At 43.3% G+C, this 128,175-nt stretch overlaps 1 protein-coding gene across 1 annotated transcript; it reads right to left on the bottom strand.

Moving 5' to 3' along the window:
• Positions 1-19,038: 19,038 nt before the first annotated feature.
• On the bottom strand, positions 19,039-91,438 carry ARHGEF4 (Rho guanine nucleotide exchange factor 4). Its single transcript, XM_088458204.1, has 11 exons — positions 91,377-91,438; positions 75,817-75,947; positions 50,227-50,406; positions 46,800-46,991; positions 46,281-46,460; positions 44,552-44,784; positions 39,757-39,886; positions 28,701-28,832; positions 27,791-28,034; positions 27,232-27,309; positions 19,039-19,291 (listed from the first exon to the last, which is right to left on the bottom strand). The coding sequence occupies exons 2-11, from the start codon at positions 75,901-75,903 to the stop codon at positions 19,134-19,136; spliced, it is 1,614 nt and encodes a 537-aa protein (XP_088314330.1). The 5' UTR covers positions 75,904-75,947; positions 91,377-91,438; the 3' UTR covers positions 19,039-19,133.
• Positions 91,439-128,175: the final 36,737 nt, after the last annotated feature.

Raw genomic sequence — 128,175 nt, 5'->3', positions numbered from 1 at the left:
AGAATTTTCATATTTTGGCCTCTATTCACCACCACAATGGCTTTGAAATGAAACAAACAAGATGTGCTTTAAATGCAGACTTTCAGAATTAATTTGAGGGTAATTACATCCAAATCAGGTGAACGGTGTAGGAATTACAACGGTTTCTATATGTGCCTCCCACTTTTTAAGGGGCCAAAAGTAATGGGACAAACTAAACAATCCTAAATCTAACTTTCACTTTTTAATACTTTGTTGCAAATCCTTTGCAGGCAATTACAGCCTGAAGTCTGGAACGCATAGACATCACCAGACGCTGGGTTTCATCCCTGGTGATGCTCTGCCAGGCCTCTACTGCAAATGTCTTCAGTTCCTGCTTGTTCTTGGAGCATTTTCCCTTCAGTTTTGTCTTCATCAAGTGAAATGCATGCTCAGTTGGATTCAGGTCAGGGCATTGACTTGGCCATTGCATAACATTCCACTTTTTAGCCTTAAAAAAACTCTTTGGTTGCTTTTGCAGTATGCTTCGGGTCATTGTCCATCTGCACTGTGAAGCGCCGTCCAATGAGTTCTGAAGCATTTGACTGAATATGAGCATATAATATTGCCCAAAACACTTCAGAATTCATTCTGCTGCTTTTGTCAGCAGTCACATCATCAATAAATACAAGAGAACCAGTTCCATGGGCAGCCATGCATGCCCACGCCATGACACTACCATCACCATGCTTCACTGATGAGGTGGTATGTTTTGGATCATGAGCAGTTCCTTTCCTCCTCCATACTCTTCTCTTCCCATCACTGTGGTACAAGTTGATCTTTGTCTCATCTGTCAATAGGATGTTCTAAATTGTAATGGCTTTTTTAGACGTTGTTTGGCAAACTCTAATCTAGTCTTTCTGTTTTTGTGGCTCACCAATGGTTTACATCTTGTGGTGAACCCTCTATATTCACTCTTGTGAAGTCTTCTCTTGATTGTTGGCTTTGACACATATACACCTACCTCCCTGGAGAGTGTTCTTGATTTGGCCAACTGTTGTGAAGGGGTTTTTCTTCACCAGGGAAATAATTCTTCTGTCAACCACAACAGTTGTTTTCCGTGGTCTTCCGGGTCTTTTGGTGTTGCTGAGCTCTCCAGTGCGTTCAATATTTTTAAGAATGTTCCAAACAGTTGATTTGGCCACACCTAATGTTTTTGCAATCTCTCCAATGGGTTTGTTTTGATTTTTCAGCCTAATGATGGCTTGCTTCACTGATAGTGACAGCTCTTTGGATCTCATATTGAGAGTCGACAGCAACTGATTCCAAATGCAAATGTCACACCTAGACTCAAGTCCAGACCTTTTACCTGCTTGATTGATAATGAAATAATGAGGGAATAGCCCACACCTGTCCATGAAATAGCTTTTGAGTTGATAGTCCCATTACTTTTGGCTCTTTAAAAAGTGGGAGGCACATATAGAATCCGTTGTAATTCCTACGCTGTTCACCTGATTTGGATGTAATTACCCTCAAATTAAATCTGAAAGTCTGCAGTTAAAGCACATCTTGTTTGTTTAATTTCAAAGCCATTGTGGTGGTGAATAGAGGCCAAAATATGAAAATTCTGTCAATGTCCCAATATTTATGGACCTGACTGTATATGCCCCTTACAGCCTCATTTATCAACGAGTTTATAACTCAAAACTAGTGATAAATATCACTTTGGCTGAGCACCATTTATCCTAAAATCAGCTCCCAACTGTCAACTGTTAGAACAATGACAGTTGGGAGCTGATTGGCTGGAGCACCATTTATCATACACAGTGACATTTATCACTAGTTTTGAGTGATAAACTCGTTGATAAATGAGGCCCTCGGTGCTTTATCTGGGGGGGTACAAAAAGCATAATGGTTTGTGGAAGTCTAGCTATTTACTATACATAGACAATTTGGAAACTTCAGTGTTAAAGAATAATTACTCCCATGTGCCTATTTAAAGCTGATGTGTAATAAGTTGTATCATCTCTGTGACACACGCAGAGGTGGCTTAGGTAAAACTCCTAAATACACATAATCCCTGGTTTGTGATCTATGAATGTTTCTGCTATGCATTTCCTGGAGTGAATAACCATTTATGTTAGTAATTTACATGGCATAGTGGATTTGTTCTTATTGATTTGTAACATAAACATGATTACAATCTTGTTAGGTTACTGACTTCTTATATATATTTTCTAACTAGTTAATACTGAACTTGAATAAAAGGAAATAAATTGGATGAATAAGACAAGCTGTTGGGAGCCCAAAACACACATTACAAATTAAGGCCTGTATTCAAGTTGGGGCGAAAAGTTTCACCTATGAATAGCAGGTGGAAAAAGGTGCAGAATTGGGGTTTTTAGGTGCAACGTTGCAGAACCCCCGTGCAGCCTTGAGACAGTCCCCCAAAGGTAAACTGCGTAAAAAAAAAATTTTTTAAAGTCTTAAGAATACCCTCCAAAAAAAATCTTTTTTTTTGGTGGGGGGGTTTTAAAATAAAAGTTGGGGAACAAAGTTAAAAACTAGCGAACTAGACTCCAGGGGGTCCCCAAGTGTGCCACAGGGTTTTTTTTTCATTTCAGGTGCTTGCGGCAGGTGAATTTTTCACGATTTTTTTAAACTTTAGCAACTTTTAAATATGCTGGCCCCCATTTTCAAGTACCCCAAATTTGCTGGGATAAGTTATTTTCTGCAAATAAAACTCCTGAATACTATTCTTCAGCACCTATGCAAAAACGCTATTTAGCAGCTATTGAGCCTGTTTAAAAACACCAAATACCTTCAGCAAGCCAAATCGGGGGGTACCATAGGGAACCCTCATGTCAGAGCTTCTTTTGCGGGGTGTCAGGCTGATTTTCCCAAATCTGACATGACTTTCCGCTTGTTTCGCCGGGTCCCGCTTTTGTGTACTTTCAAATTGAATACGGAGATACGCAGGGACGTGCGCGATACTTTTCCGCCTCCAAAACAGGCGAAGTAGGTGGAAAGTCCGGGAGGTGAAAAAGTATCGCGGGTGCAAAACAAATTGAAAACGGGCCATAATAAAATAAGGAAAGGGATTGTTCTCGTCTTAGAGCCGAAATGGTTTCAAGTCGTGGAGAAAATACCTGGAACTCGCTCACTGGAGAGCAGCATCTATTACACTTTTGTAGTAGGGGTCGTCATGTTTTATCGCCATTCACAATGTTGACAATTATTAGACCCCATAATGTTGACAACCTGTGTTAAGTCTAAACATAACATTTCTGTTGTAGACATTGTGACTGTATCGACGTGTTGTGTGTCTACAGTTAAACCATTTTGACATGGCGTTGACCTTTTTTCTGTGATTGTCTAAACATGACTACATAGTACATACTGTGGCCCTGATTCAGAGCCGCTCACTCTGAATCAGGGCCCACCTCCATAAATATGGAGCGTCGTCCTGGACGCTCGTATAGCTGTGGGCCCCAAGGCCCGGAGTGATTTTGGCTCTACCAGAGCCAAAATCACTCCCACTGACATCACTAGTGATGTCAGTGGGGCCGGCTTCTGACGGTAGGCGTTCCCTTGGGAACGCCTCCGTCTGGGAGGCATGCCCCCGGCACGCCCACCAAAGGGGGGCGTGCTGTCAATCAACATCGACAGCACGCCCCCTTTGATCAGACACTACGAGCGAAGGAAAGTCCTTCGCTCGTCGCGTCTCGCGCATGCGCACGACGGAGCTCCCTCCGTCATGCGCAGTGCAGACCATCGACCCACTTGCGAGAGGACAGCCGCTCGCGAGTGGGTCTGAATCAGGCCCTGTGTTGAATCATGTTATGGAAGCAGTCTGTGGATGTTTTTATGACCAAGACTATGGGGTATACTTACTAAAGGTTGATTTTAACAGTGTTAAAATATATGAAAAACTATCAACATTGATGTGTTGCTGGGGCTAAATCACACATTTACTAATAGACAATTTTTTTATTTTTTTTAAAGTATTTCTAAATGCGTGATCTAGCCCCAGAAACACATCATTGATGTTAGTAAATTTACCTCAAGGTTTAAAATTGATCAAGAATTGGGTTTGCCATATAATGCAACTAAAAATCCACTATGTACTAACCATCCGATTTCAGTGTCAAAAGCAGTCTGACGGCGATGGCCGTAGTATATTTTCAGCGTATAACCCTTGCCCTTTCAATGCATTATCTTGCCCTGGACCACTGTCCCTAGGCTGGTATTGGGGGGGAAAAAAAAAGGCACCAGGCTGAACCAAGCGGGGAATAATGCTATAGCAGGGAGACGCATAGCATGGATTTCCCATGTCATGCCATTAACCAGTCCCAAAGTGGTCAGCTCAGGGCTGGAACCCTTCAGAAAGTTGTGCCGTCTCCTCCCCCACAAAAAAAAAAAAAAATCTGGTCAACCCTCCTGAAGGACTACTGCACCCATGATGGAGGTGGTGGCGAGGTTAATGGTAATTATAATTATATTGCAAAATAGTAAGGTGACAAAATATCCCTTTAGGGTCATGATGGAATTGATAGGGTCACTGTCCATTGAAATCAATTGGGATGTGCTGTTTGGCTGAGTGCGCCATTAGCGGTCACCTTCCCCGGGACGCTTAACTTGTCTATTTTAAAATGTTATTTGGTCCATTGGACTAAAGTCTGTTTTGTTTCTATGAATTACAATCTGATTGGCCTCTAGTAAATTTCTGATGTGTAATTCTGAAAGAGAAAACCAAATTGATTTTGCTATTGGTCCTGCAGACAAATAGACTAACCTTTAGTATAATGTTATATCTTCATTTGTTTTGTAGTTTCAACCCTAAAACTCCATGTGTATTGGAGGCGTAGTGTTTGCTTTTTCAAGCCTGGAAGTAGTTGTCCTATATCGCAGCATTTGGTGATGAAAATAGGTCTTCATATATGTGGAACTTACATACTGAAGTCCTACTATATCTGCGGAAGTTCACATTACTTGTGTAACTGTCCACTGGCTCTGGATCAGTTCACAGAGCAAATGGTTAAAAAGATCGCTTGCAAATTGTTCTGGGCATAAAACCTCTCCTGTTCTCAAATCAGACATAATTGAATGTTCCTGGTCCTTCAATTTAGCTTCCAGGCAACTGAGCTGAGCTTTTTGTATTTGTTTTAGTCAGTAAACCACTCCCCTGGTGTTGCTAATGTTTTTGCAGAGTATACTTGGAAGATTGCTGATTACTCGTACATGGATATAAGCTGCCCCAAAGTTGCAGAGCTCCCATTAAGTACATCTGCCCTAAGTTGCATTGTGCACAATCCCCTTTTGAAAAACAAATTCAGGGATTTTTTTTTTTTATTTCTCATGTGCACTTTTTATGAGATTCTACAGGAAAGGGATTAAGGACTTCAGAGATTCAGACTGGTCCATTGCAAAACTGTGCCCTTCCTTTTCTGAAGCAATTTCTTGGTTGGCTTGAGTATATGCTAGCAGGTTTCATTCAAAAATATCTCTTTACAGCTATACATTATGTCCTCTATACTGAGTAGAACCCCGGTTGGTGCTAAAGAGAAGCAGTTCCAAGGCTTAATGCTGCCGCCGCCATGTTTGGTGTTCTTTGGATGAAGAGCTGTTTTTTGTCTACGTCAGCCATATCTGGAAAATTAAGGCTAACAATTTACATTTTCATTCAACGGTAGCAACAATTTGATTTGCAATATTTAGATTTGGCTTTGATGATCTTTTTTTCTGAGAAATGACTTCCATGTTGCTAGCCTAACCCCTAGGCTAGATGTGCAGAACATGAGAGATTGTGGTCACATGCAGGGAGTAACCAGTAGCTGACAGAAATTCCTATAGCTATATAATGTTCCATTAGGCCTTTCTTTGAAGCCTCCCTTCTACATTTTATCTCTGCATTGCCATCATAATCATCAGTTTATTTATAAGGCGCTACAAGTTCTGCAGTGCCTGGCAGGAGGTTAACATTTAAAAATAATAAATCAAATAAAAGAAACCTGAATGTACAAGTCATGTGAGAACAGGACATATGATAATTCTCAGAGCAGAATTAATCATAAAATTCAGTGGATGTGCAAATCATACAAAATGATCATACAGTTTGATGTACCACAAAGGATTTACATTGTCCATATGGATAGGCCCAGGAGACATAGGGTTCAGAGGGTCCTGCTCATGAGAACTTAGTCTAGAACAGATGTTCCCAAACGCTGTCCTCAAGGCTCCCCAACAGTTCAGGTTTTTGAGTTCATGGTTGAGCACAGGTGGTTAAATCAAATTGACCGAGGTGCTATTTAATAACTGTTGGGAGCCTTGAGGACTGTGTTTGGGAACCCCTGGTCTAGAGGGAGAAGGCAAATAAAGACAGCAGAAGTCAGTGGGACAATGAAAGATGGAACGAGTGGTAGGAGATGTATCAAATGAAAGGGAAGATGGGCACTGATGAGGATTATGTTGGACCATTTGAAGGTTGTGAGAGATTCTGATCAAATGATGTAGGGAGTTCAATAAGTGGAGAGCAGTGCAGGAGACGCCTTGAATGTGAGAGTGTTACCAGGGGAGTGAGTGGCATAAGTCATAGAAGATCAGAGTGGACTAGAGAGGATGTAACTATGGGGGAGGAGGTGGTAAGTGCTTGGAAGGCGAGCTGGAACTGAATCCTAGCAGAGATAGGGAGTCAGTGGAGGAATTTACAGAGTAGTGTAGCAGACATCGAGAAGTGAGGGAGAAAGAACACTCTTGCCTCAGTATTTAGGATGAATTGTAGGGGGGATGGCCAGTAGTAGAAAAAGCAAAATGGCATAAGGCTGCAGTAATTGAAATGGGAGATGACTATGGAGTGGATCAGGGTTTCAGCAACATCCTGAAGCTTATTTTCTTGCGGAGGAGATGGCGGGGTGGGAGGAAATAATGAGCTTCATTTTGTCTGTTACGTTTGAGGTAGCGCTGGGACACCCAGGTGGAGAGGCAGCTGGAAATACGCTATAGAAAAGCTGGAGAGAGTTCAGATTTGTGTGTCATCAGCATAGAGATGGTTTCTAAGGTCAAACTTCAAAGAGAAGCAGTGGACCCAGGACAGAGCCTTGTGGAACTCCAAGAGAAATAGGCAGTAGCGCGGGGAGGACGTAGTAAAACTTTGAGACATTGAAGGACTGTTCAGAAAGGTAGAGGAACCAGGACAGTACAGGCCTAAAGAGTGAAGGGTTTCTAGATGAAGAGGGTGGTTAACTGTTTTGAAAGCAGCAGAAAGATGATGAAAACGTAGAAGAGTCCCTTAGATTTAGGACAGACATTGATTTGACAATGTCACTGTTTTGTCGCACTTTATCTATTGATAGGTATTCAGCGTCCTATGGTACATGTAACATCTTTGAAATCTTTTTTATACACAATTGGTGTGTGTATGTGTATATATATATATATATATATATATATATATATATATATATACAAAATCCGGAACTCATGAGGTCAATGCATAATACAGTCCGGGTGCCATCCACAGTATGTATATACATACAAACCGATAATATCACCCATCTGGTGGCACTCCGTAGTACAGAAAAAATCACATCAGCCGTGCTTCATAGATCATAAGCAACGTTTCAGCGTTTCAGAAATACCACACAATGGATATTTGAAGATTGCAGTCAGCTGAATCCTTGATGCGTTTCTCCCCCTTGCCAGGGTTTTTTTCAAAAGGCAGAGAAGATAAAATCCCTCCCAAGCTGAGGGCCTTTTTAAAGGGAATCCAATTAATCAATTAGTGATAATTCAGTCCATCAGTGTGACTAGTATTCTCAAGCTAAATACCATAGGTATACAGCAGAAAACCCTTAATTAAAAGTTGTATACAGACACAAAAAGAGATGAATCTATAAAACACAAATAACTGGCTCTAAAAAATATATATTAAATTCTCAGTTCAAAATGTACTGTGATAAGTATGAAGCACACATTGTACATATACAAAACACATAAGCCTGCACAAAAAAGAAAATATATAAAAAAAACACATCGGCTGCACTACAATTTCGGGAACCCTCACAGGGTAAGAATTGGGGAGCTCTTTCCAGCCTACACACCAGTGGGATTAAGGATACAATTTGAGGTTGTTAGGAACATCTCTGGCTCCAGAGTCTGCAACCTTATTAATTTGAAAACCTTAGAGGATTTAATTATCCGTTTAAGACATCCCTTTAATGTGCTAGCAGGTTCTGCTTTTGGACACGTTTTTCATCTATCATCAGAATCACTCATTATGCCTTACAGGTGTTAACGGATACCGAGAATATATATAATTGCCAAATTTCCAGCTACATTTAATCAGATGTCCTATATACTGGTACAGTGCCTTATTGGTATGTCGATTTGGCTCTATATTGCACATTGACAGTAATCCGATACAATTTTTGTTTTTTGTCCTTTTTATATGTGTTTTTATATGTGTGTATATCTAATTGTAATATTGAACTGCAGTTCATTTATATATTCCTAATATATGTACAATAAATTTTTATGATATATTTATCTATGCATGTGTTTTATGTATTGACATCAGTGCAGACACCTACCGTGTTGTTTATTTAATTTTTGTGTGAGGTCATTCTGCAGGAATTCCTCTGGTGTCAGCTGCAGGTGTTTATACTAGATAGTATCTGAACAAAAAGCAGGCCATATTTTCTTTTATATATTTTATAGAGCTGAGCCTAAGTGTCTTTTATTTTCCGAAGTCGTACCGAGTGCCACCTGCAAGTTATGTATTATTTCCCCCCTATCTTTGGGAGGTAATAGGAAAGCATCGGATGCGGGTGTATGTGTGTAACAGCAGTGGAGTGCTGGCTCACCAGAACTTGTGCTTTTTTCAGTCTGGCAGCCGCAGCAGTTCTGTCAAGCAAGGCACCCAGCTATTTTTCATTAATCATCGGACAAACCAGGAGTGTTTCCTCAGTGTTCCCTGTTGTACTAACATGGTCATTTGGATAAATGTTTTTCCTATTTATTTGTATTATTATGGAACCTAGAGATCCATTAGTGATTAACATTAACCATTGCAACTATGGAGGAATTAGAAGATCCTTTTTGCTGTGTGAAATTACAACAAGGAGAAATGTTCAGTTTCACAGAACAAGAAGCTTCGAATATTTTATACACACAAGCTCTTATGGATAATGAAGAAATCAAAAATTGAGACATTCAAGGAATGGATTAAACTTTTAAAAAAAAAAGAGAAACAGACTACCTATATCGTGGAATTACTCTATTAGACTATTATAAAAGTAAAATGATTCCAACAATAGGCCGGCATGACATTTCCGTCTACAAAAAATAGGTGGCTATACTAAATAAGTGTAGTCTTGACCTTATATTACTTGTAATTGAAGAAGCCACAAAGGAATTAAAAACAACAGGAGAATCCTTGAAGAGTTTTGAAATTGCCAACAAACAGATGTTGGAGAAAGATCAAACCACAAACTGGTTAGAAAAACAATAGCCAAATGGACCAATATACCAAGGAATTAATTAAGTATAAAAAGAATAAGGTAGCCAGAGTGCAAGACGATTAAGACTAACAACATGTCTATAGCTGGCTAACGTGCACCCAATGGAGGGACCGCAGATGGACTAAACCAAGAAGATTCCAGTGATTTATGTCTCAAACCGATTCTTTGGCAGATTCCAATTTTTCAGCAAGTAATCAAGAAGCATCTGGTTCTAGGATGACACCTCACAACTACCCTTTAGGGTTAGCAACAAGAGACAACATACGCGTAGAGCGAGGCAGAACCAGAGGCAGAGGAAACAGCAGAAGACCTCTGATGAATTAAAGTTATTGAATTGTGGCCTTTCATACCTACCAACAGTGCACTTTGACCCGTTTCCGTGGCAAATTGAAACCTATAAACTAAATAGGACCTTACGTTTAAAAGAACATTTTCAGAAATCTCCAACTAATAAATTAGAACAAGAAAGGATTCCTGAGAAATTAAAGGCGATACAACCTGCCTCCAGATTTGATCCGACATCAACGAATCATTCTATTAAAGTGTTCTCAAGACTATTGAAAACACAGTACAAACAACCATGACACAGCCAGGGCTGCCAAGAGAAATCTTGGGCCCCAGTACAGCAACTTCCCGAGGCCCCCTCTGGAGGAGGTGTGGCCACAGCAGGTTGGGGGCGTAGCTGCGCTGTGGCATAATATGAGCTGTAGGTACTGTGTAGCACAATATATTGGAGCACATGTGTAGAATAAATATGAAATCAATAGATATAAATCACTGAGCAATACTACACTAACCTGCACTGTGCAATACTACAGTACATATCACACAGAACTGTGCATTACACTATAAAAATACATAGCACTGTGCAATATACAATATACAGAGTTTGCATATACACATCTCCGGCCACTTGCAAAGCTGTAGACCACCCACAGCTTGTGCAAGCGGCCCTGAGACCATTGCGAAAATTGCGACCATCGGCCTTGCGACGAGATTCTGTGGTAGGGTCTAGGCTGCTGCAAGGCCGAGTGGACTTCCTGCTCTAATAGAGCAGGAAGTCCACTACTGACATCACTAGTGATGTCATTAAAGCCTCTCTACAAACGGCAGGCGTTCCTAAGGGTACGCCTGCGTTTGTCCAGCCATCTCCCCTACCCGCCCACAAAACGGGGCGAGCTGTCACTCACCATCGACAGCCACCCCATCTTGTTGCGAGCCCCGTAGTGACTGAAGTCGCTCGGTGGGGCTCATGCACACGCACGCCAGACACTGCATTGTGCGCAGTGCACAACCATCGAGCCGCTTGCGAGTGCACATTGTTTGCGAGCGGCTCTGAATCAGCCCCTATATACACTAAACAAATACACAACACTGAGCAATACTACACTACACACATCAGAAACAACGCTGAGCAATACTACACTACACACATCAGACACAACACTGAGAAATATACACTACACATCACACCGCACTGTGCATTACACTATACACATACACAGCACTGTGCGCAATCACCATAGAAAATAACATACTATTAACATTATTATACAACAATCTGAATACAGGTTGAGTCTCCCATATCCAAATATTCCGAAATACGGACTATTCCGAAATACGGAATAATTTTAGCATGACTGAGAAAGTGAAACCTTTACTTTCTGATGGTTCAATGTACACAAACTTTGTTTAAAGCACAAATTATTTATAATTTTGTATAAAATAACCATCAGGCTGTGTGTATAAGGTGTATATGAAACATAAATGAATTTCATGTACACAAACTTTTTTTGATACACATAATTATTGAAAATATATTATAAAATGACCTTCGGGCTGTGTGTATTAGGTGTATATAACACACAAATGCATTCTGTGTTTAGATTTGGGTCCCATTCCCAAGATATTTCATAATTTTATGTAAATATTCCAAAATACAGAATATTCCGATATCCAAAATACCCCTGGTCCCAAGCATTATGGATATGGGAGACTCAACCTGTATTTCATTTACCAAAATCAGAATTACAAACCACTTTGACAATATATCTGCTTTTAGACAAAACCCTTATCAGCTGTATTATTGTGTCTATTCTTTGTGTTCTATTACATGGCACTTATCCATTAACAGACATAGAAATGACAGCACGATTACGTCATTGTAATCATGCTGTCGTTTCTATGTCTGTGATGTTCCTACACTGAACGTTCAGTCGTTCAGTGTAGGCACACCCATCATCCCCGTACATGCTGAACCTAACGTGATCGTCAGGTTGACTAGCATGTACGGGCGATGATAGATGTTGGAACGACCAGCAGGCGCACGCATCGCTGGCCGTTTCCGACAAATGTGCACGATTTGCACGCGATTGAACGTCGTTATCGTTCAATTGCCTGCAAATCTCGCTTAGTAGATACGCACCCTTACTGTACTAATATGCTCTTATACTTTGGGGGTGTTTTAATATACAGTATTGTGCATAAACATTTGAGTACTCTGGTGTGTACAGGTATCCTATAACACTTAAAAATGGGCAATTGCACAGTATGTGCTGCTAGCCATTACCACTGCATAAAGTAGCCTATAGCAGACCTACAAAAAAAGTGGGATCATTTATATTTACTCTAACTTTTTGATACATTCCCTTCCCACTGTCATATATTATTCTCCAGACTCCAGGCTGTAGTTCTTCCAAAGAACTGACCATGTGCCCATATCTAGGAATAAATGTTACTGCTTTAAAGGTGGATTGAAGTTGTAACCCTACTGTCATCTTTTAGAAAGGCGTCAAACGTCCCCACTCACTTCTCATGGATCAGCAAGTGGTATTTGAGTTGAAGGAGTCTCACTTCCTGTAAGCGCATTGACAGCAGCTTGTTGGGCTAGGGAAGCTAGCGAGTACCCCCACCTCCTGTTGGCTGCATAGAATACTATACCCATTACCTAACCCTACACAGGGCTGGCTCCCTGCTCCAGGTGTCCAGTCCCGGAGCCTGGAGAAGAGACTCGCGAGATGATGATATCATCATCTTGCGAGACCCGTAGCTCCGCAGCGGCCAGGCGGCTGTGTGGTGCGCAGTGCGCACAAGCAAGGAAAGAATACTGTATACACTATGGTGAAAGTCCAGTCATCAGCCTATGGACCACATAACCTCCCCTCCTCTCCGTCAACACACCATCCTCTACACACATGGCGGTATTCTGAATGATATTTAATAAAATTTTAAAAGAAAAAAAAAAATCTTTAGATGGGTGCCGGTGTGCTCCGGGCCCCCTCGCATGCCCGGGCCCGGGTAAATGGTACCTGCTCCAACCCCCCTCTCGGCGTCCCTGGACACAGCAACCAAAAAGTCACTCAAATGTAATCAGAGGTGAAAAACAAGCTTTAAAATATCTTAGCCAATATGATGATATCGTCATTCGTACATCTGACAAGGGGGGGATCAATCGCAATACAAAATTACAAGTGATTATAAGCAAGAAATCCACAATCAACTATCAGATACCAATACATATGTAAAACATATATAATATACAAAAAGGAGCTGGATTCATTGTTGACTCAGGCGGGTGATGATGGTTTGAGATTTCGACAGAGATCAAATCAGCTTTGCTCACAGAACATCCCATAACACCCTTACTTTATACAGTGCCGAAGGTGCATAAATCGCTGTATAAGCCTCCGGGCAGACCCATTATCTCTGCCCGGGGGTCTTTATTTCAACCCATAGCTATCTATTTGGATAGTTTCCTTCAGCAGTGTGTACAAAAAGAAAAATTACATACTGTACATCTTGGACTCCTCTTTACCAGCATTACCAAAAGACTTACATCTCTGTACAATAGATGTTAAAAATGTATATACATGCATTCCGCATGAAGCTGGACTTTTGGCGGTTTGTTTATTGATAACTAACAATCAAGCATACAAAGGAGCTGACATCAATTTGTCCATTTCTCTTTTTAACTAGGAACTATTTTTACTTTAATGGGGATTTCTATTTGCAGCTCACAGGGTGTGCAATGGACTCAGCAGTAGCCCCCTCATTGGCAAATAGTTTCATGTTCATGATTGAAAAGGATATTTTCTTTTTGAATTCAAACATTACCCGTAATCTTTGTCTATTTCTTAGATATATCGACAATCTCTTTATTTTGTGGTCAGGCCCAACAAAACCACTGATAGATCTGTTGGAAACTCACAATAAGACAAAACATCCAGTTAAATTCACGTTTGAGATTAGGAAGGATACCATACACTATTTAGATGTATCTATTTCCTATATTAATTCAAAGCTAGTAACGATGGTTTATTCCAAACCAACATCGGAATAACATTTTGCACAAAAATAGCTTCCATCCTCCTAATTTAGTGCATAGTTTACCATATTCGCAATTCTTGCGTTGCTGCAGAATTAACAGTGACCCAGCACAAGCTGGAATACAAATTGGTCAAATGATAAATAAGTTTGAAAAAAAGAGGATATGTTACTATTCTACTACACAAGCAAGCAGAAAAAGTCCTCAAACAATCTAGAGAAACCCTTTTGACAGTTAAAGAAAAAAACAAAAATGTGGCCCGTAATACCATGGGTCACTACTTCCAACACAGGTAGCTCATTGATAAAACAGCAAGTCCACCAACACTGGCCGATAATAGCCACAGATGCCGAATTACAGTCCCTTAAACAACAGTCTTTGATGTATTGCCATATCAGAGGAAAAAACCTGAAAGATCTGCTAGTGAAATTTGACATTACCCTCTTTATGTCAAGATGCTCCAAAATCTAGTTTAAGTCCTAAAAAATTAGGATGCTTTAAATGCATCAATTGCATGACCTGTAGATACCTCGTTACGGGAGATAGTTTCCATTATCCACAAACAGGTAAAAAAAAATCCTGATCAGACATCATGTGACTTGCACCACGAAATTCGTGGTCTGTATGATCATTTGCCCTTGTAGCAAATGCTACATAGGGAGAAATGATAGAATGTTCAAAGAACGCATGGTCCTTCATAGGAGTTCCATTAGATCAGCTTTGAACAAAGGGCGTGCGGAACAACCAGTAGCAAAACATTTCTTGGAGGCACGTCACAGTCTGGCATCATTACGTTACAAAATTATTGATCATGTGCCACCTTTGATTCGTGGAGGAGACCGATCAGGTCGCCTCTTACAACTCGAATCTAGGTGGATATTAAATTAGATACGCTTGCTCCAAAAGGACTTAACGAACAACTTGGGCTACAAAGCTTTCTATAACATAAAACTTTTTATAACATAAAGCATTGTCTTTTTATATTAACAAGTAATGTTTTTTACAATAATACTTCTATAATAATAAGTATTATTTGGTTTACACCTTCTTGTAGTATCCATAGAACTATATAGCCCATTTTGGTATGATATGTTTATTAAAGTTAATATTTTTATATTTTGTGAGTACTGGTAACGAGTACAGTATCACAGTTTGTTTGCATACTGTTGATTAAATATTCTTGTAAGAAACAGGTTAACTGATTCTCTCCATTTACATATACTCAATAAGACTAATATAGTATATATGAATGTTCCTTTTGAAATAGTATATTGTTCTCTTCAATGTTACTGCTCTTACAGTTAAGATATGTAAGGTTTGGAGTGAGTAATGTTGTATTTCAGGGGGATCGCGCAATGAATGTTCCTTTTGAAACAGTCATTGGATCTGAGAGGTCTCACAGTTAGATGTGTGGTCCTCTACACTGATATTGATTCTATTGTTGCACTTGTTAGAAATTGTTATGAGGTAACCTTTTAGGGATCATGCTTCAGACTTATTATCTTCATTATGCTTACTGTGTTGATAGGAAATATCTAGAGTTAGTAGTTGTGGATATTGGAGGAACAGCGTTACAACCAGTATTTGGCCCACGCAATTGTTATATTACATGTAACAGAACTGACAAGAGAAGCTTTTATTGTTCTCTTAATTGTTACTGCTCTTATAGTTTAGATATGTAAGGCTTGGAGCGAGTAATGTTGTATTTCAGGGGGATCGCGCAATAACCAGCATTTTCACAGCGCGCCCATCACATGGTATGAAGAGGTCTTCTACATTGATTATCCTTGTAAACTATTTCTATTATATTAACATGTTTTGGCTATGATGGAATACTCGTTACATTGTATTTAACATATTGTCATATTGTAACTCTTTTGTATCATATAGGTATCTGTATTTGTAGTTTTTGGTGTTGGGTTGTCACTGTAATCATTGACGTCATAGGACGCACGTGTGAGGCGGGATCCTGGCGTCTGTTTCCAAGGTGATTGGATGTATATAGGTAAGCTCATTTTGTCTAATATTTGTATCCTGAAGAAAATGCAGTTTGCATTGAAACATCGATAATAACACAGCAGAACCTAAGTGTCTTTATTTTCCTAAGTCATACCGAGTGCCGCCTGCAAGTTATGTATTCTTTTCCCCCTATCTTTGGTAGTGTAACAGCAGTGGAGTGCCGGCTCATCAGAACTTAGATAGATATCTATCTCAATTAGGAACAGATGAACAGCGCTGACCACAGTGAGCATATAACCAATATTTAATCACATAAAATATGATATAAAATGACAGCATAAAATAAAACTCTAAAAATAAACACACTGTGATTACACAGCTGATGTAAACTCTAAACAGCACCAGTGATAATGGTTAAAAAACCATAAGATATCCAATGAGACTATTCCTAGAGGTACATATATCGATCTGTGTGTGCCTAATCAGGCAAACATGGTAAGTCAGCTGATGAAAAAATAACCAGGTTGGATCGATAACTGGTATTCCCACACAAAAAAACAGACCATATGATGTCAAAGAATGCAGGCTATTTTTGTCTATATCCAGCTAAATAGCATCATTGGTGACAACAGCCAAACTCCAGGATGAATATCTTTTATAAAGTATTCTCTGGCTCATTAGCCTTCCACGTGTTAGTATTACTGAGTCTCTGGCCGTGCACGGCTCTTACAGCTGAAATGTTAATGCGAGTACTCACGTGGCACACCGTTGTGTGACAATGGGAATATGGACAACCAGTAGTGTCTCCGGATTACTCAGGGCACTCTCCACGCTGCCTCCGTCTCAATGCCCCCCTGGGCAGGATGCCGTGTACTCGGTCTCACTTCACACCGGCCGGGTGTGTGACGCTGTAACCCCACATGGAGCTGGCAACAATCGGCTGATGTCCGGTGCGTGACTAGTCACGTGACTACGTGTCACTCGGACAGGGGAATCCCAAGTTCCGGTGATCAAGCCGACAGAGAGGGAGGGTGCGGGCAGATCTTCCTTCCAATACGTCACTGGTGCTAGTGTAGAAGGGGTGTATCTTGGCGCATTTCTCAGCCGTATCTAGCAGGCTGTTACTTGGTTATATGCTCACTGTGGTCAGCGCTGTTCATCTGTTCCTCATTGCTATTGTGTTTCTTTGTGAGGTCTCACCCTTCACATTCTGACCAGCAGCAGACCAGGGAGCTTTGTATATTAATTTCTTAACAAATGAGGATCATTAGTCACACTAGCGCTTAATATCCATCTTTTCCCTCTTTAGATATCTATCTATCTGTCTAATGATTTTTTCAAGACTATAGCTATCCCAAACCGGTTAATTGTGCATGCTAATTACCTTGATTGTAAACGTGATTTGTTAATTCTGAACACAGCCCCATTATAAAAGGTTGTGCACACCTATCACACCAGATTATTGTAGGGTTTTTATTTTCAATTATTTTTCCTAAAGAAATTTCACCTGAATTTTGTTGGTTTCAAGGCCACATTGAAAGTGGATAAATCTCCAACATGATTTCTCTTTACATCACCTTCTATATATTATGTTATATGCTTATCATCATCATCCTCATAGTGTCTCATTGCCCCATTCCATCAGCATCTGCAGGATATGTCTTCTGGTAGATGTATGTGTGTCTGCGTCCAGGCTACTTCAGACACAATTATGTGAGCTGTACTTGGCCTATGACTGCTGCCCGATTCCTTCCCTATTCCAGCTCTCCAAGCATATGGAGTATATGTGCATTTTTGGTATGCATGTGCAGTGCGGAACCAAGAGACAGACATGCGTCCAACTCTACACGAGTTTGGTCCTTACCCAGCTCAGCCAAAGTGAGAGACATGCCATGCAACTAGTCATTAATATTAGTGCCTACCTATATGATACCTAGTACAACACAGAAGCAGTTTCCGATCCTGCAAATGAATGAACTTGTTTAGCCACAAGCAAGATAACGTGATTTCAGCACAGTAGATATTCGTACAATGAGAAAAGCAGAACAGCATTTTTGTTGTTCATGGCTTTAAAGCGTTGTACTATGTAAGGCAATTTTATTTCATATCCGTATAGAACAAACGTACAGTTTCAAAAGCAGACGTGGGATTAATAACACACAAGGCGTAATTACAGAAAGGGTTAAAAGTACATCAAATGTTATTTCTCATAAATAAAGTATATGTTAAGGAGAACAAAAAAAAGGCAAAAAAGTTTAAAAACAGAAAATAATGTAAGGGGAATATTAACACCTTTACTGCGTGGACAAGTGCATTCCAAAGTGAGCACGGCATGTCGCTTGAGCTGCAGTTTTAATTTAGGCACAGTGTTATCCTTACTTGTGTATGTAATCACAACAGTTTTGGGAACAGTAGATGTGTACACTGTTAATTGGCACCACTTGACCATGTTATAGCTCTTGTAATATGTACAAAAGCAAAGGATTCCTCATGCTACAAATGGTGTGGTAGTACCTTTAACTGCTTAATGTAAACAATTTATGGATCAATATAATTTCTGCAAAAACATATCATTTCCAGAGAGCAATAAGTATGGCAGCTATCTAATATCTAGATAGAAGTACAAAAGACACTTTGGATATCAGTGAGAAAATCTCAATCCACAATTTGCAGGTTGTAAGGGCCTGGGTTGTTGGTTAGGAGATAATGGCATACATAGAACTAGTGCAGGGTATTTTAGCTATTCTTTAACTCGTCCATTGAAAACCATATCGGCATTTGTGGCTATGCTTAAAAGTGTTGTAGGCAAAGACAATCTGCTCACTTTCAACATAGAATCGCAGGATTTCTAGGCCTGACATATATATATATATATATATATATATATATCTCTTAAGGTGAAAACAGTGCTGTGTAGAACAGAACTGTGTATGTATATATATATATATATATATATATATATATTAGTTCTGTTCTACACAGCACTGTTTTCACCTTAATTAAGGGCATTAATATCTTGTTACCACTTAGTTTTGAGTATTGAATGTATAGTTTCAATGAGAGTTCATAAAATATTCATCTGGTAAACATTGCCAAAACAAAAATACAGTACATTACGGAGCAAAAAAAATAATAAAATCCAGAGTAAAACTACAACACTTCCCGGATGGGTCACTTCACCTGGGCAGAGGCAGCAACAACAAACATGTAAAATATGTCCAATTCTTTCTAAAAAATAAATATAGAATAATGTACCAGCCAGCGCCATTCCCTATAAAAGGGAAACGTAGGAGTCCCAGGCACAGGCACTTTGTCAACTGTTGGTAAAGTGCTTTCTTTGTACAGGATGCAAGAGCAGAACACAAAGTGGTCCTTTATTTTCGGAAAGGAGTAAGCCTGCTGATGTTCTGCCAGAAATTGGAGGGTTTGCGCTTGGGCTCAGCAAGCATGAATACTTGTTGCTGCGGGAGGTTGGCAGGCAATGTGGGATGCTTCTGCCTCATCCAGAAATCATAGTATGTCCTGTTAACGGCTGGAAGATAAAAATAAAGCAGGTTGATATCAGAATTATCTCCCTAGTTGTCTTTTGTAAGAATGACATTCTCAACAGACAAAAAAAAAAAATCCTTATTGCATATTCATTGGGTCTTCCATCGTGAGGACATCTATTGTGTAGAGAGGCTGGAGAATGTCTCAGCTGAGGCAGAGTAAGACAGTAAGGGGTATATTTACTAAGTGTGGGCTTTAGAAGTGGCGTTGTTGCCCATAGCAACCAATCAGATTTTAGCTATTATCTTCTAGAAGGTGCTAGATAAATGATAAGTAGAATCTGATTTGTTGTTATGGGCAGCAGCTCCACTTCTAAAAACCCGAACTTTAGTAAATATACCCCTAAGAGTGTCTGTTTACTTAAAGGACGATGCATCCTAAAATATGGGCTACAATCAGAATGTCGACAGGGTCCTATTTAAAAAAATAGGAGATATGGTAAGAACTTACCTTTGTTATCTCTATTTCTACGAAGTCCATAGGGTTCCACAGGATACCTTGGGGTATAGGTGATGACGTCAGGCATCGGGCACCATAGAGTTAAGTTTCAGCCTCCCAGGATGCACTAGGGTCCCCCTCCTATACCCCGCCCCCGAGCCAAGGCATCTCAGTTACGTACCAAGCCATAGGCCGGAGGAGAAGGAAGAGAGAGAAAAAAGATCTGGACACACACAAGAATCACATTCTCACCAGAGGGAGACGGAAAAACCGGTGACCGGAGTAAAGCCCATCTGCAGCACAAGTGTGACAGGGCGGGGGTCCTGTGGAACCCTATGGACTTCGTAGAAATAGGAGATATGGTAAGAACTTACCTTTGTTATTTCTATTTTCTACATCAGGCTCCATAGGGTATCCACAGGATACCTTGGGGATGTCCCAAAGCAGTATCCTTTAAGGGTGGGGATGCTCCTGTGCTGAAAGGAGAATCCGCCACCCGATGGAAGCATCCTGAGAGGCAAAGGTGTCAAACGCGTAATACCTCACAAAGGTATGGACCGAGGACCATGTGGCAGCCTTGCAGATCTGGACTGCAGAGGCACCACGTCGAGCAGCCCACGAAGGACCCACAGACCTAGTGGAATGAGCCCTCACAGAGGAAGGAACCGGAAGGCCTTCATGAAGATAAGCTTCTGAAATGGCCATACGAATCCAGCCTGCCAAAGTCTGCTTTGAAGCAGGCCAACCCTTTTTACGGAAGCCATAGAGGACAAACAAGGCGTCCGACTTCCTAAACGAAGAAGTGCAGTCAACATAAATCCTTAAGGCCCGCACAACATCCAAAGTGGCCTCACCCACTGAAAGATCGGGTGAGTTAAAAGCCGGCACAACGATTTCCTCGTTGATGTGAAAACTGGAAACAACTTTAGGAAGGAAACCAGGACGAGTGCGCAGCACCGCCCTGTTCCTATGAATAATCAGAAAAGTGGGTCTACAGGAGAGAGCCCCTAAGTCAGAAACACGTCTGGACGATGCAATGGCCAGAAGGAAAATAGTTTTAGCTGTCATCCATTTGAGGTCCACTGAGCCCAGTGGTTCAAACGGTGGTCCCTGGAGAGCCCTCAGGACCACAGCTAAATCCCAAGGCGCCAACGGTGGAACAAAAGGTGTCTGAATTCTGAGAACACCTTGCATAAAAGTGCGCACATCAGGGATTGCAGCAATCCTACGATGGAACCAGACGGACAGGGCAGACACCTGCACCTTCAGAGACGCAAGGCGAAGCCCATGGTCCAGTCACGCCTGTAGGAAAGCTAATACTCTAGACAGACGGAACTCCCGAGGAGCATAACCTCTCGGCCGACACCACTGGAAGAACGTATGCCACACACGATGGTATATCCTTGCAGAGGATGGTTTCCGAGCCCTTAGCATTGTTTGCACTACAGAGCTGGAAAATCCCTTGGACCTTAACATGGCCACACCGTCAAAGACAGCCGAGTCAGGTCCGGGTGAAGACAAGGACCCTGTGACAGGAGGTCCGGACGTAACGGCAACCGCAGAGGAATGTCCACGGACAGTCCCTGGAGGTCTGAGGACCAGTGCCTCCGGGGGCCACGCTGGAGCTATCAACAGGAGCGTCCCTCCTTCCTGTTTCAATTTCCGGATTACCCGTGGAAAAAGGGAAAACGGAGGAAACAGATAAGCAAACCGGAACGTCCACCGGACGGACAGAGCATTCACCAGAGACGCCTTTTCGTCTCTTGTGCGAGCCCGTACACCGGCAACTTGTTGTTGTGCCGTGATACCATGAGGTCAATCTCTGGAAGACCACACCTGTCCACCAGAAGTTGAAAGATGTCCTGGTTCAGAGACCATTCCCCCGGATGAACGTCCTGGTGACTGAGAAAGTCCGCCTCCCAGTTTAGGACTCCCGGGATGAAGACTGCTGATATGGCCGGGAGATTGCGCTCCGCCCAAACCAGGATTCGGGACACCTTTACGAGAGCTGCCCGACTTCAGGTTCCTCCTTGCCGATTTATGTAGTGGTAGCGTTGTCCGACTGAACCTGCACTGGGTGACCTTGGAGAACCCGATGTGCCTGCTGGAGAGCATTGAATACAGTGCGGAGCTCCAAGATGTTTATTGGAAGCTCTGTTTCCGCCCGAGTCCACCTGCCCTGGAACAAGTGTGGACCCGTGACTGCTCCCCAGCCTCGCAGACTGGCGTCCGTTGTCAACAGGACCCAATTCGCCACCCAGAACGGACGACCCCTGTTGAGATGGGACGTCTGTAACCACCAGGCTAGGGACAGGCGAACCTCCGGAGTGAGCACCATCGTCTGGGATTTTAGACTCTGAGGCAGTCCATTCCATTTGGAAAGGATCAATTGCTGCAGAGGTCTGGAGTGAAACTGGGCATATTCCACCATGTCGAATACTGACACCATGGAGACCAGTAACCTCATCGCCGAGTGCAGAGACACACGGCGATTCTGCAGACGACTGCGCACCCTCAACTGCAAGGCAGAGATCTTTTCCCCCGTCACAAAGATCCTTCCGGAGTCCAATAAGGCTGCGAGGTGCAGAATCCTCTGAGACGGGATCAGGGTGGACTTCTGCCAGTTTATCAACCAGCCGTGCCGTTGCAGTACCGCAATGGTCAGGTCCAAGTGGCGTAGAAGGAGCTCTGGAGATCCTGCCACCAACAGAAGGTCGTCCAAGTACGGTAACATTCGGACACCCTGCAGGGAAGCCGCCATGACCGCCATCACCTTGGTGAATACACGTGGTGCTGTCGCCAGCCCAAAAGGTAATGCCCAGAACTGAAAGTGGTCATTGCGGATTGCAAACCTGAGGAACTGTTGATGGCGTAAAAGAATAGGGACATGCAGGTAAGCGTCCTGTATGTCCCAACGACACCATGTAATCCCCAGGTTCCAGCGCCAGAATGATGGACCGTAGGGTCTCCATCCGAAACCTCGGCACCCTCAAAGACTTGTTGAGTGCTTTGAGGTTGAGGATCGGACGATACGACCCATTGGGTTTCTGCACCAAAAACAGATTGGAATAGAAACCCTGGCCCCTCTGGGAGAATGGCACTATAACTCCAGCCTGGAGCATAGTGTGCAAAACCTTCCGCAGTTCCACGGCTTTGTTCCGGTCTGATGGAAGACCCGTGGTGAAGAATCGAGACAGGGGCCTGTGCCGAAAGGAGAGGGCGTACCCGTGAGAAACCACCTCGAGAACCCAAGTGTCTGTCGTGGTAACAGACCAACACTGGGCGAACTGCAGCAGGCGGCCTCCCACTTTGGGATCCCCCAATGGGAGGCCTAGACCGTCAGGCCGCAGGCTTGTCATCGGGCTTAGGGGCCGGACGTCTGCTACTCCAGGCCTGTTTCCGGGGCTTGGACGATTTTTTGGGGCCAACCTGTCTGGGAAAAGACAGCGTCTTAGGCCTACCCTGGGCCCTGTAAGGCCGAAAGGACGATGTACCTGAACCGGAAGGAACCGCAGCAGACGGAAGACATGCCGATTTGGCTGCCACCAGCGTGGCTACGATTTTGTCCAGATCCGGACCAAAGAGGACTTCTCCATTGAAAGGCAAAGCTTCCAAGCCCTTCTTGGAATCAGCGTCCGCCTTCGAAGATTGCAACCATAAGGTGCGACGAGCAGCGACAGCCGCCGAAGAAATCCGAGACGCCAGGGTACTGATATCCAAGGCCGCCTCATTGATATAAGTGGCCGAGTCCCGGAGATTGCCTATCAACTCGGTCTGTTCAGCCGAACAGTCTGAATCGAAAGACGCCTCCAAATTATCAGCCCAGCGCTCCATAGCTCTGGCTACCCAACAAATGGCCATGGCCGGCCTAGCTGCCCCCCCCCCCCACCCCCCGCAAGGGAATAAACGGACTTTAGGCAAATCTCTACCTTACGGTCCGTAGCATCCTTCAAGGAAGACATGGAGGGCATGGGCAATGTGGCACTGTGGACTAGGCGTGTCACATGGGAACCCACCTGTGGAGGGGATTCCCACTTAGAAAAATAATTATCCGCAAACGGATAAGCCACCACCAAGCCCATCTGAGGCTGATACTGTTTGCCCGGATGTTTCCACGCCTCTTCTAAATGGTCCACTAACTGACCCAAAAGAGGAAACACTGTGGCGTCACCAATATCCTTAAAAAAGGCATTTTTAGATTTTGACACCGGAGGATTTTCATCCTCAATCACTAAAGCTGTGCGGACTGCCCGAATAAGTCCAGGAATATAAACCTTGGACCTAGCGTCCGACTCTTTAGTACGGAGAGGTTCCTGGTCCAAAAGATCCAGAATCTCCCCATCATCAGATGTCACGTCGTCATCCTCATAAGGAGCGGACAGAGACGCCACCGACCGCTTATGCGGCCTCAACACAGACTCCCCTTGTAACACGTCCGACAAGTGCTGTACAGAACTTGTCAGAGAATTAACCTACGCAGGCTCCTGAGAGACTTGGGGAGGGGAAATAGGGAGACTGTGGGGTACCATCAATTGTCTCGGGAAACCCTGCATGGGCACGACACCACCCACTGCTGGGACAAACCCATCTGTGAGAATGCAGGCTGCGGAGCTATCTGGCCCACGAGGGTTGTAAGCGCTTTGGCGAAACAAGCCCAGGGCGGCTCCTGTACCGGGGCCGTGACAGTAATTGGCCGCGCCAATAAATAACACTGCCCCTCCGCGCTACCTTCCCCCTCCACTATAGGGACCTTGCACGTAGTACACAAAAGCTGGAGAGGAAAGTCACTCTCAGACATGATGGTAAGTATGTGACCCCTCTCACTGATACTCGTAGTATAGTGTGAGACCACCCTGCAATCACCGCACTGCAAGGGCTTTAGCAGAAAAAGATCAGGGACAGTGAAAAGGCTGACAGTAGAAAATGAAAGTACAGGCAGCAGCGCTAGCAGAAGTCACATACAATGCAAAGAAAATCAATTCCTGCACTAACAGCGCTGATAATCAACTACACAGACATAGAGCCTGGTAGGACACAGCGCTGCATACACAGACCTGAACCAAACGGAGGAGAGGTATGCCGGGGGACCCAAACCGCGATGCCACCGCTTCCAAGCTTCCAGCAGCGTTCACCATGCGTCTTGTAAAGATGGCCACCGAGGAGCCTAGAGGAGGCCGGCCTGGGGGAGGAGCGCTGCCACAGGGCCAGTCAGCACAGTGCAGAGAGGGCTGTGTGCAGCGGGGGAGGCGCCGGCTGTGTACCGGGAAGGCACGCTCCCCTGGCATGCAATTAACCCCTGGGACGCTGCAGCGCTACCGCTCAGCTGCGGTCCGCTGTCCCAGGGGGGTAGTGGAAGCGCAGGTTAGGTACCTGGCTCCACGCTGCAGCCAGTCCCCAGGGAGCCCCCCTGCCTGGGGACTCTGGACCATGTTTCAGCAGGGTCCCACCGCGGGACCCCACTGCTTACCTGCTGTCCCCTTGGATCCGGCCATGGTCCCAAACATCTGGGGTCACCGCTAGCTGTGACCCCAGATGCTTACCAGCATCCCCGGATCGGTACCGGCATTCTGGTACCGGCGGGGGTGTAGGGAAGACAGCATGGACGTCAGCACTGACTGTCCATGCTGTACTTCCAGATGTGCAGCCACATTGAAGAAACTTCAGGGGCTATTTTTAGCCCCCTCTAACAGGTGCATCCGACTCCGGCCGGGCACCAAACGAAACTGAGATGCCTTGGCTTGGGGGAGGGGTATAGGAGGGGGACCCTAGTGCATCCTGGGAGGCTGAAACTTAACTCTATGGTGCCCAATGCCTGACGTCATCACCTATACCCCAAGGTATCCTGTGGATACCCTATGGACCCTGTTGTAGAAAAAGTGCTTATTTAATCATCAAGGAAGTACAGTTCCAATATATTTGTGTGTGTCACCAAAGCCTTGACAGGCAGTGGCATTGCACTATTAAACCCCCATCCAGAAAGAAGACACCATTCCTTCTGATAAAACCGGGGTGTATTGCGCCTGGAGAAACGTGTCACGCCTTTGGTGACACACACCAATATATTGGTACTGTACTTAGTGATTGAATCTACACTTTTTTTTTTAAATAGTACCCTACCTGCAATTACAGGTACCATCACAATCCAGCTGAGGTGCTGGCTGTCTGTGGCAAAGCAGATCACCTAAGTCCGCATCTAATAGGTATCCAGGAACACACAGCAGGGAACATTGGTGCGGCTGCATCGACTGCCTGTTCACCGCAGTTAGCCCGGCGAAGGTTATCTGGTTACCCTATAGTGATCCAGGGGAACCATACTTGCAGCAATCCAGTAAGTACCCACTAAAAGGCTTATACTGCACCTGACCCCCCTGGAATATTTGGGGAGATACAAGGTGGAACAGCTTATATAGCAGCATCATAGCTTGGATTAATAAACAGATATAAATTATTCTTATTCTGCAGCTAGACAATTAGCCCATAATTATAGAAAGGCTTTCAGGATATAGGGTCCATTATATTACCTGCAATAAGCCTTTTACGGAAGTGACCTTTATTTTTATTTGGGCAATTATCATATTGTGGAAAATTATTTATTTCCTTGAAGGGGTGTAAAGGCCTCGGATTATAATTTGGAAATGTACTTATTATAAATCTTTGATGAGAGGAATTTTTATACAGTCTTATTCTATTATTGCTGTGTGAATACTGTTGAATGTTATTTGCTATTAAACCAACTTAATAATATTTTATGTTATTTAATACCTCTGAGTAACTTACTATTCATACTGGTGCTCCACTCCTTGTTTTTCTATTTGTTATAACTAGGTAGCAGAACCTACTGTGGGAGTGGCCGTGTAGAATAGCATTGATGTAATTGGTTGGTGAAGCACATCATATTTTCTATGTATGTAAAAGTGTGACGAGATCATCAGAATTTAAGAGATTTAAAAAAATAAGTTGAGGTCATGGATTTACCTATTTTCCTATCCCCATCAGAGTTTCTGTTCGCAATACCAGTGTTCCTAGTTATTGAGGAGCTCTCTGGGCATGCACGGGTCACTGTGGAGCTGTGTCTTTTCTCCATGTCGCACCGCTAAGGAAGAGGACCGCGAAGAGGAGCATTTCAGGCTATCAGGTACAAGCTAAGTTGGAGGCTCTACTTAGTCTAGAACTGGCCCTGAGTTCACTGCTTACATGTGCCCACTGACCGTATCCTACAAAGCTACGGAACCAGAAAATCTGCAAAATGACTGATGTAAAGTTATATAGGCTGTAATGACCAGCAAAATCATTTATAGAGCGAGTGTGTGTGTGTGTGTGTGTGTGTGTGTGTGTGTGTGTGTGTGTGTGTGTGTGTGTGGTTATGGGTGAAGCCTATTAAGGTACAATAAAATACACAGCAATGCTATACTGTTGGTGTCTCCTCAGCAGGACACACTGGGTTGGGGGAAAGCAATAGTACATAGCATCTGTTATGACACTCACCTTTTGGTTTTACCATGGAACGTGGCTTGTTGGCATTAATCATCGCCTGCTTCCTCTGTGTTTCACTAATGCTAAATCCTAAAATGATAGATACAGTAAGTGTTACCTTTGATAATATTATGCACCAATTTGCCATTAAGAGATTCATGAATAAAACATAAATGCTCAAAATAGGAATACAAGAAATTATTTAGTGAATTTAACCTATAACATAAATCATCCAACAAGCACAGGCTCCGGCAGACCAGATCAAATAACGCAGCAGAAATGTCCAATCTCTGTGCAGCAACTGCCTAGGTCAGTGTTGGCTAACCTTGACACTCCAGCTGTTATGGAACTACATAACCCAGCATGCACTGCTACAGTTTTGCTATTAGGGCATGCTAAAACTGTGGCAGGGCATGCTGGGATATATAGTTCCACAACAGCTGGAGTGTCAAGGTTAGCCAACACTGGCCTAGGTGCCTCCACGGGGTTTAATCTGGCAGTGGGTAACATGAAAGTCTCCATTGGAAATGGTACATATAGTCTGTGTGGCTGAGCACAGTGTTACATTTACCTGTTTGCTCATCCTGAAGAACTTGTTTCCTTTCTTCCTCGAATGCCTGTAACCAGCGCTGCTTCTGCTCCGGTTTTTTGGCAAGGAATAGGTGAAACTCATCAGAGTCTTTGCTCTGCAGCTTGAACGCATTCTTTATAGTAACGTTAAAGTCTTTGTCTTTCCCGTCCTCTACATTAATGACTTCCATTTCATCCATGTTGATCTTGCCTTTGTAATATAATATGTCACGTCGCAGGATATCCTAAGAGTTTCAGAACAAGAGATAAACAGTGTCTCTAATATGCATTACTGGATTCACCATTCTTATATTATGGTCTACAGATGGGTCCACATACATCTAGCCTCCTGGCGTGTCAAACAGCCCTTCTAGTCGCGCCATGCCGTAGCGTTGAGCGTCTTTTCATGCGTCTTCTTACCTTCAAATGCGTCTCATTCGCACAACGATGCACAAACAGCTTCTGCTGATTAAAATGATATGCAGCATGCCTATGTTCTGTGAGTGAGTGTGGGTGTATCTGCATGCTGAACACTACGTTACAGTGTTACAGCCGCTGACACTGTAACGTAGCATTTCGCATGCAGATACACCCACATTTGCTCAGAGAACATAGGCATGCTACATATCATTTTACTCAGCAGAAGCTGCTTGTGATATCTATTTGCATTGCTGTGCGAATAAGACACATTTGAAGGTAAAAAGACGCACGAAAATACGATTGGCGCTACCGAATCACACTGAGCTCCCACATTATGTGTGGTGTGACTTGTAGCGCACGGAGGATAGATGTCTGTGGGCACATCTGTATCTGCCTGTAGGTAGTTCATCTCTTACTAACACTTAATTCAATATATACAACGTTAACACTATGCGCTCAGATAAATGTATAAATATCGTTAGAAAAAATACCTTTTTACAATATACAATTTGGTGATCAAAGAGAAAAAATATCCGTTGTTGCCCCTTTGATTGAAGCTGTGAGAACTTGGTTAATTCACCAGAATGGATGAGTTCTGAGCTTCTCGTGAGTATATCTTCCCCCTGGTAATAAAAATACGGGAGATAAGATTAACAGAACATAAGAGGTTTTGCAACTGTGACACTTCTCCCTTGCGTATTACATCTGAGAGGGAAGTATCAGTGTGTATCTCCAGTAACCCTGGCTTTACAGATGTACAATGCAACTGACCACATTTATTATTTTCTGTAACTGTTTGCTGTAACCGAATGCTCCTGTCATCTGTGGAGTGTGACAGGAGGATTTGAAGTAGGCAATACCCAGGGATGCCCTTCCATTAGGACCCTGTATCAGGTTTCCATAGACCTCCACCTTTTAACAACTACAGGCCCTTATTGAAGGGACATCTGGTAATTCTCCTATCTATTACCATAAGTGTACCCTTTTTATGTGCTGTATATCAGTTTTTAAAACTATGCACCTTTTTTTATGTATGGAATGAATAACTAGTGTGTTACATATTACACCATGTTTTCTGCACCATATTTTGTTCGCATAACATGAAGTTACGTCTACTTTGAGAAACAACATCTGGCACACAAGACTGTGCACGGATTTCAGGAAAGTATATTGATACCTTATACTATTATATGACACTAGCACATTCTGATTATCACCATGTGTTTTATTGTGACTTAGAGGTTGTTTTTAGGGTGTAACCTATAGATCTTTGGTATGACATTCATCAAGTTTTCTTCGGAACTTCATTGAGAAACTATACGCCACCCTGAGATGGCGTACAGCCCCCGATACATCTGCACAGGCTGCTGTTTACACGGCAGCCTGTGCAGATTCACATGCCAGTCTAGCCACTGCAGCCAGCAGAGGCAGAGCTGTAACTAGACTTTTCGGTACCCTGTGCCAGAGAGAGCATTGCCCCTCCCCCTGACTCTTCCCCCACCATTTTTTAAATAGGGACATAAGATAGTGCAGCTGAAAAAGGTCCATGGCCTCATGGGGAAGGGCCAGGGAAGAGATAGGGGAAGCCAGGAGATGCTGGGGATAAAAGAAGAGGAAGCTACAAGTGAGAATGATAAATAAACATGAAAATTGCCAGGCCCAAACAGCACCCCCTGCTCTGAGGTGCTCTGTGCCATGGCACTGGTCGCACTGCCCTAGTTACGGCCCTGAGCAGAGGGATCTATTAATATCCCTCTGCTGGCTGCAGAGGGATCTTACACTCATGGACCAGACACCAGAGGAGGAGGGGGGGAGGGGTCGTTGGGAGGGGGCCGGATCGGACAGCAGGGTGGGGTGGGGTGAAAGACAGTGGGGAATAGAGAGGGGGGCAGGCGCACTGAGGAAGTCCTTATGGATACCCCACCACTAGGCGGAAAAGTATCACTTTTCTGAAAAGCTGACTCTGCACAAAGAGCAGCTTTTCTGCCAGTGATACTTTTGTTAGTGAGGCATGTTGAATGCCTCCAAAAGATTTTTTAAATTCTCAGCGAGTTTAAAACATAATTATCACTAGTGATTATTAGGACATGATGAATAGGCCCCCAAGACACATTTTCTGCAAAAAAAAAAGGACGCCTGTCGCTAGTAGAGTCTCACAAGACCTAGAGGGGCTATTTGGCTCCATGCAGTGAGTAAGGACACATCTGTATAATCAGGGACATCACTGATATGGATAAGTGAATAAGGCGACTATACCCCATGTGCAAATAGTAAACGACTTGACGTCAGACGGATATGAGAAGGCAGCAGTATATGTCCCTATGCTCGGGTAAGCTTTGTTTAGTACCATATTGTCTGTTTGTGTTGGCTGGTTACTAACTGCTGAATCCAGAGACCATGAACACTGAAGCATCCAGGCATGGGAGATGAGTGGTGACAGATGTTAAAGTCTATCACTCACATAACTCCTGTCCCTATATATTTTTAACAAGTTTATTTTTATATTTTACAGAAGTAAAATAATACAACTATACATGCATACTGTCCCTATATATTTACATTTTCCTGACCACTGGAGTTTTCTCAATTCAATATCATCTTCAGGAAACACCAGAGATGGCCAAGAATATGGAGGAAAGTGGGAATAAATGAGAAAGTAACTTTGCAATGCCGGTTGAACTGGGAAATCAGGTGTATGCATAATTGGCTTAGCCAGATGCAAAGATGTGAGGAAAGTGACCCTTCATTAATAACATCCAAACAATCTGGCTGTAATAATAGAAAAAACCATGACATATAAATGACACAGTGACCAAAGTTCTAGCTGGTCTGTAGTAACCTATAATTACATAACTGAGAATGTATACAGAGGAAGAGGCAGAAACACTCATTGTTGGGGCACGTTTATATAGAATAGTTATAAAGTTAAAAAAAATAACATTTTATTAAAATAAGTTACAGACAAACGTACAATAGAGACGTGCGGTTCGGTTTTGCTGATGAACGAACGCCCTGGACTGTTAGGTTCTGAGTTGAAAAGAGCACTGACTAGGGTCTACTTGCCACGTTCGGAACTCGGATTTAAAAACTGGATCTCGCATTTTGGATTGCATATAAGTCCCTCCCCGGTGATTTCAGGTGCCGTAAGGTGGTCACAATTTACTGGAAATTACTTATATTGATGTTAATAATACTACAGGAACAAAAACAGGTCCTAGTTACATGATTTTAGCTCTCTTTATAAATGTTTAAAGAAATCCAAAACCGGACCGAAATACTTGAGAGTGGTTTCGCCAAAACACAACGATGATTTAAAACTAAACCCAAAACACGGGGGTCTGCGAACATCTCTGGGTACAATAATTTGTAATTATACCATAAAAAATATACAAATTTATTCCTAGTTGAACTGAGATCATAAATTGCAGACTATAGGGAATGAAAAAATGGCAATATATGTTTGTGATTCAAATACAAGTAAATTACACAGTGTACATATAAACTAGAATCACAATGAAATATATAAACACCGGCTGTACACACGTAGTAAGATAATGAGCAAAATTTACTAAGCGTTGGGTTCTAAACCCCGGCGGTTTAGTGGCGGTTTCTAAATGACACCAAAACCACTGAGTAGTAATTTTAGGGAATGTAGTCAGCAAGCTGACGGTCTAAATAACGACTGCCGGCTTCCCGACTCTCTTATCCCGGCATGGTACTAATGACAGGTGTCGAAAACTCGACGCCTGTCATTATTCATACGCCGGAAGACCATCGCTTGGCATACCGAACAAAGGTAAGCCGTGCGCCGGGTGCGGACAGCTGCAGGGAGACTTAGGGTCAGGCACCTCCCCCGGGAGGGTTAAGTTTAGGCTAGGGGAAGGGAGGGTTAGGGTTAGCCACCCCCCAGGGGGAGGTTAGGGTCAGGCTAGGGGAAGGGAGGTTTAGGGTTAGGCACCCCCCCGGGGGGAGGTTAGGGTTAAGCACTTCCCTCCTGGGAGACTTAGGTTTAGGCTGTGGGGAAGGGGGGTTAGGTTTATGCACTTAGGGGGGGTTTAGGGTTAGGCACTTGGGGGGGAGGTTAGGTTTAGGCACCCCTAAGTGAGGGTTAGGGTTAGGGGGTAGAATTAGGTTAGCGATACTTAACTTTTGACGATCAGATTTTCACCCTTGCCGGGCTGCCGCTGTCGGGATTTGCGGCCAGTGGTAATACCTACTACACCCTAATTTTAGCCCTAGCCCTGTTCTATTCTATGCTAAAATGTGTTTTGACGGCAGTTTTGTCCTTAGTAAAACTACGGGTAGCAAAACCGCCGCCAAACCACCGGGGTTTAGAACCCGCCGCTTAGTAAATTTAGCCCAATATCTCATATGTTGTGTGTTAGAAGCATACTCAATAGTAGGTACTATCAAACAAATTCAGATAAAGCTTAAAAGCATCTATCTTAAAATGCTGTTCCCCCTCAGTTCTAATGTTATAGTATAAAGCAGAACAAATGTCACAATGTATTCATTTATCGGCATGTATCAACATTTGTAAATAAACAAATTACTCAAGTACCCCAAAAATATTTTTAAACAAGAACGGTGCATCCCCATTTCATGTATGTACAATACCAATCTGTCAGCATGCAACAACTATCACGTGGGTACCAGTAGCAGGTCTTGGGGATATGTTACAGCAATAAATAATACATATGTAACACTTTATGAACCTGTCAGAAAATCACAGTTACAATAGGGAGCTGCCTGAATACTTAAAATATCACTTATGTGCCAAAAGCAGGTTTTGATAATAGGATACAGTAGCATGCAAGAAACTACTTTGTAACAAGAACGAGTCTTGGTAGTAGTGTAATTTCAGTGCCCCGATAGATATGTTCTCCACTAATGATATCAATGAATGACATCAGTACTGTAATCTTGATAAAAGTTTGAAATTAAACCAAAACATTGGAACTAAAGGAACTGCTCTTCAACATAATTGATGTCATTAAGGGCCTGATTCAGCTGCGTACGCAATAGCGATTACGTACGCAGATCGAGTGATTGTTTGCCATTGCGCATATGTACATGCCACACTGTGCGTGCACAGCAACCGCATTGCTATTACAGACGCACAAAGGAATCCATCGCAAAGGGAGTGACAGGCAGTCAGTGTTTGGGGGAGTGGTCAGAAAAACGCAGGTCTGTCTGTCCATTTGAATACTGTTGCATGGGCGTGCATAAATTAGCCACTGCGATTGCTAATGCTGCTTGAGTACTCAATGCGTGCGACAAGGCTTGCAGTTTCTGCGGCTGATCAGACCTGTTGTAAATGCTGCGTGGTGGGCCGATGTGCATTTATGGTACCGATGTTTACGCAGAAGTGCGAGGTTGGACAGATGCGAGAAAGCAGCAGTGGGCGTCTTTTTATATGGAGGTTCCTGCTCTCTTTACCACTCAGGCTGGACTATCAGTTTACCGACTTGGGTGAATTGTACTTGATTGATATGTGACTTGTCAAGTTTTTACTCTGTACGTGTTTTTAATCCCTACATCTGATATTAAGTTGTGATATACTACCCTATGAGTTTTTTCTGGTTTGTTTTGGCGCTGGGCTCTATTCCAGAGTTGGAGGTCTTTATAAAGTAAAGAACTTACCAGTGCATTTGTCATATTGTGACAAAGGCACTGGTAAGGTCATACACGGGAGATATATTTGTCCCAGGTTATGTATTGAAAACCCAAGAAAATGTCTGTGATTGCAAAACAGACTGGGCAGTGTTTGTCATGTGATATACGTAATAAATATTGCATTTTATTGAAGCCTCCTGTTTACTAACAGACAGCAAACCCCATTCCATATCGTATGATTATTTCTTGATATACAGAGCCTCCCGCAGTAATTCTTTTTATACTTGAATTTTTCTATAGAGACTGTGGTATCTAGGGTTTAAACTAAACCCATAGTTCTTGTAGCAGGCATTGTTTTATTAATTAAAGTGCAATTACGTGCCAGGTTTTTCTCAGTATCATCACTGCTGAGTGTGACATTCTAACAGGTCAACATTTCATTAATGTCTACATGATTAATGTTGCCACGGTCAACTTCAACATTATGACCAAGTTGACATGATGAATGTTGACATCATACAACACATTAACATCAGAATACATAAGTACATGTAGTATATACATTTACATAGATACATAAATACAGTGTAAAGTTAGCATAATTATGTAAAGAAGACAAATGGGTCCTGCTCATACAAGCTTACAATCTATATGATCACTATAAAAACTAGAGCTTTTAAAAACCTCAGCACAAAATCCACATTGCTCCTGTCCTGTACATCTGTATGCTCCCACATGGTATCTGACATCCAGGCAGCTGGCAGTCATCCGACAAGGTGACTGCATAAGGAAATTCAGAGGCAATAAAGGTCACATCTATATAAAGATATCTCGGACCTATAAGTAAGAAGGTGGTTTATTGAAGGATATGCAGGAGGAATCTACATCAAAGAAACCTATGAGGAGCTCGTTTATCTGCCATTTAGTAAGAGCATTACCAACAGGGTGCGTTTCCTTGGGCAACCATCTTTCCTAATCTCTGCGCTGGTGATAGCACATATTTCTGCCTTACCTCTCACAGATACCCCTCCTCAGTATTTTGATATACTACACCATTATATTATTTTCTTTTTTTCGAGTGATAATTACTAAGAAAGAGGAAGGCACCATCTTTCATCATCACTTGTAACGCTAAGGGGTGCATTTACTAAAGTGAGAGTTTTTAGAAGTGGAGATGTTGTCCATAGCAACCAATCAGATTCTACTGAACATTTAACTAGTACCTTCTAGAAGATAATAGCTAGAATCTGATTGGTTGCTATGGGCAACATCTCTTCTCCTAAAAACTCTCACTTTAGTAAATATACTCCCTAAGAGTCAAATATTTAACTACTGTATTTTACCCTCCAGCCCCAGCAAGGACAGAACTGCACTGTGACATATCCATTCACATACCTGGAGAGAGACAGACAGATACATTGGGCATATTTATCAATTATTGGGTTTTAAAACCAATGATTGTAATTTCTTATCGCAGCTATTTGGGGCAATAAGAAATTATACACTGCAAGAATGTATAAAAATACAACCCACAGGGACTCTGAAAGTGGCCCGTCCCTGTGATATGTTTGGAGTGATGTGACCACATCAGCGGTCTCTTCGCTCATCTATTGGGAGTACTGCGCATGCGTGGCTTACTGACAATTACGGGGGATGTATAGGGTAAGTAAATTATAATCTAGATGCAATAGAGGAGGGGGGCCCAGAATGGTATCTTGTCTGGCGACCCATGGGGTCTAAATCTGGTTAGGGTTGGGCTACTGGAGAGAAATTTAGGCACTAGGGGGAGGGTTAGGCTTGTTCCCAGGCTGGAGATGCGGATCACCGATTGTCCAATGCCAGGCATGCCCCAGAGGGCCCACTGGCCTACTGTATGATATCTAATGGTTGATTCAGCCCTGGAGCTAAGAGCCAACTTCACAACCTGGAGCTGGAAGGGAAATGAAAAACAAATGGGTGCGGGAGCTTAATTTCTGCCGCTGATCCGCTTTCTGCCAGCTTCAAGTTTTGAAATTAACCATAAAAGTAGACAAATTTTTCTATCCAATTATCATTGATTAGGAAGTTCCATAAAATCAACTACATTTACTTTAAATAAACACTAAACCTAAAAAAAAAAATCAAAGAATGTATGCATAGCCCGTTGGAAGAGATCTCCAAGGCTGGCACTGGGTTTATGCAGTGGCATAAAGCTGGAAAACTTGGATCACCACTAACAACACCATGTAGGATATATTGAGAAAACCTGACACCCCCAGTTTTATACAAATATTTGCAAGTGCCGCTTCCTGTTTTGCAAACAGATATTGGTCGCCAATAAGGCAATCTCTGGACCACATTGCACAGTTGAACCCAATCCGTACATGAGACCTGTCAAGCAAAATAATACACCAACCAATTTTATAGTAAAAAACAAACAAAACATTTTATTGTCAATTCTCTGAGTTCAGGAACCCTAAGGCCGGCTTCTGTATTAGGAGAGTGGATGAAGCTAGGGGTCTTGATGAAACTCCTCCTCATGCAGTTTGGTAAAATGAATGTGGAGTAGGCTGGAAAGCCACGTTGTGGCCTGGGGTAACTGAGACAATGGCTCAGTCTCTGGAACGGAGTCTCTAATTCAAGTAGAATTGGTAGATGTAGCAGACAGCACAGGCTGGATCGGACCAGTGAGTGCAGAAGACACCAGAGCCACAGGATGCGTGTAGAAGAGTCTTAGCAAGTACAGTATGCTGCTGAGACTTGTAAATAGGATCTTGTGTATAGCCAGAGATAGATGATGGGATCTGACTGAGTGTTGAAAGAGTTAGCAGGATATAGCGTACCATATGGCATTGGTGATAGACTCTTGCTGGGAGCAGTACTGGAGCTGATGTTTGAGCTTATTATTTTTGAGAGCACAGTCTGGAGTTGATGGGGAAGCTGGCTGTGTCATGTGCTGCCTGCAGCTGATGGTGGAGCACAGCATGGAGCTGATGGTGGAGCTTGTTGTGTATAAGTACTATTCTAGGCTGTTTTTATATCCTCCTGTCCACCCTCAGCCATGAGATCAGCAAAGACCTGGTTAAAATACAGGTGGTCAGTATGGATGAGGAGCATCTTTGAGCTCATGAACTCAATAATAGACAGGCAACGGCTCCAAAAGGCTTCTATTGAGCTTTCAACTAGGAACGGCTTCATCGGATAGGAGGTCATACTACCGACGTATGTGTAGGATATGTACAGACATGTTGACAGAAATGCCAGTGGTTCTTGCTTCGTGTTCAGCTCTGATGGAATGACCTCTCGGCAGAGCATTTAGAGGAATACAACGTTGGCCGGGTTGATGAAGCCTTCTTTCTACCAGTATTCAGTGAGAGACATATCTATACTTGTCATCCGTAAAATAATATCTGTAGGTGACAGATTGTTGAACTGGTTACACCTTCGACAGATGAACTCGGCAAAACAGCTCAGGAGCTTGCTGGTGGATGCCTGCATCATTGTGCATTTTGGACTCCAGCACACTTGCTCGTCTTCAGCTGACTCAAAGACATTAGGCACAGGCTTCTTAGCAAGAGTGTTGCGTGAGACCTGTGTGAAGGTTGTTAAATCAACACAGGATATAGAATCCTTCATGCTCTCTCTGATGAGGTGGGTAACTTTGGTTTCACTGTTTTTACCTTGTCTCCTCTTAGCCATAAATCGCCTAAAGCACCAGATGAGCGAATGTCTTTCAACGGATCTTCCTGATGTTCCTGACTCGCTCTTCTCGACAGCAGATGAATGTTCCTCATGCTGACCTACCTTGCACGGGAGTGGGAAGCAATTCCACATTCCTATTCAAGATCTTATTCTTTATCCATGGTACCTGCAAGCAGAAATGTCTGCAGGAATCAAATACAGATTTGGGCTGTGATCTGTGGTGGCTCTGACTGCAGCAGACAATCAGATAGGCACAATCAGTTTCCAGCACTATGTAAAAGAAGCTGCCCGTTTGTAGACTAGGCAGCAACTGAGTCCAGGAGGTTGTTGTCAGAGGTGCTCTGCTTACAATGGGCATTGTGACAAGGAATGATGATTGTGATGTGTTATTTATGCTAATGAGCTACTGATAACTTCTAGGCAATTTCAAAAAAGTCATGTCTTGTGTGAGTACACTGAAAGTCCTGGTCAGGCAGCAGGAGAAAACTATAGTTAATCAATCTAGCACTGATTATCTATGTCCAGTGTGTAAATATTAAGTGTAAAATCATTATCTGAATACCTAAGTCTGTGGCACCCAGATAGCAAAAAACATGAAATAGGTAATTTCTATAATGAATTTCAAAAACTAACTTATTATCTCTGAGGTCCTGTTTGAGAATTTTATTTAATCCTAATAAACTGAAACCCTTTTTAATAAACCAGTATTAAACCAAGGACCAAGAAGGGGAAATTAATTTACATTTCACTGACATATAGAAAATCTATTTCGACAGAGATTTATCCTGACTGTTTTCTGTGTCTGATTTAGCTTATACACCTGGAGCCTTTACCCAAGATACAAGCCAAAGGTGAAGGTACGTACAGGGCCGTTTCTAGGGGCGGGCGACCCATGATATCGCACCCATGAGCCCAGCACTCCTTCAGTAGCTGGGCTGCCTCCAGCCCTCTCAGTGCACTGAATGGATGGGCCCGCACCGCCGCAGCGGTGGGGGTGCCCAACCTCCTGATCACTGGCGAGACACTTCAGCCCGTGGGTGGAACAGCGGGGGGCAGTACCCGAAAAAACAGGATTGCCCGGCTGAAAATTGGGATGTTGGAAGGGATGCGCCCTCTAAGTGGTGGCTCCCCTGTTCGACCGCACTGGTCTTATATGCCTCGAGCCGGCCCTGGGTAGATAGCATGCACAGTGTAGTGAGTGAGATGCACATATGGTGTTTGTGTACAGTAATGTGGACACTCACAGAACCTGAAAGCAGTGGCGGGCTGGGCCGGGGGGGCATCTGCCCCTTGGGCCAGTACATAGATGCTGTCTGCAGGCCGCAGGCATGCTGTACTTGCACAGACACTGCAGCCAGGAGACATGTATAGAATACTCCCGGCCGCAAGTTCTATAATTACGCATGGTACACCCTGGCTGCGACCATGCTAATTTATTATGTAACACAAGGACGCGGGACACGGGCAGACTGTGTCACTGTGACACAGCTGCAGCAAGTCTGTAATGGGCGACCCCGGCCCCTTGCTTTTAAGGAGCAACATGACGTCATGAAGTCACGTCGCAGGCGCAAATAGGGCTGTGGATGGACGACACGGTGAATGGAGGGGAGAGTGGGAGCCTCAGCTGCAGCCCTCGTTTGAGGCATGATCGGCAGGCATATTCCTGCTGCGGGGTGAGACGGCAGTACCGCCCGTGACACTGAGGTGGACACCGTCAGAGAGAGAGAGCGGTGCAGCCAGGTCGGCCAGACGATTACTGATTACTAGACGCTCCATTCTGGTTACCCAGGCAACTTTGCCAGCACAGCTGTGCTATTTACTCCTTTTGATGACGTCACGTCACAAGCAACGCTCGCTCCTGCGGTGTGAGACAGAGAATCGTCAGGCCTCTTCCGGGATTATATCCCCTTATATAAGGTATGCATTTTCACTATTTGCACTTTGTTCACCCTGACAAAAAGGCCTACGGGGCCTTGAAACGTTGGTAATAAAAACCCGTTATTCATCTATATGAAGTCCGTGTGAGTGCCGCCTGTGAGTGCCGCCTGGTCCGCGATTATGAACATCTGCTCGTTTTATATATTCCCAATATATATATATGGAGAGAGAGCAAATGGAAGGATATAGAAAGTAAAGGAAATAAAGCCTACATTTAGAAAGTGGCAATTTTTGAGAATATCATGGTGTTGTCTAGAATATCATCACTATAATAAATCCCCCTATGAGTGTATAGGTATGAATACTCCCTACCTCCCAGTCTTCTATGGAGCTCTGCCACTGGGCTATTTTGTCAATGTTTTCCAGTCTTCTCTTCCGTTCATTAATCAGTTTGGCCACATTTTTCATTGCATTCAATGCTGCTTCAACATCAGCAAAATCCCTGCACAGAGAAGATCATGAATAAAAGAAGACTTATTCTTAAATGAACAGGATAACACTCATTGTTTACAGGTTTGTATTAACTGTTAAAAAAAAATAAGAAACACTCTGCAGGCACTTAGTGGTGACCAATATAGTAAAAATATGGAGCTTATTTCTATAGTATAAAATGCATTTGTGCATGTAAGTTTGCCTATTCTCAGCCATGGACATAACAAACACTGAAACAGTGGAGAGAAGTAGCAGGTAAGTGGGCAGCAAGGTATTTTCTGTGAAGTGGCAACACCTGCTGCTGCACCTACAGTTTCCCCCCCCGGCAGATAAAAATATGCTTACAGTCTATGTGCTATTCGGGGTGCATGTTTGTAAGTATTAATGTCAGGCTTAGGCAATAGGGCTCCATGCAACATAAAAAAATTCAGGTTCCTCAGCTGACCAACTGATGATCCAACGTTGATGTTTGGGAATGAGGTGACAGGTAGGCGCGATTAGTGTTTGTAGACCGCATATGGCAGGGGATAATTGTCCATTACCACAGCCCGAAACTGGGGAACTAATGATGCAGCTATATGAATCTATTAGTATCTGAAGAATCGGTATGATATACCGGTTGGTATCCCAACACCAGCATCCCGGTAGCAGTGGAAATCCTGATCGTCCTCAGGAAAGTATTAGGTAACCTAATTCTACCCCCTAACCCTCCCTTAGGGGTGCCTAACCCTAATCCCCCCTCTAAGTGCCTAAACCTAACCCCCCCTTCCCGGCTGCCTAAACCTAAGTCCTCCGAGGGGGTGCCTAACCCTAACCTCCCCCCGGGGGTGCCTGACCCTAACCCCCCCTTCCCCTAGCCTAACCCTAACCTCCAGGGGGGGGCCTAACCACAAGTCACAAGTTCAGAACATTTATATATAATTTTACTAACATAGTTCATGTTATCCCAGTTCTTCTCTTTCTGTGTGTTAGGTGAAAATGTTTTTTTTATCATTGTACTGTCTCCCCTTACTCATTATCTCTCGCACTGATTATTGCAATAGTCTCCTTACTGGTCTTCCTCAAAACAGACTCTCACCATTTTGAATGCAACTGCAAGGCTTATCCTCCCTGCTAAACATTCATCATCTGCTACTCCGTTCTGTAAGTCCCTTCATTGGTTACCTGTATTCTACCGAATTCAATATAAAATACTTTTATTTACATATAAGGCTATTAAAAAAAACTACACCAACATACATCTCTTCAATTATTTCAAAATATCTCCCAAACCGACCTCTCTGCTCTGCACAAGATCTATGTCTCTCATCCTCATGTATCATCTGCAATCATTCATGGTTACAGGACTTTTTTCAGGCTGCACCCACTCTGTGGAATGCTTTCCCACACACACAATAAGACTTTCCTCTAGTCTCCAAACCTTCATGCGTTCCCTGAAAACTCACCTCTACAGACAAGCTTATCAGATTCCAGAACCACCCAGATAACCTCCACAAGCTTTCCTATCTAATTACATCTCCTCTATACAGACCACACATAACTTTACATATTTTCTTTCTTCACTTTCACATCCTGCTGACCCTAGGCTAACATTCCTGTGTGACTGAATCATACAGCCCACCAAGAACCTCTGTAACCTGTCTGGACCAATATGCAATATGTAGCACCTATCCTTATGTATCAATGCCCAGTGGCATCACAAGGGGGGTGCGGGTTCGCACCAGGGTGTCACCCGCTGAGGGGTTACACCAAGGTGCAGGCTCCCCCTCAGTGACAGGAGCTGGGTGCTGCACTGTAGCATTAAGTGCAGCACTCGGCTCCTGTCACAGTGAGAGAGCTGGCACTGCCGCCCGCACCTCCGGCAGCCCTCACCACACCATTGATAATCATGAGCCGGGGTTCGGGCCGCGAGGCCACGCCCCTTCCCCGAGGACATGGCCCTTTTTCACCCGCCGCATAACTTTCCTCCCCCCACCGGGTGTCACCACAGGGAAGGACGCCACTGTCAATGCCTATGTCCTTATAGAATGTAAGCTTGTGAGCAGGGCCCTCTTACCTCTATGTGTTATTACCCAGTTTTGTTCTATTGCTAATTATTCCCAATTGTAAAATGCAACGGAATATGCTGGCGCTATATATAAGTAACTGATGATAATAATACTGCGGTATAATGGTCTCCACTTCAACTGTTCATTTTCTCCTCTCTTTAATTTCCCACTGCATGCTGCACTACTGTGGGTGGCTTGTCCTGCCCACTGTAACCAAGGTAGTGCGCCCAAGATGGCTGCCTCACCTGGTACTTTCAATGGCAGGAAAGGCAACCTATTGAAGTGTTGATGCAGGGGGTATCCTTTTAGCTCTCTAATCTTATCCTTGCACGTCTTACCTCCATGTATTATTTGTTTGCACATTGTAACCAATGTAGTGTGCCCAGCATGGGTACCTCGCCTGGTACTCTGTGTAGAATGAAGAATGCATGGGTCTGATGATATTGCAAGGATTTCATCTAGTATTTTGATCTCACCCATTTTGGGCCATCGGTTCCAGACAATGCCTATTCTACCCTGTGTGATCCAATATAGTGTTCCTCTAATGGCTGCCTCAGCAGGATCCTTGTGGGTAGGATAGATAATAATGCAACTGATGACCCAAAATGGCTGCCACACCTCTGTATTATCCCCATGGTCTATTCTGCTTTTCATGCAAATTCAAACCTTCTTAGTATCTTCATAGATTCTGTACATTTCTGTATGTTTTTTCTACTGTTTTGAAAGTAAACCATCATGTCCTTACTACCTGCTAAGTGCATTGTTTCCTATTGGAGAAAGAACGCTATATAAATAAAATTATTAGTATTATAATAAAATAATTCATATACACCATCATAGTTTCCAAAATGCTAATACAGTTTTAATTGATACTTTAGTCTTAAACAACTAGGTAATTTCTCAGCGTTCTGCATGGTGGGGAGGGTTCAATCCTTCAGGGGCCCACTGCTGAGTCTCCAGTAGAGTAAAGGTAAATTGCAGTAAGTGTGATTTGTCTCTTATCCCAAGCATTGAAGATAAGAGACCCATAGCGAGAATTATGGCTAGTTCTCTGGTCAGAGCGAGCATGCTATTGCCTACATGGGAAATGGATATTCAGTTAATTAAGACAATACGGAATTTAGGGCCTGATTCAGCACGGAATGCAAGATTGCACACGCACGTAACCGGCCATTGCGAAATTATGCAAATGAATGCGATCACAGCACTATACCAAGACGCCCACCACTGTATAAAGCCGCCCACTTCCCATTGCTTACATCCGCAATACCTTTGCAAGTCTGTGAAAACATCGGTAACATCGGACCCATTTGTACAGTTGCGGTTGAGCTGACCTCACTCACAAAATACTAAACTTCCTGTTGGTATCTAGAGCTCAGGCTGCGTATGCCATCACAGGGGCTTAATTATGCACGTCCCTGTAACGGTGTTCAAATGCACAGGCACGCCTGAGTTTCTCTGACCACCCCCCAATCACCACCCACAAACAGTACTGCCTGTCAATCACACTGTTATGGCTCTGCGTAGCCACTGCGATTGCAGTCCTGATTGCAGCAGAGCGTTCGCGCATGCGCATTGCGTCTCTCATGCATGCGCAGTGCGTAACAATCGCCCAACTGTGTACGCAATCGCATCTGCGATCCTTGCTGAATCAGGCCCCTAACCTGAAGCTTTTACAGTTTATTTTGACATCTAATTTATTTACGTGTAAAATTTCTGAATAATGTATGGCCTCCCTTTTACAGATATACATAATAGGGCCAAGTACGGGTTATCCTAAAGTGTATATATCTTTGTTTAGGTACACAGACCTCACGCCTCCATCAATTAGACAACTAGATTACACTTTAAAGTATCCACTCTCTCCCTGAACTGACTGGCATTCCTTTACTGTACTTAATAAGCTATGTAGCAGTGCTGTGTACAGTGACAATAAAAGGCAGCTCTCAGTGATCATGTATGGGCGCACAATGGGCCTGATTCACTACCGATCGCAACTGCGATTACGCACGCAATCAGGCAATTGTTGCTTTCTGCGCATGCGTCGCAGTGCGCGAACTAGCTATTGCAATCAGTGAGTACGCAGACCCATCGCAGAGTGATTGACAGGAAGTGCCGTTTGTGGGTGGTGACGGGGGTTGGCCGGGGAAATGCAGGCGTGCCGTTGCAGGGGCGTGGATATATTCCACTGCGATGCCATACGCAGTCTGAGGTCTCATAGGGTGCGTTGTTGTTAGCAATTTCTGAGTAAGGTCAGGGCTTGTGCAAGTGTGCGTGAGGCGATTGTATCGATGGTTTTGCTAAACATTGTTATGCTGCAATGGATAAGCATTTAATAGCAGTTGAACTACGTGCGTAATCGCTATTGCATACGCAGTTGCGTACGGTAGTGAATCAGCCCCAATATTATTACCAAGCAGTAGCAATTATTTCGCTTTTACTTATTTCTGGCTTTCACAATTTTCTAGATAACATATTTCCAGATAAGAGCTTACTGTACGTGTCTGCATATATCTCTGAAACACACACAATGACCTCAACGTCAAAAAGAAAGCAACTATAAGCAAATTCTTTTCCATAACTGGTACAGCCCCTTTATGTGCACATTTTCTGCCCTTTGATCATACCTGTGCTGGGGATTGGTGTATTTCAAAAGCTCAGCTAGTTGTAGAGGATATTTGCAGATTTTCTGTACCGGAGTCAGTAGGAAACCATCCAGAGAGATGTCTATCATCTTCTGTACCAGGCGGCAGGTCTCAAAGAAGTAGCCATACTTTTTCACCTTGCAGAGTTTGGAAAGCTCCATGCAGGCGCTCGGGTGGTTGTTGCAGTACTCTGAGTAGATCTGGAAGTCTTTTTGCTAATGAAGAAGAAAGAAAATAGGGTAATGAGTCAAACACAAAAAAGAAGAAATAGTAACTAATTATACTTTGTATATGTGCCAGTCCTCAGCCATTATTTACAATGTGCTGAGGTTATAAGGGAATGACGGAAATACTATTTATTAAATATAATCGGGTACTTTTATGAAAACTGGTGCAGAAAATAAAGGTGTTCTTTGCCCATAGTAATCAGTGTTGTATCTGCATGGAGTTTGTATGTTTTCCCCAAATCCATGTGAGTTTCCTGCAGGTACACCAGATTCCTCCTATGGCCCTATGTGTGCCTGAAATATGGGAATCACAGTGTGGGGGAGATTCAGTTAGGTTCAATGCCAACATAAGTCGTACTTAAGGTTGCCCTTAAATTGCGTATTTTAATAGGCACCTCTATGGGGCTGCAACATTAAAAACACAATTTAGGGGAGAATTCAGGGTAAAATCACTGCGATTTAGGATGACTTTGCCAACGTACCAACTCCGTTTTAATGGCACATCGTCGAAATCTCCCGAAATTCAATCCTAATTGAGCTGACCCCTATATGCTCCACTGGGAAAGGGACTAAAAGCAACCAATAAAACTGTCATGTTTCTAATGTTGGTTCTAACAGGGCCGTAACTAGGGTAGTGTGACCAGTGCCATGTCACAGGGCACCGCAGGGCAAGGGGTGCTGTTTGGGCCTGTCAATTTTCCTGTTTATTAGCATTCTCACTTGTAGCTTCCTCTTCTTTTATCCCCAGCATCTCCTGGCCTCCCCTATCTCTTCCCTGGCCCTTCCCCATGAGGCCATGGCCCTTTTTCAGGTGCTCTTATGTCAAGCTAAAATCTGATTGGTTATCTCATTTTCCCTCTGTAACAGATCACATACAGGTCTATATTTAATTTGACAGTTTCATGCAAATTTTCCAATAGCACAATTCAAGTGAACCTGTGCAAACTAGAAATGTGCGAGTCCGGTACTCCGAGAACCGAGAACAACTGAATTTAGGGGTTCCAAGTCGAACCGAGTCTGAGTTCGGAATCACTTTGGGGTACAGAGTCCCGGTCCGGATCTTCCTGCGGTTCGGAACTCAAAATGACGGCATTTTAGCTGTTTTTTTTATTTTTCATTTAAAAAAAAAATACAGATTCAAAACTACAACACCAAAATAAATCTGGATCCGTACCAAAAACACGGTAATCAGCGCACATATCTAGTGTAAACCTTCAAACATTTAACTTTACTAGTGTAAGAGAGACAAACACTGCGTTTTATGTGATGGAGAACATTGTGATGGATTTTACTTGTAGTGGTGCATTGAATTTTAATAAAGCTGCAATACAACAAAGACTTACATATAGTAATATTACTTATATGCAAATATCACCTTCAGTGTGTGTGGTGGTCTGAGATGAGACATACACCATATTGGAAGCTGAGAGAATTGGTGAAGGATAAAAGCTAATAATGTTCCCATTTCACTGTGTAGAACTCACATATTGCAGAAAGCAGGAGCCGATCTCACTCAGGTGCGGAGCATCTTTGTTGATTCTCTTTTCGAGGGTTTTCAAGAATTTCTTCTGAAATTTGTAGATGTCCTCAATGTTGCCAAATATCGTCCACAGCTGGTCCTCGGTGAACATGTCTGCTCGCTTACGGCACTGCTTGATGTAACCCTTTGTATAAGACCAGCCAATAAAAAAATAAGACAAATGAAAACAAATCTTTCATGAACAGTATATAACACTTGCTTGTCCTCCAACACCTGCCATCTGCAAATGTAGACACAGAACAGTCAACCAACTGGAGATGGCAAGAGCTGTAGGACAGGTAAGTACCGTACACACTGCACATGGACAACACATTGTCTGAAACATTATTACCAGTTACAAATAATTCTCAAAATCCATTTTGTTTTACTTTGTCAGTTTGTCCAGCAGTAATAGAAGATATTAATATATAATTGGATATGTTTGCCATTGGTTCTTCCTGAGGAAAAAAACAGCGGTATTTACCTCACATATATCCTTCAAATGCTTGATGTAATCCTTTTCTGTGTTCAAGATCTCATTTATCACGTTGGTCCTCATTTGGTCCTTGTTGGTTTGACCAAAGCCGTGGCACCTAAACACATTCCGGGCATCCCGATCTTTGTCTCCAGGTCTACAGGTGTAGTCTTCTATTGGTTCATCCTGGTTCACGCGAAGCTGTAGCAATACAAGAGATTGGTAGTACAGTATTGTCCTTTAAACTGCAGGGCAGAAAGTAATTCGCTATACATTCCAGCTTTTCAGTTCTATATTACTAATAATTACAGTTACACCAAACCATTATTATTAGTACTCAGCCTTTACAATAGTATTTATTGACTATGAAAGTATGCAACATATAAAGTCAGTGACATTATGGTCACTAGATGGCGCTTTACACCAGTGTTTGTTCTGTTGCTTACACCATAGACATGCGTGTCTGCAGACCGGTAATACACACTGGCTCCTATCTGGCTGTTTAAACAAAACTACAAATACACCACAGAAAAATGCTTCAAATGAAAATAACCCATGGCTAATACTAATGGTGACCTTAGCCACATTCCAGAGATTATGGATAACATATGTTCATAAGCCTAAAGGAGCATATATAAAATTCTTGCTTGAATACAGATATGGCATTCACACATTCCAATTTTCCAGACTATTTCTTCATTCCCATTGGTGTTGAAGTTACTAAAACTCCTTTCTAAGACAGAATTTAAACAGAGCAAACTGTACAACTAAAGAATCTCAGAGCCAATCATTTATTATCTGTAAACATGCCAATGCTACCCTTAACAGATTTAGGGCCCTTTATCAAAGTGCGGACCTAACTTTAATATTCTTCACTTAATGTCTGGTCAACTGCACACAGAAATGATTCCACTGTGTTTGGATGGGGAAACACTTCAAGTGTGGACTAGTCAAAGATGATGTAGTAAATTGAGCAATTCAGCCAGTTTATCATTTGGATAGCTAATTATAAGGTGCCTACTCTGCACCACGACTGTTCAATCTCTTAGATAACAGGTTCTCAAACTCAGTCCTCAGGACCCCAAACAGGTCTTGTTTTCCAGGTCTCCTCACAGAATTGAAAGTGAAATAATTAGCTCCACCTGTGGATCTTTTAAAATGTGTCAGTGAGTAATGACTACACCTGTGCACCTGCTGGGTGACCTAGAAAACATGCACTGTGTGGGGTCCTGAGGACCGAATTTGAGAACCACTGTCTTAGATTAATTAAGCACCTACAGTCCTTCATCAAGTGGCTCCTCTTTCTTCTCAACAGCGGCCACAATCTCAGCCAAAGCACACTAACCAAACAGGCTGCCTTCAAAAACTCAATGTAACAACACTGGCAAAAGTCTTGTTCCTCAAATATACTGTTTTCCAACGAAATGCAAAGAACACTGCCACACAAATATATTCCAAAATGTCATCTCCACTCGGCTTCTAACCCCAAGAGCTTGCATCCTACCCCAAGGGCAATAAGATATAATATGATAAGCAAACGTGGATATGTATGTATATGTAATGCTTCTCACTCTCCACTGATATCATCCTTATTCATCAGGCGTTATTCCACCAATTCCATAAGAAAGGAAGTAATAAAATGAATAAAGTGTACAGCGAGCTTATTGATGTAAGTAACTCTCTCTGTATAGACTTATATAACTCAAGACATCTTATTCACAATTGAAGGCATATCCCTATTGTTGTACACTTTAATTTTTTACTTCCTAGGTGATTATATTTCTATAATTTATATATTCACCGCTACACCCATCTATTTTTTTTTTATAATGTATATATATATCTTTTTGGGCAGACTAGCTATTTATATCTTGAGTCTGGATACCCTTATTTTTAAAATATTTACAATAAGGGTTATATTCTATGATATACAATCATCTTTACTTTACCATTTATCTATTTATCTCTGGAACTTTGATTCCAGATTAATGAGTGCCCCATGCAAGGAATTTCTATTATTTGGACTCTTTTGCCAAATGTTTTTTCTTTAACAATATGGATGGACCTCCAAGCTTTTAGTAAGGCCTGCCTACACTCGCCTCACAAGATTCCTTTTCCCACACAACCCTTTCCCACATAACCTTGTGGGCACTCTTCAGTCATAATGCTGCATTTCTTATAGTCGCACTCTGCAATCCAGTCTGACTGAGAGTCCCACATTCCATTTCTTGCGTCTTTCAGATTGTTTAAATGTTTTTTGTACCGTCTCACGCTACAATATCCTGGGAAATATTGTATATGTAAAATATTCTGTAATGTAATATTTGTTATACATGTATAAACTTCATACAGTATGCGCTTCCATTATCAACTACAGTGTACCGCATGGCTCAATCCTAGACCCCTTGCTCTAATTTGCATATATTTATCTTCCCTTGGAAATCTAGTAGGTACCATTAGATTTCACAATCACATGACACCCAAATCCCTCTCAGGATCTCTCACCAAGGGGGATATTTACTAAAGTGAGTTTTTAGAAGTGGAGATGTTGCCCATAGCAACCAATCAGATTCTTGCTATTATCTTCTAGAAGGTGCTAGTTAAATGTTAAGTAGAATCTGATTGGTTGCTATGGGCAACATCTCCACTTCTAAACACTATCAATTTAATAAATGTGTTTACCAGCATTACTAAATGCCTTTCCTTTGTTTCTGTATCCAAGATGTTTCCAAATCCCTTTACGTCTAAGAAACATTTCCAGCATACACAGGTTTCTCACACAGGACACAATAACTGCAATCCATGCACTCATTATATCCACATTGACTATTATAAATTCCTTCCTACTGGTCTTTCCATGAATAGACTTTCACCCCTACAATCTAATATGAATGCAGTGACTAAAGTTCTTCTACTGCGACTCTGTCCTGCCAACACCTACACTGGTTGCCTGTATTTACGGAATATAAATACTTTTACTATCATATAAGGAAGGCCAGTACAAAAAACGCACCTATGTACATGTCTTTCATTGTCTCGAAAATATATGCCAACTCCACTCCCATCACCCTACCCAAATTCTGTGCTTCTTACCAACCCAGTTATCAGCTCCCATTTAAAAGCTTATCAAACTCCCACACCCTCTTCCATCTGTTATTCTACCCAGGTACCAGCCATCTGCACAGTTCACTCCAAGCTTACATTTCTTCTTCTATAAGCTACTGCCTCCCAACCACCATCACTGTGTGACTGGATCATGTGTCTGGACCTTAATGCAGTATGTGGCATTTATACCAACTTCTATTTCCTATAGATTGTAAGCTTGTGGGCAAGGTCCTCTTACCGCTTTGTCTTGTTCTGCTACTGTGTTTGTTAGTACTGCAGACTATACAGGCGCTGTGTAAATGTAAAAAAATTAAAGAGATTTAATACTCACTCGTACAAAGCTTGCAGGGAACCACCCCTCATTGTCTAGGATCCTCCCCCACCACCACTCCTTATTGGTGGCATCCATTACTTCAATAACACTCCCGGCCTTGAAGCCCAGTTCCTGGTCATCCATAGTGACATGGTCCCATAGAGCTTCTGCATACACCACACTTCCATCACTTATCAGCTGTGGAGAAACACAAAGGATTTCACTGACTGTGTCTATTGATCCAAAGTAACAGACAACAAGTATTACATACAGTATATCGATGCTTTAAGGATATTTTTGTAACTGTTTCTCTATATTATTATTATCATTTATTTATATGGCGCCACAAGTGTTCCGCAGCGCCTTACATAATACATAATCAAATAAGTAACCATTGACTTACAATACAATACAATACAGGACATGGATAAACATTGCTATATTAGCGATCTTTACGCCCGCATAAGCAGCCAAGTGTTAGTTGCCCTAGTGGTGAGTAAGAGATAAATTAAATTATAAATTAAATTACATCTATATGTTTACTAACTTAAAATGGATGTATGTTGTGATCTATTGCATAGTTGGCAGCATTTTTAAATAGTTAAAAAGGGCCCTTGAGAAAATGTGTCAGAGAATGTTGTGTGTACAGCACCTGCACCCCATCGTGATACATTTACTGACCTTGCAATTGTTTCAAACTGTCATTCAAATAGAGTTTTGTGCTGGAACTGTCTATTTCGAAGAGGTGCAAGTTCAAGCATTTTGTTTCGACACTCCTCAGAATGCCATTCACTGTACCATTCACAGTATGCCATTCACCGTGCCATTCACAGTATGCCATTCACCGTGCCATTCACAGTATGCCATTCACTGTGCCATTCACATTGTTATTCGCTGTACCATTCACAGTATGCTATTCACTGTGCCATTCACAGTATGCTATTCACTGTGCCATTCACAGTATGCCATTCACATTATGTTATTCACTGTACCATTCACAGTATGCCATTCACTGTGCCATTCACAGTATGCTATTCACTGTGCCATTCACAGTATGCTATTCACTGCGCCATTCACATATTTTCCGGATGCACTGTATGTCACACATGGTGCCTTATGGCAAACAGAGCAATAAACCTCTCTGATGCACAACATCATCATCAGGGTCAGATGAAGATTTGTGTGGGCCCCAGAGATAGCATAAATATATTTAATTGAGAAATACTTAAGTTATACAGTATATAAAAGCACAGTAAGATGTAATGGTCAGCTGGGCAGTAAGGAGCAGTACTACTACAGGAGCAGATGGTACAGCTGCACGGTGACCTGCTCTTCATCTCCTTCTTGAGCCAATTGCTCTGGAACCCTTCAAACTGTATCTAACTCCACTGTATCTAAACTCCACTCCTTAAAAACATGAACCAAAATGGAGCAACTGGTCTTGAATCATTCTGGAACCAGATTTATTCTGGTGTTTTCATGACTTAACCCATGTTTTCTAGTGGTGTAACTAGAAACTTGTGGACCCCACAGAGTCCTAAAGTTTTAGGATCACACCCTTACTTTCCGATTCACCCACCCTTATCAGTTCCGGGGAAAAGAAGCCTTCTGAGCAAAATTTTATTTTGGAGCCCTAGGGGTATATTTACTAAGAATCGCGTTGGTCCGAGATGCCATTCACGGGTTTCTTTGGCCATTTTTTAAAATACGGAGATTTACTAAAGGCAAACACGGGTGTAAAATCATGATTCTCTCTGTAAAACACGTGTGAAAACACAAATAGAAATTTCACTATCAGCCAAACTCGCAAGTACTTTCCATAGACAGGAATACAACACGGGCATTTACCAAGAATCGTCATTGCAAACACGGGTGTAAATTAAGCACATTCGGTCCAAAATAGAAGTTAATGCGACAAAAGGGGGGTGGGTATACGTGCGTTCCTAAAAAGGGGAGAGAATGTGGTCGTAGGTGTAGGATGTGTAATGGAAGGGTCTGTGGGTGGGGGGGGTAAGGGGGAAGTATGGAGAGGATGTGGTGTTGTGTAGGTGGGTGGATAGAATGAAAACTGACAATAGATATTGGATCCAAACCTATTTATTGGGTAGACACAATGCTCCCTAGGTGGTTCCGTATGCTGACATCCAGTGAATGGTATTTATAGTCTCGGTACGCCCCATGGTTGGGGGGGTGGGTAGACCCTTTTAGGGGGCTCCTTTGGCATGCGGTCCTCACTCCTGCACGTCCCCCTGCTGGACCTTTGGTCGACAGACTTATGGCAACCGGGGTATGGTGTAGGCTGTGAACCAGGGTGTCTACGAGGACTCCTTGATAAAGGCACAAAAGCCGAAACGCGTTGGAGACTCTATCACAGTTGCACCAGTACTCCCACCAGCTGCACTGCTACACTTGTCCCTCCCCAGGACACGATGCCGTTCCCATGGGAGCGTGGGATCACCTGAAGCACGCGGACCTCCGCATCACCCCACCACCATCCAGTGGCTGTAACCATTTACCCTCGTGGCCGCCCGTCCACCTGATTACCCTGCGGGACCGCGGAGGCCAGGAACATCACCAAGCTTGGCATCAGGACATTTACAACTGCTACCTACTGTGGACCCCTCCCCACCTACCGGTAGATAAGTCCACCATTAACCAGAGCGGGACGCCACCATCTCAATAGACACCCTGGTTCACAGCCTACACCATACCCCGGTTGCCATAAGTCTGTCGACCAAAGGTCCAGCAGGGGCAAGTGCAGGAGTGAGGACCGCACGCCAAAGGAGCCCCCTAAAAGGGTCTACCCACCCCCCAACCGTGGGCCGTACCGAGACTATTAATACCATTCACTGGATATCAGCATACGGAACCACCTAGGGAGCATTGTGTCTACCCAATAAATAGGTTTGGATCCAATATCTATTGTCAGTTTTCATTCTATCCACCCACCTACGCAACACCACATCTTCTCCATACTTTCCCCTTAACAGACCCCTCCATCACACATCCTACACCTACGACCACATTCTCTCCCCTTTTTAGGAGCACACGTATACCCACCCCCCTTTTGTCATATTTACTTAGCAAGAAGTGGTACTCTTGCATACGTTGCAGCACCTACCCGACCCCCCTTTTTTTCCCCAGCATATAGGTCCTACTTCATCACCACTATTGGAAGAGCGGCCCACCTCTTTCCAGCTTACAAAATAGAAGTTAAAACTAGACGCCCTCCTGAGAACATATGCAGATTAGTGTGATCCATGCATGATTCTGACTGTAGTAAAGGAAATACATGTTTAATATTTTAAAACAAAAAGGTGTGGGGTCCCCCCTCCCAAGCATAACCAGCACCAGGCTTTTTAAACCGGTCCCAGTGCAGGAGATACGAGGAAAAACAGCGTGGGGGTCCCCCGTATTTAAATGAACCAGCACTAGGCTCCTGAGCCGGTCGTGGTTGAGGAAATACGGGGAAAATTATGTGTAGGGTTTCCCTGTATTTCCATCAACCAGCACTGGGTTCTAACTAACGGGTGTAATGCCACAGCTAGGGCACATGCTTCATCCGGTCACCTGGCCAAAGGGAGGTGGGGACCCCAGGCCAGGGCTGAAGCCCGGGGCTATCCCCTGCATTCCTGGCTGGTGGAATTGGTATTTATCAGTGTAAAGAACAGATTTAAAGTAATATTGTCTTTTACAGATGGACTACAAGTCCCAGCAAGCCTCCTCTGAATGCCGGTACTTGTGGAACGACAAGTACGAGCATGCGGGACATTAAGGGCCCAGAGGTGCCTCTAGTCCTCCTGTAAAATAATTATTAAATAAAGCCATGACACACACATATTATACATGCACTCACTCATTCACTCACTCACACTACATATCTTGTCCCTTGTGCCGGTCTTTCCCCTTGTCCAGTAGAATTCCTTATCATGGCTACACAATAAAAAACATACACACCCACCACTTGGTTCAGGTCCTCCTCGGTCCATGTAGGCATCCAGGGTTTTGATAAAAAAAAATCTAAATCGTGGAGCGTTGGAAGACACAGCCACCACTGGTCCCACCACGCCCAGGAAATAAGGCCAATATGCCCCCATTTCCTGGGTCGCTGACCATCATCGCCCCTTCCCCGCACCCAAACGGGCACTGGGGGTACTTCAAGCGATCTTGGAGACACTGACATATTTTATGTTTTTTACTTTTTAATTTTGTGAAGTAACTTAGTATCTTTCATCTACTGTACTTTCTATTAGCCCCAGGACAAAGACAAAAGACAAAATATTGTGGTTCAGATCATTTCACTACTATTATGAATAGATAATAGTACATTTTAGTAACAGTGGTGTCCCAACTGAGGGGCTGCATTTGGAGAAAGGGGCAAGAGGATGTGGTTATCCAAGGGTGGACAGCCCAAAATAAGCAATGCCTATTTTATATAGAATTAGAATGAAGACAAATATATATTATTTAAAAGTTGCAAAAAGCCCTTAAATTAAATAAATGATGAAGGTCTAGCTTTTAAGCAGATACACAGTAAAACTTTAAAAAATAGCCTGCAGCCTTTCTTGCCATATACATAAAATGGTTTAGAGTTGATCTTCTGCTAGATCCTCTTTTAACAGAGCTGGGTTAGTCCACAGTGCACCAGAATCTGAATTCAGGGCCTGATTCAGCACCGGAAGCAATGCAGAGATTTATGCAGATCAAGCGATTATTTGCCACTGCGCATGAGTGTAATTCGCAATGCGCACGCATCACAATTGCTTTGCGATCACATACGCACAGAAGATCCATTCACAAAGCGAGTGTCATGCGGTCAACGTTTGGTGGAAGTAACGGGGGGGGGTGGTTAGGTAAATGCAGGCATGTCTTACAGTGTGAATGCCGTTTCATGGGCGTGCATAAATGAGCCATTGAGAGCACATTTGCAGCATGAGAGCTCTCTGCGTGCAAGGAGAGCTGCAGTGTTTGCGGCTGGGCAGACTTGCCTTAAACGCTGCGTGACCGGCTGATGTGCGGCGATGGTACCGATGTTTATGCAGGAGTGCGACACTGGACGGATATGAGAAGGCAGCAGTGGGCGTCTTTATGCCGGCGGTGCTTTGGCAGGCATTAGCATATTTTCACAGCTGCGTTCTGTGCAAAATTGCAGCTGTGATCGCTGTCCTCTGCTGCATCAGACCCTCACTGCAAGCACCAGTTCATTTCTTTCTTATATCCTCCTAACTAGGGGCCTGATTCAGACCCGGTCGCAAGTGCTGTGCGCTCGCAACCGGGTCGATGGTAGGCCAGCCGGCTCCGTCATGCGCATTTGCGAGACCCGGATAGCGACGGGCACTCCGTCGCTCCGGGTCTCGTACCAGAGGGGGCGTGCTGTCGATGTTGAGTGACAGCACGCCCCCTTTGGTGGGCGGGCCGGGGGCGTGGCTGCCCATGGGAACGCCTACCGTCTGGGGCCGGCCCCACTGACATCACAAGAGATGTCAGTGGGAGAGCTTTCGGCCGAAATCTCTCTGGGGCTTGCGGCAACGAGACCCTACCACAAGGGTTTCGTCGCAAGCCCGATGGTCACGATGGTCTTGACCATCGCGACCATCATCATGGCCACTCGCTATAGCTGTGGGTGGTCACCCACAGCTATGCGAGCGGCCAGGAGGCCGTTCTGTAAAAAAAAAATGCTGGGCCCTGATTTAGAGCGAGCGCTCTGTCAGAGCGTCCGGCTCTGAATCGGGCCCTAGAGCTGCTCGAACTGCCTGCATACGAGGGGGGGGCAAATACGAACAGTGGCAGATTATCAAGGGGTGTGTTTGGCTAACGTGTTTTCTATGATTCCACTGTAAAAAAAATATTTTCAATCTGGCAAGTTTGTATGTGCACCACCACTCCCAGCAGAAATATAGATGCATATAAAACAAGTCAGAGAGAATGTTCAAAAGTGACACTATTAACATAAAACAGATATACAGTAGTAAAATAATTAAGAAAACTGCACATTGCCAACCTGTACTGGGCCAGGGTATATGTTGTGTTTCAGCAAATCCAGACCTTTGTGAAGACATCTTTACACATTTAGGAGACAATGCAATTATGCACCTTACAACCACCAAGATTGCAGATTTTTACTCACTACCCACAGAGGTGCACAGTAAGTGTTGGGCTACTGTAATTCTGAGTGATGTGCACTGCATACACATTGTGACTGCACATCGCTTGGAATTGAATTGTCCCCTTACAGATTGTACTGTCACAAATCATAGTCCCCACATTTGAATTTACTTTGAAAGAACACTTCGCAGCTGGACAGATGCATGAAAAAATGTGTGATAAGTCATGGTCAACACTGGGCCATAATTTAACCACAATTAAAATGACTAAGAGGGGTATTCAATATGAAACGTTAACTTCACTGTCGAAGTTAACATTTCATATTGGAGTTTTTACCTGCGTTAAAGTATCGGGCGCGCTCCCGCTTATCCCTGTATTCAATAAAAAATTAACGAAAACGGGAAACTCCGAAGTTGGATTTGCGTAAAGTTACGAATTTTTTCCTTTAAAAAATTGTAAGACCCCCTAAAGTTGTAAAAACATGGGGGAACACTATGGGTACCCCCGTTTTAGCCTTGGGGATTTAAATAGCCGCAGCAGGTGTTTTTTTCCCGACATTGAAGAAGTGATGCAGAAGAGCACTTAGGTTATTTTTTTCGTTATTTAAGTGGTCCCATCAAATTTGGGGTACATGAAAATGGGTACTAGCATATTTTTAAGTCCCTAAAGTAAATTTTAAAAAATTCTGCATTTGTGCACCTGCCGCTATAAATCTATTCTTCAAAATACCTGCCGCATACTTGCAGAATAGCCCTGAACCTATTTCCCTATTGTTATACAATTTTTTCCCAATTTTTTATTTTTTTTTTCACCCCAATTTTTAAATTAATTTTTTGGGGTGTCCCTATTTTTTTTTAAACTTTTTTTGACACAGTTCTTTTTTAAATGTCATTCCCAGGGGTGCAGGCTATTTTTTTTAAGCCTGCACCCCTAAACCCCAATTCTGCACTTTTTTTCGACACCTATTCAATGGTGAAAAGTTATCCCCGTTTTTTATCAAAGACTTTTCAAAACTGCGATAAGTCTTTGAAATTGAATACGGTGTAAAAGTAAAACATGCAATAATGACGTCATACCTCCGATATTAACGCAAAAACAATGTTTTCGCTCCCATATTGAATACCCCTGTTACTATCATAGTTACCACATTTAGGTTAAGTGGGATACCGTCTTGATGTACCCTGGAGAACTACAAGTCCCATTATGTCATGATTATCAAATTTGATAGTAGTTCACTTTTTTTGCATTTTAAATACTCTTTTTCCATAAATATATACTTCTAGAGCAGGAGTTACCAACCACGATCCTCAAGGCACACCAACAGTTCAGGTTTTAAGGATAGCCATACTTGAGCACAAGTGTCTTAATTACTACTGCAGTTATTTTGATTTGACCATCTGTGTTCAAGCATGGATATCACTAAAACCAGGACTGTTAGTGTGCCTTGAGGACCGAGGTTGGGAAACACTGTTCTAGAGCGTAGAGAATAAAAATATACGGTGAAAATGGCATGTAAGATGCAGAACAAATGGAATTGTATTGTTCACAGTTCCTCCACATAAATCTACACTGACAGCTACAATTAGCAGTTATTATTCTGCTATTTATTATTATTTATTTTTATGGCGCCACAAGGGTTCAGCAGCACCTTACAAATGAGCAAAACGAGAAAACCGTGATTTATAGTACAAAACAATACACTGACAAGGAAATGGTTTATAAATGGGATTGTGGTCACAAACCCGAGAATGCCGGCCAGGGATTATTGAAAGGCGTTGAAATACCGACGCCCATCATAATCCAGACGCCGGAATCTAGAACGACGCGGGACCGAACGAGGTAAGTACGGTCCGCACATCCTCATAGCCGCGGGGTGGAGGGTTAGGTTTAGGGCACCCTGGAGGATTTAGGGTTAGGCACCCCCCCAGGAGGGTTAGGCTAGGGTAAGGTTAGGGTCACGCACCCCCCCCTCCCGGGAGGGTTAGGGTGCGGGGAGGGTTAGGTTTAGGCACCCCAGGTGGGCGGTTAAGGTTAGGCAATAAGGGGGGAGGTTAGGGGGGGAAAGGGGAGAGGTAGGTAGTTTACTCATCTCTGCCGACGACAGGATTTCAACCACAAGGCTCTTGTCCGGCGGTCATTCATACCGATCCCTTTATACACAATGCTGCATCACCAATCATAATACTCAAATAAGGAGCAGGGCAGCAGCAACCAAGGGGTGGGTGGTGTTGAGTATATGATAATATAAGTAAGGGAAGTTGAAACATATGAGGGGAGAGGACCCTGCTCGTGAGAGCTTACATTATAAAGGGGAGGGGCAGACAGGCGGTAGGCAGTGAGAAAGGAGCATGGAGCAGTGGGTTAGGATAAATTTGATGAAGTGGGTCTTTAGACCCTGTTTGAAGTTTTGTAGATAGGTGAAGTATCTGATAGGGAGAGAATTCCAGAGGTAGTGAGCAACAATCTTGGAGGAAGTAATCAGTTGGCAGGAGAGAGACGGGGTGCATTTGTGGAGCGAAGTGGGCGGACGGCAGTGTGAAGGGAGATAAGGTCAGAGATGTAAATGGGAGAGGTTTTGGGGTAAAGGTTTTGTAAGTGAGTGTGAGAAGGGGAAGGGGAGCCAGTGTAGGGCTTGTAGGAGTGGGGAGGCAGATGTAGTACATTTGGAGAAGAAGATGAACTGGGCAGCAGCATTGAGGACAGATTGGAGTGGAGAGAGGTGGGAGTCAGGGAGGTCAGATTAGAGGACGTTACAGTAGTCCAATCTGGAGATGACCAATGAATGGATGAGCGTCTTAGTTGCCTCCAGGGTAAGAAACGGTCTGATTCTAGAAAGATGGAAATGGCAGGACTGCAAAAGGCACTGAATGTGTGGTTTGAAGGAGAGGGAGGAGTCAAGGATAAGTCCAAGACAGCGCAATTGGGGGCTAGAGGAAATGGTTGTGCTCTCAATAGATAATGAGGTTATGCTGGAGGTTGGGAAGATGATCAGCTCAATCTTAGACATGTTAAGTTTAAGAACGCACTGGGACAGCCAGGAAAACATAGCAGAGAGACAGTTGGAGATGTGAGGAGAGTGGGGGAGGAGAGGTAGATCTGAGTCTCATCGATATAGAAATGAGATTGGAGGAAGTATATAAGGAGAATAGGAGAGGCTCCAGAACAGAACCTCGAGGGACACCTACCGTTAGTGGAAGTAGTAGTCATGAGAGGTTAATGGAGAAAGAGCGGTCAGAGAGCAAAGAGGACAACTAGGAAAGGGTAGTATAATGCAGGCCAAGGGAGTAAAGTATTTGCAGGAGAAGAAGGTGGTCCACAGTGTGAAAAGCAGCAGAGAGATCAAGAAGAATGAGCAGAGAGTAGTGGCCCTTGGATTTGGTAGCAAGGAGGTCATTGCTGACTTTTGTGAGGGCAGTTTCAGTGGAGTGGAGAGGACGGAAGTCAGACTAAAATTGGTCAAGAAGGGAGTGGGAGGAAAGAAAGGCAGTTGTAGACAATACACTCAAGGAGTTTTAAGACCAAAGGGAGGAGAGAGACAGGGCGGTAGTTGGAGCGAGTGTTAGGATCAAGGGTGGGTTTTTTAAGAATGGGGGAGACAAAGGCATGCTTGAATGCAGACTGGACAGGGCCTGATGTGAGGGAGAGATTCAAGAGATGGGATTAGGCAACAAGAGAGAGTTAGTGGAGGAGGTGGAAGGAAATAGGGTCAAGAGGGGAGGTGAAGGGGGGGGGACGGATGAGGGCCATTACCTCATCTACAGATACAAGAGAGAAACATGTCAGAGATGGTAAGATAGATAGGGAGGGATAGTCTGGGAAAGGAGGGGGTGGAGTGCTGAGGGTCTGGTGGTACGAGATGTCCTGACATATGGAGTAAATTTTAGATGTGAAGTGGGTGGCAAAGTCAAGGGCAGAGGGTGAGGAGGTTGGGTCAGAGGAGGGAGTTGAAAGTGGAAAAGAGACAACAGGGGTTTGAGGACTAGGAGAAAATACAACGGTTTAGAGAGGGAGAGGGAGGTATTGTAGATTCAGAGCATAAATTTGAAATGGAGGAAGTCTGCATAGGAGCGCCATTTCCTGCACTGTCACTCGGCAGTTCGTGAGCACTTTTGCAGGTATCTGGTGCATTCGAAGTGTATATAGAGTGATATTTAATGTATTAAGTGTTCCCCCGAACACTTAGATTGTAAGCTTGTTGGGCAGGACCATTGTTATCTTCCATTTTATTGTATTCTTTTTTATTATTTATTAATCATCAAAACTCCACCTTCTGTTAGCTCTCCTCATTCCACCCGTACACCACCTCTAGCCGCACAAAAATACTAGAATGCCTTTATTATTGGTGGCTGATGAAGGTGCTGCCTTATAACAGTCACATGCACTTTCCCCACCATCAGCTTCAATTAACATAGCATTATCTTATGTATTAAGGGGCTGATGTAGTACGCCCGTTAGTGTAGTGTATCTTCTGTGATTTCACACATGTGGCTATGCAAAGCTGTACACAATTTGGACGCACCAACCTTTATGACTGACGGGGTGGAACTAGTAAAGGGTGGTAAGAGGCATTCTAACCTAGGCAAAGATCAGAGAGGGAGGGTTTTCTGATCTGCAAGTTAGGAGGCGTATCTTTTGCACCTGTTATAGGGAGAGGTATATCAAACCTCGGAGATAGATAAAGTGGAGAGAGATAAAGTACCATTTTACAAGCTATTTTTGAAAGATGACAATTTGGGAGCTGATTGATTGGTACTTTATCTCTCTGCACTATATGTCTCTCCAAGATCTGATAAATCCCGGCTGATGGAGGTGACTTGTCTGTAAATAGTGGCATTTGCTGCCTATGTAAAATAGAGATGAGCGGCTCGGTTTTGGCTCAGATCTTCCCACCAAGTTCAGATCTCAGAATGAGGCAGAACATCATCTTTCACAGACATCTGTGCCGACATGTCCGAGAAAGATGATGTCTTGCCTCATTCTGAGATCTGAACTTGGCGGGAAGAACCGAGCCAAAGCGAGCGCCTCATCTCTAATATAAAGGCGAATGCAACTCATAAGTATCTTTTGTGCAGAAGTAAACACTTTTTTTGCAAGAATATGTCTTATGAGTCATTCATTTCCATTTTTCTTCCAACTCTGCATCAGCCCCCAACTGTTCTCCACTGGTTTTAGATTGTAAGCTCATTTGGTTAGGGCCATCTTTAGCTTGTTTCATGTTTTTATGTCATTGTATATAACTTACTAATTACGATCTGGGGCACCGAGAGAGGTTGGCGTGATTACCCAGGCTCAGGTCACTGTAGGGGCCCAGGATTGCAGGGAGGCATAGCCACACAAATGCTATGCTGTGGCCAAGTCCCCATTATGCTGTGGCTATGCGTCCCAGAGGGCAACATATACAGTTAAGACGTCTAAAATCACTTTTCCACCAAAATCCCGGGTCCAGCCCGAAACACTGAACATGGGTTTCAAGCCGTGTCACAGTGGCTTGAACACTGTTTACACCGCAGGTTGGACCCAGAATATTGCACGGGGCTTACCTTTGCCGGCGCTTGGAGATTAAATAATCTCCAAGCACCAGGAAATGCGGCTCTCCCTAGGCTGTAAACGGGACCCGGGTCTGTCTTACCTGCGTAAAACCCTGCTCGAGACCCGGGAAGAAATGCCGGGTCAGTCGAGCCAGGATATTTTCCTAGGAGCCTTTTCCACTGAGCCGCGACCCTGGTTGACACGGCAATAACCCAGGTTTCTACGGCGATGGAAAAGGGGTATAAGCGACAAGGGGATGTACTGTAGTCACGCTCCTTCATGTGGCTACTCCCCCAGCATTCAGGCACCCCAGGAGTCTCAGCATTCCTGATTATGATCCCCTCAATGTTCAGTCCTGTGTAATATCTTGGGCTTTATTTATTAAAGAGAATAATAGTAATAAAACAGGGAATTACCAGGAAAAAACATTTTTAAAAAATCCTCTGAATCCTGGGAAAATTAGGGCATCAACTCTGATCTGTTTCGGAATTAGACTTAATTAGGCCTCATCACAACAGACGTTTGATCTGAATGGTTGCTAGTGCATTTAATAGCATGTTAGAGATCGCTGTAGGCTTCCCCATTTCCCCATGTGTTTACATGTGGTAAGTGCAAAGAATAGTACAATTAGCGTCTTAAAATGCGCATCTAAAATGCATGTAAAACGCCAGTAGTTATGAGCCCTCATACTGGGACAAAGTATAGGAAAAAAAATGATCTAAAAATCTTTTTTTTTTCAAAATATTCCGACGTGAAAACTGTGGCATTTTGATGCATAAAAAAACAAAAAATACATAAATTATTTGTGTCTAGAAAAGAGATTTATTTTTTGAAAGTGCATACTGAGATTGTAGCCATTTATTTTAGGAAACACAGATAAAGGATGAAAAGCAACACAAAACACACAGTTTGGCGCCAGAAAACAAAAGTATTAGGTACTAGGCAAAACATTTGGCTTCCACATTGTCTACATATTTGTAACACATCAGAAAATAATATTAAGTTATAGTGCTCACTGGGGACTCCGTGTGATACACACAGCCCCAATTTCGAAGGCAATTTTGGCATTAAAATGATGCTAGAAGAAACATTTTTTTTTTATAGTGGATACAGAATATGAGAGGAAAATTTGTATGTATGAAACAAGACTTCATTTCTGTTTACCTGCAGGGGGTAGAGCGAGGGGAGTAATACTGACGTTTCCAAAACCAAATTGCAAAAAAAAAAAATGGGAGCCAAGCATCCTTATATGTGATAAAATGCCTCCTCTAGCATCAATCTAAGAACAAATCTACTGGTATGTGCCTTGCCACAAAGAGCAACCAAATGCTTGGTTTGTTTCCTCTGAGACCCGGATCATCACTGCTATGTAACAAACACTGCAAACATATTTTATTCAGTAACAGAAAAAGCGGACATAAGGCTTTTTGGCTGTAATCCAATGCTGGATTTCTTGTATTCACACGATATTCTCCTGACTGAATTTTTCTCATTCCGTGTGTGTGTGTATGTGTGTGTGTATGTGTATAGTATGTGTGTGTGTGAGTGTGTGTATGTGTATAGTATGTGTGTGTGTGTGGGTATGTGTGTGTGTATGTGTATAGTATATGTGTGTGTGTGTGTGTGTGTGTAAATATGGATGTGTGTGTATGTGTATAGTATGTGTGTGTGTGAGTGTGTGTATGTGTATAGTATGTGTGTGTGTGTGTGTGGGTATGTGTGTGTGTATAGTATGTGTGTGTGTGTGTGTGTGTGTGTGTGTGTGTGTGTGTGTGTGTGTGTGTGTGTGTGTGTGTGTGTGTAAATATGGATGTGTGTGGTGCCTAATACATTATACAGGAGTAAATGAAAATAATATGCAGGTATTTTTCATAAATGGCAGCCAAGGGGCACTGCATGAAACCTAGAGATGCTGATTGCAGAAGAAGGAATCGATGATGTATTTGTGTATCTCTGAGGCAAGTGTCGCCATGCATTACACAGAAAACAATATTTCACAGTTATAATGCAAGAACAGAAAGAGGATGAGTGATTATCACAGCTCTCCTTAAGCAGATGTTCCTTTCCTCCATACACATTTAGTACCTGAAGAGAATCTATGGCTGACACTCCATTACACACCAGCACAATGTCCAGATTAGCAAGGCAAATATCTGTGGAAAATTGGTTGCATGTAGCTGATTTTTCTTTCAAATGTACCAGTACGTAAATGTTTAAAATTAATAATAAAAAAAATAAAGAAAAGGGGCAGCAGCCCCAGCAGTTATGTAATGAAGTCCCTCCGTCCTGTGAACTGTAAGTCTTCAAGGCACAAGTGTTGGCTGCGATTATTTGGGACCAGACACATCATCAAGGTGACCAGGAGAGGAGACCCCGGAGCCAGACAATGGCAAGCTGACCTGCTGATACAAAGCCGAGTCACAGAAAGACAGTCCCGGAGAAGCCCCCCTGGGCTGACTCAGGAAAACGCCAGCAGAAACATGAGCACAACGTTAATAAAGATGAGGAAGAGTAGAATCACAAAGACTACGACGCGTTGGGTTTCAGGGTTCATGTTACAGCGAAGGATGGCATGAAGTGTGCTCCATTTTTGCCTGGCTCGATCAGACCCTCTTGCCATATCTTGCTGTACGCTGAGAAAGCAGAACAGCTCCCAATGGCTCCTAGCCACAAACAATAGGACTGTTCTGCAGCTGTCGGGAGCAAGGATCTATCTGCTGTGCATAGTGTTCACAGAGGCACCGTGCATGTAGCACAATGATTACCTTCCTGCAGGATTCAGGAAATAATCCCAGGTCTTCCCATCCCCTCTAGTCTATAGAGAGGGGACTCTGAAATCCTGTTTAATGGATACAGCATAGATGTTTTCCAGTCTTAGCAGGGTGATGGAGGTATTTCATTCCCTGTACCAGAAAATCCTTGCATTCTGTAACAGCAGTTGGTGAGTTATTGGCTTTCTCCCTAGCCAATCCGCTCTTTGCAGACTATGGTATCTAGGAAACACGCAGTCTTAAAAGGGGAAAAGGAAGAAAGGTGGACACTGACTTATTTAAAAAGCCTCAGAAATTGCTCTGACAAATGTCTGCTTCTATTTAAGCTACAGGATTTCTGAATAAAGTTAGCATGAATGGTGTACGCCGGGATCAGAAGTCAGGCTTCATAGGGCTTTGGAAAAATGTAGTGAGAGAAAGGGATTCATTTGTGTCAGTCTCTCAGGCAGAATTTGCTGCACACTAAAGTCAAAGCCCTTCTGCAAAGCTGTTACTGGAACAGCAAAGCCCTATAATAATTGTATCAATTACAGTTAATGTGGGCAAAATAAATTGATTTACAGGGGTAAATTCATTAACATTTGTGTTGGTCCCGATTTGTCCCGTTTTTCAAATCGGCTTGGATCGATCAAAAACGGACGTTTTTTACACTTTTAAAATCGGGAATTTACCATGGTCCCGGTTTTGACTAGATCGATTTGATTGATGGTGTATTTGGTCGAACCTATCCGATTTGAAGTCCCGATTAAAGCGTCTGAATTTGTCTCCCGAACAAGCAGCCTGCACATATCAGTGAAATATGTGCAGACTGTTTTTTTTTTTTTCTTTTAGGGTTAAATTTGTCAAGAAAAAACCTGACGTGGGGTCCCCCCCGAAACAGGCTGACCGGGGCTGGACTTGCCAGCCTGTCCTGGTACCTAAAATTCCAGGGAACAAAACATGTAGGGGGAGGGGGCCTCACGTCATTTTTATTTTTAACCCTTAGAACACACTTGCCATTCAGAAACACACACAAATCACACTGATTTGTGTATATTCGATGGCAACTCGCAGCTCAGGAGGTGGTGCATTTAAAACTTCTATTGAGTCCCCGATTTGAGTGTAAAATGGGCGACTTTAGCAAAATGAATAATGGTAAATTCCCGATTTGTATTTAAAAAAAGTGAAAAGTACTTCCGATTTGAACCGATGGTGATATCATTTCTATTGTTCAAAACGGCCGAATTTGCGGCATTAAACCACCTGATTTCAAGCTGAAAAAATTAAGAAATCACCCGACTTTAATGATAGTAAATTCCCGATTTGCAAAAATGTGATATTATCACCCGAAAATGCAAATCGGGACCAACACAAATGTTAATAAATTTACCCTACAGAGTCTGCTGAAGCCAGCGTTTTTCAGTGTAGGGCTCGCAAAATAATGAGGCCCCGTGAGGCGGGTCAGATGGGATTAACCAAGCGCAGGTTTATTACCTGTTTTTATTACAAAGTTTGTATCTTTATAATGAAGAAATAAAATCCTGTATTTTGTTGATCACTTGTTATGTTCTGATGTAACATAGAAATTTCATTTATGTCAGTAGACTAAATACTGTTTAAGTAGTGCAGCTATGTGCCGATTTCTCTCATGAAAAATAGAGCATTGAGAAGGCTTAATGGACAGATTATAAATGAAGCTAAGTGAGCTTCAATGACCTGGTGCGAGTTAATGGAAGAGAGACAGCCAGCACTACTACCAATCACAATGGAGACTCTCCTATAACCTAGTGATTGTTGTGCTCTGGTCCCCAGTTATGGCAGTGGCTCTCTGCTTTGGGTACGCAAAATTCCCTTGTGGCTGCACACAGTGCCATTGGGCATGATGTAGAATGAGCACTATGCCAGTTAGCATAGCCTACAGTACCTTGCAGGAAATAAGCTATGACCAAAAATTTGAACGCACACACCTGTGCATATGCAGGTTGGCATGACTCTGACACTTATACCTGGAGAAGCGGGATGGAGGAGACACATGATGGGGAGGGAAGGAACACTGTAACTTAGGAAGAGTACTATACTGTACGTGTGTGTTTGCACAATAGCAAACACATACAGACATGGACACAGATGCATATTCGCCGGAGAAAGCTGCGTTATTTGCAGGTGGTCAAAGGCAGGTGCAAATAGCTGATGATCATGACGGGTTGCCAGGACTTGTGATTGGCTGTTTGGAAGGTGATTGTGCTTAAACATATCATTTAGTTTCCTTTTTCTCCTATGTAAGACAGGGAGCTGTTTCTGATCTATTAGAGAAGAACTGGAAGTTGTAGTTTGCAAACGAACAAAATTACTATAATAAACATGGGTGTAAGTGTATGCGACACATGCCTGGCATAAATCCTGCCCAGAGCTTACTGCTACCAACCTGCATGTACCTTGCTATAGTTGCAGCTTTGCATATACAAACAATTGCAGCTTGTTTAGTCAAAACAAATTGTGTTTGAGACCCAACTGTGACCAACTCCGCATCAGTCCTTTTGTCCACGCTGGAGAAATGCTGATAGATAATAGAGTAGATTTTATTCTATATAACTACGTGGCATTGATGTAATATACTTAGATTTTTCACCCAAATACAATTTTCATGGCTTCAGCATCATGTTATAACTAGGGGTGTGCACAGGCCACTTTTCGGGTTTTGGATCTGGATCTTTCTTCGTGTTTTGGATCTGGATTGGTTTTGCCAAAACCACCCTTCCGTGTTTTGGGTTCTGGGTTTTGTGTTTTGGATCTGTATTTTTTTTTTAAAAAGTATAAAAACAGCTAAAATCACAGAATTTGTGTGTTTTTCTGCTCCTATGCTATTAACAACCTCAATAACCTTCATTTCCACTCATTTCCAGTCTATTCTGAACACCTCACACCTCACAATAGTGTTTTTATATCCAAAAGGTTGCACCGAGGTAGCTGGATGACTATGCTAAGAGATACGAGTGGGCGGCACAAACACGTGGTCCATCTAGGAGTGACACTACAGTGGCAGACAGGATGGCAGTTTGAAAAACTAGGCCCCAAACTGTACATAATTCAAAGAAAAAAAAGAGGTGCAAGATGGAATTGTCCTTGGGCCCTCCCACCCACCCTTATGTTGTATAAACAGGACATGCACACTTTAACAAACCAAACATTTCAGCGCCAGGGTCTGCCACACGACTGTGGCTGAAATGATTGGCTCGTTTGGGCCCCCACAAAACAAGCTGGCTATTAATCTGTCCCTGCACAAACTGGCTCTACGGAGGCAAGATGTCGTCCTCATCCTCCTCATCCACCGATTCCTCACCCTCTTCAGTGTTGTGTACATCCTCATCCTCACAGAGTATTAATTCGTCCCCACTGGAATCCACAACCACAGGTCCCTCTGTACGTTCTGGAGGCTGGTCTCCCTGGAAGAGTTGATAATTCATTTTATGAACATCATCTTCTCCACATTTTGTGGAAGCAACCTCCTACGCCTTTCGCTGACAAGGTTCCCGGCTGCACTAAACACTCTTTCGGAGTACACACTGGAGGGGGGGCAACTCAGGTAAAATAGAGCCAGTTTGTACAGGGACCTCCAAATTGCTTCTTTTTCCTGCCGGTACAGGTACGGACTGTCTGACATGCCTACTTGGATGCTGTCACCGATGTAATCCTTTAACAGACAGATGCACGCTTGTCACTGCTGCTTTAAGGATGCAGGTGCGGCTACAGCCCACACATTTCACAAAGACAGAAAAAAAAAAGAATATTTTTATTGTTTGTGTAGCACACTTTGAGGGTGTCACCACCCTTTAACAGACAGACGCACGCTTGTCGCTGCTGCTTTGAGGACAGTATCATATGCAGTGACAGTAGACTTGTCAGAAATTGTTGGCACGTCCTTCAGTCCGGACCAGATGTCCAAACCGGCCCTTGACTTATGACACAGGCGCACGCTTGGCGCTGCTACTGTGTTGATGCACTGCGGCTACATCGCACACAAGTCACAAACACATAAAAAAAATAGTTTTTAATTTTTTGGAGCACTTTGAGGGTTACACCACCCTTTAACAGACAGACGCACGCTTGTCGCTGCTGCTTTGAGGATGCAGGTGGAATCTAGACGGGATTTGGAACCGGGGACACACTACCTCCATCAATTGTCTAAATTCCACTGCACTAATGGCGGATACCGAACGCACGTCTAACACCAACATAGCAGTCAAGGCCTCAGTTATACGTTTTGCTTCAGGATGACTGCTGTCGTACTTCATCCTCATCGCTAGGGACTGTTGGAGGGTCAATTGTTTAGTAAAAGTAGTGGTGTTCCTACTTCCTCTCTGGGATGATGAACAACTCCCAGCAGCAGCAACAGCACTAGGAGGAAGTGGTTCTTGATCTTTCCCTATTTTATTTTTATCGGAGAAAGTTTGGTCCTCCATTTAAGTTATATTGATATATACGTGCAGCTAAGGCGCACACAAACGCAGAAAATATTTTTTTATTTTTGCTGGAGAGTAGTGCACTTTGTGGGTTACACCACCCTTTAAGAAATGAGCCAGCCGGCTCTTTACTTATGGGACACAGGCGCACGCTTGGCACTGCTCCTTTGTTGATGCACATGCAGCCACAGTGCACACAATTCACAAACACAGAAAATATTTTTTTATTTGGTTTGGAGTGTACTTTGGGGGTTACAGCACGCTTTAACGGTCAAGCCAGCCGGCCCTTTACTTATGACACAGGCGCACGCTTGGCACTACTTTGTTGATGCACATGCGGCTACTGCGCACACAATTCACAAACACAGAAAATATTTTTTTTATTTGGTTTGGAGTGTACTTTGGGGGTTAGAGCACCCTTTAACGGTCAAGCCAGCCGGCCCTTTACTTATGACACAGGCGCACGCTTGGCACTACTTTGTTGATGCACGTGCGGCTACTGCGCACACAATTCACAAACACAGAGAAAATATATATTTTTTTAGCACTTGGGGGAGCACCCCTGACGGACAGAGCACCCCCTGGACAACACTACAGCACCCCTTTCGGACTGGGACACTGCACAGGACTTTGGAGTGGACACAGCCCCTATGGACAACAGCAGCACAGCGCAGCACAGCACAGCACATGGCATGACAGGCTGGTCCTCCTTTGGGACTGCATGCAGCAGAGCTACAGATCCATACTTCTTCTCACTTGGGTGTGGTATAAAAAAAAAAAAAAAAAAATCGACAATGAATAGGTTGACAGGGACAACAGGTCGACAAAAGGTTGACTGACAAATGTTCGACAGTGCAAAAAGTCGACAGACATATAGCCGATTCAAAAATGGTCAACACATAATTTAACCCTAATCCTTCCTCTAGTGCTTAACTAGACAATATCATCCACATCGGCAGTGTGTACCTGCTATGCTGCTGACGGGCGATATCGGCAAGTGTGTACGCAGATGCCGGGACCCGCTGCATAACACATCGGCTGGGTACACATTGTTAAGTGTTGACCATCTGGTGTTGACCTATTACCTTTCGACCTATTCATTGTCAACCATCTAACCGGATAACTCTCACTTAGTATTTATTTATTAATTACCAGTTATTTATATAGCGCACACATATTCCGCTGTGCTTTACAGAGAATATTTGGCCATTCCCTGCCCCAGTAGAGATTACAATCTATATTCCCTATTACATGCTCACACATATACACATTAGGGTACATTTTGTAAGAAACCAATTAACCTACCAATATATTTTTGGAGTGTGGGAGGAAACCGGAGTACCCGAAGGAAACCCATGCAAGCACAGGGAGAATATACAAACTCCACACAGTTAGGGCCATAGTGGGAATCGTACCCATGACCTCAGTGCTGTGAGGCAGTAATGCTAACCATTACACCGTCTGTGCTGCCCTAACTTCTCTGCTCACTTCTCCTCTCTGTGTGCCCACCTGCCCCCACTAATGGTATGCGACGCATCAGGCGTGCTGCCCACATGAGCAAGAAGCATGAGAGTCAGACAGTAATGTGGGTGATGCTGGACTAATTATTTAATGGTGAGGCGATTTGTTAGGGCAATATATATGATAGTGGGGGCTATTTATTTTGCTAGTGGGTCATAGTAGTGCCAATGCATTTATGAAGGGACTATGTTTTTTATGCTCAGGTGGTTTGAGGGCTATTAATTGAATGTAGGTCTGAGTTTGGGCATGTAGGCTACTTGTGCAATACAGGTGTATTTAATAAATGTAGATACTATTATTTTAATGTTGGGTCTGGATACAGTAGAGATGCCTAATTATTAAACATGGCTGCTATTGGTTTAACAGCAAGGCTGGTTGGGGGAGGAAAGACTAGAGGATACACTCACATTTGGGCTTTAAATTTCTCATGTACCTATCCCTTATTTCATACAGGGCCCCAACATTCCAATATCCAGACAAGCAAAAAAAGACACGAGCAGCAAATGGGGCTCGCTGGATACACAGAAGGGGGGCTGGCTGGATACACAGAAGGGGGGCTGGCTGGGTAGACAGAAGGGGGGGCTGGCTGGAACTGAAGAAACAATGCAGGGCTGGAGATGCAGAAACACTAGGGGGGGCTGCCTATTTTGACAGTCCTGGGCCCCACAATTTCTGATGGCAGCCCTGGTTAGCAGCTGATTGGTTGATACTTTATCTCCATCCACATTAACTCCAAGGTTTGGTACATAGACACCCATGTTACAAAACACGTCATCTCAAATTAGTTCCACAAACATGACAATGAGTTCCAATGGCTCCACAGTCACCAGATCTCAATCCAATACAGCACATCTGGGATGTGGTAGAAGAGACTGAGTGATGTTATCATATCACCACATATAATTCTGGCTGTACTGGCAGTAAAGGGGGGACCCTACCCATTACTAGACAGGGGTACCTTATAAAGTGGACGCTGAGTGTAGAATGTAAATTGCTCAGAATAATTTATCCCCAGTACACGGCTATAAAAGCTTTTTGTACGGTTTATGGCAATCTGCTAGGGGAATTTTTGTGTTTTTCTTGACTACATAATCCCTACCTTACTTTAGACTATAAACCGATCTGAGCAACTTCCATTCTGAGTATCTTTGTCGAATACTCCTTTCACACTTCCATCTAAATCCCGGACTTTTGCACGTGAACGCGCATCGACCGGGAATTTAGGTAAGTGTGAATGCTCTTTACCAGGGTCGCGCTGAGACCTGGGAAATTCCCAGGTTGACAGACCCGTCAATTTCACGTCTTTCATATCTGAAAGGGGTATAAGAGACATATACACCAATCAGCCATAAAATTAAAACCACTCACAGGTGAAGTGAATAACATTGATTATCTCATTACAATGGCACATGTCATGGGGTGGGATATATTAGACAGTAAGTGAACACTCAGTTCTTGTTGTGTTGGAAGCAGGAAAAATGGGAAAGCGTAAGGATCTGAGTGACTTTGACAAGGGCCAAATTGTGACGGCTAGATGACTGGATCAGAGCATCTGCAAAACGGCAAGTCTTGTGGGGTGTTCCCGGTATGCAGTGGTTAGTACCTACTAAAAGTGGTCAAAGTTAGAAAAACCGGTGAACCTGAGGCGTCCAAAACTCATTGATGCACGCGGGAGCAAAGGCTAGCCCTTCTGGTTCTATTCCACGATAGAAGTACTGTAGCACAAATTGCAGAAAAAAGTGAATTCTGGCTATGATAGAAAGGTGTCAGAACACACTGTGCATCCCAGCTTGTTGCGTTGAGGGCTGCGTAGCTGCAGACAGGTCAAAGTGCCCATGCTGACTCCTAACCACTCTTGAAAGCAGCTAAAGCATCTGCTGTTCCTTACGTCTTAGTGCCAGATACCATAGGACACCTTCAGAGGTCTTGTGGAGTTCATACCTCAGCAGTTCAGAGCTGTTTTGGTGACACAAGTGGGACCTACAAAATATTAGGCAGGTGCTTTTAACATTATGACTGCTCCGAGTATGGGATCAGTAGCTCGCTGGGATTGCTGGTCCTTGTAGTGCCAGCTTGAGGAATACTAGCTTTTCTTTTATTGAATTATAGCAGTGTGCTGGCTGAAGTATTTGTGTTTTTCTCATATAGGAGTAAAGGTCATTGTGTTGATACTTTAAAGTTATATACTGTACAATGAATCACGTCGCCCTAAAGTATCAGCATTTACTTAATGGCACCCCTAAGCCAAAAGTTTCTTAATTTAATAATTATTTCAGAATTTTTCAATAAGTAAATTGTGTTTACCTGTCATGCTTAGGGTCAGTTATGTGGCGGTGGACAGGCTTGTGCCTCTGTTTGTACACATATTTTTGATTGGCAGTCACCAGTACTGGTTTTGCCTATCACACTGATCATAAATAAGTTGATTTGGTCCCAGACCACCAACCTATGGCACCCTTGCAAGTGCCCTGAGGCACCCCAGGCTGCCACGGCACCCAGTTTGGAAACCACTGGCTTAGCGAATGATGCTTCTCAATAATGCAACAGTGCTACCCCAGATCTTATTCAGCTGTATAGCTAGAGTCCAAGGTATCACAGTGATAAGGCCAGAACACAGATAATGTACATGATGTGCTTTACAATTTCAGCTCTTTGGCTTGCATCACATCCACACAGCACCTTTTCCTTGCTCCCAATTAGTGTCATTAGCTTCTTAGAATGTACTATAGATGCAAGTTTAATCTCCTGAGTACAAATTGAAAACAACTCTGTAGCCTCAACCTCTGTAAATAAATGTGCGTGGTCTCTTGCTTTTTATACAACTCTAAGGGACATTGATAAAAAAATGGTAATACACTCCCTACAGTAAAAGTGTAAATATAAAGCACAAGTATAAAGCACAACATCTTATCTTGCTGCCCATTCTCCTAAATCTTAACAAATCCAAGACTCAGAACTGCACCATTATTTGTTACAAGCTCTTGAGTTAAAGTAAACTTGCTGATCGTATCCTGGCTCTTAAGCTCCTTTCTTTCAGTTTGCTTCAATAGGAACAACCTATTAATAGAACACTACAGGTAAATTTCATTAAAGCACTTTGTCAATTCTGCCCATAGCGGCCCCCTTTCTTCTCGCTCTCTTGAGACAAAACCTGTTCAATGAATAAATGACCCCAGGGGCCCCTAAACACAATTAGACTTGCGGAAGTCCGAAGAAACTAAAAACAGATTAGGTAAGATGCAACTTATGTTTCTGCATGTTTATATTTATTTAGACAATTGTTTGAATCAAATCAACCTTTCTGCTCACCCCGTCGCTTTTGGGGTACGAACATACAAAGACGGCCATCTTTATATTGACCTTATCGATTGGTGACATGTTGTGACCAGAAATACAGAGGTGCACAAACTTTGAGATAAGCACCTTATTGTTTTGTACGTATGTTTTTGTTTTTTTAAATAATATATATTTTTTGTACATATTACTCTATTATCTTATTGAGCAGAACTCTAGAAGGAAGGTGAAAAGACTCTGAAAAGATCCGATATAGCACCTAGCTCAGATACAGTAATCCTTATATTATATTTACTGTATGTCCTACGCGGCCATTTATATCATTTATTGTTTGGCCTCATTCAACTTGGATCGCAGTTCTGCGTTCGCACGGTCGATGTTTACGCTCTGCGCATGTGTATGTACCGCAGTGCATGTGCGCAAATCGGCTGCTGCGGTCGCAAAAATGTGAACGCAGCGGATACACAGTGGCACAGAGAAATGACTGATAGCAAAGTGCTGATTGGGAGTGGAGAGCGGGGGTGGTCGAAGGAACGCAGGCGTGTCTGTGCGTTTGAACGCCGTTACAGGGGCGTGCATAATTAAGCCCCAGTGACGGAATATACAGCCAGAGCTCTATATGGAGACAGGAAGCTTCGTAGGTTGTGAGTCATGTCAGGCTCAACCACAACTCTGTGTATGGGTTCGATGTTACTGATGTTTTCGCTGACTTGCGGATGTATGTAATGGGAAGTGGGCGGCTTTATAAGCTGGTGGTAGACTTGGTATAGTGCGTCGATCGCAGTGTGTTCGCAATTAATTTGCATATTTTCGCAACGTGCAGGTGCGTGTCATTGCAGTCATGCGATCCAAGCTGAATGATGCCCCTACTGCACTAGGAGGCGCCCTTGTTAATCATTTTTTGTAGATTCCATGATTGACCCCAATATGATGTCACTAGTTCCAAGTGATTGATAGGTAGCATTCCAAGTGATGTCATTTGTTGCAAGTGCATTCATAGGCTGTATCCACAGCGATGTCACGGGTTCAGCATGAATTGATTGGCTGCACACCAATTAATGTCACTGGTTCCTTGTGAATTGATACGATTGCATTATCTTTGCCATTGGTTGAGTCTACAAACTACCTCCCTCCATTTTGTAGGTGACAGGTACAAAATTAGGCGCAGGGTTTTCAGCAAGGGGAAAAGCCCCAGGTTTCACGGCTGGAGCTATTCAATTAATCTGCATTTTCCATGAATGGTAAACCATAGGTTAACGCGCAGTAATCCATAGATTCCGTGCAAAGTGCTGATATCTCTGAGTTTACCCTGTGTTAAAATCCACCCTCTGGTGCTTTGCATGCAGCGTTCCCGCTGCTAACTGAATCAGGCAGTGCGTTCAGTTAGTTGCCAGGTAAACCCCGCACATAATTGAATCTCCCCATAAGAGTTCCCAAATGTATTTTTAATGTACTCACAGGGAACCTTATTCAGAGTTGTACGGTATAGTACAGCTGCAGGGAAGTGGCTGCGCAATACTGGACAAATTATATCTTAATAGAGCAGATACAGGCGCTGCATCCTAAAACGCAGCACTGGATCTCCTGAGATACCATCAGCAATCTGAGCAACCCTCGGTTACTCAGATTGCCCCTCGCAGCTCTGTTGCCGAGGCCAGGAAGACGCAGACCCTGGTCTCGGCACTCCCAGAAAACGGATGTGACACACCCATTTTCCGGGAATAGAAGCCGGCACCTCCCCCACCGGACCCTAAACGGACGAAGCCTATTAATAAGACTGCGGCTAAGGGAGCACTGCGTGCGAGGACGCAGGACCCACCATTGGAATTGAATGCAAACTATCAGTTTTTGCGTAGGATAAATAGTAGTACTGAGAACGATGCTGCACTTGAATAAAAAAACCACACACCTAATTTTGTGTTATGGAACTATGCATGTAAATTGGTTACCTCATTTATTGCCAGTTGCTCTCCTCCTCCACCATAACGGTGACTGGAAATATGCAGGTCATCATACATGTCTTCATCACTTCCCATGTCATCTGTGAGAGACGGTCGGTCAAGTGAGCCATCTGCAATTACTGCCAAGATTAAAGCAATTTAATTGTTAAAAGAAAGCAGAAACAAATAAAAATAACAGATGCTGAACACATAGGGGCAGATTCAATTAGCCGAGGTGATTACCGTCCGTTTAAAGCTCCAGATTTAATTATTAGTTATTCAATTATTATGCTGTAAACCCCATTGGTTACCCTGTGCGTTTATCCCCAGAGATGCATTTAACTCGGATTTTTACTCGCAGCTCCTGAGGCTGCGAGGAAAAAAATCCATGTTAAGTGCACCACCTGGGGCTGAACGCTTGGGGTAGCGATCCTTAACTGAATAGCTCAGAGTTGAGCTTCAGCAGCTGCGTAAACCCCGTGGCTAATTGAATCTGCCCCATAGGTAGAAATATACTAACATTATACCAGGATTAAATGCAAATAGCTATGATAAGTCAGTTAGACTATTCAGAAATCTGATGTCAGTTGTTATTGGTTGCCGACAGGACTGCTATATACAACTATGATGGTTGAATTGAATGGCAGACACAGTACATGCTATAGTGATAGTCATTAATATCACTCGCCACATTTCATCTCATTTACTCTGTAACACCTGTTTTAGTTAACAAATGTGACAAGCAAAATATATGACTGCATTAAAGTCCTGTATATGAAGTGCTAGTCATTACTGTTTTGTTCCTTAATTCAACATGCACGCATAGTGCTGCAACTAAAACCTTGTGTACTCTTGGCCAAATCGTTACATATTGTAGCAATCTAACAAGAAAGAAATCTTATTAAAATTTAATTCGGAACTACAGTCATCTGTTTAGTAGTACTGTAATAACATTATTTTTGTGACTGCAGTTTGCAGGTTGTTCCGTCAAAAATGCTCTTATGTTTCATAAGCAAACACTGTTTATAAAAATGTGATCTTCTATCATCAGAGCATTCAATGAATAGAATAAATATATACAGGAAAGACCAAGTAAAGACTATTTATAAAATCTGACAGACAAGGCTCAACCTAGCGCACAGTAACAGATTATACACGATTGTCTTAACAGATGTATCTTGGGAGACTGTAACCATGGTAACTGTCAATGGGTTTAATCTTCCAGCGTTGTATGTGTAAAGCAAATGACCATTAGAGTTCTAACTTGCCATATACATGCACACATGGATTTAAAGCAGCAATCCCACATAGCTTTATTTTCTTCAAAGATCCATATATTAGCCATGTTCTTATCTATCCTATTACATATCTCCTTTTCAACATCTGTCTGGAGGGCAAAAAAAATATGGCTTCCACAGGGTGAAAGCTCTCAGCATGTGATTTTAACGTGAGGGGGAAAATGTCACAATGAAAACAAAGCTCAAAGGGGTGTTCCAAAGACTCCCTGCTCATTACATCATGTGTCATGTGACTGTGGTTGCCAGGTATCATGATTTATAAATGATTAATAGCACTGTGAAGAAACAAACCAAAGACAAATGGTACATAAAGATTATTCTAATAGTCAGCAACAGGGAATTAACTCCATCTTTCTCCTTTACTCATCAAGCTTATTCTGTTTAGAGCTCATCCTCGCCCACGCATAAATAAAGGATTTGTAGCAATACATAAAGGTTATGTGAAAGTGGCTGACAGATGTGTAATACACAGATTGTCACGAGGTGTAGGTTGCTCAAATCATTAAATTTCCAAACATGGTTATTAAAGCACATGAATAACACACAGTTAAGCGGATAGTCCACTAAGGAGAATTGATTCCAAGAGTGTTCAATTTGTTCCAAATAAAGGCCTTCCCCACAGACAGATAACCTATTCTCTAGCATAGCTAATTTCCTAAGCTGTAGGTAGCACACAGTACAATGTGGTTACAGACTACGGCAGCCCACGCTATTGTTAAAAAAATTCTGCAAGCATAGGTAATGTTCATATAGGCTGCTTCCCAGTTGTTCCATAGAAAGGTAGACATGATGTGTAAATGTAAATATATACCTCCTGTAGTGCTGATCTGTGTATTCATGTGAGGACACCAATGCAAGACTGTTAAGAACCACTTCTTATTATGCAGTATTTTCAGGTAATGAACACAATAGAGACAGCGTATCCACAACATGTCATAGCGTTTTTATGTATTAAGTTATAAATATCAACCCAACAATCCTAGGAGAGTAACCTTAGCTATAGGTCCTGCCCCCTGAAAGCTTCATCCTAAACTACTGAAAGTGCATCCTACGCAAGTCCTGCACACCTGTTCGGGGCAAAGGTGGGTACACACCAATACAATTGTCTGACACATCATAATATTCTCAACCATTTGGTGAGATATTGTGAGGGTGTACACATGCAATCATGTTTTATCTCAATAAAACCAGCCGCATCTGCTGATCTGGTTTTATGGTAGTCTTAATATTTTTGTGATGATGGTACAATGTCGGGTAAACCTGGAAGTGTCTACGCACCATCTGTCATTGTGTCCAATACTTCTGCTGCTGCTCCTGCAGTCGTGGTTTCAAGAGATGAGGACACAGATGGAATGGCAGATTGTAATAGTGTGTACGCCTGGATCTGCCTGTTCATCTGGACTTTCAATCCCAAGTGTAATTGTTATAAGAATCGGTTCTCAAGTATGATTGTGCAAGTTTGTACCTAGCTAAGACCCATGGTTAGAGTTCTAACATCTGTGTGGCCCCATTCCCCTGTTTTCTTTTCTGTATTGTCTTACAAAAGCAGCTCCACAGGCAGAACCACCCATGAAGCCATTGCAGATGACATATAATTATAGAAGTACATATGTGGCCTTTAACCTCTACATTCTGGTAAAAAAAAAGAAAATGAAAGGCAAATTCCACCTTTATAGCAGATATTCTAAAACAGTGCCAACAACCCTCCATGCTGTCCCCACCTGAGTTATGGGAGCTCCTTCTGCTGGATCCCATGTTCCTTTACGGTCCCCACAATAGGGAGCCCAATGCTGAGCCCATTGTCTCATGATCTTATTGCATTACCGGCCAATGGCGCTTGATGGCCCAGAGCGATAATGGCCGGGCCAATCACTGTGGTGACCAAGTAGAATTATAGATATTAACAATGAATGGTGGGGCTTATCTGGTGTGGGGCCCCCATCCAGGGCCGTAAGTAGGGTAGTGTGACCAGTGCCATGGCACAGAGCACCGCAGGACAGGGGGCGCTATTTGGACCTGTCAATTTTCCTGTTTATTATCATTCTCACTTGTAGCTTCCTCTTATCTTATCCCCAGCATCTCCTGGCCTCTCCTATCTCTTCCCTGGCCCCTCCCCATGAGACCATGGCCCTTTTTCAGGTACTCTATCTTATATCCCTAAGATATAAGATAGAGTAAGATGAAGAAGGATGGTACAGGGTACATTTTTAAAATTCCACTATAAAGGTGTAGTTGCCTTTAACCTTTCTACACACATACAACTATTTTAATTTGTCCTGTGATTATATTTGAAAAGATTATATGAATAGCTCTAAAGTGTGTGACGTTAAACCACTAAAATAGAAGAGTTTGTTTTGGAAACATGATCACCCAAGTTTGATCTTATTACTGGCTTGCTTCTTTATATCAGTTTTATCCCTGTAGGCATCAAATGAGAGGATCATAATTAAGCAATGCATATGCTGCACATATCTAAACTCACCAATATACTAATAAAAGTACTAAAAATATATACTGTGTGTACAAATTGTTCAACGGTAAATTTGAAAGCCAATTATTAGATTAAAATACATTAAATTGATTTGTGTAATAAAGTCTGTTCATATTACTGTTTTAACAGTAAAACTAGCAGTGGGGAGCCCTGCATTTTTTTTAGATATTTTTTAATGTTCCTTGTTCCTGACATTGGTTCAATGAGAATTACTGCACAGCTGCTGCTTATTGGATGAAGGATTACACCTGCAGGGGTGATTCAGCCTCAGACAGTAGTGCTATCACAGCTGCTAACATGGTAGCACTATTATGGTAATGCAGCAGGGGGCCATCTGCGCGATCCTCAGCCGGCTTAGTGACCTTGGGATCATTTAAGCCGACCGCCGCAGATGCACAAAAGAGTCCAGGAAGTCTGTCAGCCTACAGAGATCCTGGCCTCTTCCCTCCCCCCCAATGGCGGTGTTATGCCTCCGTTTGGGGAAACAGAAGCCATCACCGCCCCACTTTCAACCCAGAGACGACAGCAGACTGTCAATCACTGACAGTTTGTTGCCGGACTGCGTGCGGGATCACAGACCCTTACTGCACATACTCAGTATGGGTCGTGCGTCTGCGCACAGCTCTGGCCATTTGAAATGTGCACTAACCATCGGGTTAGTGTGGATCTCTGGATCAGCCCTGCAATACCTTAGTTCAGATTTGTCCAAACGCTGCCGTTACAGTAACGTTTTAAGGATATCCGTGCTTGGTTAATCAAATTGACTGAGGTACTAATTAAGTCACCTGTGCTCAAGCATTCTTAAAACCTGGACTGTAATGGCGGAGTTTGGGAAACTCTGCTTTAGTTGATCCCCCTATATGAAAAAGAATGAACTTCTCTGAATAATTTTGAAGTATTCTAATGACTTCACCTTGTCATCTTAAATCATCAGTGGCGTATCTAGGGTGGGTCGAGCAGGGCACGTGCCCTGGGCACCGCTGGCCCCAACTTCCTCTCCCCCCCCGCCACTGGTTCCAACAGCGGCTCTATACACTAAAACAAACACACCGCTGCTGGGTACTACATTTACTGACAGTGAGTGTACTACCCGGCGGCAGTGTTTATTTTAGCAGCCAATAAGAGTCAGACAGATTCTTATTGGCTGCTGCACCCAGGGCCGGCGCCGGGCTGAAGCTCACTCATGAGCTCCGCATTCCGGCTCCCACAGTGGGTGAAGGGAGAGACATCATGACGTCTCTCCCATAGTGCCAAGCGGGTCGGGAGGAGAGGACAGCGGAGGACGCAGGACCAGGGATTCAGGTAAGTATAATTTTGTGCTGCGTTTGTGTCTGTGTGTTTAATGTGTCAGGGGCACTGCTAATGGGATCACTGTATACGGGGTACTACTGGGGGCACTGTATAAAAGGGGCATTACTACTGGGAGTACTGTATAAGGGGCACTACAACTGGAGGCACTGTATAAGGGGCACTACTCGGGGCACTGTATATAAGGGGAACTACTGGGGGCACTGTATATAAGGGGAACTACTGGGGGCACTGTATATAAGGGGAACTACTGGGGGCACTGTATATAAGGGGAACTACTACTGGGCACATTGCATAAGGGGCAGTACTACTGGGGGCACTGCATAGAGGGGACAAGTACTGGGGGCACAGCATAAGGGGCACTACTACAGGGGACACTGCTAGGGGTACTACTACAGGGAGCACTGCATACGTGGCACTGCTACTGGGGGCATTGCATAAGGGGCACTACTACTGAGGGCATTAAGGTGCATATGGAATGGAAAGGAATGTTCCCAGAGTGCCGAAAAACGGTGGCGTCATGTTGACAAACCCCCATTTTTTCAGTGGCCGTGCCCCTTTTGGCGTGCACACAGATGGGGGGGCTCCATTTTTCAACTTGCCCTGGGCGCCAAATACCCTAGTTATACCACTGGAAATCATTCCTCTTATCAGTCCAATTTTATTGGGTTTCATGATTTCATAAAACACAAACTTGAAGGAGGGGTACAGAAACAGGTAGAGGCAGAGAGGAAGACGGAACACTCTTAACTAGGTCTGTATAAAAGTTAAGATATGAAGTAGTTGACAAATAATCACCAAAAAATCCAACAAAACATTGTGGAGATAAAGGGGCCCATTACATTACTGTTCTTAGCGATGGGCCCTTTCACTATTAGGGCCCCATGTGGCCACCTAATAGTCAGCAAACTGCGAAAGTTGAAAGTTTTGTGTAGTATATATTTTTTAAGTATTTAATTTTTATGGTTGTGGTTTTCTATGTAGTTGTACTTTAAATACCATGATTCCATTAGGTTCATAGAAATAGAAGGTAAATACCTTTATATGTATATATGTGGAATTAATCTATTAGTAATTAATTAGTGGATGATCTATGATGTTTGATATTTTTGAAAAAAAAATTTTTGCATTCACCCAGCAAGAGTTACAACCAAAAGAATTTGCATTATATGTTTTTAAAAACTGCAAGTGTTTAATATTGAGAAATGTTTAGATGTATTATAAACTTCGAATAATGAGTTAATGGCATGCAATTAGCCTTTAAATAAATAATGGTGATTTATTGAAGTTGTGATTGGCTATGAACAATTTAAAAAGGAACCCATGGACACAATGGTTTCTTCAGCCTTTTGATAAAACCCCTGTGAGAGGGGAGAAACGCGTCAAGGGAATAAGATAGAACTGCCTCTGTTCCTGTTCGCATTTGGAATCTGCATCAGCAATTACTTTTCAGCCGCTATCAGCTGTTAGCAGCCATCACCTATTGCTATTCATTAGCGGGAGTCAGGAGCCTGCCGGAGCAGACGGATCCACCCCTCCTTTCAGTTGCTATCAGCTGGCATAACAGCCACCACCTACCCACCAGCGGGAGTCAGGAGTCTGCCGGAGCAGACGGACCCCCCGGGATGATCACGCCTTACGGCTAGCTGTCACTGTGTCAGTACGCACCCCACAGTGCAGCATTCAGCGTGTCTGCACCATCGGGAGCCAGTGACCTGCCGGAGCAGACGGACCCCCTTGGGCTGCATGAGCTGTTGGTGAGCGGCTTGTTTTATTATCACTTACATCCACATGTACTACATTGTGTCCCTCAATTCAACGGACACCGTGTATGTCAATGACATTGGAATATCCAAAACTTTGCTACTTCTTTCCCTTCAATAGGAGTTAATTTGGGAATCCCATTCATTTAACCCTGGGGACATTGTGAACACCACTCTATTTTAGACAATTGCTGTTTGTCTTTTCCCCAAATTTTGTCTTCCACCACATGGTGGGACATTAATTCAACATTTGTTTGTTTAATGTGTTTTACAGCTAGTAATATTCTTGTGCCAATATTTTACCATTGTTATATGGTTAATTATACAGATACTGTCTGGGTATCCTATGTAATCAAGTTGTTTAATTGAAATGCTTACAGGAACTGCAGTTCTAGATACATGTGCAATAAATTGATATTTTATGATTAATTTTTTTTTATTGTATTTGTGAACAATAGCGCAGACATATTCTTTTTGTATTTTTCCTATTGTTGAGAGGAATTTCTCCTCTATATGTCAGCTGCTGTGTAAACAATTAGATCACCAAGTGGAATAAGCGCTCCACTGATTTTTCAACTGAAAGTTTTGTTTGCCTGACGGAACCTAGGCCATCTTCAGATGGCGTTGGTTCCCGGAGGCCCGCTCCTTCCTATAAGAAGGAGCTCACAAGTGCGAAGAGAGATCTAATCGGATCCCTATGCACTGAGTGCCCTCCGGCAGTGCCCATGAGTGAATTAAGTTTACTCATGCGCACTAACACTGCCATGTAAAGTTCCACCATTAGTAATTAGTGGCAGAATTGGCAGTGGTAGAGATCATGGGGACAGCTGCCATGATTAAAGATATCCTGAAAACAAGAACTGTTGGGGGTGCGTGAGGAGATCCGGATTTAGGAAGCCCTGCTTTAAATTGCCAGGTCAGTGGCTATGAACAAAGAAAGAAAAATCATACATCACAATTTAGTTATATTATTTATTCTTGAATTTGGCAGCTTCCAGCCCTTACTGTGTTAATGGCGTGAGAATTTACTGAAATGTAAGTAAATATGTACATGAATAAATAGATCATACAAAGTTCACAGAATGAAACATGCAGCACAGTATTTAACAATAATGGATTCACTATGTCCATTACACTTGTGACTGAGTTCACTGTGCTTGTGTCAAAGGAACAATACGCTGGCATCTATACTATTCCAGGAATTTTGTAAACAACCATTAGCATCTCATTATATAGACACTGCAAACAGTGTAGATCAGGAGGCTGGCACTGCAGCCCTTAGCAGATTTCACTATACTATACATAGATTTTACAATTTGGATACTTTTCTTATACATTTTCTATCAGATCACAAAATTAGCCTCATGCAGACGTTCATCGAGTGTTCAAGCTCTCATTAGGTGCATTTAATCCCAACTGACATCTTCTGATGTTGACCCAATAAAGTCAAACACATGACATGACATGCTATGAAATGAATACCTGGCAGAGAGGAGCATCAGGAAGAATATTCTCAGGGTACAATTTTCCTCTAAGAAAAATGTATCAAAAACTACTTTTACTGTGCAGATTTAATTTTTTTTTTTTTTTTTTAAAGCCGGGTTAAATGTGGGACGCAGTATAGATGTAAATTAAATGTGATTAGACATTCAGTATATACAAAGTACAAATCTGAGTGTGATTAATGCAAAGCCAAAATCTATCTGTAATAACAGAACCAAAAACTAAGACAATAAACGTGTACTGGGTATAGATTATGTATACCTCCCAACTTTAAGATTTTTCTAATCAGTACAGTGTGTACACAAGGAGAGGACCTACTGACACGCTGGGCCAGCACTTAAAGTCCATTAAAAACACCATGTCAGTACCGTGCCTGGTACACGTTGCATGAAAGGGTCACCGGTTATCGCCAAACTTCCAAATACCATGAAATCGAGGCAAACTTTGGTCTGCTGGACAGTGGGACAATCCCCTGGATCAGTTAAGTTGGTAGATAGGTCAAAATTGGACACATCTCTACGTGACATAGTTGCCTTGTACATTCACGCCCCTACTATACATGACCACCCCTGACACAAGTGGGTAAAAGTATAAGAATGCTGAACTCAAAAGCTCAAGTAGTGCACAAATGTAATGCTACAAATTTTAAGCAAGATAAAAGTTTTACATGACGCAATGGTCCTAAATCCATCTCCAAATCAGGACCAAAGTGTGCAAAGTTTCTGTGTGCCTGGAGCACAACAGGTACAAATAATAGTGGCTCTACGAGAGGTAGGTCCATGCAGGTAGATCCATTGATGTTAGGCATGGTGTAGCAGAAGGAAGCAGGGCGTTTCTCGACCGTTTCGGGGATGTGTCACATCCTGCATTTGCGCTCCCATACGCAGAAAACATGGCTCCGGCAGCGTCTCAGTTACTGTGACCAGTCGATGTTTGCATGATCTGTGGGGGTCATTCAGACCCGCTCGCGAGCGAAGGTCGCTCGCTAGCTGGTCGATGTTACCCCAATGCGCATGCGCACGACGGAGGGAGCTCCTTCGTGCGCATGCGCGAGACCCGGACTGCGACAGCCAAGCTGTCGCTCCGGGTCTCGCACCAAAGGGGGCGTGCTGTCGATGGTGGGCGTGCCGGGGTCATGGCTGCCAGAAGGAGGCGTTCCCATGGGAACGCCTACCATCTGAAGCCGGCCCCACTGACATCAGTAATGATGTCAGTGGGAGTGATTTTGGCTCTGATAGAGCCAAAATCACTCCTGGGCTTGCGGCAGCGAGACCCTACCGCAGGGTCTCGTCGCAAGCCCGATGGTCAAAGACCATCGCGACCATCTTTTTGGCCGCTCGCATATGCTGTGGGTGGTCACCCACAGCTATGCGAGCGGCCTGGAGGCCGCTCCATTTTCAGGTAGGAGGGCACTGATTCAGAGCGAGCGCTCTGGTCAGAGCGTTCAGCTCTGAATCAGGCCCTGTGTCCGATGCTGCATGTGTGTATGCAGTTGCGGACTGCTGCGATGGCTGAAAATGACGCAGCTGCGGCAGCAATAGCGTACAGCCCTGAATCAGGCCCCATGTCTGCCTGATCTAGGTTCACAGTCACAGTTTTGCCAATCACCTTGTAGTTTACAACGATGCAGGAAGCTCTTTCCATTTGAGCTCTTCCAGGTTGGGATACATACTTTTCATATATATGTTCCTGTGTAATGCCGCATGTGACAGAGTGGACACATTTTGTTAAGGAAGCGCATACTGTACTCGCTGTTGTGGTTACATTTTAACATTCCACATTTAAAAATAGAATGCAACAAATCTGTGGTAAAATGGTTCAAAATCTTGTAATTATATTTATTCTGGTGATTTTAGTCCATATTTTCAACATTTTTAAAAAGAATTATGTATTTGATAGAAATAAAATATAAAGTAAAATATAATTTATACTGGTTTATCCAATTAACCTAAATAATATAGAGCTCTGTTGATTAAATGTGCAACATCATTCGTAGAACAAAATCCTTTCATTCGGCAGAACAGCGTCTCAGCCAAAAATCCAGAACATAACAGGACAATGCTGTAAAATTGATTCCCAGGTCTGTGATCTGGTTGTAACATTTTGTACACTTTCCGACAATAGCAGCATTATGAAACGTTGTACAGTATAAAGGAGCTTGGCAACGGCACATTCTGTAAGACACGTCCAGTAACTTCTGCATAATTTTATTATCATTTTAATAATATACAGGTTGAGTCTCCCATATCCAAATATTCCGAAATACGGAATTTTTTTGGCATGACTGAGATAATGAAACCTTTGATTGTTGATGGTTCAATGTACACAAACTTTGTCTAACGCACAAATTATTAAAAATAATGTATAAAATGACCTACAGGCTGTGTGTATAAGGTGTATATGAAACATAAATGAATTTCATGTATGTACACAAACTTTGTTTGAGCCACAAAATTATTGAAAATATTGTATAAAATTACCTGCAGGCTGTGTGTATAATGTGTATATAACACATAAATGCATATATATATGTGTGTGTGAGAGTGTGTACTGTATAGAGATATATATATATATATATATATATATATATATATATATATATAGATATATATAGCAGTTCATAGGAAAATCGCACACAATTTAATCAATAATTGGGTGCAGGGTCAATAAGTCTCAGTACAAAAAACACTTAGCTGCATCCATAGGAACAGGCAAGATAGACCAGCACACCAGCCTTGTAGCAAAAGTTCATTTTTATAATAGAAAAAAAGCCATCAAACTGCATGTCAAAAATATTCAGTGGTATATCGATACTTCTCAAAGTAGTGCAGTCTCAAGCATAGTGATAGCTCCCAGCCCCGACAGCTGTTTCGGTGTTACCACCTTCATCAAGGGTCAGTCACACTGAATAGGTCAGCAGAGGCCATATATATATATACACCAAACTACCTAATGGTGAAAACAATCACCTGTGTGCACACCTGAAATCTGACAACACCCGGCATGACCGGAAGTCTAGCCACGGACAGCGGAACCCACGCCGCTTCCCTACCACACTGTGGTCAGCAACGAGGTTCCGTCTGGCCGGATCTGACGTCACGGTAACGACGGAACTCAAACAGCTTCCCCGGCAACACCGGACATAGCTGAATAGTTCCGTCTGACTGGAAGTGATGTCATAACCACTAACAGACTATAACTGAAAAAGAAACATCCCGTGGTGTGGTCAGCCCTGGTCACCATGACAACAGAAGGCGATATATTATATATACACAATTTAAAGAGAGCAAGCTATTCTTTTTATTTATTCATTCATTTTAAATACACTGTTCTCAAGCTACACATTTGGTAACTGGTGCCTGGTAGGTAAGAATATGTAGGAGCAGTTTACGTTAATGGAGATATATGAAATTTCCAGAGCCCTTTGGGGCAACAAAATAATACTATTATAAAGTTATACAGTATAATACACAGGAGTTAAGAGATATGAACCAATTGAGGACACAGGGCCTGATTCAGAGCCGGACGCAATTAGCACTCGCTCGTCCAGAAAATAGGGGTGGCTATTCAAATCAACCGTTCGCTCTTTGCGGTCTGTTCACGCCTCCAGGTCTGAACGAGCGAACAAAACTTGCGGTTGTTTTTTGGAAAAATACGCCCCCTGGCCGCTCGCATCCTACGTCATGTCCGCTATTTATTAGATTAATCGAGTAAATCGACCAGGGTATGAACTGCCACAATTTTGCGAGCAGTTCTGGCTATAAAATAACCTAGTGACGTGGTCAATGACGCTGCTGTTTTAATTATGTACACCCATAAAACGCCCGTTTTGACCTTTAAGCACGCCTGCGTTCGGATCTCCACTCCCCGTTTTCAAGCACCTTCCCCCGTTACCACCCACATACGCCTACTCCTGTCACTCAAATTATCAGGCATTCGCTATTTTGCGAGCACATGAATTTTGACCGCACTGACTGGTTCGCGCATGCATATAACGATCCGTACGCATGCGCAGTTGGGCAAACATCGCTCGGAGCGAACGAGCGGCCGCTTACGAGCGGCTCTGAATCAGGCCCACAATTCAGAAGGGAGGGAGAGAGGCAGACTGTTTATCATCTACATAGACATGGCCTACAATCATCTATAATTGGCAGTGGAAGATTATGGGGACATAAACCTGGGGAATGTAAAATGAGAGCAGTCAGCGCGTGTATATCACATTGTGGACCTCCACAATTATCCTGTGGAACCATCATAGACACTATTCCATGACAGTGGTAAAAGATCCTTGGGGAATGCAATACCTGGCCCTTTCCATAACAATCTGCTACATGGTAAAATGAAGGTCATTATTTATCCTCTGTCTTCATTACCATCACAGCCAAATCAGTTTGTACAAAGAGCTTAGTTTACAGACCAGACAATTGTGCTGACACACTGCAAATAAAGTTCTCAATCAGTGAGATTATATTTCTTACAGGCCAAACCTGCGACATATGTTTACTAGTACTAGATCAAGAAACAATGCTGTAACAATCATCTCTTCTACTGTACGTGCCAGGAAAGACACAAAACTGGCTTTTGTCTTCCATGTACTCATACTTTTGTCTACAGTACGCATCAAGTGTATGTGTGCCAAAGCTGGTTGTTGTGTTCTGCGCTATGTGAAAATGTTGAACTGATTGAGAAATGTTGTGGGAGTGTAGCTTATCTGTACAACGCCATCATTCCATACACATGGGTCTTAGAGAATTATTATTAGAATGGAGGAGATATAGCCCAGTGTGAGGGTTGACATTATGTGATAGGTGAGAGTGAAGTGTTTCCATATAAGGGTCGATTCAGTTAAGTGCATTGGGGACCAATCGCCTCCGGGACGTCATCTTGCCCCCATCTCGTAACATACTAACCCCAGACTGTGACCAAAAGTCTGCGAGTTTGGAGCTACCGTAAGTGCGGCATATGGGCCTGATTCCGAGATTTACGCAATGCCATATTTACGCAGATTGAGCGACTGTTTCCCATTGCGCATGCACAAGTGCAAACTACACACGAGCAGCGATGGCAGTGCCATTACTTTCGCCCAGAGGATTCACTCGCAAGTTGAGTGACAGGTGGTCAGCATATGGGGGAGGTAACGGGACGGGACGGGGGTTAGGAGAACGCAGGCATGCCTGACTGTTTACACTCCGTTTCACAGGAGTACATAAATTAGCCATTGCAATCTCCTAGCATGATAGCTGTCTGTGTGTCTGGAGAGCCGCAGTGTTTGAGGCAGGTCAGACTTTACTTACAGTACATGCTGGGTGACTGCCTGATGTGCCTCAATGTTCCCAATGTTTACTCTGTTGTGGGCATCCCTATGCTCGGCTAAGCTTTGGAAGGTATTAGCATATTTTAGCAACTGTGATCCATAAGAGATTGCAGTTGCGATGGAATTAGGACGGGCTGCATCGCACTTAATTGAATTGTCCCCTAGATGGAGTTAAATGTAATTTAATGTGGCTCCACCAACTGCACCTGAACTCCTTCCACTAGTGGAACAAAAAATATGTAAAGGAAAGTAATAACATGCAGATAGCGGGAATGACATAGAGTCACAAAATGCCATAACAACAATGCAGGCTGTACTTGTTATATCCACTGTGATTTGAGGTCACCACTGAATAGAATTCCCAGGGTGTATAGGTGCAGAGGTAGTGTTAATCCTATATGTATGACTGTAATATAAATGGCTACATTTTCAGTGTATAGCACTATGATACTGTGTCAATTAAAGGCTTCCTAACAATGCCTTTGCCTAACTTCCTATTGGGGCCGGTGCTAGGTGTCTCGGTACCCAGCGCCGTCCCGTGCTCCCCCTCCACCCCTTCCCTCACTTCGCACTCCCCCTATACATAAAATAACTACGGTAGCAGGTGGATGGAGGGCGGGGAACTTCTCCAGCTGGACCTCGGCGCCACTGTGCGCCCGTACACAAGGAGTGTGCCTGGAGCCGGCCCTGGGCATCAGATAACTCATTCATAGAGGCATAGGTGTATTTTATAATGGAAGCAGGGTGTGCGGTGCACACAGACCCTTCACCACACACCCTGCACCCGGTGAATACTTACCTTATGGCGGCAAGCAGGTCCCCCCTCCTCCTCCGCATCATCTTTCCAGTGACATCTTCGGGAAGTTGGAGCTGTGCAGTTACAGCAAAGGCTCTGGTACTGTGAAGATGGCACTGTGGAGGACCTGCTTGCCGGCACAAGGTAAGATAATATAGATAATGTGCCACTGCCAAGTGGTGACTTCTAGTTCCCATGCTGTAAGAGTGCAACATCTGACCTGTGCAAATACTCCTAGCTACAACAACTTTGACAAACTGGGGCTGGTGCAAAGTGCATTACAGCAAAGTTTTTGAATAAGAATGTACTATAGCACTGCCAGCCAACTTTGGTCTCTATTCATCTATTCAAGAGAAAAAATTCCCCTGTGATAATTCAGGATTGAACTCACTGAAAGTTCAATCCAAGTATTGTGGCATTCATCATGCCTCTTATACAGCTTTTCGGAATAAGGGCATTTTCCTGCTACCAGGACTCCTCGCAGCCTGTCTTGAAGCTGCGCATGGGGACTGTGGAAATTATTGGGGGACAATTGTAAACGATGTTTTACAATTGCCACATGTGCAGGACCTGTGCTGCACATATACAGATTACTGACTGCAACCACGGTCGCAGTCCCTCCTAAATCACAGAATGATTGACAGGCAGCGACTGTTTGGGGACGGGGAAGGGGCAGTGATGACCAGTGTTCTTGAAAGCGGTGATGTGTCAGCCTCGTATTCAAGATGTGTGGAGACCTTCCTATGCAGCTTCACTGGCCCCAGCAGAGTGAAAACACCGGCCATCCTGCATTACCTGAGGGTTACTCAGATGGCCAATGTTTTTGCAGATGATCCGATGCAGCATTCTCCGACACAGCAGCGGATCACAGAAGCTTGCAGGAGGCATCTACTTACACAAAACACCTCCTGCAGCATTAGTATAGTACACACAGCAGCTGGGTCCAATGCTGCTGTGTGTACTGCGTTTATCTCTGAATCAGGCCCTGTGTTGGAATACTATTGTCTTCAGTAGACCTTATAAACAACACCTGCCCTTGGTGTAATGACTCCTCAGCACTGCCATGTCCTTTCCCATTATCTTCACAAATATGTACCTGTTTTATACTTGTGGTAAGGTGATTATATGGGAAGCAGAGCACAGAGCTGATATAGGCCATCACTCACTGTTACATTCACTGCAAAGCTTCTCTTCCCCACACGAGGCTGCATTTGGATGAAACCAGTACTTTTAAGCCTGGTACAGTTGTAAAGCTGGCCACACATCTAAAGATTATCTGTCCAACCAGCCAACTAGTTGATTGGTTGGAATGAAAATCTGGTAAGGTATACAATCAGCAATTTACTCCCAAACGCTGGAAAATGGACCAAAACTGTTGTTTGAACAAATAGTTTAGATCAAATATTTTACAAACTTGTCTGAACGACCATTTTCATCTGTTTTCTGGTATTTAGGAGCAAATTGCTGATCATCAGTTACTCCCATTCCTTACCAGATTTTCATTCCAACCAATCAACAAGTTGGCTGGTTGGATGTAATTTGGTCTAGTGTGTGGCCAGCATTAGTATATGTTATAGTCAACTTGAACAGGCTTGTGTTCTCTGGGTAAAGTGTCTATCATATTTAGTACAGGTGAAATGTTCATGCAAAGTGCTTCCCTCTGTGGGACAGGGAGTGGTACAATAAGGTATTCAGTTGGCCAAGTAACTCTTTGTAAAGCAAACGTGATTCAGTGCATCTCTAATGTACAGCCAGCAGTCGAGAGAGAAATCAGCCCAGTTCTCCAAATACCCCAATCCCTTTTTCCTACACCACTTTATCTGACACTCCCTAAGCTCCCTCTGTCCTTCAGGTGTAGCAGGTAGCATCACAGAAAATTCTACTTTGTAGGTCTTCTCTTTAAATTTACAGCTTAATCCCTTGAAATTGTTTTTGAGGGCTCTTAATCTACCTTTTACATTGACATTGGTCTCTATATTTATAATGACTGCTGGGTCCTCTTCAACCCTTTCAAATAGATAAATATCTACCAATTGTATTATTTGATATACCTGACTAAAAGCACCATTTCCACTATGACAGAGTTTATTAACAACTTTCCTTTTTAGCCAAGATTCCAGATAAAGGAGAGGACCCAGTTTTTATTCACTTCCTAATCTCCAATTTATAACAAGACAAATCATTGTAACTAATGATATGTTACGTTAGAAAGCAAATACGACTGTAATCAACATATATTTTGGGTCTGCTGGAGAATGTGATCTGTACAGGTAACTGCAATTGTAAATCAAGTTGGAAGGTTGGGAGTAGAACATTCAAAGTGCATACACACACAACGATTTTTTGAACGATTATCGTTAAACGATATCGTTTAATGATAATCGTTTGTAAAAATCGTTCACTTTCTGAGTCAAACGATGAACGATTTTCTTTCATGCGCGTTCACGTTTGTAGTTTGTAGTTCAGTCAGACTTGTCAACTCAACGATTTTCAGTAATGGAATATGCAAAAATCGTTTGTAGTTCTAAAAAATCGTTCATTACATTTAAATGAACATAGTAAATGAACAACTTTAGTAAACGATTTTAGTTAATTTTTTCAAGGGAGAAAATAGTTTACTAAAATCGTTCATTAACTAAATCGTTGTGTGTGTATGCAGCTTTAGAACTGAGGGGAACGGATCATGATGAAGGATCGTTTTCCAAAGATACCAGGCTGGGCTTTCATTGACATTTCTTGTGCTTTTCCTATTCTCAGTAACAGAACTTCCTGTAGTTGGGTAAAACTCAGTGGCTTCTCAAATTTTTGGAGGACTCACACTAGGGTCTATTTATCAGGGGAGAAGAGCCCTAGGTTGTCTGTCTACACCAGATTTGGGGCTTCTCCTTTTCTATCAAGCCCCACGTGGCCATCTGTAGATTACGCCAGTGGTGGCCAGCGACGGGTATCTCATGCGATAACTTCCCCATGCAGGGCAAAGGGATCTAGATAAGGCATGTTTACAGAGGACAGTGACGGTGCATGTACTATAGTCTTCCTATGCTGTATATAAAAAATCAGCTTCATGTACAAAAATTCTTCATAAACCTTGCAAATCTGCTTTTTTCTTCCTTTGAACTAATTTATAGGAGGTCAAGGACACTTATAAGAAATTACTCCATCCTCCACTTCATTCTTTAGAATACTCAGGTACTCAGGGCTGGCTTACCATCCATATGGGCCATAGACACAGGTTAGTACAACCCCTGTAGGTATGGATTCCAAGGCTGGCATCCCCCACTCTGTTATTAAAAAATAAATTTGACAGCACATAAAGCTTAACTACAGGAGCCCATTTTGTCTGCCGGTTATACTGTCATCTCTAATAAAATATTTGTTACATCATTAATCAGACAATTTTCCCTAAAAGCCTTTACCTACAGCCTGATAACCTCTCTCATGATACATCTATTTTCCATTCTCTCCAGGCTTTTACTATTATTGTTTATTTATATAGCACCACCAATTTACTCATATGTCACTCATATCAGTCCCTGTAGCACTGGAGCTTACAGTCTAAATTCCTTAAAATACAAGGATACAAACAACCTACCAGTGTGATTTGAAGTGCATCCAAACATGGAGAGAACATACAAACGCTTCACAGATAGGACATGACTGGAAGTTAAACTCATGACCGAGGTGCTGTGAGGCAAAATACTTACCACTACGCCCCCATGCTGCCTTGTATGCATATCAACTCCTTAATGTTACACAGCATATCTGGAAGTACCCAACAATTAAAACATCAGTGTTATGGTGTCTACTTGGTGGATCCACAAGTGACCTTGTTGTATAAGGGCGTGGTACAAAATGTTGAAATTCAGAATATCGACATGGATGGGATGCTGACACGTCAACTGTCGATATTCAAAATGTTGACAATGCCAGAATATTGTTAATGTAAGTATGGCTAACCCTAAATCTAACCGTAACCACAGTTTAACTCTAATCGCAAAATAACCCTAAATCTAACCCTAACCACAGCCTAACTCTAATCGCAGCATGACCCTACCCCTATAGGTAAGGTGCATATGGAATGGAATGGAAAGGAATGTTCCCAGAGTGACGAGAAATGGGTGGCGTGTCATGTTGGCACGCCCCATTTTCAGCGGCCACGTCCCTTCAATATGATGACCACAGCCATTTTTTTTTTGTGCAAATATATTTTACTATGAATATATGTATGTGGGGGGGCGCTGTTCTTTAACTTGCCCTGGGCTCCAAATACCCTAGTTAAGCCACTGGCATCTCTCCTTCGAAAACGACAATATGGTTGTTGTAGTGTGAGTGTGTGGTGGGTATGAGATATCACTTACCAGTTGCTAAATCAGTTATTGTGTGTGATTGTGTTTAGATAGATAGATCAATAGATAGGGCCTGTTTCAACCTCGGGCACTGTGGCAATTCGGTCGCAGCTGTCCGATAGTTTCTTTACTGCATCTGAGCCGCACTGCAAATGTGCTGCGATGCTGCTGCGGCTCAAGTTGCAGCGTGGGGGAAACTGCAGCCTGATTGACAGGCTGCTGCTGTTTTGGGGCAGCGACAGAGAGGGGCACCTGAAATGCAGTCATTTTAGAGGCGTGCCGGAGCCTTCCAACACAGTTTTCACTGGCCTCTATTTTACATGTAGTGGCCATTCTAAGCGACCTGTTTTCTATGTATATAAAGGCAGACCCTGCCAGTGGCAAAGGCAGGCCATCATTCATGTGGCAAAACTAAATGAACGTTGTCGTAGCTTATTAAACCATTGTAAATACTAAATACAAGCAAAGCTGTCTAGGATGTAAAAAATATACTCCCCCTTTTGGACACACTTATGTGCCTGTGTAAAATAAGCCTAATCAATGATGGGATTGCAGATTGGATTAAAGCCCTTTTGTAACTTTACCTGTATGAAACAGGTATAAAGTTATGTATGTTCTATCTGTGTTCCTAGGCCCACCCACTAATTGCACACAATGTTCCCAAATGATTGCTGCTTAACTTATCATTTGTCTCTCATAATGGGATTAAACAACTCAGGGGAATGAGCAGACAAAGGGAGCGTGAGTCATCCTTATGTCAGCTTTGCTCTATTAATGATATATTTCTCACCTGCACATCTGTACACTAAGCACTGTATTTGTGCCTCATGCCCATAACACAGCCTACAGTACCAAAATTCCAGCCTGCACTCTGAAAATTCATACAGCTCCTATTAAACAAAGGAAATGCATCTATGTCCTCTCCCTTACTACGTATTAGCTCCATTAACACCTTGTCTTATTTGTGCCTTTGCCCTGCTCTAGGCTCCTACCCATTAGCGTCTGTAGCCCTACCTGATAAAGTCACCCTCCGTCCCATAAAGCGGCCTGTTTGCACCTGCAAGTACTGTAGGTGCAACAGCATCACAAATAGTCACAAAGGGCCTTATGCACTGACTATACTAAAACAATGAACTAACATTATTTGGCATCTCTGAAAACATTTTTTCCAACTAAAATTTTGCTCTCAAAGTGATTACACTGTTATTTTGCTAAACAAATTCTACTGAAATAGTCTGAATAGGTACTTTTATGTTTGTTGTAAAAAGATGCATAAATCCACATTAAGACGCACACCTTACCAATGGTACCATCGGTGGTACCATTGGTTGCTAACCTAGATGGTTTGAATACATCGACACGATACCATCAATGGCCTCAAACCATTGTCAGGAGACCATCGATGGTTACACCCACCGATGGTCATCCCTGCTCTATTACTCACAAGACAGCGGATAAAGATGTAGGAGTGGGGGTTCAAGGGTCGCATCGCGGGGCAGGGCTAGGCTCTGTGTCCCAGATCCAGGGAGACAAAAAACACATTGCAAGGCTCTGTGCCATCGATGGTGAAGAACCATTGGATCTCCGCCATCGATGGCAAAACCATCTACCATGTGCGGTTAACAACTGATGGTTGTTAACTATCGATGGACGATGGCCATCCCTACTTCTCACCGGTGGCAACGGGGCATTCCCACATAAGAGAACATCCATGGGAGTGTAGCCAGTGCTGCAACCTATTCTGAGACATTCACATCTAGTCACTTCTCAACAGTGGCTGAATGGGCATCACTGGGTGGCACTGGGGTGTCCCATATAAAAGAAATGTCACATGGGAGTGCAGGGGGTGTGTAGCCAGAGCTGCAACCTATTCTGAGTCGTGTGTAGGCACAGTACAGGCCATTGTCAGTGGCATCTTTTGCACCGAGCATAAGGTCTAACGGTGCCTACACACATAGCGATGTGCTCACAATCCGACCTGAGGCACGATTTCCCCTGAACTCTCCCCAGACAGCTCCCCGGCAGTCGTGGTCACGATTTGGAGTAAAAAATGTCCAATCTGACTTAAGATCTATCGTGCATCCAGTGCATTGTGTCCCAGATTGTCAAATCTGCCCTACAGCAAGGCAGATCTAAAGATGCGATGTACGACGAGCGAGGACGCGCATCGGCATCGTGATCGTGAGTAGAAACTCGCGATTTGGGCATATTTTACACGATTTGTCTTCTAGATTCGTTGAAATCGGGCAAATCGTTGCAAAAAATCGCCATGTGTGTAGGCACCTTAAGTGCCACTACTAGTGATGACGACTATAGACTATCAGCTGGGGGCGGTGCAGTTGCATAAATGCGCACTACTCAGAGCGGATAGTTGCATAGGAATTGTGACTGCATTACGTGCTGCTTAGAATAAGCACCAATGTCTGTTTGCAAAAAATGCTATATGTACTGTATGTGCTGTAAATTTCACATATATCCAACAGATCAATATCAGCTCCACTAGTGTTAACATGTTAAATTTTGTTAACAAGAAACCAAAAATACTTAATCATCATGTATAAAAGTTTTGCACCCTGTCTACATGGCTGCACAGATTCTATGAGCCTCTACATTGAATTGTGGGAAGAAAACTTTTTCAGGTGAGCTTGATAGACGGGTTCACCTCCTCCCCAACTAGTAAACAGAATAGGCTACATTATATTGCAGTGCCAGCCATTACATAATATACATTAGCGTTCATATAAGTCACATAAGTTCTACCAGTTAGGTGGTGCTTAGACTACAGGAACCTTAATGCTGACATGTACTGTGTAATATGGCTTGATGACAATGAGCTCGCTACCCCATCTGTAACCCATGGCTCTTTAAGCTTAATAATAGTCTATACAGTGACCAGCTGCAACTCATCACCAACAAAAGCAGTGTATGATGGAATGACACAACTGGAAGGAATAGATAGAAAAACGTTTCCCCTTACCAGAAGCAGACTGCAGGCTTTCCAGGCTCCAGTATCTAGACAGCAGCCCTCTCATTCCAGCACCACCACCCCAACCAACGCAGCTACTGCTGTCAGAATCAGAGCCAGAGGAAAGCCCAGAGCTCCCACCACTACTGTGGGGGTTCATTGAATCACTTGGGCATTGCTGCTGAGTCCTCATCCGGACACACAGGCTGTGCTGTGCTAATCAGGAGCCTCTTGTTGCTTCTCCTCCCAGCACTTGTACCTGGCACTGCTGGCTGCAGTGCTTTCTGACTGCGAGCCTAGCGTTCCTTCCTTGTAGAATGCAACCTGACATCATTAGGGGCCCTCTAGGGGGGGGCTCCAGTCACCATCAGTTATTTCACTTGATGTACATGGCCAAGTGCCACAACGGTATCCTAGCAACGACTACTCATGCACTTAGTGCTAGAGGGCTGGAACTTTAGTAATACATGTGAAGAAGCATTGTCATTGTATTGTATGTAAGGGAATCCTCTCTGAGAAACCCTGCAGCAGAGCCCAGTGCTGCATCCCAATGATGACACCACAAGGATGTAAAGCCGGGCACACACTATATGATATTGTTCCGATGTGGAACAATATATCATACACACAGGGGTGTAACTAGGTATTTGAAAGCCCCATAGCAAAAGTTTGTAACGGCCCTTATGTACCACCCAATGTTGTAAAATGTATATAACACATGTAACTGTGACAAGGAAGATGGGCCCCCCTCAGCTCTGGGCCCCACAGCATACCTCCCAACTGTCCCGCTTCCAGTGGGACAGTCCCGTTTTTCTGGGACTGTCCCGTTGCCCACCCGCGGGCCGCAGTGTCCCGCGGTGGGGGGAGAAGTTGGGGAGAGCATAAACCGCTGCGAGCAGCGGGTGTGCAGGAGGAGAACAGATGGCGTGCGCATCTGGGCGTGCCCAGCATCTCGGAGAGTGCTGGGCACTCCCCCAAAGTGACGAAAATGGGGGAAGCCGCGAGGCTCCGCCCCATTTTCCATAGTCTCCATCCCCTTTAGTATAAGCCATGCCCCCTTTTTGGCCGCGCACGTACTGTCCCTCCTTCCCATCATCAAATGTTGGGAGGTATGCCATAGCAGCTGCAACCCTCGCACCTACAGTAGTTACAGCCATGCATATGCATTGTAAAGTGTGTACGCCCGATCCGATCACTCCACTTCTACTTTGATACCCAGTCATCAGACCACGCATGAACGAGCGCCCATTGCGGAGTGGAGAATTAAGGCTGTAAAGACTAACAACACCTGAAGATGGCGTTACCTACCGACCTTAGGAGAAGTCTATTGAAAATGTGGGAGACTTTTCCAATATGCAGGAGAAGAACCATTGTCCCTGCTATATCAACAGTACATAGCCGGGGGGAAAAAAACGTTCCAAACGTGACGATGAGGAATGAAATAAATGCAGCACTTCTGTGATTTTTAGTACACATGCCCCTAACACAGTAAACTCATCTTCTACAAATTATTATTAATTCTCCTTCATCCACTAGGGGACACTGGAGGCTTCATGACAGTAGGGTATAGACGTGTGCTAAGTTGGAGCTGGCACTTTAAATTTTAGAAGTGACTAGCTCCTCCCCCTCTATACCCCCCCTACAAGCCCAGTCTAAAGCTGGGTACACACCTAAGGATTTTCTGTCCAACCATCCAACTAGATTATTGGTTGGAATGAAAATCTGGTAAGGTATGAAAGTAAATGACAATCAGCAATTTGCTCCCAAACGCCAGAAAATGGACAAAAACTGTTGTTTGAACCTATTGTTTGGATCAAACATTTAACAAACTTGTCTGAACGACCATTTTCGTCTGTTTTCTGGCATTTAGGAGCAAATTGCTGAACATCAGTTACTCCCATACGTTACCAGATTTTGATCCCAACCAATCAACTAGTTGGATGGTTGGACAGATAATCTTTAGGTGTGTACCCAGCTTTAGATTGTGCCGAGTAGGGATGGACATCGGAGCCCACCATCATATGATGGCAGTGCTTCCACCATTGAATCTTTCGATGCAATGGTAACTAACCATCGTATCAAAAGAAATAAATGGTAAAAACTATTCATATGAATAGTAAACGCAGCTGAGCCAGGCAGGCAGGCAGGCAGGCAGAGCTAACTGAGGACAAGGAGGAAAATGAGAAACACTGTTACTGCCACGATGCTGCTGCTGTGGGCAGTTACAGCAACAAAAAACTGAAGTCTAAAAACATGTATTAAATATACTTAAAATACAAAGAACACAAACCTCTTACAGCACCAGCAGAGAAATCACTTTCCATCTCTGCTGGTATAAACGTTTTTAGCTGTCACTCTGTGTGTGTCTGTGAGTGACTGCTGCTGCAGGGCCAGGGCTGCACACAGATTGGCTCTCACTGTCTCAAAGAGCCAATCAGAGTTAGCCGAGAGGGAAGGGGGGGAGGCAGTGAGAGACAGCCTCCAAGGATCCCAGCAGCATGAACCAGGAAGATTATTAGAGGCAGAGACACAGCACGCAGCAGCCAGGGGAGGCATAGCTTTTAGGAATGAAAGAAAAGAAGCCACCATTGGAACACCATTGAATGATTACCATTTGATGGCAGCAAACATCGGAATGCTGCCATTGAATGGTAAAAACACTAACATCGGTAGAAAAACATCGATGGTATGCAACCATCGACCAACGATGTCCATCCCTAGTGCCGAGAGGAGCTGGTAGTGTTACCAAATTCTCCTACAGGTTTTAATAGTTTTATAGTTGCACTGAAGCTGAAGATTTCAAGCAATGAGGAATGACAGGCAGCATCTGCCCCTGCCTGTCTGCTCCGTTGAAGGATGCCGGAGGAGACCCACTCGCAACTGCTTGCAGACCGCCTGGGGACCCCGACTACAGAGATCACTGTCTCTGGGGGTACTGCATGCCACTGCACGCAGCGCGCAGCAAGGTTCCCCGCTAGTCTAATCGCCACAGGCAGTGTGTGAGTATGCACCTGGCTCCTCGATTAGCGAGGTAGCCAGGTTAAACAGCTTTACAGGTGTTTTTTTCATAGCAGCAGCTGCTCCAATTAGCGGAGCTACATCTATGGTGCGGATCACAAAAGCCATGGCGTCGTCCGATGCCACATCATCAGGACCCTCACCACAGGTCTCAAAAAAGAGATTGTTACCCTCCAGTCGGAGGAGGAGGACATGCCGGCTCTAGAAGCGGGCGAAGTATTGCAGATAGAGAATGAGAAAAAGGGTCCTGCACGGCCGACTTTCTTTTTAAAGAAACAAAAGCAGGCAACTTCTTTTCCAATTTTAGAAAAATTAGATTCTCTTCTGGTTTCAGCTTGGGAACATCCAGATAAAAGATTTCAGATGTCCCAGTGGTTGTTATCTTCCTATCCTTTTCCTGCAGATAGCAAAAAACCTTGTTAGACTCCTCCTACGGTAGATCCTTTGGTCTCTCGTCTATCTAAAAAGAGGCGGACGCAGAAACGAAGAAAGCTCTTCCCTTTACGGGAAGTGTCTTATTTGGGGCGGAGCTCGATAAGTGGATTTCTCAGGCTACTGGGGGTAAATCCACTTATCTTCCGTCGGCTGCACCGCCTCCTAGAATGCCCTACTCGGAACCCTCGTTTCGGTCCTTTTGTTCCCCAGGTCGTTCCCATGGTCACTCCAGAGGAGGACCTACTACTTCCCGTGGTTCCAGAGGTCATGGCAGATCCGCAACAACATCTGCTCAACAGGAGTGTAAGTCCACTACCAAACCTAGTGCATGGCGGTGATGATGGGTCTCCTTCGGAAACAAGGGATCACAATTATCCCTTACCTGTACGATCTCCTTCTGAAGGCTCATTCCAGAGAATAATTACTGCAGAACAACGCAGTGACTCACAAGCTCCTCATATGTCACGGGTGGATCTTGAACTTTCCAAGTCTCATCTGCAACCGACACAGAGGCTCCAGTTTTTAGGAATAATCCTGGACACACTATGGCCCTCATTCAGACCCGCTCACAAGTGCTATGCGCTCGCAAGCGGGTCGATGGTGGGGCACTGCACACGCAATTCTCTTGCTCCGGGGCTCGCTACAAACGGGGCGCTGTCGATGTTGATCGACAGCTCGCCCCGTTTTGTAGGCGGGGAGGGGGGGTGGCTAGCCAAACGGAGGCGCTCCCAAAGGAACGCCTGCCGTTTGGGGGCGGCCCTACTGACATCACGAGTGATGTCAGTAGTGAGCTTCCGGCTCTATTAGAGCCGAAAGCTTACTGGGGCTTGCGGCAGATGAGACCCTACCACAAGGGTCTCGTCGCAAGCCCCGATGGTCGCGATGGTCAAGACCATCGCGACCATCACCTGGCTGCTCACTAAAGCTGTGGGTTGTCACCCCCAGCTTAGCGAGCGGCCAGGAGGCTGGCTTTAAAAAAAAAAGTGTGCGCCCTCATTCAGAGCGAGCGCTCGCATTTTGCGAGCTGCTCTGAATGAGGGCCTATGTCAGCAGGTTTTCTTTCCTCAGGAAAAGGCAGCCTCCATTCAGGAGATGGTGAGGACGGTCCTTCGACATCATCTGGTATCGGTGTACATCTGCATTCGAATCCTGGGAAAGATCGGCAGACTTGCTTCCTGTGAGGTCCAGCGGTCCTGGAAGTGGTGTTCCCAAATCAAGCATAGCGCTCGCGAGCGGGTCTGAATCAGGCCCAGAGTGAGATATCTCTCTCAACTGTGAACCTGAACAAACCATATTGCAATGCAAGGGGTGTAAAATCGTAAATACATACATTTTTTTACATGTGGGGTAAATACTAGAGATGAGCGGTTTGGATTCTGTGGAATCCGAACCGCTCCGAACATAGGGGATCCGAGACCACCCGAACGCTGTTCGGGTGTTCCCCGCCTGACTCGGATCGCCGTTCGGGGCTGAACGGCGGCCGCCTGATGTGACATCAGGGCTCCTATTGTGTAGGGCAGACCGCTGTGATAGCGGTCTGCCCTACACAGAACAAACACACAGCCGCCAGCGGCAGCTGTGTGTTTGTTACAGCAGCCAATGAGAGTCACACAGACTCTCATTGGCTGCTGCACGGAGGGAGCCGGCTGGAGCTCACTCATGACGTCCGTCTTCCGGCTCCCTCCTCGGCGCGTGGATGCAGAGCGGACGGCGCAGGAGCGGGGATTCAGGTTAGTTTTTTATTTTTTTATGTGTGTAAGGGCCGGGGGTGCTACTGGGGGGCACAGCTACTAGGAGGTACAGCTATTGGGGGCATAACTACTGGGGGGCATACTACTGGGGGGGTCTGCGCATAGCACTCGCGAGAGGGTCTGAATCAGGCCCAGAGTGAGATATCTCTATCAACTGTGACCTGAACAAACCATATTGCAATGCAAGGGGTGTAAAATCGTAAATACATAATTTTTTTTACATATGTGGGGTAAATACTGGCTGATATTGCATGTAGCCCACAAATACTGTACAGCTTTATTATTACTCTACAAGTTAGATGTCAATTTGGAAACACTCCTCCCAAATCTAAATCTCTCTGCACATTTTAAATCTGCCTCACCTGCAGTGCAGCATGGTGTCACCAAGAGATGATCAGTTGAGAGAGAGATCTCACTCTATTCCCAAGTTTGAATCAGGCCTATGGCCCTCATTCAGAGCCGTTCGCTATTTGCGGTCGTTCGTTCAAAAACAAGGGGTGGCTATTCAAATGATCCGTTCGCACATTGCAGTCTGTTCACACTTCTAAGTCTGAATGAGCGAGCAAAACATACGCTCGTTTATTTGATAAAAACGCCCCCTGGCCGCTCGCACCATACGTCATGTCCGCTATTTATTAGATTAATCGAGTACATCGTACAGCGTATGAACTGCTCGCTATTCTTGTGGTTGGTTTTTTCAACCGCTATTTTGCGAGCAGTTCTGAGTTTAAAAAAACCAAGTGACGTGGTCAATGACGCTGCTGGATTAATTATGCACACCCTTAAAACGCCCGTTTTGACCTTTAAGCACGCCTGCGTTCGAATTCCACTCCCCCGTTTTCAAGCACCTTCCCCTGTTACCACACACATACGCCTCATTCTGTCACTCAAAATAGCAGGCACTCGCTATATAGCGTACAAACGATTTTCGGCCGCACTGACTGGTTCGCGCATGCGTACTAAAAACCGTACGCATGCGCAGATGTGCGAACATCGCTCGGAACGAGCGTACTGCCGCTAACGAGCGGCTCTGAATGAGGGCCTATGTTCTCTATCACATGCTCACACACACACACACTAGGTAGGGGGTAAATATACTAAAGTGAGAGTTTTTAGAAGTGAGTTTTAAAAGAGATGTTGCCCATAGCAACCAATCAGATTCTACTTAACATTTAAATAGCACCTGCTTGAAGATAATAGCTTGAATCTGATTGGTTGCTATGGGCAACATCTCTTCTAAAACTCACTTCTAAAAACTCTCACTTTAGTAAATTTACCCAGGGTTGCCTACCTTTAACATTCTCTTCCCGGGAGAAGCCCGGGTAAGAGATGCAGCAGTGGGCCGACGGGGGCGGGGTTTGAAGATTCGTGTCATTAAGCCCCGCCCCCTTGTGGTAAAATTGTCGCGATTTGGGCACAATTTACATAGGGGGCGGGGCCAAATGCTGTGATTCATGCAGAATCACAGCTTAAGCCCCGCCCCCTTCACGGAGACCCGCGATTGCCGCGGGTATTCTTCTAATTCTGCCCACTTCACTAGGAAGTGGGCAGAATGCGGGAGAAATGCCTACCCTTCCGGGGGTGCGGGGGGTTACCCGAAAAATCGGGAGCCTCCCGCGAAAACCGGGAGGGTAGGCATGTATGAATTTACCCCTAGGGCTAAATTGTGTTGGGAGCCAATTAACCTATCAGTATATTTTTGGAGTGTGGGAGGAAACCGGAGTACCTGGAGCAAACACACGCAAGCACAAAGAGAATATACAAACTCCACACAGTTAGGGCCGTGGTGGGAATCAATCTCACACCCTCAGTGCTGTGAGGCAGTAATGCTAACCATTACACCGTCTGTGCTACCCTGTTGGCACTATATAAGTCCTGTAAATGTTATTATAATAATAAATATAACAATATAACTAATAGAAGTCCATGTATTCAGTTTACATGAATCAGAATGGCATGTGTTAGACTGTGTGCCCTTGATGTGAGGCTTCCTCCTACGGCAATTTATCCTCTAGATGCCAAAAGGCTGTGGCTGAGATGAATGTCAGCAATGCTGAATGTAAAGTGCTTTTTGCTTTAAACAGCATTCTGTTCTCATTACTAGCAGGCAGCGTGCAAAAGCAAGACTGTAGCCTCCTACACAGGAACACGCCATACTGAACTCTAATAGTCATGTTGTAGAGCACGCCTAGGGGACACCATGTATGTACATATATAAACACATCAAGGTGTAAGGCAAATTCTATAAAGATTCAGCTGTTTAGTACTCAGATCTGACCGGGCACTATTAGTGTGGTCAGATTATACACAGATGTGGTCATATTCCACTGCATTTACAGAACAACATCTGATGTCTTCCAGGCAGTCATCCAGGTTGATCCCTTGTATATAAAACAGGCAAATAGGTTATGAGCATCACTGTCTGGGCACATTCACAGGTATCAGCAACTCCCCAAACTTCATGTTAAGCTCCAATCACTGTACAACAAATTGATACTTTTAATTTGTTTCCTTTCTAAAAATAGTCATACATTACTAATTTGAGGTCAAGAAAACAAAAATTATTTCAGAATGTTTTTACTAGCTCTATATTTTGAGCTACACTACTTGCACTATACTCAGGCCCGCCAAGAGCAGTGGCGGGCCCCGGTAATAGGGGGCGTGGCCTAATAGCGGGAGGCGTGGCCACGCCCCTTGCCGATAGAAAAAAAAGATTTGCAGCGCCGCGAAGGGGGGGGGGCGCTCTGAGCCCCCTCAGCCCGGCGCAAAGCCAGGGAGGGCGCGATCACTGTGATCGCTCCCCCGCACAGGCATAGGAGACACGCTGTGTGCTGGGCTGCTGTGGGGGGGGGGCGCTGGACCTGGGCCCCCGCTGGGCCCCTCAGAAAGTCCGGGCCCGGGTAATCTGTACCCGCTCCCCCCCCTCTCGGCGCCCATGACTATACTGTATGTACATTAGTAATATAGTCATAGTGAAAAGCTATTTTAAAATATTCTGATATTTTCTTGATAGAAAATAAATAACAGTTGTAATTCAATCAATCACAAATAAGAACACAAAACTAAACAAACATACAGCATAGGAAAGTACTATCTAATATAGTGGCCTATTCATGGGGGTGCTTTCTCTTTGCTTGTCGCTTGTACTTGATATCTTTGTTACATTGCTGAAATGCAGGGCTTAAAGTGGTCCTGGAGAGGTGGTGGAACTCATCTCTCCTGCCACCTACTCCCCACTCCCCGCCACGCTAGTCTGACAGGCCAAAACAAGCGTGAAAACAGTTCTTTACACAAACACACACAGAAAACACACACTGTTGTGTATAGGAAACGGTAAAGTGAATGGCTCGGGGACGCCTAGGCTCCCAGAAGCTTTGGGAGCTATGACAGTGTGAAATACAATGTTAGATCACTTAAAAAGAAAAAAAAAAGTTCTGTATCATCAGTGTTATTTCTCTGCCGTGCCTCTGAGTTTTTTTTATGGGGTCCCCACAAGCTAGTCTGTCACTTGGATGGTCAATGTTTTTTTGCAACCCCTATGTATTGCCTTTGCTTGATTCTTTTCTTACCTATATGCTGATTTCTCTGAAGAAATTGAGCCTCCCTAGGCAGACAGAGAGTGTCTCTCTGTCTGTGGGACTTCTATGCAGGGACTTGGTGGAGGTGGAACTAGTTCCACCTACCATTCCACTCCGTTCCTGCCCACTATAAGCCCTGCTGAAATGTCTTGGTGGAATCGCTCACTATGCTTGTCACTCAGTGCACCCCAGTTATCTTGTGTGGGTAATCCCGTAAATCGCAAATATTTGAATAAGGGAGGGGACAAATAACTGATTCTTTTAATTGGGTCATTAGGCCCCGCACCCTCTGCGCGGAACACAGATTGCTGGTAAGATTCTCTCCATTCTGCCCACTTCACTAGGAATACCCCTACATTGTCATAAATGGGCTATATCTCGGAACTCAGAGCTAACAGAGTTTTAAATGTCATATTCATTCTTCGCATGCTGAAATCAATTAGAAGTAGCTATTTTCACATCGGAAACCACCACAATTAGTACGTATACTATACAAGGCATGTGGAGAAGGGTTGATGTGAATTAATATTTTCATGCGATGTTACTATTTGTCTCTCATCAGGAGATGGGCTCCAATAAGAGCCTGTCTTGGCAAAGAGTTGGACAGTGGGATAGCGTAACACCTCCTGGTTTGGGTCCTCGTCACACAAAGTCAAGGCCAGATTGAGGCTTGTGGGGGCACCGGAGCAACTAAGTTGTGGGGGCCCTATCAGTAAAAATGCCATGGCCTCGCACAGTGACTTCTATGCCCCTTACCTTTTATCTGGTCTCCCCACTGACCTGCAAGGTGGCAGCATACTACATCATATCCGCAACACTGCTGGGAACTGACTGCCGGCAGCATAGCTGACATGACCTAGTACACTGCCAGGGGCAAACGCAGGATTTTGAGTGGGGCGTTAGATAGAGAGAGAAGGAGGGAGAGGGGAGGGGGAGAGGGAGGGAGAGACATGGGGCAGGATGCATCAAAGGTAGAAATGCGGTCAAACCCCCAAAATGCGGGTTTGACCACATTTTCCAAGCCCTGGAATGCGATGCTATGATGGCGTTACCCTATAGAAGCCTATGGGCTTCTAACATGAGAGTAATGTGAGAGGGACCCAATCGAATCCCTCCCTGCATCCCCCGCTGCACGTGTGTCCTTCTGCATGCGCAGAAGGGATCCAGAGGGGCTTCTGGGTCATAGTTTCGTCATGCATCCCACCCAAGGAGGGAGACAGAAAGAGAGAGGGTGGAGAAAGGGAGAGGAAGGGAGTGAAGCATGGAGAGGGAGGGGGACAGTAAAATAGAGGGAGAGAGAGAAAACAAGAGAGGTGAGGGAGAAGAAGGGAGGAAGGGACAGACGGAGAGAGAAAAGGAGGGACAGAGGGAGGAGAGAGAGAAAGGTAGTAGTCACGTGGTGCGCTATGCACTTTTGTTCCTAGCCCTGGGCCTCCTTACTGCTGGCATGCAAGGAAATGCAATGGCCACATTTGTTTCGGCCATTGTTATGTCTTTACCATATATTTACTTGATGGTTAGTTGAAATATCAGTTTCTATTTCTCGTAGTTATTAGGTAAATATTCCATAAAATATATTTAGGAAAAATTATAGTGGATAATCCTTTTGATTCATACCAAAGACAAACACGTACCAAACAACAAAAAACATAGACTCAACATGGATAAAAAGAAAATATACCTCATTACTCATATTTTAAGAAATGGTGCCAACTCAAAGTCAATATTCATGCCATAGGGTTGAAGGGTACCTAGCTCAAAAATTAATTTAGTTTCCTCTTTCAAAAGTTGGTCATTAATATTTCCACCTCTCCATGGTATGGTTAGTTGTTTTAAACCTACAGAGGGTTAAGAATCATCAAAAAAGCCTCCTTTATGTCTAGGAGCGATGAATTTTCCAAACAATGGAATGAAACTCTGGATGCTTGTTCCTTTAGGTTAATGAAATTAATAATTGAAGAGAGAGAACTCTCGATAAAAAAGATAGAGTATGATATCCTTAACATAAGAAGGAAACTAAAACCCATAGAAAAATTACCAGATTTTAGAAATCTTGAAGAATTAACAAGGAACAAACTGAGGTGGATGGAAAATGAAATCGTGGACCAAAAGAAACGAAAATTCAGGAGAGATGAAGAGGACTATAAAGGTGACTATAGAAACTGGAAAGAAGGAAGAAAAAATGAACAGGCCACAAGGGGTACATATACAAGGTCAATGGAATACAAGAAATTAGATGAACAAAGGGAAGACATGAAGGGACCACCATCACCAAGAAGAACTTACCCTAAAAGAGAACGAAATGGGAATCAATGGAACAGGGGTATTCAAGGCAAAAGATATGGACCCCAGACTAGAAATAGTTATGAAAAAGGTCAATACGGGGTTTCTAAAAGAACTCGCCATGATGATCAAGAACCTGTACGTTCAACAATAAGAGGAAATAGGAAATATCCGGACACAAAAACTTTGATTAGGAGTTTTAATAGTGGTAGAGAGGACCAACAAGAGATGAATAATACATCTGCAAGGACCTTAATGACTCATTTGAATGACATGCATTGGGGGGAAAAGGAAGATGAAGATACCAACTATGGAGGTGTAGAAGAAGCAGAAGAGTTTATGGATGCTTTTTTAGAATTGGCACACCAGCAAACATCCCCCAGCAGAATAAATATGTCACAAATAACAACGCAGAAAGGCCAACTCAACAAAAGAAGAAATCGGAGAAAAAGAAACTCCACAAAGTGCGGCAGTAGACTCAAGAACAGTAAGAAGAAAGAAAAATAAAAAATCAACAAAGAAGATGATACGCAGGGGATATTCAACCTGAGCAAATACCATCTATCCTCTCCAGAAATTAGGGTATTGAGAAAAGGACTAAAATTTGCACCTATCAACAAAATTAATAGGTTTAATACCTTTATAGACCTCCATAAATTTACGAGAAAGATCTCTTTGAAAAAATTCTTCAATAGAAAAGAACAGTGTATGGAGATACCAACAAAAGAAGATGATTTCAAACATACAAATCTAAAGGAGAAATCTACTTTTTGCGCTCATCATATAAAAGGGAACCTTATAAATACGTTCCAGAAATTGGTAGAAGACGACATCAGAAAAATGCCAGAAAACCTTAGTAAAGGACAGAAATATAATCTGTCAGCTGCAAAAAGGAAGGCACTACAAGGCCTAAGAAAAAATTAAGAAATAGTACTAAAACCTGCGAATAAGGGAGGAGGGATTGTCATTATGAACAAAGATATGTATATAGAAGAAGCATATAAATTATTGAAGGAAGAAGGCACTTATGAACTTCTAAAAAATTATCCATCGGGCGCATTCTCTGAAGATTTACCCAAAAAATCCTGAAAAAAGGAAAAGATAACGGTATACTGAACAAAAGAGAATTTGAATACCTATACCCGAATTGTGCCAAGATTCCGGTGTTTTACCATCTCCCAAAACTGCATAAGGACTCAAGAAGACCACCCGGAAGGCCTATAGTGTCAGGAATAAACTCATTGACATCATGTTTATCCAAATATATTGATCAATTTCTGCAGCCTATAGTGAAAATGCAACGAGGATATATAAAGGATACAACCAAATTCTTGTGACCACCCACAGCTAGTGCGAGCGGCCACGATGATGGACTTGCGACGAGACCCTTGTGGTAGGGTCTCGTTGCCGCAAGTCCCAGTGGACTTCTTGCTCTTACAGAGCAAGAAGTCCACCCACTGACATCACTTGTGATGTCAGTGGGGTCGGCGACAGACGGTAGGCGTTTCCATGGGAACGCCTCCGTCTGGGCAGCAATTTCCCCCGGGTCCGCCCACCAAAGGGGGCGTGCTGTCGCTCAACATCAACAGCACGCCCCCTCTGGTACGAAACCCGGAGCGACGATTTGCCCGTCGCTATCCGGGTCTCGCGCATGCGCACAAAGGAGCCGCCTCCGTCGTGCGCATGCGCACTGGGCCAACATCGACCCGCTTGCGAGCGATCAGCGCTCGCGAGCGGGTCTGAAGCAGGCCCAGAATCCCTATCTGGAATAATTTGCAAACAGTAGGGCATAGGCTACTATAGAATAACGCCATATGGAGATGTCGTTACCTATGGGGCCTTCGCATTCCAGTGCTTGGTAAATCCGGCAGCACAGCAGAAACCTATGGGGGCTGTATTTGCGAATGGCAATCCCTCCATAGTACATCTGCGGGATCCCTAATATTTAATGAAACTTTATTAATTAGACTAATTAATCACATTTTCTGCTGCTGGTGAACAAGTTATCATACCCATCGTCAATTCATAGAAAATAAGATGCTTAATAAACCTCATTTGTTTTTTACAAAAATGTACATACCTGGGAATGTGAGGCGTCTTACACAGCCCACGAGATCCAGCCTAGATGGGGTGCTCTGGGAAAATGAGTGTATCTTCAATGGGAGGATGCGAAATATTTCATAAGGTGTAGCGGATCTTCTCCCACTCATTCTTACCTAAGGAAGAGGAAACTTGTCAGCAGTTGTTCTCAGCATAGGATATTCCGTCCACTACAGGTGAACTTGTCTCAGTGAATCAGTGCTAATGCCGATGATAAATATAGACATCACGCTAGTGCATTAGATGTTAGTGCATTAGAATGATCCATGTTTTAGACAATCAGACACGTGCACATTGACATAGATAAAATATAGGTTTATTAGTATTATGTATTATGTAGGTTATTTTTTTACCAGGTTATTACAATGAACAGAAGAGGGTGCCAAGTCTACATTTAATATAGAATATGCAAACATCTTGTCATAGAGGTAAATAGTGAATGCAGTAATAGGGCATATCCACACAGCATGTGCTGAGCTTTCAGACTCCTGGAGATCAGCAGCTGAGAAGCCTCAGGGGATTGATCTAATCAGAGGTGGTTCTCTGGAGATTGTCACCTAATGGCATGTAGGGACGATCTGTGATAGTATGTGGAGGTGGTCTGATAGTATGTGGGTGATCTTATGGCATGTGGGGGAGGACTAATGGCATGTACCTCACCTGATGGCATGGGATTTATGATCTGATGGCAAGTGTGTGGGTTTTGATAGCATGGGGGTGGCATATATGGGATAGTCTGGTAGCATGTCGAGGGGGTCTGAAGGCTTTTTTGGAGGATCTGATTGCATGTGGGGTGGTCTAATGGAATGTGTAGAATATCTGATGTTATGGGTGGGTGGTCTGAGGGCATGGATAAGTGGTCTGCTGGCATGTGTGCAGAGTCTGATTGCATGTGCAGAGTACAATTCCATGTGTGTTGGGGTCTGGATAGTATATGGTTATATTTGAAGGCATGTAAGAGAAGTCCAATGGCATGTTTGGGAGGTTTAAAGGAATATGTAGTGTTTATCCAAATACCCATGGTGGGTATAATAGTAGAGCGTTTCCACAGATCTAAGGAAGGTGTAATAGTAAAGTGTATCCACAGATCTAAGGTGGGTGTAATAATACAGCGTATACACAGATCTATGGTGGGTGTAACAGTAGTGTGTATCCACAGATCTATGGTGGGTGTAACAGTAGTGTGTATCCACAGATCTATGGTGGGTGTAACAGTAGTGTGTATCCACAGATCTATGGTGGGTGTAACAGTAGTGTGTATCCATAGATCTATTGTGGGTGTAACACTAGTGTGTATCCACAGATCTATGGTGGGTGTAACAGTAGTGTGTATCCACAGATCTATGGTGGGTGTAACAGTAGTGTGTATCCACAGATCTATGGTGGGTGTAACAGTAGTGTGTATCCACAGATCTATGGTGGGTGTAAGAGTACTGTGTATCCACAGATCTATGGTGAGTGTAATAGTTGTGTGTATCCACAGATCTATGGTGAGTGTAATAGTTGTGTGTATCCACAGATCTATGGTGAGTGTAATAGTAGTGTGTATCCACAGATCTATGGTGGGTGTAACAGTAGTGTGTATCCACAGATCTATGGTGGGTGTAGCAGTAGTGTGTATCCACAGACCTATGGTGAGTGTAATAGTAGTGTGTATCCAGAGATCTATGGTGGGTGTAATAATACAGCGTATACACAGATCTATGGTGTTTGTAACAGTAGTGTGTATCCACAGATCTAAGGTGGGTGTAATAATACAGCGTATGCACAGATCTATGGTGGGTGTAACAGTAGTGCATATCCACAGATCTATGGTGGGTGTAACAGTAGTGTGTATCCACAGATCTATGGTGAGTGTAACAGTAGTGTGTATCCACAGATCTATGGTGGGTGTAACAGTAGTGTGTATCCACAGATCTATGGTGGGTGTAACAGTAGTGTGTATCCACAGATCTATGGTGGGTGTAACAGTAGTGTGTATCCACAGATCTATGGTGGATGTAACAGTAGTGTGTATCCACAGATCTATGGTGGGTGTAATAATACAGCGTATACATAGATCTATGGTGGGTGTAACAGTAGTGTGTATCCACAGATCTATGGTGGGTGTAACAGTAGTGTGTATCCACAGATCTATGGTGGGTGTAATAGTAGTGTGTATCCACACATCTATGGTGGGTGTAATAGTAGTGTGTATCCACAGATCTATGGTGGGTGTAATAGTATTGTGTAACCACAAATGTATTATGAATATAATAGTAGAGTATATCCAAAGATCCATAGTTAATGTAAATAGTAGAGCTTATCCACAGATCTTTAATAGCTATAACAGTATTGTATAACCACAAATGTATTATGAATATAATAGTAGAGTGTATAGCTAAGGTCTATAGTGAATGTAAATAGTAGAGTATCTACAGATCAATTTTGATTGTAATAGACTTGTGTAACCGCAGATATTATAAGAATATATGAGTAGAGTGTAGCCTCTGAGCTATGGAGCCTGATTCTGAGTTGGACGCAGTAGCGTTCGTGTCTGCCTTTTTTGCCGGCCGCCCATTTGCAACTTTATGCAAATGCCAATACAGAGCCCTTCCCTGATCTAGGAATGAGATGTCCGCCGTCAGCGTCCGTATACGCTAAAATACTGCTTGGTGCGTTTTTAGACGCCGCCATCGGTTGCACCATAGAAACTTGCAGCAGCCCTATGGAAGGTACAGATTATCCATCTGAGTATGGCCTCTTATGTGAGCGGTTCTGATGTCTGTACGTAACCAGTACCAGCGACACGTACCCATTACATGCATCACCTCCCAGTCACCGACCACGAATGCTCAAAACATTTTTCATACATTTCTGACAGCATGCGTCTCTTGTGCGCCACAAGCGCAACTGCAACTGTGCGCATGGAATATGGACGCCTGCGCAGTGCGATGTAGGATGTAGGTGCATGCGCAGAAGAAAGAACTCGCTCCGCTGTGTCCGGCTTTTCGTCTGACTAGTGAATATAAATATTAGATTGTATCCAGAGACCCACTATATAGTAGGTGTGGGGTGTGGGATGGGTTCTAACACCTTGTGGGAGCAATTGTACAGAAAGTGCTCTTCTAGAACCATTCCAACCGATGTCATGAAAATGTTCAAACCCCCAAAGTGGTTTTAACATTTGAACAAAATGGAAAATAGTCTCAATCTCCCATCACTCTTGTTAATTTAACATATAAATGAAGTAAAATGAAACACTATATTAGAAACCTGTAAAAGCTGATGAAGAAGATGGCCCTACATAATTGGAAGTTGGACTTTGAAGTGATGTGGAACTTCAGGTGGGTTCAGAAACTGAAAACTAGGCACAGCCTCGGGGACTGGGGTGGGCATGCACCTTAAAATGCGATTGGCAGGCAAATAGGTGCAAAGAAGCAGTGTGGGTCCACATGTTATGTCAGTAATAAGCTCTTAAAAAGTGTCTCGATCCTTCAAGTCCACTGAGAGGATCCCAGAAATGGTGCTGTTACCTATGTGTGCTAAATAACGTCAATGACAGGGAGCACGAGTAATCAGAATATACCATCTGTGTGTAAATACCAGCATATTCCTGCTCCTTGATAGGCAATTCATACTCATGTAACTGGTTATTTCATTCTGGAGTCACTGGACTCTTAGTTTACTCCACTCCAACTCTCTGTGTATGGAAATCCTTAGCTAAATATTGGAGAACACATTCTACTGTAATTCTCCTAGACCTAGAATCCATCCTTGAGCTGGAGAAAGATGCAGACAAGTAGTAGACAAAAATGACCATGAGTGTCACCTTTCCATTAGAATGGCTTGCTGCAACTTTTTTTGGGTAGCAAAAAGCTGTGTCCCGTCACCACCGCATGAAAAGACTGGCTGCATAGTTCATCTCTATAACAAGATGCAACTTGGCGAACAATTAATATAAGTAAAGAGCCCAGAAAGGAGGAATGAAGCAATTAAATATCCTATGCTGGCAATTTCACGGCAATAGATAAAATTATAATGAAGACATTTGGGAATATTTTTTTAGTTTGTAACAAAATATTTGCCATACTCATGTCTACCAAAATGGAAGATCTCCAGCTTAGCAGAGAATATATTTTCATGCAAAGCATTGATCAGAGTGTTTATAATACATGAAAAATATACATGGCTGTCTGTTTTATTTTTTAAAATGCACAGTTTTATGTGATATATAGTAGGATTTACTTACAGCAGTCCAAATGTTAATGTTATAACAAAATGTCTCCATGCCATAACAGTCACATGCTTCTCCAAGAAGTGTCACCAAATTCTATAAAGAAGTTTGGTCTATAATATTATGTTAACAATTGTGTCCAATGAATTCTGGGTGTGAGATGCTTATTATCTCCCATGTGTTATCAGGGGTGTAGTAGGTATTACCACCGGACGCATGTCCGGCGGTTGAAATCCCGACAGCGGCAGCCCGGCAAGGGTGAAAACCCCGATCATCCCTAAGTATCGCTAACCTAATTCCCCCCCTAACCCTCCCTTAGGGGTGCCTAACCCTAACCTCCCTCCCCAAGTGCCTAACCCTAGTCCCCCCTCTAAGTGCCTAAACCTAACCCCTCCGTCCCCGCCGCCTAAACTAAGTCCCCCGGGGGGTGCCTAACCCTAACCTCCCCCCAGGGGGTGCCTAACCCTAACCCTCCCTTCCCCTAGCCTAACCCTAACCTTCCGGGGGGTTGCCTAACCCTAAGTCCCCCCCCAGGAGCCCTAAACCTAACCCTCCCCCCTGCGGCTGTCCACGCCCGGCATCACTTTGATCGGGATGCCGGGCATCGGACTTCTGGCGTCTGGTTAATGACAGGCATCTAGATTTAGACGCCTGTCATTAGTACCACCCCAGCATTAGAACGTCTGGAAGCCGGCGGTCGGGATTTAGACCGTCGGCTTCCAAACTACATCCCGTTATCAGGGACACTTAGGGTTTATAGGCACCAATAACACTGAATGAGTGACTGCACCTATGTGGGGTGCCCAACAAAGATATGGGGGAGACTAGGGCACACACACCCTGGCTGCGCATATAATGGTTTTGCATATTTTTGCAGCTCATTCTGTGTATCAAAAAATAAATTGACTGGAATCTTATGAAAATTGAGATGGGATTACAACACTCAGGTTAATTCTCAGTTTAGAGCAAAGCAAAAAAAGCAAGCAAGTTTGCTCCTGGATAAACCATGTTGAAAGGGGTGCAGACAGTGGCGTCACTATGGGGACGCATCCAGGTGTCACCTTCGGAGGGGGTGATACCAAAATGCCGGCTCCTCCTCAGTGACATTCTTCTGCAGCACTCGGCTCCCGTCACAGAGGAGGAGCCAACAATGCATGCACTAGTCTCCAGGGGCAGCCCTGCATTTTCGGGGATGCTGTGCACGCCCCTGGAGTAATGTGATTGGGATTTCCTGTGAGGCCACACCCCCTTTATGTTAGGCCACATCTTCTTTTCAGTTGCGTGGGGGGTTATAAAGTGCACTGTGGGTGTCACCAGACCCGGTGACGCCTCTGGGTGCACATACATGCAGGGTTAATACTGGCTGCTTTTGCATGTAGCCCACAAATGCTTGACAGCTTTATTTTTACACTGCAATTTAGATGTGAGTCTGGACACACCCCTCTCACATCTAAATCTCTCTGCACATTATATATCTGCCCCACATGTAGTGCAGTATGGTTCTGCCAAGGTGCAAAGTTAGTTATTCTTTTTGCTTTACCCCACTACTTGTATTTATCTACACTGTACAGTGAGGATGGGATGAGTCAGGGTGTGCACCTCACCTTAAGGCCAATTGTACAATCAATCATATTTACCATGCATTATAATATTATAAATTGTGCATATTAAAAAATGTTTAGTTTCATTATGTTTCGTACTGTCATTGCATTTTTTAAAGCTTCCATAACATGCAAATAGGAAATCATTTTAAACCAGCAATCCCATGAAAAAAGCAGATGTGCTTGAACAGAAATCACTGTTACAGGCTATACGAAGAATGTTGGTATTTACTATTTTGCTTTGTTTTTCTCTTTCTTAAGGCCGCTATTAATTATTTATGATTCTCGACTACCATGGCAACCACAGTCACATGGCACATGATGAAGTGAGGAGCGAGGTGGGGATGTTGTCTAGCAACTAATCAGATTCTAGGGGGTACATTTACTAAAGTGAGAGTTTTTAGAATTCGAGATGTTGCCCACAGCAACCAATCAGATTCTAGAAGGAGCTAGTTAAATGTTAAGTAGAATCGTATTGGTTGCTATGGGCAACATCTCCATTTCTAAAATCTCTCACTTTAGTAAATATACCCCATGCTATCACTTATCTAGTACAGTCTATAAAATGATAGCTACAATCTGATTGGGTGCTATAGGTGACACCTCCACTAACTCTTTAGAAGGTTTGATAAATCTCCACCACAATCCCAGAAAGTATCTATGTCTGAACCTTATTTGTTTGACCTCCAGAGAAATGATGGACGTTAGATAATGATTAGATGATGATTTAAAGGAAGATAACAAACAAAAATGAGGAACATGCTTAAATGTTTTTAACTTGTTATTTAAAGTAAAAACTCTTCTTTGTGGGATTGCTGCTTTAAATACATGTTTCCTATGTGAAAGATTTGCATGGTTTGCATGCGAGGGAAAAGTGCAAAAAAGAGAAAGCGATATAAAAGGGACAGAGGATGAGAACGGATGTCACTCTTACTTGTAACTGGTTCTTCATGAATCTTTCTGCTTGAATGGAGCTTTCTGACTTGTCTACTTTCATCTCCTGCTTTCTCTGATTTACCCATAGCTCATCACAGCTGAGGCTCCTGAACTGCGATTTCATATTTCTTTTCTCTGAATCTTGTACGTGTCCCAATGAAGTCACCAGGGGCAACGTGGAGGTTTTACTTGCTGGCTCCGTGTTTGGGAATGTGAAAACCAACAACTCAGAGGTCTTCCTCTTCTGAAGGACTTTCTCCTTCTGTATCTTTATAACTGTTGTCTGATTTTGTTGTCTATTATCCTGTTTTTATTAGTATATTAAGTGAAAAGTATATAAGACCAGGGATACCTTACTGATGAGGCTGAGTAGCATACACATAGCAGATTTTATGGTTCCATGAGAGCTTGCCATTATTTTTATATGATACAAATAGACCAATATTACATGACTGAGCAGCTTTTTAATCACGATTTGCATATGTAGACTTATAAAACGTGTGTGGGACCTTTTATCTAAAATGTTTGGGACTTTGGGTCTCCCGTAAAGTTTTTCTCAGAATTTGGAGCACTATCCTGAAAATCTACTAAATCACATAAGGAAATAATTCTATATATGGAAAATAGTTTATGTTAGCAGGTACGTTTAACAAGGGAGATGATATCAATTCAACCATACCTGCCAACATGCTTCACGTTACTCTCGGGAGACAGTGACTTGAATTGGCCTGTACTGAATTGAATAGTTGATGCTGTAGGTGATTTATTTTTTTAAGTATCAATTGCTTAACTTAACCCAGTTTATGCTAAAGGGTAATACGTTGGAATAACAGCAGAGGAACACTCTGACCTGGTTAAGGACTTATTAATATGGACAACATTAAACCCGCTTCTGTATAATATGCAAAATCAATATTGATCTGTTAGTAGAGATACTGCTACAGATGACAGAACAGTACTGTAAGAGTAAAGTATATCCTATTCCAAATTGCTATTTCATGGTTCGGCTGTAGTCATTTAATCTACATATTATAATAATGAGTGATTTGTCAAAAAATAAAAAATAGAAACAGGACAGATAAAAAAATGGATGGAAATGTGTGGATAGCCTTAAAGCGGATCATAATGGCAGGTATGAGGCATGCCTCCACCTCAGCATTACAAGTCAGTTTGGAAGTTATGAAGGCTGAAAGTAGTATATTCAGATATAATAATAATAATAATAATAATGACAGGTAAAGAGACTCCTCTTGTCAGCATCTGCAATCCCAGCACCGCAGCCTGCGAGCACCATTGTGACCATCAGTTGTGATGTTGTGCAGCAGCGGCCAGCTGAGTAAGCCTCATCTCACGCAAGCTGGCCAGTTTGCGAGGCCAGGAACTCTGCATCCATGGTCTCAGGTCCTGGCCTCGGCACTCCTGGAAAACGGGGATGAATCCCCCCGTTTTCCTGGAATGCAGGCCATGCCCGTCACTTCACCGACCCTCAACCGCCTCTGCCTGTCAATCAAGCAGAAGCATAGGGGGGGGCCTGTGTGCGATCCTGCAGGGCCCGTTCTGCACATGCACAGATTTCCAATAATCAAAAATCTGTGTGAGTAACACCATGTGCGTCCTCTGCTGAATTAGCCCCCTAGTGTGGTGGGGAATGCAAATGTGGAGAGGGACAAATGGATTTTTTTTATTATTTAGAAGATTTTAGACATTATCAATTTTTTTATGTTTTATTTTTTTTAATATGGATAATATTTAAAATACTTAAGTATTCACATCATAGGTACATCTAAACATATTGCTTTATATTAGTAAAACATGATTTTTCAGTGTTAATATTTTTCTAGCCCAATCTAATATTTACCAAATGAACAGAAGTATTTAAACCTTAGGGGTGAATTGCACTGTCCATGTGTAGGCCTCTCCACCCAGACTGTATACAGTATATCAATGACATTACCCAGAAAATGAGGAAATTGAGGAAATGTTTGATGGACCATTAATGTTTTCACGGCCATATGAAAAAATAATTGGTACATAGAACCATTAATACAAGTTTAACAGACCATAATATCTCTTCTACGTTTCTCACTTTAAACTTTTGACTTCTATTGCCATCTGCTGGCCATCTGTTGCCATTGCTACAATACAGACCTACTGTATATTGCAGTAGTCATACTTTAGTTTACAATGCAAAATAGGACCTCACAGAAACAAAAATATGGAATGTTCATGGGTGATTTTTAGCAAACCCTCACCACATTACAAACATGCTGATAAAGGTATTAAAAATTAGAGTTGCGCAGTTTCAGTTGTACTCGGTTTTACACGGATATGTTCGGATCTCAAAAACGGTATCTTATTGGCTATCGACTATAATGTGTTTTGGATAGCCAATAAAATAAATCCGAACTAAGCGATCATTTTGGTGAAAAGAACCGAGTATAACCGAACCCGCACAACTCTATTAAAAATATGTTTTTGTTTTTTTAAGTAATTCTTTTTTAAGAGACCCAATACGCATCATATTAGAAATACCCTTTGAGAATTCTCTTTAAAGTTGTGACAAAATTGCCTAGGTTATAATATTGTTGCCAAAGCATCCATTTACAATCAGACACGTTTGATACATGCTGCATGACATGTAGAGTATATGAATTGTAATGCAACCAAAATAGACTGTGTCATTCATATGTGTCTGATTGGCTGACATGGCTTCCTAGTTGCAAATAAATTGAAATATAATTTTTTGTTTTTCTATCTCGGAAATTTGATATGATGTAGAAAAAAAAGCTTCGTCCTTACTTAGCTAACTTGAACATATTTATTTGATGGTGATGTAAAATAACCGGGTGAACCAATGATGGGGTAACGTGTAATAGCTGGTCATGAGGGCATTAGTACCTGCTGAAATATTCTAGACAGGACATTAATGAAAATGATTTGACAGACAATGAGCTGTACAGGACTTACCTCCTCTCGCAGTATATCGCTAGTGGATGAAGCAGTATATAAGCTGGCCTGGGAATGGCTGCTGATACCACTATCCTCCTTCAGACACTCGTTATCCGAAGAATTTATCATCCATGGCTTAAATATCATTGCTGGATCAGTTGAGTCTGAATATCCCTCTAGTGGAGAACAGTTACTTAATGAGCTCATGGAGGTGGCACTGATATTGGAATTGCGCAAACTTTTACGTGGATAGATGGGCCACTGACTTTGTGGTTTTGGGCTCATGGGCCGGCAAGGCATGAAATTCATATCAGAAATTGACACTATACTGGTATGAGATGTTGCAGATGATTGCTTCATCACTGAAGGCTGGTCAGTTTGATTAATTGTTGAACAGTTTATAGGCTGCTCAGATAAAGTTATTTCATTTGAACCACAGTTAAGGGAATTCCTTAAATCAATATCATCATTTGCAGTCTTTGGGGAACCTGTGGTCCTATGGTTGTCATGATGCAATTCTGAGCAATCCTCATCTTCCACTTCTGCTTTCGAACTGCTAAGCAAGTCTGGAACCACCGATGAATTTTCAATAGATAATTTCCTTGGCTTGTTTGGGCTTATAACATGTGTCGATAAACTTAACACGCTAAGACGTTTGAGTGAGTCTCTTTCTTTGCTTTTTCTTAAGGCTTTCCAAGACATCTGATGAGTTCTGACCTTTTTCTTATCATCCTTGGCGACACTCTCCGCCTGCTGAGCTGCATTGTCTTTTTCTAGAGTTTTAAACTCAAAAAGACTGGAGAAAGACTTATGTGCCCAGGATAACCTCTCTTTCAGCCGTTTGCTCTCTGCACTTTTGTTGCCTTTGATATCATTACTTTCGGACTGGGATTTGGGCAGATCTATGTTGTGTGGTGCCCTGGTTGGATCAGGCATATTTACATTTGAAACACTACATCTAAGTCTGGTGAAATTGTCCAGGTCGATTCTCCCTGGTCCTGAAGCCTTTCTCATACTCCTGTTGTATAGGAAACCATTTTCGTATAGTTCATCATCTGAGAAATCTGAAGACTGTTCGTCTTTGCATAAATTTGCTATCTGCTTGCTACTTATACCTGGGGGCTTAAGGGAATGTGAGGATTTGCTGTCTGTATTGTTTTTTATGGCTGTACTCTCAACTTTGTCATCTCCATCTGTGTTACTTCTATCTTTGCCAGGGTTGGTGTTTTCTGTTGCTGTCTCGGAAATAGGAGATATTTCTGAAGATCCACCACTAAAATTTCTATTTGTGTCTTCTTCTATCACTTTAGCACTATTAGCTTCTTGGCACTGCTCAAAGTTCCCTTCACTTTCAAAGCAGTGAATGCTGCTACAGGTGCTTTTGTCATCCTGCTCCGTCACACACGTATCCATGCTTTCTGTTGGTCCTTCAGGAACATATTCTTGTATATTCCCCGAGCTGTCTTCCTTTTTCTCTTCCATCTGGACCAAGCCTTCACATTCTTTTTCCAAATCATCATCTGAAAAACTAAATTTTTCGTCACCTGAGCAATCTGTACTTTCTTCACTTTCTAAATCATCCAAAGGTGGAACAGAATTTAGCAAAACCGTAATATTTTCAATGGAGTTTTCATCATAATCATCTTTCATAGATGACTCTTTTGTCTTTGAAACCATTCGATTGTTTACTTCAATTAAATTGTTTTGCATATATTGTCCATCTAACACCTTATCCCACAGATGAGGACCTTGTTCATCTTGGATCGTTTCAATGGACACATTATCGACATCCATTTCAAGTGAGCCTTTCATATCTGTGTTTGCTTCAGTGGAGCTATTCTCCTCCGTATCGTTATTTGTGTTGGCTACATATTTATGTTTCTGTGTATTTGTGTCTAAGTCACCACTGGGAATTGTAATGGGAAACTCTTGATTGCTTATTCTACTAATTTCAGGTGAACTGTTTGTTTGCTGAAGACAAGTCTCCTCGCAGTGTTCTTCTACAGGATGAACTTCATTGGGCTTGTTCCGCGTTTCCTGAGCTCCTGTTCGCTCAATAGATATTATAATAAGAGCAGGCTTGCCAGGGGTATCACTAACTGTAGCTTGATAGTTTGACTCCTGATGTGATGTGTTGGACTCTTTGATATTTGCATGCTTTACTGTGATGTCACTGTTAATAGCTGTACTTCTTTGTATTTCTTGTGTGGTGTGTTCAGGCACAATTGGTTTTGTAAATGTTTCTGAATTATTAGGTTTGTATGCTGACACTGAGTTTGATACAATTACACAAATCCTTTCTCTGTCTTCATATGTGTCTAGTCCTGATGTCCCACAGCGTACTTCTGCTCCATCATTAGCAAGTGATGGGCACTGCTGATCATGGGCATTTTTATCATTATGAAATGATGCATTATGTTCCCAATCTTGCTGTGAGGTGTGGTCCCAGTGTTCTGAGGAACGAGAATCTTCCTGATCAATGTTATCCTTATACACTTGATTTTCTATGACTGATGATGTCCTCATTAAAATTCCATTAGGCTGGTCTGCATACGTAGAAGTTAAGTCTAAGTTAAGACTTTCTTTAGAAAGAGACTGTGTAATCGTATTTATATGCCCGATACTTGTGCCATTATTGCCATGTGCTACTGAGTTTCCTCTACTGTAAGTAGGTAACTTTAAATGAATATTAGGCAGACTTTGGTGATATTTACTTACACCGACAACCGTAGATGTATCTGATCTTTGACAGGACAGACAACCCTCTGACTGGTATATGACACTGACTCCTCTTTGTTTATCAGCCCTCACCTCTGTGGACCTCTCCAGACCTCTATGCTCTGCTTTTCCTGTTGTCAGAGCATCTTGCTGTCCATTGATGGTTATATTATTGTTCTCTCTATCGTCGCTTGATTTTAAATTTACAGCAAATAAATGGTTTCTTATACCTGGCTCTTTGTCTTTATCACCAGTATCCAGTTTGTTCAGATCAGTTGTAAGATTGTTCTGAGATAAAAAAAGTTTTGCCTGTAAACAGGTAGAGGGCTGTCTCTCATGTTGGGTACATAAAGTTTCTTTTGATAAATATTTGTTGCTTAAATGAATGCTGTCCTGGATTTTAGCTAACCTTGAATACAAAGATTCATCCTTTTCCAGAACAGTACAGTCTGGCCTCCTGCTCAGTTCATCTGTAGTATCGCTAGAAACTGAATCAATGTCCGAGATGCTTTCATACACTTCACTTTTTAATTCACAGGGACTTTCACTGAAGTACGATCTAGTTTCAAAGTAATCTTCATCTTGGTCTTGACTAAAAGACCCAAATTCAAGTGAATACTGTCCAGCACTGAGGTCCTCATTAAATTCTACTTTATTGTCAGATTCTTCATTTAGTTCAGGGGCCTGTAATGGCAAAACAAAAATTGTTAGAAGCAGAAAGAGAAAAAAAAGTGCAGCATAATATAAATTATTTTATAAATAGATAGATCAGCACAACTCTCTCTCTCTCTCTCTCTCTCTCTCTCTCTCTCTCTCTCTCTCTCTCTCTCTCTCCTGTGTTTGTTAGTGTTGCTATTTAGCAGTGATGCCGATAAAGGTTTCCTATGACTTTAGAGTCCCGGTGATCTCTGTTAGATACTATTACAGTCAGGATGCCGGCGCTTAGAATGCTGGCGCCGAGATCACATCAGGAGTCAGAATCCCGGTACCGGCATCCCGACCGCTGACATGCCGACAGTAAGTATTAAGGATAGGGGGTGGGTTAGGTTTAGGGGTTAAGGCTAGGCACTAGGGGGATGGTTAGAGTTAGGCTGCGTGGGGGTAGGTTAAGGTTAGGCTCCAGGGGGAGAGGGTTAGGCTGTGGGGGGGGGGAAGGTTAGGGTTAGGCTGCAAGGGGGAGGGTTTGGCTGTGAGGGGGGAGGTTAGGGCTAGGCTGCAGGGGGGGAGGGTTTGGCTGTAAGGGGGGAGGTTAGGGTTAGGCTGCAGGGTGGAGGTTAGGGGTAGGCAGCGGGAGGGGAGGGTTAGGGGAAGGGTTAGACAATTTACCTCCAGATGTCGGTATTGCAAACCATTTGGGATTCTGACCGCCGATCATGTGTGTGCCAGAATCCCGTACCCAACCCATTTTGCACAGTGATCAGTTTTACAGTGTTGAAAACAAAACTTTTTAACATAATTTCCCTGTTCATTTGAGATTTAAATACTTTGATTAATGCTAAGGACATAGGAATATCACATACAGTAGGGCCTGATTCTGAGTTGGACACAATACCGATATGCACACAGTTGGCCAATGTTGTAAATACTGTATTATAAGAGCTGCACTCTAGGTTATTCAGTTCAAATGCAGAACGTATTTGGATGCAGGCAGTGTGATTTTGCTGAGTGTTCCTTGGAGATAACAGGAGATTGGCTAGGTAGACGCGGACGTATCGCTGACAGTGGTTGCATCTAAAAACAGGACACTATGGTCAGACGGAGAACGTTTGTTTGCTATAGGGCTGGTGCAAGTTTTGATGGTGTGTCCACTGGTGCGACTAAAGATGCACCAAGACAGATTTGCACCGCTGCAAGTAGACATCTCAGCATGAGCAAAAGTAGCCGGGGCATTATCATAAAGATACAGCAGCATCTGTGTCCTATTCAGAATCAGGACCATGGTGGGGAAAATTAGATTAATGTCTTTTAAATACACTATTGCAATTATTTACCCACTCCCCTTGGCCCAAATTGATAGTAGACGCTACAAAAAGCAAAATGTGAGTTGTATCTATGTCACTCCCTACAGTTCCCCTGCTACACCCAAAATTACAGATCTAAAACATAAGGAAATGAAATGAAACAAATCTTTATCATGGTTGGGCCTGTGACGACAGTAATGAGGCAGTGTGAGCTATTCTGTGCAAAAATTAAGTAAAAGGATCTATTTGCTTGTCATTGTAAAGCCCGTGTAAGGAACGACATCCACAATAAGCCACAATTTACATACATATATATTCCACTATAAAATAACTATGTACCAGTTAAACTAATGTTTTACAGGTTTGCCCTACATCACTACTGTATAATTAGAGAACAAACTGTACTGATACATAGTATGTGGCATTTATTATCCCTCTGCGGTATCCTTCTGTTTATGTCGGTCACACATTTACTAGTCAATCAATTTGGTTGATTTATTTGTAAAAAATGGACTTGGTATTGCAGTTGTAGGCCAACACTAACTGGATTTGCCCATCCGCGTGTGGGGTCATCAGTTGACCTTGTTCTATGCAATGCAGCTGTTCAGTTGACTACCAAATAATTGTCCTAATGTATGTCCCATTTAGCCATAGAACAAGTCAGTGACTGCTAAGCCACCACATTGGCCTGTGTAAAGTCATTTTAAAATAATATTGGTGTGATCATTATTGGAAACATTGGCAATGTAGACTGAAGATAATCACTATTGAACTGTACGTATGGTCACCTTCAGACCATGCTATCAAACTCTTGGTTATGCTGGGCATGAGCGGACAGTTCTACCAATACAAAGGCAGTGACTTTACTTGGCTACTCTTAAGTGGCCATGCATGAGCCAACCCTATCACTGGGCCCAAAAGCTGAGCGCCAGATTCAACAATTGCCCACTTTGAACTTGAGTGTGTGGCTAAAGTGGCATAAGAATCACAGATATCTGCTGGCATTCACAAGTTTTCGGTCACAAAAGCAGCCCCCATAGCATAGGTTTCTATAGGGGCTGCTTTTTTATTGAATTTACAAAGCTTCTGAGTGCATACATACATCATTATTATTAGTATTATTTTTTTTATGGTGCCACAAGGGTTCTGCAGCGCCTTACAAATAAGCAAAAATAAGCAAAACAAGAAAACAGTGACTTACAGTGCAATACTATGCAGTGCAAGGACATGGTTTATAAACTTTGCTGCATACAGGCTTGGACTGGGCCACCGGGGATTCTGTGAAATACCCGGTGGACCACGGTGATTTGTAGCCACGCCCTCTATCACGGGAGGGCGTGGCCTACGGCACCATTCCTATTGTAGGCTGCAGTGCTTGCCGGGCAATCATCAAGGCTGTGACTGAGCTGGCCGGCAGCTTCACACAGGGGACTGGAGCACACTGTAGTCAGACTCAGCACTGCAGTGCACTACTGGGTAATAAATCCCAGTAGTCTCTACAGTGGGGTCAGAGGAGCATACGCTGAGCTCTGATTGGAGGAGCTCAGCACATGCTCCTCTGCCCTTGCCTGTGACTGCTGCTTTGCTGTAGGCACTATAGTGTAGTATAATGTGTGGGCACTACAGTGTGTAATAATATGGGGGTCAATATAGTGTGGCATAATGTGTGGGCACTACAGGTGGCATAATGTGTGGGCACTACAGTGGTAAAATGTATGTGTACTACAGTGTGGCATAATGTTTGGGCACTACTGTTGGACATAAAGTGTGGGCACTACTGGTGGCATGATCTGTGGGTACTACAGGTGGCATAAGCTGTGGATAATACAGTGTGGCATAATGTTTGGGCACTACAATTGGACATAAAGTGGGCATTACTGGTGGCATAACTTGTGGGTACTGCAGGTGGCATAATCTATGGATACTTCGTATGTCATAATCTGGGGAGCACTACAGTGTTGCATGTGTGGGCACTACTGTGTGACATGTGTGGGCACTACAGTGTGACATACTGTAATGTGGTGGGCACTACAGTGTGGTATAATGTGTTGGGAACTACAGTGTGACATAATGTGGGGGGCACTACAGTGTGGTATAAATGTGTCAGGCACTACAGTGTGACAGAATGTGGGGGGCACTACAGTGTGGTATAAATGTGTCAGGCACTACAGTGTGAGAGAATGTGGGGGGCACTACAGTGTGGTATAAATGTGTCAGGCACTACAGTGTGAGAGAATGTGGGGGGCACTACAGTGTGGTATAATGTGGGGGGCACTACAGTGTTGTAGAATATGGGGGCAGTACAGTGTGACATAATGTGGGAGGCACTATAGTGTGGTATAATGTAGATGCATTAGACTGTGGCATAATATGGGTGGCAATACAGTGTGAAATAATGTAGATGCACTACACTGTAGATGTATTACACTATAAATATAATGTGTAGTGGTCTAATTTACCCACAAGTGACCAGCATTGCAAGAGTTACTGGGTGGCTCACCACTATCTATCTGCACTACTCTCTGACCCCTCCTTACCAAATACTATCTCTCTGCACTACCTCCCTGACCCCTCCATACTCACCACTACCTATCTGCACTACCCCCTGATCCCTCCTTACCAAATACTATCTCTCTGCACTACCTCCCTGACCCCTCCATACTCACCACTACCTATCTGCACTGCCCCCTGACCCCTCCTTACCAAACACTATCTCTCTGTACTACCTCCCTGACTCCTCCATACTCACAACTACCTATCTGCATTATCCCCTCACCCCTCCTTACCATACATTATCTCTCTGCACTACCTCCCTGATCCCGCCTTACCATACACTATCTCTCGGTACTACCTCCCTGACCCCTCCATACTCACCACTAGCTATCTGCACTACCCCCTGATCCCGCCTTACCATACACTATCTCTCTGTATTACCTCCCTGACCCCTCCATACTCACCACTACCTATGTGCCCTACCCCCTGATCCCTCCTTAGCAAACACTATCTCTCTGCACTACCTCCCTGACCCCTCCATACTC

Source organism: Taudactylus pleione, unplaced genomic scaffold (assembly GCF_031769625.1).
Source record: "Taudactylus pleione unplaced genomic scaffold, aTauple2 ptg000815l, whole genome shotgun sequence".
Lineage (NCBI taxonomy): Eukaryota > Metazoa > Chordata > Amphibia > Anura > Myobatrachidae > Taudactylus > Taudactylus pleione.
Note: the sequence above shows the minus strand (reverse complement) of the source record. Positions and strands in the feature narration are given on the sequence as shown.

What these genes read in the sequence shown, in the direction of transcription:
- ARHGEF4 (XM_088458204.1), bottom strand. Translation starts at nt 75,903, where the DNA reads ATGGGAAGTGATGAAGACATGTATGATGACCTGCATATTTCCAGTCAC. An exon ending in AAATTGTATATTGTAAAAAG is followed by an intron (nt 28,035 to 28,700) that starts GTATTTTTTCTA and finishes TGAAACTCTTAG; the next exon opens with GATATCCTGCGACGTGACAT. An exon ending in TCTTCAGGATGAGCAAACAG is followed by an intron (nt 27,310 to 27,790) that starts GTAAATGTAACA and finishes CTATCATTTTAG; the next exon opens with GATTTAGCATTAGTGAAACA.